Raw genomic sequence first — 144,179 nt, forward strand, 5'->3', positions numbered from 1 at the left:
TATTTAGTCAAGTGTCCCAAATCCCCTTGATTTCTATAGGATTAGTGTTAAGGCCAGTGCGAGGCTTTTATATGGAGAAAGCTAGGGTCTTCAGCAGATGAGGCATCTGGATTTGATAATTTTGTTACTGGCAAAATCTCTCAGAAATGAGCAACATGATATAAAACAGAGGGCTGATCAGTCCACTTTCTGGCAGCATGGCTAATGCTTCCAACTCCTGCTTCAACAACAGGAGTCAGAGTTCACTGCTCCAGTTAGGACAAAACTTACAGGAGTCACCCTTAAATTGCCAGCATTATGAAATACCTTTTCTTTACTGTGTTTCTGTTGTGCAAGACAACTATAGGCCACTAGTTAGGCTACAAGATGCAGAACAGCGTCCATGTGTCCCCACAACTATAATCCAAGCAAGGCCTCGGTTGAGCTGGAGTTATGTACTTAACTGGCACACAACTCTAAGAAGCTTGCAGTTTCAACAGGAAAAAAAACAACTCACAAGCGTTCCCTGGAAATTGAAAGTTAAAGAAATATGAGCATCACCCAAGTTGCATGTTAAGTGTGTGGTAATAAAAGCCATTTTAACAGAACTGAAGTCCATGTGCTGGAACTGAGAAACATCAATCCACCAAATGCCTACAAAGCACAAGGGAGCGGGGTGGGGCGTCCTGCTAGCCTGGATCCACTCCAGTGCTTACAGGCGCTGCTTACCTCAGCGCACTGCTGGTTTGAACCCTCTCTGAGCAGTCTCCCTGTAGACTCAAGCAACTGCGTTATATTGCTTTAGGGCCTGGCTGGGCAAGTATGATCCCTCCCCAGCCTGAGCTGTGGGGAATGTAGGTTACCAAACTTTTGGTCTGGTTTTTGAGAGGTTTGCAGCCTCCGATACAGCTAGGTTATATAACAAGGCAATCTTTCCACAGGTTCAGACCTGCATGTTTTGGGAAATGAGGGTAGGAGACTCGTTCTGCAGTGTTTGTTCTTGTTTGGCTGCTTTCTGAGAGAGAAGTCATTAAACGCTCTGCTTCTGTGGGCTAAAAGGAGTTTGCCAGAACAAGGTCAAGGCAGAAGCTAATGGACTGGAAAGTTACGCTGTAGTGACAAGCAAGGAACAGAGAATCTAATGGTGTTAGCGTCTCAAAGCCACTGATGTTTTGCAGCTGGATGTTCCTCTGAAAAAGACTTTCCCTTGGATTTTGAGTCTGCTGTAGAAGTTAAGGATGTTCCTCTGTAACGCTGCACTTCAGAGCTCATGTTCTGCAGACTACCACAAACACTGTGTTGTTTTAGGACATGACATGGTAACAACATGCCAACAACTGTTCCCGTATGTGGCTCATAGAGCATCTCCACTCAGCCATGGAAAACTGGGATTTGACATGGTGCTGGATCTTTGCCTCACTTTTAGTGATTAAAGTGCAGCAAGAGGCTAAAATTGTATCAAATAATGCTTTTCTAGAAAAACAATACTTGGGCAATTGCTGTAGCTGGCATGGGGAAGTTCAGCAGTTACCACTGTGAACAAAGCAGAGATCTATGCTGTGAAAATAAACCCGAGACCTCAGCTCTCCTCGTATTCTGCAGCTGCCGGATATCCAGAGCTTGCATCCAACACATTTTCAGCAGCATTATCAGCTCACACAACAGAACTTTTAAGGAAGTTGGCTGTTTGTTCCAAGGCTTTTTGATCTTTGCCTCAGGAAATTTCATCAGCAGAGAAGCAAGAAAAAAGAAATGTGTTTTACTCAACTCATAGACTGACTTGTTCTCCCACAAGTGAAATGGACAGAGTATTTACTCAGCCTTCAGACACAAAAGGCTGCCAAGTGGGTGGCAGCAATGTTACACCTTCAGGGGAACCTGCTCAGGGTTCTCTCTTCCTCATTCTCCTGATCTAGCCAAGACATAGTGTCCTGATCAGCCACGTCCCTTCATTCTCCAGTTTGAACATGGAAAACATCAGTAACTCACACATTTTTCTTGTTGGGCAAATTCAGCAAAAGATGTCAAGACTTTCTGCTCTCTGCCCTGCAGCTCGAGAGAGCTGCAAAGGTCAAGTCAAAAGATTGCCAGCAGGCCAAGGAGAAAGCTCTTCTTTAGTTTATGTACGCTCCCATGAACATTGGTTTTGCTTCTGTATTCAGCACCTGTCTCCACAACCCCTCACGTTATCTTGTCAATCTTCTGCTCTCCTCAGCATTTCCTATCTCTCCCTGTGTTTTTGGCACCTAATTCTCATTTTTCTACCACAATCTTTCAATTACATCACAGCCTTCAAGTTGCAATTCATTTATGTTGCTACAAAATTTATACCAGGCTCTGAAAACAGGCACTTTGCGTCTAACAAAAGATGCAGGGTTCCACCCTGTCCCCCCTTCTTGCTGAAGGGCTGTTTGGCAGCTAGGAGACTCTGTGACTTATTCCAGGAGCTGGTTGAACGGACCATCTGATGTCACGTAAAAACAGTTTTTAAACATTTCCTGAGGTAGTGTCGGTGTCAATTTATTGCATAGAACAGTTCAGGGTAGTTTGTGACTTTGAAACAAAGAACAGAAGCAGCAGCAGAATTTAGATTTGTCTTCAGAAGAAGATTCTACACTTGGGCTTTTAGAAAACACATGAAGTTACTAGCTGTTTAGGTTCTTGTTCTGGCAGGAGTAATCGTCTCGAGAGGTAAATCCAGTTGTTTTAAGTTATATCATTCTCTGATTAAAAAAAAAATAAAAATATTGTGACAATTTTGACACACTAGTTTCCTTCACAAAGCTCTGAAAGGAACCGCAGCCCTCTAACAAAGCGCTATACCCTCCACTGCTTGCTAGGCGCAGGCAGCTTTCCTAGGCAGAGTTTGCTCCTCTAGATTAAACAGCCTTTGAACTAAATTCTAAGGAGAACCACGTTTTCACAACCCCGTTACTGAAAACGGCCAGTAATTCAAAACAACATGTCTACAAGCTATGCTTTTTAAATTAAGCTACGCTTTTTAAATTAAGCTACAACTGAGTGTTATTCCAGCAATATGGAAAGCAAACATACTTATTAGGAACAAAGTAAATGGGAAAATAATCCTCAGGAAAATTCTCAAGCCAGTTTGTCTCTGAAGAGTAAACCAAAAGCAAGGTTTGTTAGCAAGGCCTCCAACAAGAAAAGGCAGCTGCTGTGCAGGTTAAGCTTAAGAAACTGAGCAACAATGAGTGAGCAGTGAAGGATAACATGAAGAACTCATCATCCCTGCAGAAAAGGTGGGTTTGTTTGTTTGTTTGAGGATTTTGGGTACCTGCATGATTTGCGACCTCAGGTCCACAGCCCCCCAAAGGGGGCCCAAGGGATCAAAAAGATCTGAGAACAAAGAAAGCAGATTTATCCTCAGTCAGCAGCCTCAAAACAGAGATTGAAACCACTGTGCGGAGAGCATCACAGACCTGAGAATACAACAAGGCTGGTGTCATAGCATGCTGGGCTAAGGAGGAGGAGGAGGAAGGTCTACCTTAATCTTTCACACATGCTATGGACCATGTTTCAGAACAATTTGTACCCTGGCAGTTACCGATTTAGCTAACAGGACACAAGGATGCACCTTTATTGCAGCCGATTCAGGTAATTCACAGTTTTGGTATTCTGACTGCAAGCAAAAACTACAAAGCAGTTGTCCTCTGGTGGTACAGTCCCCCACTGAAAGCCTCAGTTGTAGGAATGTAAAGATTTAAGTAAACCTGTGCATTAAATTCCCCCAATCTGGGCATCTGCATTATATACTCTAAAAGTAACAGGTTCAGGGTTTTTTTTTTTTTAATTCATGCTTTTAGAAACAAATTGTAAATCTGCTGATCTGCGCTGATCATTTTATGCTGTACATCCTTCAGGACAAGCCTCAGGTGGTTGAGAAGAGGGAAGTTCCATTCATATCACAACTCCTTGTGATGAAAACTAGATCTAATGCAGACAATGGTCTGAGCAAGCTGTTCAAAGCTTCACCAGTGTGAACTGCTGCTGGAAGATGAGGGAAGATACCCAAATAATTATTTTGGCATATTTATACTTCTTGCTCAGTTATAAAAGGTACAAGTTTATTGCTGTGAATATTTTGAAAAACTAGAAGATCGTTGTAATATCATCTGAAGTAAGGAATCCAGCTCTTAATGAGACAACTCGTTACAGTGGAACCAAGGCCGTCTACTGCAGCACCGCTGGGAAGATGGTGCATAGCTCACCTCACTCAGAGTGCTGCGCTTCCTGTAATACAATATGCGCGTAGGAAATACATTTGGTATTTTATTAAGTAAACAAAGCAATCATCAGTGCACATTTGAAGCAGCAGAAAGAAAAGAAGCACCTCAGACTTTCATACCGTAACAAAAGTTCTGTGGAAGCTGCATTTTATTTGAAAATCCACCCATTTTTGCTAACATACATTTTAATATTTTAAACAAAAATAGAATCTGCAGAGACAATGCAGCAAGTATGCTTAATTCATGTACAGAATTGCTTTCATATCATTGACTATCCTCCTGAAGGCCCCACTCCACCCAAAAGGTATGATGTATTTACACAAAGCACCGATCAACAGTGCTACTTTAATTCTTCGTTAACTAAATACCCACTAGACATACGTAAGGAAGCTACTTCCCCTTTTTTACTTTTAAAAGGTACGTGATCATAAACATGGCACTAGCCAAATGAAAAGACTTTCCCACAGTGGAACACACACCACCTCAGTTGGTTTGGTTTTTTTTTTTGTTTTTGTTTTCTTTTTTTACAGAAGAGAAGGAAAGTCTTAAAGTGAAAGCAATTCCTCACATTCATTTTGGAAAGGCCTTATAATGTCAAATGTAAAAATAATGACATGCCAAGCACAAAGCAATAAAGTTCCTTCCCAATGCACTAATGCTGAATTAAAAATGTAGTGCTTCTTCTAGTCAGTTAACTGTTCCCTTGCAAAATCCTAGGCACAGAATTGACTATAAGGATTAATGCATTTTACAGCTCTTCCCCAATTCCCATAGATACTGAGAATTCATTAGATTCAGACCTTTAAAATATTTAGTGCTCTGTATGTCAGCTGAAAAGCATTCTGAATCAGATTCATTCTGTGTGGATAAAAATCAGACATACTGTATACATCCATACTCATTTTCATAAGGAGGTTTTTTGATACAATATTAATGTTAAATTGATAATCATAAATAAATACAAACAATAATACATAAGGAATGTCTACTGCAAACTGAATATATAATTTTTAAAAAAAGTTAATTCCCATTACTGCTGTGCCTACACTTGTGAGGACTGAAGAAAAGGTAACTGCAGAATTAAGAGTTAGGATTTGACCCTCCCCTGCCCAGGGTCTTGTTTTGAGTTACGGTAAAGGACACATCTCCATTCCAGACAGCATTTCCAAACACCAATTTCCAGAATAAAGGCTTCTCTTCGTATGTTACTGGTTATGGGTATTATTCGCAGCTGAAAGTATTGACGTGTTAGTCACCAGGACAAAAAATAGGTCTTAGTCTTAATTCATGGCAATTCTTGGCTTTGTATGGTATCTTGATGTTTTCTGATGGAGTTGTCCCAGGTTCCTTCATTGGTCTTCATCACTTCACTGCATCATTGAGTGGAAGAGGAGAGTTTGAGAGACTGAAGTTCATTTTTTTCCTGGAAGTGGGGGTTTACTGGTGAGCGCATCTTTTTGGAAACGTTCCTTTCTCTTCCATCTAACACAGTTACATAAACTGAATCTGGAAAGATTAAAAACCCTTGTGTTAACATCCAACAGAAGTAGGACTTAACTATAAACCTCTGTTTTCTTCAAAAATTTCCATTCTTCCAATGCCCAAGCTACCCCAAGATCTGAAGTTTCGAACAGAAACAAAAATTCTACAAAATCAGGGCCAGAAAACAATCAAAAGCCATCAGGATGTTTTTCCAACTACACCAGCCTTTGGAACATCTCTGCGTTAAGCTGGTTTGTCCAACAATAACCCCCCCACACTCATCCATGCAGTACTGTCACCAGTGGCAGCGTAACACAGATCAGCATCTTTATGAAGAGAACTCAAGGTCACTTTTCATGCTGAACCAGAGGAGTGCACAAAGAAAAGCAGACACTGCGTGCAATAAAGCCCGCTCTTTCTTTACACTGTGTATTCTTGAATTTTTTCATGTATTCACTCATTTTAGTATTTAATTTCCACCTGTCCCTGATTGATAAAAAGAACTCCAGTGCACATCCATACCAAAATTGAACCCTTGCACACATGAAACCAAGTATCATCTTCTGCATGAAGTGAACTCTCTGGTCAGCCATGTGGTGAAGTGCACGAGCAGACTGCCAGCAGCAGTCAGGTGTTTGCCGATAACCACCAACCCTAACCATTTTCCTGATGAAACGGTAAACACCAGGTAGTACCAGTTCCTTCTCCCCAGCTGCAGTAAAGTACCTTGGGTGCTGGCTCTTGCCGTTCAGAAAGGAACTATCAAACTTTATTTCCAATACACTGAAGCAAAATTACTTGATCGGGCCTTTAAACCGCTGCAGTTAAGTATACTGAGTTTCCAAGTCACTTCCACAATGCTTCCAACTCAACATGACTTGTTTTATTTTCTTCAGGAACAGTTCTAGCCATGTTAATAAAACTTGAATTAGAACTTTAATTTTGTTTTATATCAAAGACCAGCATCTCCCCAGAATAACGGACAATACCTAAGTTGCTCTACAAGAAATCCTGGAGAGAGAGCTCTGCAAAGGGATCCTTTCCTGAGGCTCTGTGAGGACTCTGACTGGAAGGGCTGGATGCTGCAGACAGCTAGTAGGAAAGACGACAGAGAAAGGGAAAGAAAAAGAAAAAAAGGTCTCAGAATGACAGAATATGAAAGCTGAACGTGTAATGAAAGGACAAGGGGAGGTTACGAGGCAAACTTGGCAGAAATCAACTATTAAAACAAGGTGTTTGGTCATATGGAAAACAGAAAGCCTCTTCAATGGTTGGTGTAATGCAGAAACAAGCTGGACATGACCCTCCAGAAAGGAAACTTCAGTTGGCATTTGCCAAGTCAGCAGATAGCCTCGCACTTTCACAGCGGTTTTCTTCAAAAGAAGATACAAAACATCAAGCTTGCCACTCCTGTGAAACAGGTTAGCGCTCTCCCCGCTTTACTGGCAAAACTACGTCCTGGCAGGGACAGATGAGGCTGGGGGTCTGGCCAGAGCATGGCAGCTTTCCAGATGCCTTCTCCAGAAGAAACAGCTCTCAGCATCTTTTCCTCTCACAATAGGATGTGCATAAAAAGAAGCTGGAGAGCAGACAGCGGATAATTGTCAGTTTGGGGCCTAGAAGGAGAACAGGGGATATATTCTGGGGGTAGGAAAAAAAAATATAGACAAGAGTTTGTCAACTGCTGCCGTTTTAGGTGAGAACTGCAGACTGAGACCGATAGTCCGTACTATCTATACTAACAAAAATCACATCCTGTAGCCATGTATTTAAAGCACCACACTACAAATTCAGCCATATAAAGCACATAATTTACAAGTAGGTAATACTGGCGTTCCAGCTGCTGCTGCTGGAAGGGACCAGTAATCTGCAGGCTGTAATTGCAGGAGTATCTGCTCTTCGTTGATTTTTTTTTTTAACCCTTTTCCTTCTTTGTTAGTGCTTTCCCAGTTATAAATGGTGCTTTATCAAAGTCTATTCGCCCTCCTCCCTCATAGAGGTTGCATGTTTTTGCAATTACAAATAAAACAGTCAACTTTCTCTATTTCAGATTCCATCACTTTAACAGTTTACTCATAACTGAGTTGCTAATCACCAGTGCATACTTGCACTTCATACCCATTGCAAAAACCATCGTATGAAGACGTACTTCCTTTGGAAATACTGAATGCCTGCCAACCTACGCATGACAGGGAACGTGCTTATGGGAACTGCTTGCAGAAGTGCCCGGAGAGTAAATATTGCCATTGCAAATTTAAGTTTTTCACGTTAATGCCTGTCTCTGAAACCACGGGGGGAGAAGGAGCTCTTTCAGGATCAGTATGCTCTCTATCTGGGTTGGAATCTTTATCTCCCCCCCGAAACCCCACTCCCAATGGGGCACTCGGATCCAGTCCCCATAAACAGATTATGGAAGAATCATGAGACAGAATGGGAAGTGCTTGAGAAGCAATTTCAGGATGTCAGAAGTTCCCCTTTTGAACTCGGTTCTTCCCTTTGGAAAGCTGTAGCTCACACACCCTACCACTCTCCAGGATTTGAGCCAGACTAATGACAAAGTCTGACAGAGACAGAACTTCAGCCAGGCATGCCTGCTGCGACCTGATTTCTTGAGACGTTCTTCCTCTTCATGGTCAAATGGCTTGGAGTCACATATTAAAAGTCCTGTTAAATTGAGTTGGCAAATATCCAATTGATATCAAGTCCAAAATAATGTCCCAGTTTGAAAGCAGTGTGGAAGACTGGTAGGTTTAGAGCTCTGTCATCTGTGCAACATCAGCATGTAACCAGAAACAGAGGTGAAATTTCAGGAAGCCTGTTCAGGTTAAATACTGGGAAAGAACTTAACAACGCTACTTCCTAGATGCCACAGCCAAATTCAGACAAGACACAGTATCTTTCAGTAAATACCTATTTTAACAAGATAAATTATTAAAAAGGAGGCCTCAAAAAAACCATGGAAAGTATAGTTAGACAGTTTCCTACATTGCATCTATCCAGAATACCGCTTATAAATATATCCAAAAACCAGAACCTACCTTAGCAGTTTCTAAGAAGCATTTAAAACAACAGCACTGGCCATCAGTTTCTCCAGCGCTAATACGTCTAGAGCTGTAGATTTAGCCTCCTTACTGCCCAGCGCTTGTGCAATCTGAAATGCAACGTACTGTGCTGGATCAGACCCAAAGCTTAGTCTCACCTCCAACAGCAGTCGTCAGTTTTCGCTGCTTCCAACGAAGACAAAAACTCCCCAGAGTCACAGTAACACAGAAGAACCCATCCATAAGTGAGCATTGTGCTGATTCCCGTCATTAACTAGACACTGGTGTCTCATTAAATGAGTCTGGCAAGCTGTTTTAGCACATATTTTAGGATTAACATGCCAAAAGGAGCACCTGTAAAGTTTACTTTCTGGCATAAGTCTGTCCTGAACTATATAGGACTGTTCTTCCAGTTTCAAACAAACAAGCCAACCCCCCCCCCCCCCAAAAAAAGAGACCAAAAACAACCCCCAAAAAACAAAACCAAACACCCCCTCCAAAACCAACTTACACTTACTCATTTGCACATTCACCTGTTCTTCATCATCATCAGGCAATCACTCCTACTACTTTTTCTGTACAATTCAGTGACGTTAACAACTGCAGTGTTACAATTCACACGGATGCTGGCAGTAGGCAGAGTAATTCCTTGATTTGATTTTAAATCTTAAAATTTTCACTACGCAGCTGCTTCCCCTCCTAAGGCTATGTCCGTTTGGGGGGAAGCAGACCAGAATATACAACACGTAAAGGCACACCACTGATTTGTCAGTATTGTACCATTTTATATTAGCCAACATGATAATGGTTTTGGTGGTGGTGAACATTCAAGCACTGTTGTTGTGCATTATGACACTCGGATCTTGCAAGGGGTAGTTTATATTCCAGTCACCTGCACAGCATTCAGATCTGGCTCATCTGAAATGTTTTGCATTTGCTGTACTGTATCACATCCGCCATCGCTCTGGCTACTCTTTAACCTTGTTTGGAGATTGATTCAGCCTGTCCCTTCCTCATACACGCTCTCCCCCCCATCAGCTAAAATTTAATCCCACAACTCCGACCATTCTCACTGTTCTGGGTAGCATGATATAATACTTTGCAGTGAGGAAAGCCTGCAATTTTATCATGACAAAAACTATTATTTTCTTTCTCGAGCAGGAAATACTGACCCTAATGCACGATAAGTGATTTCAAAGAATAAAGGTACACACCAGTCTCTTTTAAAACTACGAATATCTTCTGCACCTAGATTTTCAAAGACACAACTGTTCTAGTCTCATTCTCAGTTGCTTCAAATTATTTTGCACTTAAAAAAAAACCAAATTACCCTTGCTTTGGATAGCAACAATTAGAAATAAAGTTGCATGCATGTAAACAGAACACTTGAAAGAGGCAAAATAGGTATGTCTAGAGGTAAGAAAAGGATATTTATTAAAACAAATCCTTAAGAGTATCAAGTTTAACTGGATTTAAACTGGAACACCAGTTTAAATTACAAAGAAACTGGACAACATTGGGATGCCTATTTCACCACTCTGTATACAACGCAGGAGGAGTTCCCAACGCACTACAACTGGGAAATATACTTTTTCGGCAACAACTTCATATCTGTCATTATGCTTTTAAGTACCTTCAAGTTTCTTCACTGTAGACAGCAACCAAGAGCTACTGGCAGACTAGAGGTAAGTGATACAATCTGGTGTTTTAACGTAAATATTAAAAACAATTTACTTTTTAGCAGTGATGACACCATGGACAAAACTTGCATTAGAATAATGGTGTTTAGAGTGATCCACATGGGAGGTCGGCAGTTTGAATTGCAAGCCTTTCAGACAACCATTATTCATTCTTTAAGATTTGTTTACTTACCCCAAGAACACACATTTTTATTTTTTTATTTTCCTATTTCTGGCATAACAGAAGCATGAACTTAACCTAAAGAGACAAATATGCCCTCAGAAGAACCTCAAGACTAAGCGTACGGTAACTTTAGTGTAATAATATTGTAATTCCCCTCCGTGGCTCTACACTAGTAAATGCCATCTGTGCTGTGTATGGGGAAGAAGGTCTTGTGAGCAGCCTTTGTTTCGTTTAAGCTGCTTTATTGATGTCAGAATTCTGAAAACTCAACACCTGCAAGCAACGCAGACTGTGTGTCTCAGGGAAAACCCATCCTGGTCACACAGCAAATACTGATTCAAAGGGTGTGTTTTCTATCAAATTAATTCTCACAGGAGCCAAACACGTTGTCAGATAAGCACAATAAATAGAGCTCTACACACCTCACTGGTGACTAATTCCTCTTTCCCCTGTTATGACAGCCAGCTGGGATTCAACCTAGACCAAGCCCTGCAGTGTCAAACGAAGCAGAAAGGCTCACCTCGCTATTCAGACCTGCCTACCTGTTTATAACTGAATTAGGCAGGTAGGCAGATTTATTTTTTTTTAAAGGGACATTTCAAAATTGATGTCTTGGGAATTGCAGAAAAAAAACCTCTTATCCTTAAGGATCCTTTAACTTGTTCTCTATTTAAGAAGTGTCATAAACACGTTTTTTTTTTCCCTTGAAATAGTATAAAAGCCATGTGAAAGATACCGAATCACTTGTCTTAAGTGGCAGTGAATATTAAGAAGCAGCTCTCAGAAATCCAAGAGAAAGTCAGTTGAAAACTGCATTTCTAGCTAAAGAAATCTAACGGTGTCCCTTTCAGATGAAGTCTTAAAAAATTTTTTAAAAAAATCTATTTTAGCAAAGACAATGGACATACTGCCCACTGGCAGCATACAACATAGCCTCTCCTGTTAAAGGAGCAGATTCAGGCACTGGGGAAGGGTTCGAGGGTCTTTTCCTCTCATACCTACTGCTGAATTCTTTTCCCTCCACACTCCAGTCCCAAAAACACACTTACATCAACATATACTTAAGTGAATTTATATATGCGTGTTTTCAAAGTCACCTATAAAGACAGAGCTCTTTATAGTAAGATCAGAATACAGTCCAGATATATATTACATTTTTCTAACAGAGTCATGATGTACAGTGTGAACTCTGACAAAGGAACATTTGGCTAGTAACTAAAACACACTGCTAATACTGGCGTTCCAATCTGCCAGCTAAACTTGGCTCTGCCTCTAACTACAGTTCACAAACACAACAAAGTCTTCATAATCTCAATACTTTCTGAAAATAGTACGAAGGTGTTCAAGGCTCTCCATCCCCTCTCCCTCCTATTTATTTTTTAAATGTTTTTCCTACTGCAAAAAACCATCTTCAGATGGCTATTGGGTTAAAAAAGTTAGTTCAGATAGAAACTTCCCAGTGACAGAAGTTTGCAAAACAAACAATAAAAGGTACGTATTTAACTCCAGTGTTGATAAAGTCAGTTCTTCTCAATGTTCAGAATAACCCTTCAGCGCACTCTTTTATTCCGGTGTGTTAGGTTATGAATCTATACACAACGTATCCTGAGAAGCAGAAAAGCAGGCAATTTAAGGAACACTCCATTTAACATAACACCTTCCTTAACAGGGAAAGGCCAGATAGATTTGTATAGCTATTGAATATCTTCACTATGCTCTAAATACCATCTTCTGCACAAACTTGGAGGAATACAAAGACCTTTTGAGAATACAATGGTTAAAACTAGATGAAGGTGCCATGTGCGTCCCACAGAGCGGTCAGTACTAACTACCAGATGCTGGGATGAAGTTTCACGAAGTTTGGTGATATCATGTTCTTTTCAAACCCATCTATAACAGTCATAGACTTAAAAGGCTACATACACCGCTTGTCCCCTGCAAAATGCTGTCATATAAGCATGCAGCTTACATCTAAAAAAACAAGTTTACAGCTGCTGCCAGACTTAATTACTTTATAATCTAATACTTGTAAGTGTAAGAGGTCAAAGAACAGTGTCACATATACTCAGGAAAATGCTGTAATAGCACAATCTCCCAAAGCCACACGTAGAGGTAAAGCAGCAGAGAATACAAACTTTGGGGAAGAAGGCCATCTTCAGCAAACAGCACAGACATTAACTGTTTTTACCCTTTCACGAAAGGTTTGAGGATAACCTCAGTCACGTTCCCAGAAAAAAAATGCCTTAAAATGCTATCCTCTTTGCTCCTGTAAAACAACTTGATGCTGCCAACCTGGATATAAGGAGCCAGGAAGCAATCCTTACCTGAACTACTGGGCTTGTGCAACACATTTGTCCAACACAAAAATATATTAGAATACTTTTAAAGAAAGTGACCCAGCTGTAATTTGTTCCTAGCACCAATTATTTTTAATATACACACCTGTGCTCCCGGTACAGGGCCAAAAGGGTTTGGTGGTCTCATGACTGGCTGACTGTATATTAAAGTTGGCTGTGTCATTACTGGTATGCCTCCCATCTGTGATGGCTAAAAAAATCCAGACAACATCAAATCACATATAGCATTAATACATTGGAAGTATTTAAGGAGAGAAAGGAAAATGATAAATGGGTGAAAAGTCTTGGTCATATCTGTATATGCAATCATAAGAGATCCTTCTACAATATTCTGCAAATAAAGGTTACTAGGAAGGAACATTAGAGCCTTTTCAAGGCATACTCTCAATAACAACTGAGCCCATTTAACCTCTCACTGCAAAGATCTGAAACACTAAAACTCCCAAACTGAGGCCTGAGAGCACTTCCCTGCCTGCCTTCAAAAGCACGAGAACAGTTTTACAGATATCCATGCAGGGCTGGCAGAGTTCAAGAAAAACTGAAAACTAAGAATTATATGTACAATGAACCTTAAGTCATTATGCAATCAAAGTCTAAAGTCCTACTGACACTCTGGCAGAGCCAAATTAAGAGTTTAACATATACTAATGACCTTAGAAGTCAGGTTTTATTTTACATAGACATCCATCTCTGGCGCTGCCTTTGGCACTGCCCTCGGGCTTGGGTTGATACCTAGCAGCAGTCTTACTGAAGCAATCCCCATTCCAAGCAGCTTTTCCTTGACTAATCCCAGTACTCCTCCTATCATGCCAACCAGCTGTTTGGGCAATCACATGGTGAACCCATTCAGGAAACTGACCCTGATGAAAACACCCTACGAAAAAGTTAAAAATAACTGCTGGCACAATGAATACTAAGGTACTAACAAAACCGCCTGTCCCAGTATGCCCTCGCCAAGGGAAAAGCCTGCTACTAGACTGCCACTTAGAAATGGCCATGCTCAGAACTACGGTACCTACTACTGCTTTTAGGAAAAATTAAACCCAAGGGTTGTAAAATGGGTCAACGTTTCAGAGATTCCTAGCAGTAAATGTCCTGAGTCTGAATGAGCCAGGGCAGTTCTCAGGATGTGTTATAAAGTCTCCTGGTCATTCTGTAACGGCCCGTCTCACCCATCTGCTCAGACGTTGCACACTTTTGAACAAGCAATGGCAACTCAGGATAACAGCGTCCTATCCATTCCAGTTTTAATTTCACATTGGCATTTAAGCCCCACAATGAAAGCTCCTTTATGAAACATGCAAGATTACTTTCTATACACTAAATAAGTTACCTTCCCCAGCTGCTGAATCAAAATAACTAAGAAAATGCTTCCGGTACTGTCAGTGAAAAGTTGTGTAGATCAAGTTTGAATTGACACTAAAGGTAGTTTAACCACGACTTTGCACAGAATATACTACAGGAGTTCATGGACGGGTAATGGGGAACACGATATTCTCCCAAAAGACCCTCAAGAACACAGTTGGCCACTTCTGCAGTTCACTTACTGAGCATATACAAATTATAAACCATTAATCTAATTTGATTAATATGATGAAACATTTAGATTATTTTTATTATACTAATCTGTGAGACATTTAACAGAATAATTCTTCTAAGGAAGTTCTCTTCCCTTTTATTCACCCAGCAAAGCCGTGCTACTTCAAAACCATACTAATAAAGAAGAGTTAAGGCATATCATTTCAGAAATAGAATATTTTAAAGTTTGAGACAAGAACAAAAATTTGAACAACTTTTCAGAGCAACAAGCAGCAAGGTCAGGTTTATGTCAAAAGCCTTCCGGTATTGTTGTGTCACCTAGAGATTCATTTCTCAGCCGACACCACAACACACGGCAGTGTCACAAACTGGCGGTTTTGTAGCATCGATCATTACAGATACCTTTTGCTGAGGTTGTGAGCAAGTATTTAAGGAAGGTTTCACTTCACTGATAAAACATTCCTGTTGTGAATGTAGCTATACTCATGCGATACACTTATTTCTACACCAATAAAGCCCGCCAAGAATAGACACTGTCTTAATTTTAATAAGTTCATGAAAACCTAAGTGAGGTAAGAAAGGGCAGACTTAATTTAAAACAAAAACCACCGAAGTAGTTTAGAAAACCAGGACTTAATGATGTGAAGAATAAACCAACAGGAGCTGAAAGTCAGCCTTCACTAAAATAGTTCAGACAAACAACTGCTACCAAACTGTAAGCAATCAAATGACACACGGCATCTGACTTCTTTGAGTTGCAGGAGTTCCACTTACCATCCCGTAGCCCATCATGCCTGTTGGCGTTGTGGCAGGATACGCCATTACAGGTGGTGCCTGGTGTGAAAAACAGTGGTGAACTGAGAGGAGAAGAGATCAGCTGCGTACTGGTAAGATATTGCTTTCTAAGGGTCAACTGCAGCACGTAGCTTATTATGAATATAGCAAAGAATAACAGGATTTGCAGTCTTGTGTTAAGAGTGTATCCAAATCATTTCAGATGGAATACAATACCTAAGCTAAAGTTTCTAGGTGATCTTGGCAAATTTAGAGTTATGTATTTGCTTTTAACCTGTTAGGATTCTGGCTGACAAAACTAAACTGCAAGCTACCATTCTCTCAGCATCCTGTTTAAAGAACACACACTGAGACACAGAAGTTTGAGAGAGAAAATTCCAGAAGCAGAAGCATTTTTTTTAATCCCATGAAGTATATACTTGTATTTCAAAATCAGAAGTAATGGTATACAAGGAGTCTTAAGAGAGAATTTTAGAGACTGAAAAACCAAATTACCATTGCTTCTGCCAACATTACAGGAATTATCTCCTCTTCAGCCAGGATGTACACAGTACAGGGATTCTCCTACCATGCTTCGATATAAATTCAACTCTAACATGAATATCCAACTTGCATTCCCTCTCACTCACCCACTTAGTATAGTGAATTTGAACAGGTTAAAAGTCCTCTTAGTGCTTTGCAGATATGTTTATATTACCCTTAACCTACGTTAACTTTTACGAAGTTACAGTAAGATTGCTGTCAACAGACAAAACCTGGGTGAAGCTACGTTTTGTAAACAACTTGGCAACATATACCTAAAAAAACAGCTGATAACTCTTAGAAAGAAAAATATATTTGTGCTGGTTTTGGCTGGCATAGAGTTAATTTTCTTCACAGTAGCTAGTGTGGGGCTATGCTTTGGATTTGTGCTGGAAACAGTGTTGGTAACACAGGGATGTTTCCGTTACTGCTGAGCAGTGCTGACACAGAGCCAAGGCCTTTGCTGCTTCTCACCCCACCCCACCAGCGAGTAGGCTGGGGGGCACAAGGAGTTGGGAGGGGGCACAGCCGGGACAGCTGACCCCAACTGACCAAAGGGACATTCCATACCATATGGCGTCATGCTCAGCATAGAAAGCTGGGGGAAGAAGAAGGAAGGGGGGATGTTTGGAGTGATGGCGTTTGTCTTCCCAAGTCACCGTTACGCGTGATGGAGCCCTGCTTTCCTGGAGATGGCTGAACACCTGCCTGCCCATGGGAAGCAGTGAATGAATTCCTTGTTTTGCTTTGCTTGTGTGCACGGCTTTTGCTTTCCCTATTAAACTGTCTTTATCTCAACCTACGAGTTTTCTCACTTTTCTGATTCTCTCCCCCATTCCACTGCCAGGGAGTAAGCGAGCGGCTGGGTGGGGCTTAGTTGCCAGCTAGGGTTAAACCATTACAATATTAAAGACAGTTCTTCATAGCCTAACCATATTATTTGTTCTACAGTTTCATTATACACTTTCTAAATTAGTATTAACTCCTACAAGGACAGAAAAGGTTTGGTTTTTTTTTTGTTCAGACTATAAATTGGTGCTTATAAGTTTTCATGCTACTGCTGTGGGGATTACTATTCATGACAAGATAAAGACCATATGCATTTCTTGGTACACAGAGATTATTGATACAGAAGAGAGGGAAGTGACAAAATATTAATAATACCGGATTAATTAAAGCAGATAAATTGTAACATCACGAATAGGACATCAGCAAAGCTGCTTCTGAATTCAGTTCTAAGGTATCAGCTGCCTTTTCATAGATAGTAGCCAGTGTCACTGGCATTTCAATTGCCATCAGAACAGATTTCCCCAATCAAGAATTATCTAGACTGTGTACTATCCACATATTTCACACAACTGGCAAAGCTATCCTGAGAATTACTTTTTGTTTGTTTTGCTTGTGTATCCACACCTACACACAAACATGCTGACTAAATTTGAGTGCTCAAGTATGGACCTACCATCCTTTAGTTACAGAGTTACCCTGCAATAAAAACAGAATACAGGGAAAGACCAATATCACTGTTGACATAAAGAAAAAAATCCTTTGAAATGAAAGACTGCATTCCTCAGACAGCAAGCACAGGCTATTGCTTGCCCTTTGTAAACTGTCAGCATGGATTGTCTTTTTTTATATGAGCATTAATGACATATTGGTCTCTCCCCACTAAAAAAAAAAATAAAAATCAAGATCTACCGTAGATGTGGATAAAGTGCCAAGTATAACAGAAGCCCGTGAGGTTTCATGCAGTTATTCAAACACAAACATTTTTATCTTCATTCAAAATTCACCAAGTGCATTGAAGGCAGCACAGACACACACCCCAGCTCTCTGGCAGCAAATGGTACAGTTTAAAGCAAGGAAAAATAATCTTGGTATTTCCCATGCCATCATTCGAGTCAAGAGCCTGCAGACCACCTATGAAGTTTGTGTATGCTAGGAAAAGCTCAATTTTTGGCACACCAAAGATTTTAAAATGAGAAATGTGTAAATAGCAAGAAGGTTATGAGATTCTGCAACAGCAGTGGTTAATATCAGCATGCCAGTCGATTGCAAAAAGGCTGTGGGTTGTTTCACTTACGTATTGTGGAAAATGCATGCCATTCTGTATTTCCCAGGGAGAACAATTACATAATGCAATAACACTGGATTAGAAGCAAATACTTACACAATGGAATATACACAGATAGCATTTTAGTTCACAAAAACATTAAATGTTTACCCCAACACATTCTTGTAATTCAAGTCATTTACTGAGACAACATACACCTGTGATACTGTCATCATTATTAGGTTTGTAATTGTTTTGCATAGTCCATTTATTTGGTATATGCCTTTTTTCCAAAGATGGGAAAGCCTTATTTCAAAAGCATATTTATTTAGCAAGCAGCAGCAACTCCACAATAAATAGACCAGCAGAGGAAAAGAAACTTTTTTTTCCACCTAGATTATTTCTGTTTCAAGATTTTTATGTTAATAGAACAGTTTCACAGGAAAAGAAGTGTCTCAACAGTATCTCTAAATAATAAAAGTTGTTACATGTAATGACTTATCACAAGAAGATGTATATACAAGACAAGAGTTATTAAACAGATTCAAGCACACAAGTAAACTCAAACCACCAGTCACTAAAGCAGGTAAGTAGTTACGGTTTCTTCAATATCTACACACCCTCCGGTAAGGTCCACAAGCATTCCTCCCTACATCAATGTAGTGAGTTGATAAGGGACACCCGGTAGGGCAGAGGTGGTGGATCCAGGGTGACAAGCTCTCTCTTTCCAAATCCACAACGCTGTATTACTATGCTGTGGATTCAACCTTCCCCAGTCAGTTACAGAGGAGTCAGATGCAATAAATCCTCGGGGGCAGTTTGTTACTCGTTCTGTCCATGTACAGTTCTCTGGGTCATTGGTGAAAGGGTGAGTAGGATTCACATGCAAAAATGTTCTGTTAGCATTGTGAAAACTACTCATATAAACTCTTAACTTTTTTTTTGACATGTAATTAAGAACCCTCGTTCTACACACTACCCACAAATCCTTGCCAATACTACCTGCTACAACAGACACCATGAAGCTGATCACCAAAATTGACATGCATTAAAAACAATTGCACACATCGGGGCAGGAAAGCAGTAGTTACGTACATTAAGAAAGCTATACCCTGCATCACTGCACAGACACCTCTACAAGGATCAAGAGGATTAATCTCTCAGCCCGTTCTCACCCCCAGAGCAGGCTGAGTTGTAATGTATACATACTTGATGTATCAGTGCACCTGAAGAACATACTTTTCACGCTTCTACTTTTCTAGACTGCAAAGTGCCTCCCCCCCCCCCCCCCGGAATTAGCAGGTTTATGTCTGTTGAGTGAAACACGAAGGCTGCTATCTTGCCATGAGAGAGGCTGGTCAAACACTACTGAAGTTTATGCTAAACCTGCACATGTCACATCACAAACTATTTACTAGAACTGCACAGCTAAGAAAAACAAATCCAAGCAGTACTCATCTCAAACTGACCACTTCAATTTTCTACTACTCTTTTACTGCAACTATAGATCGCTTTCAAGTTTCTCTGTTTTACATCAGCCTGCATATGTAAGTTACAGGGAACTCACTATTTTAAAATGCGTATTTGCTTACCAACGTCGGAGCATTCCACGCAGTTGTAGGTGCAATCTTGGGTTGCCAGTTGGAACCACCTGTTAGTTTCTTTTCACCTGGCTGAGTCCAGTTTACATCACTTCAAATAAATTTTTTAAAGAATTGTTAGAAAAGATTGGACTTTCTTACAAAACTCCCTCAGGTAAACCGTTTCCTCTTGGAAATGCGGCTTCTTTTCTTAGTGAAGAAACTCATTTAGCAAAGGGGTTGATAAAGGTCTCACGACAGCTTGTTTTGGCTAGGAAAAGTACGGCAAGATGTTCAACATGAGCCACCTCAGCTTTATCTAATCTCAGTCAAGTTCCCCAGTATCAGTAAGTTACTCTAGCTGACTTTTCTTGGGTCAAGATAGTTTAGTTTGGAGCAACTGCACACTAGATATCTGAATGATTTCAGAGTTGGCACAGATGGTCTCGATAAGTCTGAAATTTGCTAATCACATTCTCAACTTTGTTGCTAGAGCAGATGTTCACTATTCTAGAATATGCCCTGCTTCAAAATTCACTTGTCCAAAGGTCAACCACAAGTCAGAGGCTGTAGTTTCACAATCTTTAATACAGCTCTGCACACACTCAGATTGCACAAACTATTTAAGGTGTGCAAAGATTACCTACAACTACAAAGAAACATTTTGATGAACTAATTTCCTAAGTATATACAAAGGCTGAAAGGAATCAGAGACAGGAGAACATCTTGCCAGCTGTTATCACTGTCACTACCACTCGGTCTACAGTCACCTTCCAACAGCTCTCAACAATTCCTTCTATGAGAAAAAGTACAAACCCAAATGTGCTCTGAAGGTTAACATTATGTTGTTATGCACAGGTCTGAACCTGTACTTTCATAAAAATTTACTATCAAGAAAATCAACTCAACTTTTGGTTAAGCATACTCACTTTTTAGTAGTTCCATTTCCAATGCCCAAATCTGTCACAAAGTAGAAAAAGATACTACTGAAATTCTGTTCATTTAAAGTAATTAAATAAGTATTTATATGTTAGTGGTTTAATACTTACTGCCTACAAGATTGGCTAAAGATGAATCCAGATCATCTGACACTAATTTGTTAGGTGGTACTTTGGCAACTGGAAGACTCTGGTTTTGAGAGGCCACTGTTGGTTTTAGGAGACCACCTAGTTCATCAAAGCCTTGAATGATAAACATAAAATAAGTGATTTATTTTATCACAGGCCTCCCATGAAAGTTGTGACATTCAATTAAACAGACAGCAAGTTCAACACAATGGCTAAAATACAAAATTTAACCTAGTGATGCCACACTATACAAGAAGGATAAAACTTATTATATCTCTTGATAAAGGAGATATTTACTACAGAAAGCAGATTTCACTTTACTATTTTAACCTACATGAAAAATTTTACATGGAATGGATTCACAGTGACTGCAAAGCAATCAAAATGTAAAACAAAATAAAGAATAAATATCTAAAGTATTTCTATCTTATAAAAATGCATATGTATTTCGTTTTAGCGGATCACTGGTTTGCCCAAAAAGAATCCGATGTCAAGAGTCCAATGTCAAAAGACCAGAAAATATTTATTTTCCAATGCTCAAAAGAACAGAAAGAGCACTAACTACGACTGCAAGCCAAATTAACTGTGTATGTTTTGATAATTTATCATTTTCTGAAATAATCTTAACATTGAAAGAGTAACATGTAGGCAAAGAAGTGCCAAAAATGTGTTGCACAGATATATAAAATTAGGAGGCAACTTTACCTCTTCCAACCACACTCTACAAATACAGACTTAATTTCAGTTGACAGCATGTAAAAGTGAAGGCTGTTCACTGTGAGACATTTTAATGCACAAAATATTTAAGTGAAGGAAATCAATGTAAACATTTTAGCAGGGTGCACACAGAAATAGTGTGTAAGGAAAAATTATTTGATTAATAAAGAACTGGATGAAGAATGCTGCTATTTGTGTTTTAAAGTCAGCTTTCTTCAGCTGGAACACTGTCACAGCAGTATGAGTAAATACAGATTAAGAGATTTATACCTCAAGAATAAAAAATTTAAAGGATATACGTCATCTATTTCAGTAAGTGTCTTACCACCAGAATCTAGGACAACATTAGAAGATTTGTTTCCAAACACAGACTCAAAGTCAACATTAAGGCCAGCTGATGGCTGTGGTTGAGCAACAGGAGATGGAGTGAACCCTGTGGGGGAAAAAAGAAAGAAGCTGAATGTTTTTATACAGCATTTCCCATGAATCCACCTTCTTTATGCAAGCCAAGCCAAATAAATGTGTATTATTTAAGTACCAGAGAAAGATTAGGAATACCTCAAAGGTCCAGATTACACCTGGACACCGAGAAGCATGTAAGAGAAAGAGCTGGAAGCAGATTGTTTGAAGCTTATTTAGAGTTACTCCTCCAAATAAAGGTTTTGTCTCAAAAACTGGACAGACAGGCCATAAAACACATTCCTCCCCCCAGCTGCTAAATCTCTGGACTAACTATTCACATCTTCCTTATTCTTTTACCAAATACTTACAATAAAATTATTGAGGAAATAATCACCATGCTTCTCCAGGAAAAGAAGCTGGCTGGGTACAGAATCTGTTTCAAGATTACCTGCCTGAAGATTATTCTCTCCATGTTTTAAATTAGTTGAGCAGTTCTCAGATACAACTGGAGTAAGATCCAAACCATCCCAAGGTGCCTGACTAGTAACGCCTTCGATCAGACACTCTTAATACTAATAATTTTTATAGCACTTGCTTAGTTTTGGAAACACATTTTTGCAGGCAACCATGTTTTGCAGGTAAGTTTCTAGTAATTATGGCAAGATACAGGGCATTAAAGCCAAGTTTCAACTCCTGTTCCTGTCTGAACTTACTCCATGTGTCTCCTTCCATGTACCTGTAAACCAGCATTCTCCAAATACACAATTTTTTTCAATACTATGAAAATTTATTGCAGTACAAAGCATTGCGTATGACGTTCAGCAGTACTGATAGTGCAGTCATATGGAAGTCAATACTGATTTGTTTCTAAAACTGTATTTTTTAATGTTATATATGATTACGCACACAAGTATGCATGTACATCATCTTGATATTCAGGCAATTACAGAAGTAATTATTATTTTATATGAAAAGCACCAAAAAAATGCAATGCTGTCTTGAAAAATAGCTCTTCTGGTTTCTAACAGAAATTTTGATGATATGGAGAAATAAAAGAAGAGGATCACAAATACTTTAGCAGTAAAACATTGCAGTGAGTGGAAATAACCAATGAAGAATACTTCTTAGATTTCATTTAGCTTGGTGTGACAACACCTCATTTCAATCTTACTGTTTTCCTGAAATGTCACATTTCACCTAAAAAATTAATAACTATAGGATGCTATCCTTGAACATAAACTTCACAGAAAAAACAAATTTGGATTACCTGTTGCTTCCTATTTGTCTTAAAGGAACATACAACTCAAAAGCATCCATCACTCTGTTTAAACAATTTACTTTTCATTCAAAAAAAAAAAATCAAAGAAAACAGCATATAGCAAAACGTGGGAAGCAGTAATGTGGGAAAAGATAGGCAGTAAATAATCAACAAAGCAAAATGAGTATCTTTATGACAAGTATACCGTCAAGTTGTAACAAGCCATTTCAGTGATTCTGAGCTGCGGATAGGAATTCCTTTGATGGGATGTCCTGCAACTCTTAAAACTGTGCCTGTACCAATAGAAAACTTGACTTACAATAGCTCATATCTTTCTTTAGAAAACGCCCTTAACTGAAACAAGCTGAGTTTCCTGCTCTCACATTTTAGGAAGTTTCAAGCTTTACGAAGCTAATGAGATGAGACGAGCCAGAAGACAAAACAATACATAGGACTCCTTTGAGTCAGCCTCTGAAAAAGATCAAATCCTACTCCTGGTATCAACCAGCAGCCCAGAGCATTTTGTCTAACATGGATGTTTTGAAAGGTGCAAAGGTCAGGATTTTTAATGGAGTTCCTTCAAGAGAATAAACCAACAAGACTTGACAGAAACTAATCACCCTGCTTTTTGGATGTGGAACAAAGGGAACAGAGTCATATGTAGTATTTAACCTTTCGTTAAACGACTCTAGCTAATTTCTATTCAAAGACACTAAACCAAAATGTGACTTTATGGTGCTTTTAAGAACTAACTCTTCCAACAAACCATTTATTCAAGGTATTACTAAACCTTGCATAGCAACAATGTTAATACTCCCTGTTTAATCTGGTTTAGATAGATTAATATCTGTCACAGTCCACAGCCTGTCTAGCAACTGTCAGGATGGTGTTCCAGAACCAGCATCAGTACTGGGTTACTATATGGACATTACACAGCTGCACACATGGTTAGCCAGTAATATAATGCAGCAGGTACCTCCTCCTCATGTTCTGTTGCAAAGCTTTGTACTAGTTTAGCACACTGTTTAAGAGTAATGTATCAACAAAAATGCCATAGCAGCAAGAACATCCCAATCACTTTATCTTCAAAGCAATGAGGTAGAGTAAGATGAGAAGACACTTATAACATGCGAGTCTTGTGTGGTATGTAGCAACATGTAAACTAGAAGAGATCCTGAAATGGGGAGATACTCATTTCACGTTTAGACTAAATAAGCCTTAGTTTAGCACAAACTGAAAAAAACATCTACCATCTACGACAATACACCTAGCACAAGCACATGAATAAAAGTTGGAGCCACCATAATAATACACTTCTGTAGCCAATAACATACCTACTAGTTCTAGGCACACGACACATTCAAATTTCTGTCTTTGTGGTAAGGCTGTATCCCATCACCTACCTCCAAATAGACCAGCTACAGAAGAAGGCTCATTGCGGAAATGAGAAGCATTAGGGTAAGCTTGAGGACCACAAAAAGAATCTGATAAGGCGTATCGCACAAGAGAAAGCCAGGAAAGGAGAAGAGGGAGAGTTACAGAACGAGAACGAAGATATACTGTTTATCTGCTAGTTAAAATTTAATTTCAGGTCAGTCTATAAATTCACATATACTCTAATAACATAGAACCAATGGAACAAAATCAATACACATCAGACATACAGTAAGAAACACGTTTACATTCTCTATAACACAAAAGGGGAAAGCATGGTTTCAAAGTTACAGCTATATTAGGATAAATACTTTTCTTTTTTTTTCCCAAGGAAATGCCACATTTTACACCCTTGGAAGAAATGAGTGTAAAAGCTTCAAGGCATTTTTCTTATACCTGAAGTATAAGGATACAGCCCAATAGTGGATTCATATTTGGTTGCCACAAAGGGATTTAGTTCAGTAAATGGATTGTAATGATCTAAAGAACCAGAAAGAGTTATTTTAAATCCACATTCACATTATCATAGCACCTTGTTTGTGCTACAGCTAAAACTGCATTTACATTTCACATATCAATCTGTCAGAAGGTCACACTTGTGTTCTACATATATCTTTAGAGAATGAGACATTGGAAGGGAATGCAGTGTATCAATGCCATCCACCTCCAGCAACTTCAGGGCTGTCATGTGATGACTACTACACAAACCAGCGAGTGTCACAAAAACCCACCAGGCTTCTTGTTCATAGCCTTGCTCTGCCGCAACTTTTTGTATGACTGCAGAACAAATTATACAGAGGAAACCGATCTGATTGAATAACAACCCTGCTAAAAAAAGCTGTATTTCAAATGATCATTCTACATTCACATGAACCATACAAGTTTTATTAGAAGCATGGGAAAGACCAATTAGAAGCATAGGCCAGATTATTACACAGTAGTAACAGTTTAAAGTATTTGTGTACTACTGCCTCAGCCAACTAATCTTCCCTGGGAATTGCAGAGAGAAGTTCACAGCAAGAGTTCTTGTGCTTGATCTTGCTTGCTTTCCCTTTCCACTAATCAAAGACAAGCTAGGAAACTAGGATGACAAAGTGCAGGCAGTATGAATATCTCTAAAGAGATCCCTTTGTTTTATCTCTGTTGACAACTATCAGAGATATCAAAGATCTCTTTGTTATAAGAGTCTGGATTCTTCTGTGATCAATTCTTGTGGGGTTCAACCTGCAAAAAGAAAGCCCGTGGTGCAGCACAATTGTCTTTAAATCTAGCTTTACTTAAGAACAGAACTGACGTATAATTAATTGATTTTTAGTCTATGAAAGCTAACTTAATTTTTCATATTGAAAAGTAATCCAATTACTATGTAGCTGCACCAACAAAAATGTTCGAAGGATTTCTAATGACAGCCATGTTGAATCACCTCCAAGGTAAGATTTCAACAGTTTTGAAAAGGCAAGTCATTAGTTTATTGCCTAGTAGGTAAACAGTTTGAGTAGACCAAGCACCAGAATGTGCATGGCTTTCTCAGTCTTGTTAATGCTAACACTACTGGGGGAAAAAACATCCACTACCAAAAAAGTTAGATTAAGCTCCTGTGTTTAAAAAGAACATTTCAACCTGAGGAACAAAGTAGCAGCATTTGCTTTTAATTCTCAGGCATATGTTGTATTTTACCTTAAAATTCCTAAGCATAAGAGACTGTGTAAAACCGCACTCAAACGACTGCTTTAACTATAACTAAGTGCCTTTACATCAGGTAGAATACCATCTAGGTAGCCAAGTAAGGATTTTAACACCATTTTCATGGCACAATTACTAAATCAAAGTTCTAACATAGCACAAAATCACCCCCAAATGACCAGCTTTTAGCTTCTGAAAGGCCCCACAAATACACTTCAGAAACTGAAATAATGTTAAAATTTTTAGGAAATAGGAAATTAGTTTAAAATGGTACTTTACCAACAAACATTTCATGTGTGGGTGTCCTACTGGTGAAAGTAGATACATCAGAAGACACAGACAGATGAGCAGCATCGTTAGTTTTTGTAAGGAAAGGATTTAGGTTGGGAATGGCATCATCAACACTATCAACAGTAGCAGAAAAAGGATCTGTTCAATTCCAGAGAGCAAGAGAAAGAAGAAAAGGGAGATGGATTTTAGTTACATGCTGCTTCCTAGGTATAGAGGAGTAAGAGTTAAGAAGAGTCCAGGAAGTCTAGTTTTCTCTCAACATCTCTAAACTTGGGATGACCTAGCTAATTAATTTTTAAATTGTCCAGAATTATCCATTCTCTGCTCAAGAAAAATACTACATATATTAGCTACATATTTACTTTTTTTTAATTAATACCATCTTGGTCTTATAAAGTGTGCTCCTTCCACAGCATGTTTTATACTGAAAATTAGTATGTTATTCCTCTTCAACCACGATCATTTTTTGCTTCAGTCAGTCATGCCCTGACACTTGCAACAAATTCTCTGGAGCAAAGACTGCCTCTTAGCATAACAGAGCTCCAGGTGCTAAGTGAGGATTCGATGCAATACCATCCTGAGGATAGCTTTAAAAACCCGAACAAAAACAAACAACGGAGCTGTACTTTTCCTTCTTCTTCAAACTGTGTCTATGGATTTTTTTTGTTGTTACTGGGCATCATGAAACTTTCAAGAGCTATGAATACACCAAGGTAGCATACAGGACAAAAGCACTTTCCTTACTACCTGGGGCATCAGGAGCAAAACGGTTGTTGTGGATATGCCATTAGCTGCAAGCAAACAAAAACCTGCTCTGCTTTGAGGGACAACAGCCAGCGAGCAGTGACGAGGAAAATGTTCCTTATTAAAAAACTGTCAGACTGTACTGGGGAATGAAGGAAATGTGGATCTATGTGAATCGCTTCCCAAAGAATATAGGAGAGTTTCAAGGCTTCCTGAGGATGGACATAATTGCCAAGCTAAAATAATCCTGGTACTCCAGGATCCAACAGATAAACAGGATAGGAAAGGCAGCTACAACACTTGTTGACAGAAGGAGATGTGGTTTAGCTGTCTGGCTTCAAAGCACATGAATCCTTGATGGAAAACTCAAGAACTCACTAGTGAGATCAGCAAGAGTTGCATCTAGCCCTATTTGTTCTATCGCAGTGCCTAGAACTGCAACTTACTCTTGTAGGCAAAACCACTACAGACAAATGCCTGAATAATAATTATAGGGGAGATTTCTTGAGTACTTCAGTTTCTGGCCTTTTTTTTTTTTTAAACCTGGTTAGATTACCAATTTATCCACAACTCCTGTAAATACTACTGTGATGTGTCCAGCAGCTTCAAAGTATAAGTTATTACCTCTCCCTGAATCTGATCTCCTGATTCTTAGCTATAAATCCCACACAGCTTGGTAAAATGTAGATTTCAGTCATATACAAGTTCTAAAGAAAATTAACTTTTAAAACCATAACTGCATTATTCTTTGCAGGCTTAATACAGTCTTTGATTTTCTGCAAGCTCAAGATATCTTATTCAGTAAGACCTGACTTCTCTCCCAAATTGCTTGGCTATGTTGCAAGAATGCGCGAAGTATGTTAAAAGGCCTTTTTCTACATCATTCAGTCAGCAAAATGACAGTGTCCAACACCGAATAAAGGATAAGCAGAATAAGCTAATATAGTATTTGTAATATATAACAGCAATACAAAACTTTGTATTGTCTTATATATGTTTTAGATAGTAATATTACCATCTAATGCACTTGTGGACATGCCAATCAGCCAGTCACCTGGAACTGAGTCCCTGCTTTCAAGTACTGCTTAAAACTGTTGTCTGCTTTGAATGCTATTCTAAAAGCTGTAGAACAAACAGATCTGACAATAAAACAGGTCAGATTATCCTTTAATCAGCTCCTGCTTGCTTTTTCTGTTGCTACTTCACATTCTTCTGATTCTATTGGTTCTCCTTGTAATTGGAAAAAATCCAAACAGATAGGTCAAACTGATTATTTCCACACTGATATATTTGTTTTGCTTCTGAAGTTTGGGTACAAATTGATAGCCGGCAAGTATACCAGACACAGCTGGAATGGTCTCCGAACAATCCCAATAAACAGCTCAGATAAAACAGTACGAAACAAGCTAAAAAGGACAAAGTTTTTAACCATATTTGTTTGAAACTACTGTCCACTGGAATTATTTTACAGATGCACTCAAAAGGAAAGTTACTAGATACTACTTTCTGTTCCCAAGTCCCAAGCTCGTATATAGAGTTTCATGTGTTTTGATTAGTAAGACAATGCAATGCAACTTTAGATTATCAAGATTTTCTCAGAAATGTAATCTGTTCTCGGACTCTTCGCTCATCTGCCTCATTCTAATTCTAGCCAGTGCGTTCAATCTTGTCCGAGTCTCAAAACTTGCAAACGCTAGTGACAAAGGTAACCGAAAATTAATTGGGTTCAGGCAATTTATATCCTTGCATATTCAGATTTTAAAAATTGCTGTCTCTCCTGACAGCAACACCTCAACATTTCTAAAGCCCAATTTCATCCTTGAATACACATGGCATCTGTTTGTGTCAATGGAACCACTCTGCATCTTCAGGCTATCATTAGGCATTAATGATTTGGGTGCATTTAAGAGTAATTTGAGTTTTGCAAACTTCTACCTTTAAGTTATTCACTAGAAGTATTTTACCTGAGAGAACAATGACAAAGTTTTTTCAGTGGCATCTCTTTCAGTTTGAAAAAAGTGAACTGAAAACATACAATTACAGAACCCATTCTCTGGGAGTTTTTAACCTCATTAGCTTTAACATTTTTGGAAGTGCAAGACAAAAGGCAGCAACCCAAACATAATGCCTTTGTAACAATTTATCCTTTTATTACACACCGAAGAGCTGCTGCACAAAATTTTTAACAGTAACTGATTTTAGTCCATTGCAACTCGTAGCTGGTTTGATACTTTCTCAAAGTCACCATATACACCAAATACAAACATCAGCATGTCAGAAAATTACCTAAGGGAGGGATGCTGTGCAGTGGTTAGAGCACAGGACTGGAAATAGTTCAGGTTCCATTCTTGGCTCTGCCACTGACTTGCCGTATGGCTTCAGACAAGTCAGTTAATTGCTCAGATTTCCCCATCTGTAAAATGTGGAAAGCACTTCTTATCTACCTCACCTATGTGAAGTGAGTGTTCATGTCTGTAAAGCTGAAGAGTTGTGGGTTGTGGGTTTTTTTTTTTATGAAAGGTAACACAAAAAATGGTGATCCCAGAATTTTAGCCTAAAATTTTAGCAGACAATCCGAAATCTTCACAGTTACTTAAATCTTAGAAGTATTTAGAAATGTGTCAATAGTAAGTAGATATATCAATTACTATTACTGAAGACTCTTACCAGGTACAACACAACATTGAACAGAGACTGACAAGCTCAATTTTCAGGTTAATAAAGAAATGCTAGATTGTGATGTGACTTTCAAGAGGAAGGTAATTTCCCCTTTTATCTCTCACCCATGAAACAAATAGGACAAGCTGAAACAGCAGATATTTTCCAGAAAGCAAACAAGATGAGCCAAAACATTTTTCTCCATTTCTAAACTCTAAGCCTATTAAAACGTTGAAATTTGTATGCATAACTCAATACACTCCTCACTGCATCTTTCTCAAAAGATGCTCTGCTCAGCAAAACGAAAGGACAAGTAAACTACCTTTATTTTTGAAGCTACCATATATATTAGTATTGCCTCCATCACTCAAAATTCTCTGTTATTTCCCTACAAACAAATGTGAGAAGGTACACACAATGCAAAGTACACAGCAAAAAGTAAACAGGAAAGTAGACTACATACACTGCTTATTATGAAGATGCATTAGATAACTGGAAAGATGTTTAGGAAAAGCTATAGCTCATAAAAAGAAATAAGTGAAGTAAAATTTCAGAACAGGATTATTCCAATGCCTACAAAACTTTGAAGCAGCCACTCCCAATTTTTCACATCATAAAAGAAAGCATTTTTACAAGCATCTGATTTATTAAAAAAAAATATCTGGAAATAGTCACATAGTTCAGGAGTTTACTATTTTATTAAGTGTCACTTATGTAGAAAAGTAAAAAGAAACATCTTTATAAGAGATTTTTAATCCTCCACCAGTATAACCAATGGTGCAAACAGGCAATATGTTACCTATATCAGAAGTATTCTGGAACACTGCAAAGCAGCAAAGAGAAAAATGGCTTTGAGTAAATGACTAAATGCTCTAACACTCAAACTAATCTTGAAGTAACATTCATGACTTTCTAGAATGCTCTTGCTTGCCTCCTTGGTTTAAGGACTTGCCCGTATCAATAAGATAATCTTAACATCTCATTCACTCCATCCTAGTAACTGGGCAGAATGGTAATTTGGGTGTTCTGAAGTAAATTTCAGAGGGAAGAGTTCCTTATAAATTTTGTCTCTTTAGTTAAAGAGATCTAACCACAGCTTTTTGCCAATTTGCCTTTGTAGTTAAATGAAATACAGCAGCGAATTTGTAAAGAGGTTCCTTATTTTCTTTTCGGTAACTAACTCTGGATTTTCTTGCTTGCTATGCATAGTTGTCACAGCTGCCTCCTCAGGCCTCATCCAAGTTATCACCTGCAAATTTGATTTAACATTAGACAAAATGTAAAATGTGTATTCAAGTTCCCATGTATGCAACATAGGCTATCTGGCAGACATCTTCACAGACCTGACTTCTCACAGCTAAGTTTCTGTAGCTTGCTGTGTGACTGCTGAAGACAGCAGTTATGAGGCTGACAGAGCTGGTCAACAATTAAAGTAACTTTGCTACTAAGAGAACTCTCATATCAAAATTCTTTGTAATCACTGCATGCTGCTACATGATTTTAATCCATACCCAGATTTTACTTTTTCCGCTCCCTTCATCCACTTGTAGCTTGTCTTTCCAAGATCTCTATTTTTAAGGAAGAAACAACCCACAGACTAGTGGAAACATTTATAGGAACATGGTCATAGCAATTAGAGCCTTAATCCAACTCAGAATTCTTACCTCCCCAGGTACTTCCTACTTGTGGAGCAGCAGATATAGGATGTACAGACGGATGAAAAGTTGGCTGCAAATCAAGCAGATCATTTGGCAGCTTTGAAGTGCTACAAAGACAAATTAATACAACCGTTTGAACTACATCACAGTTTTCAATACAAGGCAAATGCTAGCGACTATCAACAGTAAATAAAGCTGTGTTACAAACTGGTTGTTACAAAATGCATAAGCCAAAAATCAGAAAGTCTGGTGAACTTCATATTTTCAGTTCTGTAGACAAGTGTTAATTTAGTAAGTTCTATGTTATGCCAAGTGACTTTTGTCAAAGCTGCCTAAGACAGAAAGACAACCAGTCTTCTCATCTTCCTCACAGTCCACCACCAGGGCTATAGCACGTTACGTTAAGGTGCCAGGCAGAAAAGGACCTGGGGGTGTTGGTTGACAGCCGCCTGAATATGAGCCAGCAGTGTGCCCAGGTTGCCAAGAAGGCCAACGGCATCCTGGCTTGTATCAGGAATAGTGTGGCCAGCAGGACTAGGGAAGTGATCGTGCCCCTGTACTCGGCACTAGTGAGGCCGCACCTCAAATCCTGTGTTCAGTTTTGGGCCCCTCACTACAAGAGAGACCTTGAGGTGCTGGAGCGTGTCCAGAGAAGGGCAGCGAAGCTGGTGAAGGGTCTGGAGCACAAGTCTGATGAGGAGCGGCTGAGGGAACTGGGGTTGTTTAGCCTGGAGAAAAGGAGGCTCAGGGGAGACCTTACCGCTCTCTACAGCTACCTGAAAGGAGGGTGTAGAGAGGTGGGGGTCGGTCTCTTCTCCCAGCTAACGAGCGACAGGACAAGAGGAAATGGCCTCAAGTTGCACCAGGGGAGGTTTAGACTGGCTATTAGGAAATTTTACTTCACTGAAAGGGTTATCAAGCATTGGAAGAGGCTGCCCAGGGAAGTGGTTGAGTCGCCATCCCTGGAGGTATTTAAAAGACGTTTGGATGAGGTGCTTAGGGACATGGTTTAGTGGTGGTCTTGGTAGTGTTAGGTTTATGGTTGGACTCTATGATCTTAAAGGTCTTTTCCAACCTATACGATTCTGTGATTCTGTTCAGCCATCTTCAGCAACTTTTAAAAAACCTCATGAAAGCCCTGCAGTATGACAAAAGCAGACTGACAGAACGAACTCTAATGGGTTGCACCACCAAAATGTCACATCTAAATTCCACAACTCTCATCTTTCCACTATCAACCACTGCTGAGAAGCTGGCTTACATCTGAGTTAAAGAACTTTGGGGAACGCAAAATATAAGAAGCCTTGAAACACTATGTCACACATCAGTCGTGTGAATGAAAACTCATTTAAATGCACATTTCAGACTATTCAAAACCAAATTGAGACCTAAGAACACTCTTCATTTCCATGTGATGAAGTCAAATACAACTGCTGCAATAATTTCAAGAGTCAAATAGGAACAGTAAAATTCATCCTCTTGCAGAGAGTTCATTTCATACTTTAAATTAGTCCTTAAAAAAACCACGGAGTACTGGCATTCACCCAGAACTTTTTAGCACACGAAATGAACCAAAATTTGCGCGCACGGCCGCTGCTATGGACAGAAGCTAAGTCCCTGTCGCATCCAACCATCTGTTGAAATGAGACCGGCACAAGAGTTTAAAGGCTAGTAGCCACATCCGAGATCTCTATATATTCTCTTGCTGACCCAATCATTTGTATCATTCAGTTTTTACTATTTCATTTCAACAGTGACTGAAATCACATTTTGCCACTACTGCTCATATTAAAAAGCAGCATGGTCTGGCACAGCCCTGTAACGTGAGCAGCAGAACCCAGATAATTTTCGAGGTAAAGCTTGTTCAAGTTAATGATATAGGGATTAATCAGACACACTGCATCTAATAGCAAGCAACTGAACTTATGACCCAACACATCCCCTTCATGGCAGCTCCTGCTGTAAAGTCTGTTCTTTGCTCATAGCAGTCATACTGCCAGCAACTGAATTTAAACATGAAGACAAACTAGCATTTGGTTTTTTTAGAAGAAAATGCTCGTCTTCACTATGTAGCATTTCTGGTTGTTTGAAAAAGCTTTATCAGATGTGTTTGTTTCAGACCTCTTAAGAAGCAAGATCAGATATTTAAAGTTACTAGTTCAAAGCATATGCCCATTTCAAATATTTTGGCCTCTAAAAAGCAATTTAAAAGAAAATCTTTTTTGAAGGAAGTCTTTCAGTTACTAACACTGACAGATTCTCTAGCTTCTTATATGCGATTCAGTTATTTTTCCACGTATTTGGTGTCAAGTAATTTCTACAATAGCTTTCTAATGGGGAAAGAAAGCTGTCAAAGTGCTGACTACTTTTAAAGAACAGTAAAAAGCTAAAGGAGACAAGTAGATTCTTATGTGAGCTCTAACAGAACAACTAAAAGCAATCCTTCAGGTTTAGGATCACACTCAAAGCAAAAATATGCCTTCAGAGAGCTATTTCCTTCTATTCTGATAAAAGCACTGTACCTTCTGCTACTGCTTGATTTGATATGTATTTTACAGAATGAAGATCACACACTTGCTCATACCAACAGTTCCTCCTAGTTAAAGATCAGGATTAGCGAGCAGTGAGTACTCTTGCACTATCTTTACAAGTCCTTGCAGACAGAGATGTTCCAGATAAAACTCAAGACTGCAAAACCTGCCTCTCTCCTCTCAAACCCTGTTTCGGGCTTTCCTTTTTCTGAAAGTCTACCAAGAACGTTTGTTACCACTCTACTTTTAAAGATCTAGAAATGCAACATTAAATTCAGTATTCTCTTTATGACCTCCCAAACTGAATTTTTATTCGACTTTTCCCAAACTGACTTGTAAGGTTCTTTGGGGACAAAACATGTGTGTTTTACAGTTCCAACCATCTGGCTTGCCGACTAAGAACAGTTTACAAGGGCTGTCAGCAGTTGGTTCTTATCAGAAACTATTCTGCAAATGGATGATGAAAACACACTTTTAATGTTATTTACAGCAATAGTTTATTTTCCCCATCAACTTTACCCAAAACGTCATTTCTTATCACATTGCTAATGTACTCTAAACCCAACCAATCTTCTGCAATGGACACTGCAGCAGAAACGTAGAGGAAACCCTAGCTGCAGTGCATGTCACAATGAAGCAACACCATTAAGCATACCTGTTTGAAGAGCTAGGGGTAGAAAAAATATCAATGGCTGGTGTAGTCATTACGCTTCCGGCTGCAGTCGACACAGGAGAAGCTGCAGTTGTTAAAGAGGTATGAGGTTTCTTTGCAAGTTCTTTTAGACGTTGCTCCTGTTGGGAAAGTGAGCTGGCGTAAGAAATCCAGAAACAACATTTGTGTATATGACTTTGGAGGCAAGTAAAGCAGAACTAAAGAATTCTTCTCGTTTATTCCACACTAGTGTCAGCTACTTATAATTACAAAAGTCAGTGGTGCCACAAATCCTTCAGAAACTATTTTAACAAACCCTCTACAAGTTGTATGGTATAGGTACATAAGATTCTACTTCCAGCGCTTTGCCAACAGTATGTGTTCAGTATTAAATAGCTCTGGTTTTCCCCCTTGCTCCTTTAAGAATACTAATAAGCTATCAACAAAAACACAGGGAAAGTGTTTTCAATTGAAAATTCTGTATGCCTACCTTTAAAGCTTTTAAGCGAGCCTGCTCTTCCTCTAATGCAGCTTGTTTTTCCCTTTCATCAACTTTTGTGAGGGACAGGCCAGTGCTTGCAAGGGAAGAGACTGCATTGGAAAGGGTGGTAGCCCTAAAGTAATTGGACAGGAGAAAAGCTGGCTGTCAATAGGTGACACATGATAGGAACATCTAAAGAACACTTTGCTTGTATACACCCAGTCTCCTGAACTCTTTATAACATTGGTTATATCTTACACTGTACAATACAAAGTGATAAGTTTAAATAAGATACACCACATGAACAGCAAAACCAGAACGCCTAGAAATCATGCTATCTACGCTTACACACTGGATTTTCCCCCTTAAATGTTTCCCCTCCAAACTGCATCACAGAATTCATGTTTGAAGCCTTTGCTCTCTTCCTGTTTGCCTAAGATGGTATTATTTGTAGATACACAGGCATCTCCAATAATTCAAACTGTTGCTAATTTAACAGGTTTAGTTAAGAAACTATCAATGCAACCAGTATACCCCAGAGAAAAAGTTTGCAATTTATAATCATGTTTAAGAGTGTGCAAAAAGATTTAAAACAAATACTTAACTTCTAAAACAAACTAATCTCACAAAAGAAAGCAAATATTCTGAAAAGTAGCTAACAAAATGGTGCTAAGCCCTAATAATGTCACTACCGTAAAAAAAAAAAAATATATAAAATATTACTGCCTTATTTTTTGAACATGCAATGAGGAAATGTTATTTAATTTTGCAAGTCTTCCCCCGATATTAAGCTTTTTAAAATTTAAACAATGAAGTTAGTTGCCTAGAGGACTTCTCTAGATTGCACTTTGTATTTTAGCAAGCGCTCAAAATCAGTGAATGCCTTTTACCATATACATTATGGCTTTAATCCCCAATTACTTTAAAAAAATCTATTTTTAATGTAAGGACTTCTGGAAGCATTTCCTTGCTTTTGACAAAAAAAGGATTAAAGCTGAGATATACGAGTCTAAGGACATTAATAAATAAGTGTTGTATACCTTACAGAAGTCTAATTAACAACATAAAATGAACATTTGCAGGCAGTAAATGAAAAAAACCTTAGTTTCTCTTCAGAAGTTCAAGATTAGATGTTGAAAGTATAGCTACTACACGAGGGATTCCACAGCCAAGTGCTTGCAGCTCCTTAGATTCTAGTTCTGTTGACCTGGAAGAAGCTGTCTTAAGTAGTCAGCAAAAGATATGATAACTTGCTATTCTATCATTGCTAATACAATGTCTTCAACATAGCCTACACAAACCTTAGTTTATAATGAAATAAAAAATAATGGATTTAACATTTGATTCAACAATTGTTTAAAAGGACAAGGGCATAAGCACCTGCTTGCAGCTGTGGAATCTTTGATTTTCTTCCCTTCTAGAGAAGCTAAATGTTGTTCCAAAGCATCAAGAAGGCTACTTGGTGCCTGCAAAGAGAGACATTCAGGAAGAGATTTGAAGAATTTAAGGTGAAGCAAATCAGTAGTTAAAAGACTTTCAGAGAATGCAACTGTAGGGCAACCAGTACAACAGCTCAGAATACTTACACGGCATCTTGGCATCCTGTACATATTTAATTACTTAAAATATCAGGTGATGTACTCACCACACTACATTACTCTGTCATAATGACTCACCAGTAAGTACTGAAATATGTCAAGAGATATTAAAATTAACAGCTAGGAACCAGCAAGCAGACAATCGGAAGCAGTCACTATTTCAAGAGACACTAAGAAGGAAATTGTACCTAAAGTCTTTTCTATGTGCACGCTCTGCAAGCCTTCACAATGATTTAAATGAGCATATAGCCAAAAGCAAGCTTGCCAAAAACCACAGCTTCATAATATCATGTAGAAGTTTCATTATGTGAACTCATAGATATAAATTGCATCTTCAAGCATGATAGAAATAAGGTTGTCTTGAAACTCAATTAGAGTACAACAAAAATGATCTATAATATTTTACAATAGGCACTGACAGAGGTTGGATTTAATCACAAACTTGGAAATAACTTGGTGACAACGTACACAAGAAAGCGTAAGTGAATGCCATAATGCCAAGTTTTTCTGTTTACGCAACCCCAAAACAGACATGTACTTGCAAACACATAATAGGTTTATCTACCTGTGAGAGATCTGGTATGTCTCCTCTGTCAATTCCAACTTGCTGTAATAAAACAAATGAGCTTTAGAACCTGTTTGCTTTTGTTACAGGCAGAGATGCTCAAAAAGCAAACAACATCAAGATGAAGTAATGTAAAAAGCACAAACCTGTCCATATACATTTTAAATCTCCACAATCTGAACTCTATAACGGTTGGTTACAATAAATTCTTCTGTTAAATGTATACACATTTGAAGTGGGTGTGTTACAGAGATATTTTAACAGATACAACATTAGAAATATAACAGAGTAAGAATCGAGTGTTTTAGAATTTTAAGGCTAGAGAAGCTTTCCTATCCCACAATTTGTGTGGTAAATTCTCAGACCTACTGATATAGAGCATATATTTGCTAAAACAAAGCACCTTCAAAGTTTTGTAAAGAAGCTCTTTTCTAAAATGCAGATCAAACTTAAGATGTTCTGCGGCAGGATATATATTGTTACAATAGAAAGATTAATACTCTCAACTTCAGTTGATAGTGTTATCAGCTGAAGATAGCTGCAGGTAGTATCTCTGACAGAAATATTCTGTCAGGACAGACAGCAAGCCAAGCTTTACAGCTTAATTTTTTATTACGAGAGATATGAATAGTGAAGGAAAGCAAAACAAGAACAGGAGAACATCTCAACTGAGGAATTCCATAACACTAGGACACCAATTCAGCAATGCTTCAGAAACAAGAATGCAACAGACTAAATACATTAAAAAAAAAAACAAACCCAAACAAAACGTTTTGCAAGGTAACTGCTTTTTCCTCTATAAACACATCTATAGCCAAGACATCTTAAAAAAAAAAAATCATCACATGTTCATCTACTTGTCTCAATTTCTTATTTGCGAAGCTGTTCTTTAGTCTAAAACTTATGGCAGAATTGTGGGTTTCAAACTAGAATACAGCTAGCATCATAGAAAGCAGCAGATCACCATTAAGTTACTTTATTTGTTTAAAGCAAGGCTCTTCTTCAAAGAAAGCTCACAATTATTATGTAACCAAGGAAATTTTAAAATGCATATTTATACACCCTCCTTAAGTAAAAAGGTAAGCCAGTAAGTATTTTGTAGTCAGGTTTTTCAGTACAGTCCTCAAATGAACTAATCACCAGGGTAGAGACTGACAAGATAACCCTTGATGGAACTGCAATTAGGCTGGAAGGAAGAAGTATCTGCTTTATAAGAAAATAAGCACTTCATAAGCTGTTTCAAATAAAGGGCAAAGTTTGGCTGACTAAAAGTTTACCTCTGCAACTTTAAGGAACTCTGAGATCCGTGTCATTCTAGTGAGGAACTTCTTATATATATCAAGGCCTTCTTTGCACTGGTTCTTTTTCATATCAAAGTATTTTTCTATAAACGGTAAGAATACTTGCATTAAATAAGAAATCAAGCATTCTACAAAAGATATGCAAAGTAAAAGCATATAAAACAAGATAAACAGAAAATGCCTGCAGATCTGTTTTATTACGTTAACTGCAGAAGTCACTATGCCTAACTTGCACCAAATGACAAAAGCTCCGTCGAACATGAGCTAATGATCACATGTATGCAGTTACACCTTACCTTGCAGGTACTAGATCTCACAAAAGCATAACCACCCTGAAGAGGACAATCAAGCTTAAGAACAGGTCATCCAAAGAAATGTAAATTCATCCTCTTGGGAGGAAAAAAAAAAAAAAGAGGCAATTTTACAGTCTGGCAGTCAAACATCTACTCTATTCCAGTGGCCACATATCAGGCAAGATTTTGATATTCTCTGCCAGACTGATGCCTCTTGTTATGGTGTGGTCTACAATGAAGTGCAACTGATTACAAAACACCAGTGCTGAAAGCAAGAGGGTCCCACCCTCCTTCTTGAAATAGTGTTTTCAAGGCCTGCTTCTACATTAAGCTTCACTCAAAACATGATCGAAAGCAACTGCACACTAGTTCTTACTGGGGGAAAAAGAAGTAGACAGGGGCTTCAGACGGGAAGCATGACTGTCGTTTATTGACTAATTCTGGATTTTGCTTTCCATTTTGCAAACATTGGGTAATAACAGCAATCAGGTAGCTTGATCCAGTCACAGGATACAACCAAACTAAGCAAATCAACAGATTACCTTCAACTTAATTATTTTCCAAATTTAGGCTCCCCTGCATCTCCAGTGCGTGCAAATGAAAGGGCCTGAAGCCTGAATTTGTAATTCCCCTTAAAATACAAGATATGCTCTAGAAACATAATCCAATCAATCATTAAAACCAACCAACATTAAAGTATTGATAGTCAAGCAATCACAGATGCTGTGATTGCAAGTTTGTAACTGACCGTAACTTTTTCCACTTAAAGCAAAACCTGATCTTGTTTCTTAAAGAAAAGAACATCAATGCCATGATTTGGGTTTGCCACATAGTTCAATGAGACAAAAAAAAACCACTAACAAAACAGAGCAGTGCAAGAAAAAAATTAAGTGAAGAAAATCTTGAATTGGCTTCGCTTTCAGAAATTTACCCATCCTTGTATACAATGCAACAGAAAACGCAATTGGACAGAAAAACCTTGGAAATAAATCTGACTTGGAAATAACAGTAATATTTTGATGTTTTACAGTAAGACTATTTCAACTTCTCAAAAAAGAGCAGCTCTTTGCGATTGTTTACTGAGCTCCCTCCCCAAAGTTTAACACTGCAGAAAGCAGTTATATTTACCCAAGAGATTAATAATCCCTTCGTTGTATGCCGCGAACAGTCTAATGGCATCTTTGAAGAGGAGCATGAAGGCAGCATTAATTACACCATTTGTAAGTTCATTGCTGTTGACCTAGGAATATCAGAAAAAAGTTAATTTAACTGAATTGATCCCTTATTGGAAAGCTTCTGGTTGAACTCCAGTACTCTATCCCAAGGCATGCTTTCCAGTCATCTCACTGGCTATTAATGGAAAGCAGCAGCACAACAAATCAATGCAGGATCACTCAGCAGAGAATTAAATCAAATCATTTTGGCAGACATTTCTGTTAACTGATGTTAATCTTAACTAACATAACTAAAAGACAGAGGGCAGAAATAATGAACTTTTAAATGAACAAACAATTCTTACACAATGTACACAATAAACAACACTAATTTAGCACAAAGCATTCTCTCCAGTGAGCATCATATTTCTTTCTTCTGGTTTCTTGGGGGTATATCAATGAACAAAATTATCTGGGCTCTTTAAGCTGTGCAGATAACATAGAACCAAGTTGAAGACCTTTAATCTTGACCTATCTTACAAGCTTGTGCACATTTGTACAACAAAATTAATAGTATCTTAGACATGCTGCTAAACTTACACTGAAGTCAAGAAGTGCATCCATTTGATTTTGTATAATTGGTACAGTTTTTAGGAGTTTTTCTGTGCTCATTGTTCTCATCACTCCATCAGCCCTGTTGTGCAAAACAAAAGAAAATTCTTCACTTAAATTTTGAAGGCAACTGTTAGTGAGAAGCATAACGTAGAAAATAAAATAGGTCATCAGAGAAAACATTTAAATCATTGCCATTCAAAGCAGGCATTTTGATGTTTAGGAATACTGTCTAGCCCATACAACTGTAATAACTGCAGTGTACAAACGCAACAACTTTTATTAGGCCAAAATACGAATCCAAGATGATTTTTTATTCAGAGGAAATGAAACTGACAGTACTCAGAAATATAAAGAGCTATGATGCATCAGGTAACCGAAAAAATGCTCTGAAGGTTATTTCTGAAGCAAATTTTTACCTACGCTTTTTCCAATCACCTGATTGTTATTTCTTGTCAGTTTGGATGATTTCTTTTCAACTAAAAGCAGTAAGAAAGAATAAAAAAATGTGACGATAGTTTTTCAAGCTTTTTCAGAAAGATTATAGAGACTACATGACACTTTAATGGCTGACTACCAATATTTGGTTGTTCATTAGTTGTCCAGATTAAATAGACTAAGACCAAAAATATCCAAGAAAAGCAACAACTGAGGAAGAGATTAAATCACCTCAGTGACAAGAAACAACTACTTTCTGCAAGACAAATCAGACAGCCTTGCAGACACATCAGCATGCACACAGCAAACCAAATGTTTCCTGCAAGTGCAAATCTCACAGTGCATCTACACAGAAAAGGCTGTGGCTGTTCTCCAGGCTGGAAAGCAATGGGGAGCACACCGCTTCCAGCTTTCTGCTTGTGCCATATACTCCCTCCGAACAACAAACAGCAACTGCAATAAACCTAACATGGCAGGGCATGGGAGCAGAGCCCCTGAGAAAAAAAAAAAAAAAAAAAAAAAAAAGAGGTGTTGAAGAGGTACATTCCTGCCACCAGAACAGTATTCCTGCTGGCTCGCAGAAGGACCTCCAGGCTCATGCTGTGGGCTAAATAATTCACCTCATTAGGCCTAAAACATCTGATTATAAAGCAACCATGTAACACACTAGTGTATCTGCAGCCACCTGACCACACACATATCCTATATGCAGAAAAGGCTAAATGTTTTATGTTGTTGGGACTCCGACCATCTCTAAAGGCAGAAACAGTGAAAGGAGCCCAAGCATTCCCCTTTTACTTTACCATCACACTTCAAAACAAAATGGACTGTACAGTATTAGCTAGGAGGTATAAGGGATTTGGACAGCCTTCTCAGGCCAATTTCATATGGCTTTGTAACACTAATGAAAGATATCATTAGGCAGCCCACTACTGCAATTAACTCATTTAACAGTTTTAGGTTGAGACTTTTGTGGGTTAGTTAATTCTTAACTTCTAAGCACCAAGATAAATTACCCTGTGTATGGATGATAAAGGATGCCCAAATGTAAAACTAAAATTACATTTTTAAACTTTAAAAAGTACTGCATACAGAGACAATGGACAAAGATAGAAACTTTCAACCGTGACCAGTACATCCTCTCCAGCCTTCCCAATGAAGGAGATCTCCAGATTAATTCCATCATTCACTATAGCATGCAATTTTCCCAACTGCCAGTGCTCTGCACCGTGTTACTTTACATGTAAATAGGTACCTAGTCTCAAACAACTGATTTATCTTAAAGGAGCTCACTTTCCAGGGAAAATTTTAATTCCTGTAGACAAACTCTTCTGAGTAGCACCAACTACAATGTTCTGTTAAAAGTATTAATTGAACTACCTTTACAAAAGTAGTAAACTTCATACAGACATTGTGGGGCAAGAAAAAAGAAATACCAGGAAGGACTGCAAGGTGTTTTGCAAAACACCTGTATATTAAACATTCCAGAGCTAGAAACACAAGTAAATTGCATAGTCCCCTATACTACAGGCAAGACAAAGTAACTTTGTGATCTATCGTGGAAGATTTGTCCAAGCTTCTACTTTTTTGACATATACTTTGATGCATACCATTTTTCATTTCTTTATATTAAACTGTTTATGTTTAAAGAAGTAAAATTACAATAACTGAAGTAAAACATTTTTGCAATATACATAACTGGGCAGTTGAGCCTTTATGTGTCATGGGAGATATCCAACCGAGAAAAGCAGACATTACTGTCTGTACTAAGTTGAAGCCAACATTGGTATTTTTTGCTTGAATTACAGGACATAAGACAAAACCTCAAGATAAGCAAAACAAAACACAGTCCTTACCCTCTTTTTACTTTTGTGAAGTCAAAAGCCACTTGTCTATAGGAAACTGCCTTTTCATTCAGATACCTACTATACCGTCTGATAAACGTTGACATGTCATAACCTAAAAAAAAACAAGTTTCAGAAGCTTATTACTTACCTAGTCAATTAAAGATCAAGAACCTTACTCTAAATACAGTGCAAGATATTAACGCAAGACAGCTTCATTATATTTTTGCCTGATTTTGTATAGTTAATCTGTGTTACAAAGAACTGTGTACGTCATCGTAGTCACCATGTAAATCAAACAGACAATACTGCAAATATCTAGAAGACCTGAACTATGTGGAAGTTTACGCCTTACTTCCTAAGGAAATGACTTCCAAAAGCAAAACAAAGTATTTTTATGCAAGTTCTCTCATACTATGATAGAAATTACTACCAAAAAATTACACGATGCATTCATGAAGATGTTCGCGTCAACTCCACAAGACATTTTCTCATTTACAACTGAATAGAAAAAAAAAAGGCATTGAAGGAAACATTAAGACATGACAGAAATTCTTCTATGTTAAGACAGTGGCGATAGGAAACATTTAGATAACTGTCTAAGGATACAGACCAAGAAAAAGATCTGTTAATAATCTCTACTGAGACCATGGAAGTTAAGACTCAATGAAATGAGGCAATTTGGTAGACCCTTGGTTATCACTGAGCAGGTTTCTGTTCCCAGGCAACCACTCTGTGTGCCTGTTTCAGTACCTGAGGCAAAAATAAGAACCAGCTATATAAAAAGCAATGCAGAAAGTAAGAAACCACCTCAGGAGAAAAAAAAAAAAAAGACAACAGCTACATGTATGATCAGAACTGCACTGAACTGCAATGTAACAGTTTGGAAGGGTATATCAGCTGAAAAATCTGAACCAGAGAGAAACTTATTTGCCCATAGTATTAGTGTCAAAGATGGATGGAACGGTCTTCGAACAATCTCCCAAAAAGTTAATTTATTTATTTATTTTTTTAAAGACACAGTTCTTGTCTCACTGATGTGCTGTATCTGATGTACAGATGAAACATTCTTTGAAATTTAACTTACTAATCAAAATATACCTCTCCAAATGGAGAAATCTCTTCAGAAATAGGAGGAATACTAAGTCAGATCTGTTTAGCTAAGAAAGTTAGAAGCATTTTTAAGTAAGCCTTTCCCAAAAGATGCAACAAATTCCTCCAGCAGACAGCTTCTGCCATGCCACAACAGCATTTTAAATTAAGAAACGCAGTCTAGGGTAAAACAGACAGAAAAACTACTTCTTAAATGACACGGTCCATTAGAGTTACCAAGTTGTATTTACTGTCCCCCAGCATGCTACTAACTTTTTCATTAAAAGACACCTTACCTTGCAATCCACTTTTGTCTAGGAAATTGCTCAAATTAAACAACGTGTTTCTGGACGCCAGATACTGGATAAAACGCTAGATGAAAGGAAAAATTTGAATGCTTTTACTATATTACCAATGAGCTGGTAACAGTACTAGAAACTCTTTTTATCCAGCTTATGAAATTCAGCTTTTATGCTTTAAGACTGATTTCAAATCTGGAAACTATTAGAAAAACTCAGCTAAACTTTCAAATGAAGCTAGTTATTATTTTTTATGTAAAAACCCGTGAACAAATCAAAGTCACATAGATATTGCATGAAAGCCTCTGACTGAAAGACTTTGTTTTAAGCCAGAATATGGAACTGGAACCTTCTGAAGAAATCCCCCCAAATACATTCGCATTTTACATGCTCACAATTATTTCACTAACTTCAATTTTATAACAGTTGATTTCATTTTACCAGTTAGCCACAGCATCTTTGCTTAGCATACAATTTTAATAGCACTTCGCTTAAATATGAAAATAAGGTGATATAAAGATTAGTTTGATTATAAATCAAATGTTAAATAAATATAAGAATCCATATAAAACATTCACACAGTATCACACTTAGTACATCTCATTAGTTACATATAATTCTGAATTATGTTTCATAAAAATGAATGATGCTATTTTCATCTTGTAAAGACACATTTCAGATCACTGGCATCACATCTTATTTAGCAGGAAAAATAATTTTGCCTTATGAACCACCGAGCTGCTACAAAAATAAACCAATCATTCACTTGTAATAACATTTTGACAGAGGAAAAAGTAGTTCTGATTAGTGTAACATGTACTACTGAATTATTTTCATTAGCATAAATACATAGGTTACATAGAAAAAAGACTGGAGAAGGGTAAAAGCACTCAGTACTTGGCTATAAATGAATTAAGCAAAAGCTGGAGCACCAAACGTTTTTCATGGTTTTTTTACAGAAGGATTTAGAGAATCTCTATAAACGTCAAGAAATTTTCATAAGCACTCGATTTCCATGTTCATCGTTCGAGTACTATTTCTAGCTGTGAAAAGTTTCATCTTGAGCAGCAATCTTACCCTCATTACTTCTGTAACACATTTGGCAAGCAAAATTCGTTTGGCAGTTTTATTCTTAAAATGGAAGATATTTCAGACCATGGTCCCATGAAATACCTTTAATTACTATGAAGTGTATTGGTATCAGTTTAAAATTTATATAACTCGAAGTGCAAGCACAGCAAAAGCGTATAGACTCTATTTTGGAAAGTGTGAGTTATCCCAGTGATAAAGCTTAAAGTCAACATGAGAAGTTTGCCCTCTTGTGGCTTACTTAGCTTCAAAGTATAGATTTCACTAAGACCACAAATACTCTGCAGCTGACCTGCAAGAGAAACCAGTATATATATATATATATTTTTTTTTTTTTTAACTTAAAACCCTTCACAATGCAGCCAGTGGAAGCAGTTACATGACGTATAAGAACTCTGAATGTAACCTGAAATGAAAAGTTTTGGTCTTCTCCACAAAATCCTACTTGTAATTTTCTAAAGCTATCCTTCTTAATTCCAAAATTCATATAGCTTACATTATACTGACTGTTTGCAGTAAAAAGAAATGTTTACAAACAGTTTCTAAGAAAGCCTTCAAAGTATAGTTTATTTTTTTTAAATGCAGAAAATTGAAGCTGCTGCTATGCTTGGCATCTCGAAAAATAAGGCGCCATAGGAATTCAAGTTGTGGAACAAAACAACCTCATTCCTTTTTGTTTAAATTGGGGTTTTGTTTAATTGTTCTACAGTATTTGGCGTTATTTAGAAGCTCATACTCAAAGCCAGCTCACAGGCACACATTTGCCTTCACTGCAAAAGGTTAGGCGGTGACAGTGGAAATCCGTTCAGAATAGAGTTATCTGGGAGAAAAGACCATTTGGGTTAGCTAGAGCATGAACCTAGAAGTCCTTCCATTTTCAGCTTTCAGAATCCCATTCAAGATCATTTCAGTTGGTTTGGTTGGTTTCTTATTTTTAGAATAACACCACAGAAAATGTACCTCCAGCGTTCAGGACACTTACTTTTGATTCTAGAATTACAAACTTCAAAGTAGAAACAAACTAAGTAGACAAACATATAATGAGACCTGTGTTCATGCACAGTTAAGACACAAAAAGGTAAAAATAAAGATTTTCTTACAAAGATAATTAGTGGAAGCATTTAGCTGACATTTATAGGAATGAAGTGCTGTAACTGTTCTCAGACATATCATTTTTTGTATTACCTCATTTCCATACACCATTAGATGATGGGTTGTGATGAGAGATTTGAAGACCACTACCCAGCTACTGTTAGTAGTTCTTTCAAACAAACTGTCTGCCAGTTGTGGGATGTTCACATTCATCTCATTTGTGCACTGGATTAAATCTGCAATACAGAAATTTTTATTATTATGAGTCCTGTGAAGGGAGATCAGTAACATACAAAAAAAAAATCAGTACACTCATTTTACATAGTAATATTTTCTATGAAAACTGAGGGGCTTTCCAGTAAAATAAATAATTTCTTGAAAAGCACCGTGGCACTGGTCTACCAGAACCTCGTAATACAAACTCCATTCTGTTCACTGCCAAGATTCCTGGTCCTCAGTTGCTTTTGCAGTTGCCTTAGAAGGTCCTGGAACAGAAGGACCGTAATGACTTACGCTATCGCTGACTAACAACTCCCAACTTTCAAACATCTAAAGCATTAATAGCAAAATAATTCTTACATACTACCATTTAATCAAGTTTTACTGGAAGGTTATGACGAGAATTAATTGTAAACCTCAAATTTCTGGCCTCATAATGGACCAGTAAACCCTTCTAGACAGTGGTTCAATGCGAGTAATAGAAGATTCATACACTGCTTAGTCTTGACACAATGCAATCAACACCTTCAAAAGGGCAGAGGAAATGTTAAGTGAAAAAATAAGCCTCTAGCTACAATGTCAGAAGCTGACAGATTAATTTAGTTACAACAAAGTGGGTTGTTAACCAAAACGATGGTTAGGAGCACAGCAAAACCTGAGGTTGGCTACCTAAAACAAAGCTATCCAATTTTTGCTGAACCTGGACTTCCAGTAGACAAGATCTAGTGAATCTTCAAATAGTTGTTAAAAAAAATTACTGTTTACCTTTCTTCTAGATTTGCTACTGTCACAATTGTATAACCATGAGGAGCCATACTTATAATATAACCAATATAATATCATCTAATAATCCAGTAACTTATTTCCAAATGCCAACGAAGGAAGCAATGACTTAAGATCATGATGCTACAGGGACAAATACAACAGAAGCAACTATATTAACATCCAAATGTGATATAACACAGCTTGCTAGCATTTAATATGAAGCTTAAACTTAATGCAACATAGTACTGATGACATTTTACTACTATTACCACCCCAAAAATAAAACAGTAATTTTCACTCAAACTGCCAGCCCTGCCAAAGGCCGTAGCTAAATAAGCATCAAGACTTGAGGAAGCCCTATGCCTGCCTGTCTACAGGCTACTAAGACTAACTGGAAACATCCGTTCAATCTGAAGGGAAACGTTTAACCTTTGAAGACAGTTTTATCCTGCTATGAACAATCATTCATCAAGGACTCCTGAAAGACAGGACACTCCTTCAGCCACAGAAGTAGGTAACATGGCTACCACAAACTCAGAACTAGTACAGTTAGAACTGAAAAAGCTGCTATTTACAAGTTTAAGTATTAAAGGAAGCAAGCAGGAAATGATTTCCACATTCAAAATGTAATGAGATGGAGAGATTAGCCATTCCTTTATCTACAAGTAAAACTGTGATGACTACAGGCATTCATGACCTCATTTTTAAGTCACAGTTATCTATTATTGGATGATGATTTGGGCTATTAAGACAATGCTAGGATATTACTCAGCAAGAGACATGCTCTGAACCGGATCATTAAAACCAAGCCCTGAAGCTTCTTGATCTTCAGGTCTTCCCACCTAAGTAATAACACAAGCAGTTTTGTGCAAGGCTCTCTGGCAGGAATGCACATTAAATACAAAGGCATATACATCACAGGATGTCAAGTCATGCATTTTGGCATAAGAGGTGCAAATGTGTATTAGAAAGTGAGAACTTCTATTCTTAAATGCAACATTTGCCAACTAGTCAACAGTAACAAAGAAAGAGGTGCCACTTGAAAACCCATTATCTAAAATTACTAAAAAAAATTATATCCATTCTAGATGATATTTGGTGCCAGAACAAATGTTTTCTAAAATGCCATTAGACTTTCAAATCATGTTTTGGGATCTGTGGTAGTGTGTAAAAGAAAACAGGCTCTGTAACCCAGCAGAAAATCATTCCTCAGAGAACTGATGAGCATTTATGTGAAAAGCATATGAATGAACTTGGGGGACAGGGGGAGAGAGGGCAGGCACATTAGGAAGGAGAACCAGTAGCCAACTGGGAGAGAACATAGGCAAGAACAGAAGTACACAGGCAAGTCTAGCCTTGAATGGAAGGAAGTAAATTTGCAAATGCAGACAACAAAAAGAGTCACTACGGTACTGGTTACTACAAACCAAGTTTCTAATTTCTAAACATGAAGTTTCTTTTTCTACAAAATGCAGGTTGAACAACACAGATGCTTAATAATCTGGTATGCCCTGATACCCCAAAGTGCCTACATCAAATACATTTCAGAAAAGTTACATCTATCTAAACGCTTCTTTGAAAGTATTCGCATGTGCAATGCTAATTAGGTAAAGAAATATTTGTACAGTTAAGTCCAAAGTAGATCAGCAATTTTTGTGCTAACCATAGCATAAGGAGCAGAGTACAGACACAGCAGAAGAGAAGACAGTACCCTGCATCCCACACTCCTGCACTGCCTGTTCAGGAAGACCATCACATACAGCGTTCTTGCTTATTTATCCTATTCCCACAGATACCCTTCATTAAGGGAGAGGAACAAATATGTAATTATTTTCACATCCTACACTTTACACAACTCATCTCACACCCACCTATGAAAATACTAGCTATGTATTTTGAAACCTAAGTGCCCAAAGCAACACATCTCAAGACTGCTAGTTACTGCGTATAGCATGAGCGATACAACAGGCAGGTATATAACCAAAGGGCAAGGCACTAAGGGGAATAGCTTTAACCTTAGAAAAGAACAAAAAGGAACAAACAAACAAATATCAAGCAAATGAAAAAGGATAACCCTTGGTGAAAGTGTGATGACTGTTTCATCTTTCAAGCATTGGAAGAGGCTGCCCAGGGAAGTGGTTGAGTCACCATCCCTGGAATTATTTAAAAGACGTTTGGATGAGGTGCTTAGGGACATGGTATAGTGGTGGTCTTGGTAGTGTTGCATTTACGGTTGGACTCGATGATCTTAAAGGTCTTTTCCAACCTATACGATTCTGTGATTCTGTGATCTTTGAACTTCTTGCCATAGAAGAGAAGGAGGAGGATTGAATACTTACCCCCATCAATACTACAGAAAGGAAAGTCACTCTCTCTATTGACCTTCTGCATTAATGCCCACACCACCTCACAGCTGAAAAAGAAACTCTCCTGGGAAGTATCAATCACCTTCCCAACTCTAAAACCTGGTACAACTTCCGTAGCATATGACACACAGCATACAGATATTAAATAAACATTGATCATTGTTTCAAAGAAGGCAGCAGTTAGCAACAAGAATTTTAAGCTTGCAGCTGGCTGGGAGAGTTGTGTGAAGCAAGCTTAGACAGCAATGAATGCAGTGTCTTATCCATGGATGTAGCTGGAGACAGCCCAGAGAAAGGCCATCACGATGGCCAGGGCCTAGAGCACATGGTGCACAAGAAGCAGTTGAAGGAGGTGGGTTTACTCCATCTGCAGAACAGAAGGCTAAAGGCAGGGAGGGGGAATATAAATGCTATCTTCACAGTCAGATGTTTCTTAGAAGTTCACAGCAAAAGGATGAGAGGCAGCAGACATGCTGCAACAAGGGAAATTCTTACCAGATGGAGAAATTAAAAGTCTTCACAATGAAAGTGGTCAGGCACTACAGCCCATAAGCAACCAGATCTTTTAAAGTTTGACATGGTTTAAGCAGAGAGCTGATTAGAGGGCCTTCTGAGGTCCCTTCTAAACTAAAGTAATCTACAATTTTATGTATTGTCTGTGGAAAGAGAATGAGAAAATGGAGACAGGCAAAAACAGAAACGTGACTTACAAAGTAAGTTGACTTACAAAAGAGTAGTCCAACAGGAGTGTATTTCTAAAGATTTCAAAACCTTTTCTAAAGATTTCAAAACCTTAGACCTATTTAAGTGATTGATAAGACTTACGTTTTGAAGAACTCCATTTACCTACCTACACTAAATCATACACCAAATTTCGTCAGAGATGTCAAAACTAGATTTTCCTAGGAAACAGTCCTAGTTTATTTTTAAATAGAAGAAACAAAACCATATTTTTGTTATAACAGTTAAAATTTTTACCGCTAAATGACTTTCACATAATTCAGTTCTGTTTGGGTTTATGGCTTTTTTCCAACAAAGCAAAGATTTTGCAAGGAATCATAACAAAGGTCTGGTCTACTGACATTTCAGTAACACTGAAGATTTGCAATTGCACCTGTACCAAAGGCATTGTATTGCCTAATCCTGCTGAAGTTAACTAGTACAAAACATGCAGTAAAATACTCCGTAATACTCTGGGTAAGAAAAAGAATCTATTTGCACTCCCAACCAAGGTATCTACAGTCTTGACAATTCTTCAGCCTCCATTACAGGAAAGAACCAAATGATTCATTGCTTTAGACAATTGATAGTTATTAGGTGAGAGAAGTATAAAGGTGAAAAGTACAGTAAAAGTACAGCAAGACTGAAGATTCATACCCAAGAAACAAGAAGTAATCCTCTACACAAATCAGCTACTACAAGGCTAAGATGTTGATTTGAAGTACAGCATTTACTCCACACTAGGTATGTAGAGGTGGATTAGCCAACCCATGGTAAGTGATAGCATGATTCTTGATCCATGGCAAATACAAGGCAGTCAGGCTAGATAGCAACACATCAAAGGCATCTGCCACAAATTACCCTAGAGAACACGTGTGCTTTCAACGTGTGTCTGTGGCCTAACTCCTTGTGCAGAACCTCATTCTGCACTAAGCAGCCTCCTAAGACAAAGCTACGAAAAACTAGTTTACTACCCCACAAAAAGAACCATCAGGTAAGCGAAACATGTTTTTATGAATTTCCTTCCAGGATCTTACCCATGTTAACTTGCAGTAAGATTACAAAAATTTGGCTTGAAAATAGGCTTTGTTAACTCAGACTGTATCATTTGCAGTAACTTGATTAGTAAACTGAACATAAGCCAGACTTATGTGCTTCATGTACTGATTATTTCCAATGGCTTAGCTATACCTCTCATTTTGAACGTTTCTATTCATAAGTATCAACCTGAAAATATTTACAAGAACCAGATCTTCCAGGCCAGAAAGCGTGCCCCACACCTCTAGTTACTCCAAAATAGGTCAAGCAACTGTGACAGATTCCCATCTTCCTAACTATCGCTTTTTCATCTACCATACCAAAGATGCTATCTAGAGTGAGCACATAATTGCTTATATTCTCCAACATGCTGATAGGTTGGTTTTTTTTAAAAAAATAATGTATCCGTCCAGTAAGCAGGCAATTGAAATATTGATCATTCAACATTAGTAGGCACACACAGTGCCAAGAATTAAACACATTACATTCTTCAGTAAAAAACCCCACCAAAACCATAAAGGCAGAGTAAGGTAAAAAACATCTCAGTCAGTTAATTCTTTATTTACATATCCCCTCAGATACAGATGAAATTCAGATGAAATCAACCTCTCATATAATAAGTTTTGGCCAAACACCAAAAAGCTTGAAAATGTTGAACTGCTTTGCCCAGTAAGTCACCTGCCCATTTTCTACATCTCATTGAATCTGAATTCATGTTTGCTAAAACAACTGAAAACATAAGACAACTCTGGTGAAAGATTCAGCAGCTGAGCTTGCCCAGGACAAACTGCTGCAAAAAACCACTTATATGGAACTTACTTGGGAATAGAAATTATTCTAGACTACATACTGCCTTCCTAAGTAGGGAAGCTACAGCAAATGAGTGATCTACGGAAGAGCATCTCCAAGTAGCTGTTGAAATGAAGGAGCTCATTACCCCCGTATTAATGAAAAAATGAAGTGAAAATATGGTAATATATAGGTCTTCCAGATTGGCTAAATTTCATCTAAAACAAGACCAAAAAACCTTCAGAATAAGAAGTTTGCATTGTAAGAATTAGCCCAATTTATTTATTTTAAATAAGATATTAAAAACCAGAGCTCAAAAAGAAGAGCTCCACAAGGCAAGCACATCAGTTTACTACTGCTCCGGTTCAAAGGATCCAGTTGTCACACTGAGGCTATCCAATGTGCGGGCGGCTTTGCTTGGATGGTATGTTTTCTTTTGATCCCTGCTAGAGGTACTACTGTTATAAAAACTCAGTGTCCCTCAGAAGAGCTTCTTAGAGGAGTCAGGCCCGTGTTTGACATCTGCCCACAGTCACAGAAATTGGTGTCACAAATGCGGCATTGCAAAATAGTGCAAGATTCAACACAGAAATGGCCATCTGAACAACAAAGGGGGCAAAATTTGCCTTACTGTATATTTTAACTTCAGAAACTAACAAACACTAGAAGTACAAGGTATGATTAAAAGACAGGCACATATACCTTCACCACGTTAAACAAATATTTGATTTCTCCCAAGCCAACATAAAATCAACGTAGAAAAGGCACTATGGACGATTAATCACGTAAACCACATGTTAACAGCCTAAGCTTATATTCAGAATATGCACACACTTAGCTCCAGGTCCAACAGGAATCTCCAATTTATTCTGTGATCTTCCACAAACACACATTTACACAGCTATTCCCAATAACAAGTCCTATATACGAATAATTCTTTGGATTTCTTTTTAAGATTAATAAAGTACCACCCTATTAAATGAAGGAAATAGCTAATTTCTTTGTATCATTACCTTTGGGCAGATGTGCATGGTATGTATCTTTGCCCTACCACAAGGTATTGTCAAAGCTTAAAGGTCATTCCGAATAGACTATACACCTTTCAGATAGCATATGCTGCTTTATTTCAGATAAACTCAATGCCCAGACAAGAAAAATACTATGATAAAAGGACTACATATATAATCACACACAAATTACAACTTTCACAAAAAATCCTTAATACCCTACTCTTCCAGAATAGTCAGAATCTAAATACTCTAAAATACAAACTACCAGAAGTTCAGCATGCCAGGAGAAGAACTGAAGGTACCCTACAAACTCTATGAAGTTGTCAGGAAGCTCTCATTTGCCTTAACACTTCATCATTTCTTAACAGGATGAAAGCCAAAAATTATTATTATAATTTAAATACATATTGATGGATCCAAAGTATAAGCCAAGTATGCATCAGATCAAGTTTACCTAATTGGTAAATTTGTAACTGAAGCCAAAACACATTGCAAAGCCATTTATTTTTTAAATATAAAAGGAAATAGAAAACATTTACTGAATGAGTAATTATTCTTATGAAATTATGTCCACATAGAGGAGTTCAATAGAACACAATCCATTTAGCATATAGATTAGCTTTCAAACTGAAGAGATAGCATGCTAGTGACTGACATTCCACTTGCGGCTAATCATTAATGGTGGAATATAGGACAGTGTCTGTACTTAAAATAATTCTACTCGAGTGTGCGTTTGCATATGATCAATCTTTTCCCATTTCACCTACAGCCATACAAAAGGATTTTACTAAAGCGCTTGAGATTTAAAAAGCTATTGATACAGGATTATTTTTTTTCCTCTAGGGGAGCAGTTTCTCCACAAGACAGAACATTTAAAGCTGAAACACTTTCATTTTATTACACTTTTGAAAATCATGTACAGTGGGGAAAATTTTGGGTGTCTTCACTTAACCCAACAGCTGAAATGAACAAAAATAGGTGTCTGCTCTGCTAAAACTCAAGTTCAGTTCCCTCCTCTAGCTGTCCAGATTTCAATTCCTATCTTGTACCTCCCAAGCTATAGCACTTTCTGCTATGTTAGGGTCTCTTTTTCTTATGTTAATACTTCTCGCTCTAGCCAAATATTTGATCACTGGAACAGAGCAAATGCGAAGTGTTCCCTCATTTGGTAAGCAATCTTAACAGAAATGCAAATGCTGAATATAAACACCTGTTACGCAGTTCCATGGGTAAGGGGTGGATGAGAATGTCAGCAGAGACATGACTGTTTCCCACATCATGACACACAGTGTAGCAGCAGCTAACGCTGTCATCTGTTTTTAAGAATTTGGCAAAAAATTTCAAAGATTAGAAGCCAACAAATTTGCGTCAAATTGGTTAATGGTCTGAAGTGATGGGGTTTACGCCAATAGGAAGTTTGCCACTAGACAAAAAATTCCCTCTGATTTTGTGTTAGGAATACAGTTACAGCAAGCAATAGTGGTGGTGTAAAGTTTAATTTACTATTTCTAAAGAAGTTTTATGGGTTCGGTATTAACTTCCCCCCACGCCTCAAAAAGCTAACATGATCTATGTACCCATGTTGATTTGAAATAGTCCCATCACAGGTTCTGGCAAGGCACACATGCCTGCCACATCTTTCCTTTCCAGGGGGACATGCAAAAATGTTATGCAATAGGGAAAATAGGTGTTATTGAGGAAAAAAAACAAACAAACAGACACTCCAGTTAAGTTAATGGAACATTTGACAGCAAATCTCGAACGAAGCAGAAACTGAATTTAGGCACACATTGCAGCAGCTGCAAAGTTTTTCATGGTCAGTTTTTATCCTGTCATTTGCTGAACTAAAAATTTCTTTAGGCTGGGTGTTTTTTGTGAAGTTTAACATGAAAGATTAGAATTACCCAATCTCTCTATATTAGGTATTTTTTCTAGTTGCATTGTTTTCTTCAAATTTCCATAACAGATCATCTTCCTACCTTGAATAGAAGGCAAGTCAAGATAGCCCCTGGTTTTAAAATGTCCAATATAAAGTGTCAAGGAGAAGAGTTTTTCAATTGGCTGCTGATGACAACAAGTATTTTGGATTATGGTGGTTATTTTTTCCACTCACCTTGACAAGCTGATTATGAAGGTAACAAGCACTTAAGATATTTCTTTTCCTAATCTTATCCAGTATCAATACAATATTTTTCAAAAAACCCCAAAACTTGAAATTACTTCACAAATACATACCAGTTTTATTTGAAAAGTTTATGAACTCTAGCAAACCCCCTTGAAAACATTTATAGAACATTTAACATGTACTCTTCTTCAATATTTAAAAACTAGAGGATTTAGCTGTGCCATGAAAGGATTTTGGACACTTATAAAACACAAGAAATCAGAAATACTAAAATAAGAACAAAATACAGAGGTTGGCTGTAAAATCTGTTATTAAAATCTACTTCTACTGATTAACAGTTCTGATGACCGTGAACCCTGACACATTCAAATCTGATTCTACACATTCCAACTGACATTTTAAATCCAGATAACTCAATGTATGCTTTCTGTAAATTTCTAAATAATTTCCCACCTCTTCCATAGGTGATGTCCTTATTTAGATATGGAAAATAGGATTAGAAAGTTCCTGGATCTAAATAAGTAATTTTCATTAGAGAACCAAACAATCTGTCTAAAAACAATAATCAAAGTAGTTTTGAACATGAATTCAGGCATACAAAATTGACGATTTTAAAAAATTGGTTTCTTCCTCAAAGAGATACATTTGGTAACTGCAAATGAAGCCTGTGCCAAAACAAAGAAACACCAAATGGCACACTTAAGTCATCAAGCTAGAAAAAGACAGTGATGTTAAATATCAGTCTGAGCCAGTAAATGACATTTCATGTGATGGAAGAATATTACATGACCAGCATGTATTTGAAAACTGAGTGACACTTAAATGTTTTCACAATTACAAGAAAATACCTATATTTGCAGTTTAACAAAAATATGCCATAAACAATATTAGTTCTAAATTTAGTTTTGTTTCTCTTCTGAATAAACTCATTTGTACGAAACTGCTTTACTAGAAGGAGTTTTCTATAGCAGACATCCCTGTGGCTTCACCCAAGTCACCTTGAGAGGGGGACAAGGAAATCTGGACCACACATTTCTTATAATTAACAATAAGAATTCCAGTTGAAAATTCTTCCTCTGCATATAACATTATTCTAAAAGCCAGATACACCGACTCAGGAAATAATTTATGGAAGAGTTAAAGAAATCTGAGAAGACCGACTCTGTTCAGGGCTTTCCATGTTTAAAAAGGAACGTGATTTAATCTTATTTACATTAGATAAGCAGGATATAAAAGGCAGAAGGCAGCTTTAATATAATGTAGAATAACTTGTTCTACAGCCAACAATTTATATTTTTATTTCATCAAGTTGCATCTTGTCTTTTTCTTGCGATTCAAATACGACTATCATGTTCTCCCTCCTACCTAAAACTGCAATTTCTAATTGCAGTTCTTAGAAACTACTTTAAATCTCTATCAGTAACCCTATGAACTCAGCATTGTTGCCTCAGGTATCTCTAACTGTCTAGATTTACTCTTACAGCAACTCTTTGACTAACCTTTACTTCTTATGTTTCAGAACTGTAAAAAATGATTAAGATACTTGCTGTGAAAAATAGAGTAAAATCAGGTTCAGCGGGACAACTGCTTTAACAAAGACTTCTCCGAGTAACATTAGGATTGTCTACCAAAACTCATCAGCAAACAAAGCATCAATAAATGAAACAGTAAAAGAAGTTAAAAATAAGGGAAGCGCAATTCAAAAAATAGTAGGTAAGTCACACTGACAAGTTTTTTTTTTTTTTTATTTTTCATTTTAATTCACACATACAGGTAGGTACCAAATTACCATTTTGATCCACTGTTCATAATGATTATTCAAAGTTCTCCACAGTTACAAATACTGCGGAAATGACAAGTCTGGCTAAGCTACCTTTCCAGAATTTATTTCTCCAGACATAGCAGAACATTGGTTCCCAAATAAGTTCTTACCTTTAAACTTGCTGAGTACCCCATCACACTTTAAAGGCTAACATTAAAATACTGCTAAATTTTGTCTCAACAGCTCCAGCCACATATTGTAAATACAACACTAATCTCAACTACATTTGTCTCATTAATCCAGAAGCAGTTACAGGCACAATTACACAAGCTTAAGTGTACCGTGACAGCACATAAACAAGTTAGAGCAGTTTAGAAACTGAATATACAACACCACGATCCTTGCTCTTATCTGCTCATCTAATCAGATACATTTCTCCTTGGAAAAAATGACAATTTTAAGCTGTTCCGTTCATCCCGCAAGCATCATCACATTACACTTTCAGACAAGTGAAGTTGCTGGTATTCTGTTAAGCTCAATTTAAAAAAATAACCTAAATTGACAGATCATCATAGCAGAATAAATAAAATAAGTTATACATACTTAGGATTACTGAGTTATAAAATAATTCATGTTGGGCAGAACCTCTGGAGGCCATCTACTCTAATCCCACATCTGGAATGGGTCCATTTAGACCAACTAGGTTTGCTACGCTCCACTCGGCTACTGCAGATTCTTGACTAAACTTATAGGTTGTTGGAGCCTGGACCCCTCTGAGGAACGAGTTCTCAAAGACATCCAGTTATAGAACCAGTATCAGTGACAACTAGTTTTGCTCAGCTTTATGACTCTTCCTCTCCCTTTTTATAAGGAAAAGGCTATCAAGCTCACAACTGAACAGACTTGGAGCTAATGGATCTGGCTTATGTTGCTACTGCTACAAGCTAACTCATTCCTTCATTCCCCCAACATTTCTACTCTTCCAGTTGAATACAAACTATAGCTTAATTCACCTAGATCTTGAAGCAAGTTTAACACATCATGTAAGTTAGTTTTTTAGACCAACACAAATTCATAAGAACAGGTCAGGATGGTTACATGAACAGTTAGTCTAGGAGAACCATCAATGCGGAAGCAAGAGCGAGCCTTAAATTACTCTTTCCTTCTGACTCCCTCAACTAACTACCCTTTATATTATTTCAAACACCAGCTACCTTATTTTCAAAACCCCTCATAACTTAGGTTCAGCTGATCACATCTCAATCGCTATCAAATCACAGAAAATCAATAAAGCTTGGAAATGACCTCAATTAATATGTAATTCCCCTGCTTCATCTTAGACATAATTACCCATAGGATCTGTTTTCATGACAGCTCACTGACACGAAACAGGGTGGTCCCATTCCTGTCTCTACCTGCTAACAGCCACATACTTCCACTGCTTATGTTATGCCAACACTGGTGTACTTCTCTCCAAACCATATTAATTTATCAGAAAAGAACCCTAACTTAAGTGGTGGTGGGTGGGATGATGGGGGACAACACAGAGGGGGACAGAACCCCGCATAGTTTTTCCATTGTCCTACAAGACAAAAAAAAAGGCTCACAGAAGACCAAAACTGGCAAAAGCCACTAGGGAAGAGGAGATGACGACATGTAAAAGTAAGAAGAATAAGAGGAAAAAGGGAAGTGGACAAGTCCTCCCACTTTCAGCAACAATGAGCGATTATGTTACTCAACCATCCAACTACAGCCATCCGCTGTTCTTCAAAGATGTCTGCCTTGGCCTTCAGTGGTTACTCCACATCTCCATAATTCCAAGTTTCCTTAGACCTATCTTATATCCCAAAAGCCCGATGTTCTGGTGCAGATTAAAAAAGGAACTTCCTCTTGTCCTTCTCAGTGGAGACAGAATATCTGCCCTCTGCATAAAAGCCATCAACACAATGGAAAGACACTATTCTGTTATCTATTTCCTTAATAAAATAAATACTATTCTTTCAATATTTCCTAACTTTCCAGTCGTCTTAATTCAGCTGATCTCCTCTGGATTCTCTACAGTTTCACTTTTTTTTTTTTAAATATAGTGCCCCAAGCTGGATACTGAAGCTCCCCAGCACCAAATACATTGGAAACAACTTTCTGCCTCATAATACATTCTTCTGTAGACATACAGAATGACACCCATCTTTCTGGCAGCCTCACATTGGTGGTTTATAACTAAAATGAAATGAGCCAAAGCCTCTTGTAGTGCTCCCACACTCAACTTTGACACCTTCCTTGCCCATTTGGGAAGGAACTTAACCTTCCTTACCAATTTATAACTTTGCACATGCAAGCATTCATGGAGTAGTACTCCAATTTATCAGCGTAACTTTGTCTTCTAATCTTGGTCTGAAGAGCAGCTGCAAACATTCCCAGCACAATGCTATTCTCTGTTAACATATGGTGTATTCCAACATACCAGTTATTAATAAAAAGCATCATTAGAACCAGATACGGACATATTCTCCACTTTAAATATCCTCCAATTTGATGGCAAAGTGATGTAAGCAGCCTGTATTGAAGCAGTTTGCCCATGCACTACTTAGTGTCATGCAGAGAAAACACACCAAAAAACATGCTTGTTACCTGCATCAGTTGTTGTAACAGGAGAGAACTATCTTTGTTAAAATCTTAATCAATACAAAAGTATCTAAAGGATATTAGTTATCATTCTAAAGATTAATTTTCCAGATCCTCTCCTCTCCCTACAATTCCTTTCTGTCTGCTGTTCTTCAGCATTCACATTTTCTTAGAGACAGTTGCCAAAAATTTAAGAGATTATTTAAGCTAGAATCAGAAATTTCATTTCAGAAGATGTCTACCAGGTCCTGCCAATTTGAATTCAGCTAACATAAGTAAATATTCCTTAGCATAGTTTTCAGGGGGGTGGGCGGCATCAGTCTTTTCCTCTTGTAAAGAATAATTGTATTTAATATCTGGTCACAATTATCTCTTGTGAAGCTTAAAGAAAAAAGGCCTGTTAATGTTTGGGCCATCTTCAGTATCATTTTCTCCCCTTTTATACAGGCATGTTTTTAACTTTATTTTTGGGTGCAGTTATGAAATTAAAGGTTACACATCTCTGGAGTGGATGTGGCATACTGGCAAAAATTTCTTTAGGTGAATAACCATCAGTGACACTACATCTTTCTGCAAAAGAAGTGTTTTGACACAGTGAACTACGTCTCCACTAGGGATTTTCACTGGTATTGTTTTTTCATCACAGCTTTCTTAGTGCGCCATTTTAAAGAGTAAGTTATAAGCTCTTTTCAGTACAAAAATACACATTTTTATTACAAATACAACACACAGAGACAGTTTAAACATACATATATAGTGAAGTTGTTTATATATGTTGAAGTCATGCTCAATGAATACAAGCTAAGTAGTCAAAAACAAAAAAAAGAGTCCACAGCTATACTGGGCACAACATGCAAATAGCGATTCCCAACTAATGTTCATACCAGTGGAGGTTTCTGTCAGCTCAGCCTACACCAGATAATCCATGGCTTATTAGAACTGTCTCGGCTGAGGATGTGAAAGCCCAACTTTGAATCCTTTCATACTTCAAAGTGATAACATTGCTCTCCTTCTACATACCATGGTAGCCGTTTGAAAGACCTCTCGAAATTTACAGTCTCCCAAGTGCAACACTTATTTAACTGAAATGTGTATACAAAGTTTAACAAATTTAATCTGGGGGGGACCTATCAGCATGAATGATCCAGGTCACAAAGATAAAAAAATTTCTGCCAAACACTTTTGTCATACTTTTCTTCCTGCACACCATGTATACATTGTTTGTAATTTTCAAAAAGTTTATGAACTTCTAATTGCCTGTATTTCATTTAAAGAAGAGATGGATGGATAACATTACTTATACAGATAAGATTTTTCTGCCCCTCTAATTTCAGTAACACTTCTTATGACAGCTTTTCAGATATCCAAGTATTTTTCTTCTGCAAAAGCATTATCCTTGCAAAGTTCCAAGTTCTATCAATATTGCATTACTCTTAAGAAAAGACCTTAAGTTCTTCCTCTAAACAAAACATATCAACTACTGCTTCAGCACCCTAAGGCTGAGAAATATGCAAGACATGCTAAAACTATTGAACACTTTTGCTCCACATTTAATTCCTACAGTACCTTTCAAAAGCATTCTATCATGAAATCTCATCCAAAATAAGTATTAGCTCCCACACACGCACTAATACATTATTCCCACTGAAAAGTATCTGTGAACTTAGAGCCTTGATCCTATCTTTACCAACGTGCTTAATAATGAGCCTATATATCATATACTAAAGGTGATTCTTGATTACGATGTGAAAAATGCCTGTATCGGCCAACTAACATGACAATTCCTGCATAAGCAGTACATTCAATCTGAGTATTTAACCCATTGGCCTATGTAAACCAGGGAGAAACAAATGCTCTTTTTCACTGATCATGCTAGCTTTAATGCATTCATGAATTACATTATGAATAGTTATTGGTTCAACATTAAGTATTTTCAGAGCACATAACTGCAAACACTTTAGGATGCATCCACTTCTTTAGGTTCTGATGAGCTAGAAAGCAGGTAATACCTTAAGGGTTCTGTATGAGCAGTGCTGTTTGAGAATACATTAGGACAGGTGGCTGGGCAGGCTTTGATTCTGAATGACAGCCATGTGATTCAATATTGAAATAAATATTTAATATATTGGAGTATAATATTAAATTACTATATTAAATATTATAATAAATATCTAAGTATCCAATGTAATATTTATAGCATGGATAGTCATACCCATTAGATGGATGGAAACACAATGAATTGCATTAGGTGGAACATTTCTATTTTGATAAAGACTACTTAATTTGAAAATTGTATTGCTTTGACACTATACTGCAAACATGAAGCTATTTCAAGCAAACAGTCTACATACCTGCGAGTTTATCCTAAGATTTTACCTTAAGGTGCATAGAGAAGGCATGTTAACATGGTTTATAGGCAGCTGAGAGAGATCAGTATGTGATGCCAAAGATACTAACCCTCAGGTCTCTTCATCACCACGTACACATTGAATATCTTATCATGCTGTTCTCTATCTTTCTCTCCAACAAGAATAGTGCCCAAGCCATCTGCCTTTGCGTACTGTAAATTTTTGGTTACAGTATGCACTTAAAGCCCCTTCCTTCTGCTCCAAAGGAACTTATTCTGCAAATACTCCATAGCTATTACACCTCCATACAATAAAAAGAAGTTGTGCTAATGGACATGTGTTAAAAACAAGACTTGTGAAATACATGGACAAGCAGCTGTTGTACTGCTGATAGTAAGCAACCAACCCCTGCAGACTGCTCTCAAATACCTCCTAGACTTTAGCAAAGTACTAACAATATACCCTTACCTGGCAGCTTGCTAGCAGTGGTACAGTAACATTATTGTAGCCCAGACTACTGGAACAGAGAAACAATTTTGTCAACAGCAGACGCTCCAGAACAAAAAGTCTTCAATAAGCACAACTCTGTAGCTGTTTTGCAGCAAGATGACTTATTTTTTGAAGAAGGTGCGCCTTCAACATAACTAGGGTTTACTTCAGTATCTAACCTTCCTCAATCCTGCAAAGAACTCCTGGCCTCAACTTGTGGGAGTAAGTCCCATAGTTGTTGATGCCACCATTTATGATAAAGCTCAACGGCCTCTCTTCAAAGCTTCCAGTCCCAGAGCTCACCTGGTCCATATAGGATTCAGATCAAACCTGTTAAAAAGTATACCCAAAGGCAGCCAAAGTACCTATGCCACCTTCCAACATCTGTGACTTCCTTAATACTGCATTACAGAAAATTGGAGAAAACAAGCCTGACTTTATGCACAGCACATTTTGTCAGTAAACACCTCTAGCACAGTTTCTAAACCTAAATATATGTATCTTCTAAATATATAAAGTATTCAGGCAAGTGTAATTTAGGTGTTTCTTAGATGTTTAACTTCCACATCACTTTATTCTAAAAGATGCATCAGAAAGTAATTTTGTAGTAGTGGTGTACCATCACTCTACAGCATAGCGAAACCGAAACGACCATCGTGCGTCAACACTAGCCTGACCTCCTGCCACCACACCTCACTGAAGATACTTTTCAAGTCAAAAAATTCTCCCAGTATTTTTAATTTTAGAACTAATCACACACATGTAATTCACATTTTTTCCCCTTTGAATGGCACTGCTGCATCTTTAGACAGTTTAATAGAGCAAACCAAAAGATAAGAAATAACCAAAGCCATCTGATCTGAGGTTTTCCTACTTCAATACCTGTCTCATTTCACTAACTCAAAAGTCTTACTCGCTCTAGTAAAGTTGTTTGGAATATCTGTCATTCTCTCCCATTTTAAAGTAAGACTTTGGAAATTAGATTTCTTTCTAAACAGAATGTAATTCAGAGCAAGAATAGCACATTCTTCCCGAATGCCTTTGGGAGCTGTCAGGAAACATGTATTTGACTTCAAGAAGTTATGCCTCTGTATTTCCCTACCTCCATCAGTGCTGAAACTGCAGATGAAGACGTGTACATCCACCTCCGTACAGCCAAGTTTTTTGGTCAGACTATGACCTTCTCTTTCCAGTTTCTGGAAGGCACCTCATGCCAAAACATATCTTCTACTATGCAGCCTCCCAGACTGTGTAATGCCTGCAGCACACTACAGGTACTGGTGTCCTCAGCAAACTGGAAATCATATAGGACAATAAATTCAGTGTAATTGTAAAAATATTTAAATGCATGGTAGGACATATTTCTTGGCAGACAGCGTCCTCTACAGCTTTACCTACAGTAAAGGGCTGTCCTGTTAATTACTGGCAAAAAAAACCAACCCAGACATATCGTTTTGTGGAAATATGCCTTCTTTTGTCAAAAGTTCATGCTAGTTTGTTCAACAAAATAAGCTATACTGTCAAGAGATTCTAATGGAGCAACAGCATCTATTATAGGTCCTTTTGCCCCTGCAGTATATTGGCTAAAAACCAACACTCCACATTTAACTGCTTTTCATATACTTACAGAAAGTAGCAAAATTGGGAGTTTAACCTGATAAAGGGAAAAATCTGGGAAACTTTTGCACCTAACACCAAAGAAGTTTAAGCCATATGCTAAAATGGTATGATTATTAAATCATGCTCTTCCAACATCATAAAGATGCAAAAATGACTAAGTAATTTGGGTTCATTTTAATATAGGAAGTATCAAAAGCCCAGTATATAAACTTACTGAAAATACATGGTTTGAATACACAGTTTTGCAGAATGTGTCTGAGATTTTTCTTTCTCTATGCTGAAAAACTGAAAGAAAAATAGTCAGTTTCGTAACAAAGCATGGGGACTGAGATAATAGTATAAAGTCTGAAATGAATTCTAGACATGAAATTGTGAAATTGTGTTGCTTTCCTTCTGTTCTTTGCTCTTTCCCCTAAATCTTGCAAGTGATTTCTTCATGTGAAAGGCCATCTACATACCAGCCACCTCTAGATGACTTCTGTCTACTCCTAAACAGGCCTAATCTTAATTTTTTCCAGCAGGAATAGGAGAAAGAAGCATAACAAAAAACATGAAGCTGCTCTTTCCATGCTAACATATTTGGTGATGTGCAAAATTCTAGTAATTTTGGTTAAAAAAGTGTCACTACTTTCTAATTTACCGATTTTTTTTTAAGCAACTAAAATTCAAGACACCTGGATCTAGAGTACTTCTTGCAGCCATTTTAATGCAAGCTCCATCAATTCCATATCATTTATTTCACATTTTGCACTTAAAGTAGGTGAACTCATTAAAGGAGATTTGTCACTGACAGCCACTGTCATACCTTTTCTTTTGGCCAACACAGGATCAGATTTTGACATGAACTGTTAGCAAACTGGATGAAACAGAGCACCAGATCTCAAAGAAAAAAAAAATTAAAAGAAATCACCTCTCTCCCCATCAAAACACAGGTATCTTCACAAAACTGTTTCAACTAACACTCATGCACTGTAAGTGTGCAGCTCTCCCCATGAAGGGAGGCAGTCAAGTACAGGAACAGCTAAAATCCTCCATGCTATTAATAGAAATGTTGGAAATGCCTGCCTAATTTAGCTGTTACTTCCTTCTTCAATTTAGACTAACATCTCCCATGAGATATTTGGAGCTCCCTGAGCAAACAAAACTCATCCTGGCTCATCCCAAGTACAGCTTCAATGCACATTTGAACAGCACCTTTTTACAAGGGCACAACAGCTAAAGGATCAAAATCATCCTTTTCAGCCCATGTCAAAGCCGCTCAGAGTAAAAGTTTGAAAATATACTGTGATACAGGTTAGGGTGGAGCAGGAACGGTCTTCATTGAACATGGAGAGTGAAAATGAAGTTGTTTTTCCAGCACCATACATTAAGCTTTACTGATTTTCAGTAGATAAAGCAAATGACCTTACAAAGGGGAACCCACCCTCTTACAACAACGCTGTTATGTCTGAGTTTCATAAATCCAGATCGGCTCTTCCCCTCATCCCCCAGTTTTAGAGATCACTCGTGAGCATTTTATTAGTGACCAAGTGGTTATCAAGTTTCACAAAGTTTTAGAGCAAACATAGAGCTTCAAATCCTTAAGTTTGAAACTGGACTGGTAAGGGAAGTTGTGCACAGAAAGAACTCCTCCCTACCCCACAGCTTTCAGACGGGAATTTCTCTATTTACCATGCACAAAGACACGTCCCTATCACAAACAGCCTCTAAGATAAACTAAAGTCAAGAGCAGAAGTAAATGTCATCCGCCTTTTGGTCCTCCGTAAAAGGAAAGATGATTTCAGCCAGATTCTATCTTTAAAATTAAATGGTTTCATAAAGAAAAGCTCGCACAATGCAAAATATAGTTATACCATTTGCTTCAAAGTAAGATTTGTTCACTGGTTAAAACCTCAGAGAGCTAAAAAGAATATGGAGCAATATGGAGTAAAACTGGGTGTTATAACATCTTGTGTCAGCCCTACCACATACCAAGAGGCTGACCACATTCCTGCCTACAAAGGCTCCACATTAACAGTTTAAAATAAGGACAAAAGTATCTCCTCTAACACACTGTATTTTACTTACAGATAATTAAATCTGAAGAAAGTCTCCTCATAAAATAACTGTGTGTAAACAAAAAGCAAAAAACAACAAAAACAGAAAATCAGCCCCTGGAAATGTAAGAGCTTCAAATTCATAACAATGCAATTCCAAACATCAGAGGTTGAACTAACCATGCTGTTCCCCGGTATTCGAGAACTAAGGCAAAAGCTTCTCTGGATTTCCATCCACTTACACACTAAATTCAGCATGGAAATAAACTTCACATATTCCATATTTTTAATGCAAAGTAATCTGTTAGGAAATTTACTTAATTTATGTTTTAGCTTTGATTATATTTGATAGGGTTAATGACACTACTGCTGCGGCAAAGCATTCCAACTGAACAGATCTGGAAGAAAGCTTGAGCTAGCTCCCCATTAACTATCAAGAACTTAAATAAAAGTCTGTATTCAGACCATCATTCTCCCCCAAAGCACAACATAGCGTGCCAGTTCCTGCGTTTCAAACAGTTTACAGTTAGGAGTTGTGCATCCTGAGTTTCTCCACTTGACAGCTAATCAAATGCAGCAACTTACTACACATTTTATATCCTTATAATAAATAACTACAGCCCAGGAATGCAAAAGTGTTCATATTTGGTTTCCCTTTACTTTTCTTTCATTCCTATGATTAAAATCCACTTCAAGTATATTTTTGATACTCTAAATTTTATTCTGCAATGCTGTACTGTGACACTCATGACTGAAACGCAAGCACTCCAGGGAGAAAGAACTCCTATTGAATTTAAGACAGGTTATTAATATATTACAGAAAATTTTATTAAAAGGATAATAAAACAAAATTCAGTAATTTGACTTAAAACCAGCTAATTAGAGCATGTCTATATCAATGGAAGAAAAGTGACATGGACTGTCACCCTGAGAATTAATTCAAAATTGAAATCTCCCTAAGGATTCCAGTATATTTCTAAATAGTAAACAAACTTGGCTTGTGAAGAGGAAAAAAGAACACAAGGATATTAAACTGGAAAAAATGACTTTCTGAACTACTGCAACTGTGATTTGAACAGTACTAGTTGTAGGTCCTGATGAATAAAAGTAATTGCAAGTAAAACACCTGAATTTCACCCCTAAAACTTACAAACTGACATAATCACTTATATAAATATTAAACTGAAGTACCCCTTGTAAGACAGAAGAAAAGGATGAAGGCATTTAATGAGTAAGCTAGACTCAATGAAGCTAGCTTTACATCAATACAGAAATGAAGAATTGCTTTGTGAACTACAGCTGCATGTAGCTGCTATACATAATCAAGTAAATACTCCTACCAGACTGATTTTTAAACGAGAGTTATTTTTAATCTCTTCATAACAGTATACTTGCTGAACTACAAACACCAATGGTTTCTGGCAAATAGAAAAAGGGACGGACAATTAAATCCGATCAAATTACACCACCATTCTCAGTATGGGGGCTTAACCATCACAATAGTTTGAACAACTTTTAACATTTCACATAAAAAAATAAGGTTGAGTTAAGAATACACAGAGTTGTGGATCAGAAAAAAAATCATAAAGTTTGATACAGGTTGCAGTGATGGCTGCAACTATTATGGCAATACTGGGCAGGGAGGGAGGGGAAGGAGATAAAATCAAATTCAAATTCAAGTGTGACCCAATTTCCAATTAAATATCGACCCATCTGTCAGCAAGAGCAGAGATATCAGCCAAATAAGCCAAGTGCAACTGCAAACAAATGTAGGTAAAATGCCGATGTGACTGCTGAACACATAGGGAGAAGGGGGGAAAAGAGGGACACAAGACTACATAACAAAACTAAACCCAAAACAAAAAGCACACACCTGAGAAGCAAGAGACAGGTACAGAAACATTGCCGTATCGCATTACAGCTCATTATCCACCCCAGAAGAATCCAAACATCGCCAACAGCAAAGCGAGTTACAAGCAGCCCTTAAGAATGCCAAAGAACATGAAGACACCTACTTCTACCGTTTGATAGCCAAGACACTCAACCTTCTGATTTGGCAGATAGAGCAACAAATCACAGACAACCAGAGCTGCTCTGAGTGGATTTACTGCCAGATTAAAGGCATCGAAAGATCTAAAAAAAAAAAAAAAAAAAAAAAATTTAAACCGTGTTTACTTCTGTTTGTAACCTGAGTTTAGTTTAAAACTTGGTATATTATCCAGTCTTGGTCTTGAAATCCAGCTTACTATTGTAACTTCAGGAACTTATGCTGTACAGTAGAATACCAGTGGGTTTTGTTAGGGTGGGGTGGGGGGGGTGGGGTGTGTTTTGTTTTTTAACAAAACTAATTGAGGAATTACATGAGTTTCATTACCACCTTCTTCAACAGGATAAAAAAAAGGTTTTACAAGCTATTAATGTGGAAACACTTTTTTTATACTCTAAATATTTGACTAGGAAACAGCGTTATTAAGGATTCATAATTTGTGCTTTAAATTGTTATTAAATTAATTATTAAAAACTGGCAAAGGTCACAAACAATAGAGATACTTTGTTGATGTCGCAGCACGCAGCTGGCAACTGGAATAGCTGTGCTACATGCTACTGCAAGTACCATATTTAGAGTAAATATGTGAAATACCAGAGTGCAGTTTCAACCCGTGCAAACTTATCACTTCCTACATAAGCAAAAGAATCACTGCTGCTAGAACGGCACCACGGCTAGAACGTATGGATGTTGTGACGGAAGGACTGCTTGCTTGGGAGGAAGCAATAAAGAACATTAAGTGAAGATTTCAAAGTGTCTTTTCAGGAGAAAGGGAAAAAGGAGGGGTTGATGTGGAGAGCTCTTCCTCAGTAAATTAACATAGGTCTGAAGGAAATCTTATAGGAGAGCTCAGAATGAGTATAAACCCCACCTTTTGCATTTTTTATTTTATAGACCATGTATACGTCATGACATGAATTAAAATAAAACCACAGGATTTCCCTTATGCCACCACTGTTCACTCCTGTAAATTTTCTTATGCTTCGTGCTAGGAATTGACATTCCCAAGGTAACTTTTGGTGTAGATCACCTTATTCTACAACCTCTGTTTTGAGGTAAAACTTATAAAAGCCTAATTTACTCATGTTTAATATTGCAATGATCCAGATAAGCATTACTTTAATAAAGCTCCTTTAGCAAAATAGCACAGATGTTCAGTTACAATCGGAAAATCCAACATATTTGTTAAGTCTTTATGAAATGCTTAACTTCATTATTTTCACACAGTTAAGTACAGCTTAGTTCCCTAATTTCTCAAGTCTCAACACCCAATTTGTCACATATTACTCATAACTTGGATTTGCCACCAGTAGACTTGAGAGTACCGCAAGTTAGCACTGAATTTACTAATATCATTTTGAGGTTTAGAATCTGCCAGCTAATTGATAAAGCTCTAATGTAATGCTAGGGGTAAAATACGAAGTGCAACAGTATTTCTACTTCGAGTTTAGAAGGGTACACAGTTAATAAAAGTTCATACCCTACCTGCTCACTATCATATTTCACAATGGAGAAAATGGCTTAGAAGAGCACGAAAAATATCAAAACCAACGATTTTATATCAACATCAATTTCTTTCCTTTCCACTTGGCTGCAGCTTTTTGGCAAGTTATTTCTTGTTTACTTCTAATCCGGTGCAGACGTAATCAGTAATAAAATCTTTCTGCTACCTAAGCCTTTGCAAGATGACATTCAGCTCCAAATTACAACTACTTCTAGCGTTGAGACTTCAACCAGCAGGAAATCTAAATGCTTAAACTCATACTGGTGGACACAAAAACCAGTTCTTTGACACAAAGCAAAGTTTTCATTGCTGCAGCAGAAGAGTTCGCCAAGATACTCAGAAGTAAGACGACATACTTGAGATTATTGCTTTAAACTTGTATTATGAACTATTTGGAAATGTTTAATAACTGTCCCACTACAGGACTTCAAGATTTTATAAACAAGTCATTTACAATACTTACCTGACTCTTCTAACATGCTCGAGGAACAGCTTCTGCACAGTTTACAGAAAATAAGATTGTGCATATCCGACCAGTAGTAACTTGGCTATTTTTAAAGAAGTAATTGATGTTTGAGAATTAATGAGTGAAAAGATTTTAAATATATTGAGAAACTTAAATTTAAGAAGGCTGTTAAAAAAATTAAGCTTTCAAATACAAAAGGTGTCTCTGCTTCAGAGAACATGTTGCATTTTCCAGGGAGAGCAAGAAGTCAGCAACGTTTTACAAGTGAACTTTCCCAGCATTCTACCAGCGTCACTTCTACTGTAGTGTACTGACCATGAACTTTACATAAGACAACATACACAATGCAAAAAAGAGAAGCTTTAAATTCCTTGTTGGATAAGTCATGTCTTTTGTATTATTACGCAAACTAGTGTTACTTTGTGAGCCAAGTCACTAGGAACAACTTAAAACTTTCACATCTACAGATCAAAAACTGACCTTAAGATTAGGAAGTAAAGACTGAAATAGATAATTAGGTCACAGGCTGAACTGCAAAATAATGCCTCTTCCAAGCATCACTTTTAGAAGATAGAGATGACTGCACCATAAAAAAAAAATTACAAAAATCACAACTAGAGCCGCAGCCCAAAGTTACATGACACCTGAGTAACCACAGCTGATGGGAAACAATAGCAGTATGAAGATTCACACAGCAAGCTGATTGCAGGTGTCCTACAGCTTCTCCTCCTTAGTTCCTGCCTCTTACTTCATCCAAAGTAGAATACTGCTTCAGGCTAAGTAAAATAAAACAACAGCTGCAGAACTAAATGGCTATTCTTTCTGCAAATGAGCAGCTGTGGTAGAAAATTGGCCCTCTGGCAGTCTAGAGGAGTATGATAGTTCTCGTACTCTAGTAAAAGGCACAAACAAATATTCCAAAGGAATTCTAGTAAAAAGTTAGGAAAAGTTGGCTAAGGAAGAAATTACAAAGGAATCATGGAAGAACTCAGAGAGAAAAAATTAATACTTCAAAAGAAAGCTGTAATAATGCAATTATCTGTATTTGAAATAATTACAGTTACACAGAACAGTTCTAAGCAAAAACAACAATGGACTGCCTCCAGAAATTTAAGTCGACTATAAAATGGGAAGCAAAGCCACGAGAAACTTCAGGTAATCCTGCCAAAACCAGAAAGAAAATATGACTTTGGTGAAGTACTACGATACCATAAAAGGAATGTGGATAATCTATTTCTACTGGAGAACACAGTAGTATCCACAGACACCAGGAGTTAACTCACCACATCACTGAAATAACCCAGTTACACTTCAGTATGTAAAGGCAGGTAAGCATTTAAGACACTAGGGTTTTTTTTCCCAGCTTTACTACAAATCTCTTGTCAGATACAGGGAAAAGCAATGATCCTTGTCCCTCAGTTCTGCAAGATACCTTCTGCATACCATCTCATTTGGAAACAGAAGCCATCCTCAGCACAGACATAAAGCAAGTCTTTAGCTGGACTTTTAATTGTGCTAGTAGTAGCCTCTAGACAAAACCAAAACAGCTGACACCAGGAACTTGGGAATTAAGTTCCCAACAAGCTCAATTAAGTTTACTTTCACTTACATAGCTTCTCAAACATCTACACAACACAGGGCAGGGTGCTGGTTTACCATCTTCCTTAAAAATACTGATTTTTCTTCACAATAAGTCAAGGAAGTTACACTCTGGCATAACTATAGAGAGATTTCCTGTTAAGAATGGATAATTACAGCACTGCAACTTCCTTCCAAGCCATCCATCCACATTCTCCTTTAAAGAGCGCTACTCCATTAGCTACAAGCAGATAGGGTTACTATGCCATACTCATTCAAGAACCCAACCCTAAACGTGTTTCACATCAAAGCTGTTTTAACTACACTCCACAACAGGCACACGTACACAAATATTTTTATGCTACTGAGATATCACTGCTACAGCGGTTTCACTGAACTGACCTAGTGAAACCTCCTACTTGGCATTAACTATGTGTCTTCTGGTTTTCCTAATATGAATTATCCACCACGTAAACCTATGGAAGCACCACCACCCCTAACAGAATCATGTAAAAAAAAAAGTGAAATCTGGCAACAAGTTTTCCAGCACCATTTACATTCAAACAACCTAAAGCACTTGTTCTTAGCATCACTATACAGCACTGAACATAGCAACCAAAAGCTAAAGGCAAAAGAAAGGGCTGCATAAATCACAGCGTATGAGTTAAACCCACAAACCAGTTTTGAGACATCACTGCTCAGAGAGGTGTGAAAACTAGGACAAAGTCCTAGTGAAACTAGGTTTTTTGTAAAAGAAATTTCATGAACTATGCTTGGAGGGTTTCAAGACTATCAAACCTGTCTGATTACTGTAAAACAAGTAATCCATCATTACAAAAGCAGCACCTAGATTACAAAACAGGGACCCCTTATCCCAGCTATAAGACCGGGTCTCCAAAACAGGAGAAAAAGCATATCCGGAGTGCAAGTATATGTCCGTACAGTGATTGTTGTTACCTGTCATAAGCCATGTCCACTTGTAAATTAGAATTGTAATTCTTTCCCCCTCAAATCAAATAAGAAACTAAGCTTTGTAATGGGAGAGAAAGAACATTCTTTGGAGTAGATTATATTTTTATCATTATGGGCTAAGATTGCCTTTTTACATTCTTTCATTATTAAGGTAATGGTCACTGAGGGAAACTCAGAGGAAATATACAAACCTAGGTGGGGGAGCACTTCAGTTTTGGAACTCCACAGACAGTCAAGAGCAAGATAAATAAGGATAGGAATAATGATGTGCACAGGTACCTGTGTTGGATTTCCCCCCATTTGTGTGAGTTAATGTGAGGCTGAGCTACTTAAACGTGGTCATAACGGCTCAAGCTTAATAAAGAAAGAATTTCAGAAACAGGACAGTCAGAAATTTTGAGATCTGTACAAGCAATACAAATATCACGTTAACAAGAATGTCTGTCATGGTCACAGAAATTGCTACAAAACTAAGACTTCATTCCAGGACAGTATTAGAAAACTCAGGTTATCAACTTATCCAGGACACAACCTTTAACAAAGTAAGTTTTAACTGTCATTATCACAATAAACACTGTCCTGGTTTCAGCTGGGATAGAGTTAATTTTCCTCCTAGTAGCTGGTATAGTGCTGTGTGGGGTTAAGCCACAGCAAACACTAATTAGAAAAATATTTAAGAAGCATGCCACCTATGAAGACTGGTATGGTATATTGATTGTCATTCACAGTGAGATGTCAGTTCATAGGACTTATCTAGTAGTTAAACTGTTGTAAAAGGAAGGTATGTGCAAATAATTCAGAGGTGGGGCTTGCAAAAAGCATTCATTTTTAAACATACAATCATAAATGATACGAACAAAGAAAATTTTCAAAACACAAAACAGTGTGTCATTTCCTGATGCCAGGAACAGAGACTCCCAAACTTATTTAGGGCAGCATACAAAGCTTATCTACCCATGATCTATTTTAACCACTAAAAAAAAGTGACTAGTGGTAAAACTAATAAAAAACCAAGTTTGCTTTGCTCTGATAAAAGAATTCTCTGACAAAGAGGCAGGACCTGGGACCTTTGACAGTCTAGAGTAGACAAGGGAAATACAGATATGGGCTCCTCATCCAGCCACTACCAGATAGCTTTCTAAGGAAGTTCAAGCACTCTTCTACAGCAGCATCCTATAGGTCTCAATTAGGATGTCCCCTAGCAACCTTTTTCAGAACACCACCCTTGCATACACATGCCAGTCTGAAGAGCAGTTGTCTGGTCAGTTTGATGTTCTTTTTCATAAAGCTTATACCGTGAAATAATTCAGCTGCTAAATGCCCTATTACTGAAACTGTACTTTTAGCACTATTCCAGGCTAAACCCAACAAAGTTTTTTTCCAGAAAGCTTCCCTTCTGTTGTGTGAAATCCAGTAACACCACGAGTTCATACATACGCCATATGACAACGTGTTTTCTCTACCTGAGACTAAGTTACTTAAAGCCCAAAGCCTTCTGACACCCTGGGCTGACCAAAAATAACAAAGCCACTCAGTTACTACTCAGTCTTCAGGCAAGAGATGAAATGGAAGAGGGAATACCAGAAAGAAACCAAGGCAGCTGTTCTGGGGCTACCCTAAAAAATTGATCATATCCCTCTCAGGTACTTGCAGAACAATAATTTCTTAAAAGTTTAAGTCAGATATGTTTTGGTGGAAAGAAGAAATAACTACAGTACAATTAATCCTAGGACTATCATCTGGTCTTCTCATTTGGATACAGAGCGACTCAGAAGGCACAAATGCAAGACACATGAAGTCCCAACCTTCGCCTCACAGACGTGGGTGGGAGGAAAGGAGAAAGCACGCATATAGAAGGCATAGCCACACATCTCTCTCCAGTATCTTCCATTACATATTGGGGGAAGTGAAGGAGGGGGGAGGGGAGAGAAAGGTCCTTAAAAGGTCTGGAATAAATAGATGCAAGATAATCAGGTATTCAAGCCAAGAACATCCTCAGTCCTGTGACCTTACAGCGTAGCGGGAGACACACTAACATGAACTTCGGTGCTCATCATTCTCTTCATAATCACCTGGATGGAACAGAGTTGATAGAAAACCTTCCCACCTTAGATCTATTTCTAACAGAAGCTGAAAAATGGCCAGTCCCTGTATGGGATGTTAAGCTCAGGTACTGAAGGGCTAAAGAAGTCCTCTTAGGCCCATCTTCCCAAGTGAAGGAGACAGACTACAAAAGATAAGACTAAGAAGAACACCCTTACTGAAAGAGATTAGCCCCTCAAGCACTCATTTCACATTCTTCTATGTGGAAGAGTTACAAGAACGATAGAAAAGCCATTATTTTTTTTTCCTAGTAGACAATCTGGGAAAGAATTAAAATAACTGATCAGCTATTCCTTCTTGAAACTCCTGGACCTCCTCTACAGAACGGGGGAGTGCTGCCCTAGTAAAACACCAATGAGATCAATTAGTAAGGAAATTACAACCCATTCCTCTGCTTGGCCTCTGTGGATCCCTCTCTCCAAGAAAGGGGTATGGGGCAAGTCCCGTCCTTCAGAAGCTCACATTGTCCAGGGCCCTGTGCATAGGGCAGAGCTAATAAGGCCCGTTCTGGAGAGCAGACATATCGAACAGCCTCTCCCAAGCACTCCATCGCCACGTCCCCGATTCCCCCCCCCCATGAGAATGTCCTACGCTGAAACACACAGAGCTCCTCCGCCTGACGAGGCTTCACGTCCCCGCGAGGCCGGTGGGAAAGGAGGCAGCCCCACAGCGGGTACTCCGCTCCACAGGACCCCGAGACAGGGGGGAGCCCGGCGGGACGCGCGGGGAAAGCCCTGCGGCCGCCATCCCTCCCCGGTACTCACAGTCCAGGTGCTTCTTCTTGGGCCCCATGACCTCGTGGGTCGTGGCCTTGCAGACGGTTTTCGAGACCGCCGAGCCGGTCACGCTGTGCTGCGCCGCCGTGATGCGGTCGGTGAGGCTTTGGCCGGACATGGCGGGTTGCTGGCGGCGCTGGAACCGAGAGCGGCTCCGCTCCCTCCTCAGGGGCCGGGACGGGAGGACTAGCCGGGGGATGGAGCTACACGGACTCCTCACCCCGCCGTGCCGCAGGCGGCCCCCGCTCCGCCCTCAGGGACGGACCTGTCACCCGAGCAGGGACCCCTCCTCCTCCTCCCACCCCCCTCCCCCAGCCGCCGTCCCCTCCCCCTGCGCGCCTTCCGCTCGGCCGGGGACAGGGGACACACACTGGGCGCCGCAGGAAAATGGCGGCGACGGAGCTCCTCCTCGGATCTTTCCGGGCCGCCCGCATCACGTGATCCGCGGCGCCCCGCCCACGTGACACGCACCGCCCCTCCTCGCCGGCGCGCCCCGCGCGAAGCTGCTCGCTGCAGCCAGGCGGGCGGGGGGTCACGTGGCGCCGCGCGCGGGTGTGGCGGGCTGGGGCCGTTGCGGGGCGAGCGTTGGGGCGGGGGCCGGTGAGAGCTCCGTCCCCTCAGCGCCCAGGGCCGCAGGAGGGGGCGAAGGGGAGGGGGACGGGCACAGCCCCCCAGAGCTGGGCGATGCCCGAGGGGGAGCGGTGGGTGGGTGGGTGGGTGGGAGCCTTGGTAGGGCCCTGGTTCGGTTCAGCAGGGCGGGTTAAAACGCTGTGTAAAATCTCGTGGAGCAAGCGGGGCGTCTCCGCCCCGAAGGAAGCTTCTGTATTCCTCAGCTTGGGGAGTTTTGTGGAAACTCCTTCAGTGTCACCTCAGACAATGAAAGTGTAAAGGGAAGATCTGCTCACAGGCAATGAGGAGTTTGGACCTGTGTGGTTGCTGTGATCGTGCTTCCCCTCAGACTTATTTGAAAGCTTGCCAAAAATTTCTCAAACGTACATCACAGCAAGCGTAAGAAATTGGTGGTTTTCAGGTGTTTCATGATCAGCCCTCCACTGCTTTGCTACTCAGCTGATGCTTCTCAGGGCTCATGTCTCTTAGCCCATGGCTCTGTCTTGGCTTGTTGGGATTTTGTACAAAGTTACTTAATGTTTCTGTTCATAAAATTTAGCTAACTGTTCTTTAAGGTACTTTCTGTAAACCTGGTACCTATATGACCCAGACGCAGTGGAGGACAATGAGGACCAGCTACTGGAGTCGTTACCTCCTACTGTGCATTGCCAAAGTGCAGTCACAGCCTCCCAGCTATCTGCAACTTTCATTACTTGCTACAACAGGGCTCTTCTCCTCCTTCCTGAATGTACAGCAGCGAATAATACAGCGAAACCACAGGATTCCAGCAGACAAATGTTCTTCCTCTCCCAGAAGTGCCTCCTGATGAGTTGTCTTGGAACTGTCCCTCATCCATGAAGCCACTGAAATATTTATTAGGCAACTTAAACAGAAGCAGTATACAAACGATACTTGGCTCTGTCTGCTTGACAGGATATATAAGTAGGATTATCTGTTTATAATGCGTAAGGAAAATTGGTGTCAGAGGAAGGACATCTGGCGAAAGCTGAACCCAAATAATGCCATTGCTGTGTGTGTGGAATGAGTGCTTGCACATGTAGAACTTGCTTCTTTCATAATGCTAAGCTCTTTGAAGATGCTGTCGTGTTTGTATTTCTCAGCTCCTGCTGAACTGCTTCGGGAGTCCCAAACATCCATGCTGAAGAAATAAATCACTGACATATACAGCAGCAGACTCTGAGATAAGACAGCTTTAGCATAAAGCTTCGCGCCATGAAAATGCTGAGACTGCTATAGGCTATTGATGCAGCAACGTATATCGCTGTGAATACGTCATCTTTTTGTATTGTTTCCAAATTATACTGTAAATCAGAGATACAAATAATTTTGACACTGCTGGTATTTTTTATGCTAACTTCAGCTAGGACCAGGATTTCAACACCCCACTTCAAGAACTCTTGCTTTCTATTTGGAGAAGTTCCATGGAAATGGCCTAAGTAATTTCGGCTCCATCAGTTCTTCTCTGATTATGCCCGTTGCTTTCTCCAGGAACAGCAAAACTATCCAAAGAGAGGAAGCTGGTGACTTTAGGAGTTACTGAGACCAGATTTGGACAAAATATCTCATTCCTAAGGGGACAAAAAGTGACCTCGGTCTTAGAGGTCCAAAACCGAAAATAAATTTAGCCTTTTTACAGCTCTTCATATGCACAGCAAGCTCACAGTTTTACCCCACTCACTTAAAAATGCTGCTCGTTATTTTTGTTCATAAGCAGAAATGGGAGAGAGAAGTGATGGGAAAACATACTTTTGTAATTTTTTGTTCATAAGCAGAAATGGGAGAGAGAAGTGATGGGAAAACATATTTTTGTAATTGTTTCTTGCTTTTTGATTGCTTGGGAAGCACTTGATACCATTACAGTGAGGAGCTTGAAGCACTGTGGTAGATAATATCTGAGCACCTCCCAAAGATTTGGAAATTGAAATCAAAATATTATCTCTTTTATTTTCCAACCTGAAGAAAACAAGTTTGATTAGCTTATAACTCGCTTGTTTTTGTTTGTGTGCCTGGGTGTGCTTGAGAATGAAAGGAGGAAGGAGTACATATCTGAAGAGAAACTAATGCAAAGATAGGAGTCCTATATTTAGCAAAGTGGCAAAGCTAAACAACATTCTTTTCTCTTGTGAAAAGTTCTTCCAGAGTCTGGATCCAGCTCCTGTGAAAACGCTGTCTCTTGCATTCACAAGCTCCCAAAAGTGTCAGTGTTTCACTGGCATCCAGCTATCCTGGAAGGACAGACAAGCTGACAGGGCTGTTTCTCCCCATGTGTATTGTATAGCGCTGAAAACCTTGCCTCAGCACGACCTCTGTAATTTATTATGTATATCACTTTCTTGCAACAGTGTCATTTCTACTCCGTGTGGTGCCTGCCACACTGCAATGCCTGCAATCCCACTGGGTGCTTTGGTGTTCACAGTGCTGCTGGCATCCATGCCCTTCCTCCACGCTTCGTACTGTTGCAAACGATTAGGAAAGCTGTGGGTTGAGGGCCACTATTAATCGGATGTAGCTTCAGATTTAAAACAGGTGTTTTGGCTGAATTTCAGGTCTATTAGCCCTTCCGGGGCACAAAACTGGTGAGGCACAAAGCTGAGCACAGGCTAATAAGCTGTAGCAGGCTCACTACGGAGGATTTGAGGGCATATCTGGAAACAGCAACAAAAAGCCAGCAACCATGATCTGGGAAGTGAAGGGGGCTGACAAAGAAAAGTTGCAGAGAGGCAAAAAACTTGAAATAGGGCTGGGCCGATGGAGCAGAGATGGAACTGCTGAAGGGAATGGTAAGAGGGACAGCAATGGGGCAAGGAGGGAATGGTAAGAGGGACAGCGATGGGGCAAGGAGGCAATGGGGAGGAAAACCAGAGGCAGCGAAGCCACCTGAATAAGGTTGGGAAACACTCCTTCAGTGTTGAATAAATGATTTAGAAACATGCTACAATCCAGATGTTTCCCATGACCCATTTCAAGGATCACCATAGTTTCCTTTGCTTGTTAAGGGTTATAGTATTTTCCCCAACTTTTAAGGAAAGGTGAATTTGATGTCAGCCCCAGGAAGTTAGCATCTGTTTGAGTCAGAGACAGAACATATAGAGAAGAATAGACTGTAGGAAACGGAAAACACCAGCTCTTTGGCTTCCCGAATGTAGCCAGCTATGACATATGCCTGTGTCCATGGCTTCTTAGGACTATATGGTTCATTTCCCGTGCACCTCTGGCAACGTAGAACTCCAGAGCAGCTGCACAGCTAGAACCAGGCCGCGCGCTGACTGTATACAGCAATCTAAGGTTATTGATGCACTTTTGAGTAGCCTGATTTTGCCCAGCCTAGTAGAACTCTGCCCATTTAACTGCAGTATAATAATTTCAAAACCATTTTCCAAGAGTTTGGCAAAGATTTACCCAATGTTGCTTTTCTATGAAAGACATTTAGAGTCATACTCCAGCTTGACTATAAGAAGAATTCAATATAATTTGCGTCACCATAGCAACTTAATCAAATAATTTTATAGGCAATAATTAATTTGTTCTTGTAGCACCTCTAAGAAGATAAACAAAAAGAAACTGGGACATAGAAAAGTTACGGTCAAAGTGACACTTGTTAGTGGCACAGTGAAATAGAGTAGCCCAGGCGTGTGGTTCGCATTACTCACTCGCGCTGCCAACACGACCAGAGGTATGCAGAGTGGCCAGATGGCATTTGGGGGGAGGAGGAGGCACAACCATTGAGGACTGCTGGAATATTGCAAAATAGCCACAACGCACAACAGAGTTGGGCTGCTTTTTTAATTGATACCCTTTCCATTACTCTAGATGTCCAACATTCCTCTTGCCCATGTGTTACATGATGACCTGCCAGATTTTACTTTTGCTTCTCTTGTATCCAATCTGTATGAAATTGTGTTTCTGATCCTTCAAATTTAAAGTACTCAGCCCCTCCCGTTCCTTATGATCATTATTCCATGCTCAGTTCATTCCTGCTTCAAATACATCACCCTCTTCCATCTAAATACCCACCTTGAGCCTATCCAGAACATTCCTGCTGAAATCACCTATTGCTCTGCATTCCTCTTAGAGCACCTGCTTTTCTTCTAACTCCTCTGTCCTCACATCTAGTCCAAACCTCTTGTCCTTGCAGACACAGCCAACTTCCTCAAGTCCATGCTGAATCAGACATCTCTTTTTTTAATTCTCTTCCCTCTTTCTGGAAATGGTGCCAGCTTTGATGTTTCTTTTGTTCCTCTCACATTTCCTCTTTTGTGCTCTCTATGTAAGACCAATATCCACCATCCTTCCTCATACGTAGTATTCTGAGCTCTGCAGCTTGTGTCACCTTCTCATGCAGCTCCACTTAACTAATTTTACTGTGTACACATAGGAGTAGGACACCTGCGTAGGAGCTCCCATGTGTATGAGAAGATCTAAGTAGAGGTGGAAAACAAACGTGATGCTTCTGAATTCTGTTGTGGGCTATAACACCTTTCTCTCCTTGCGCTGACATGAAACTTGCACATCGCAAAATTGATTGTGTCAGTAAGGCTATAAGCAAATGCCTTCAAAACCAGGATTGCTACCCAGCAGACAAATGCGTGTAACAAATGCCTTTTTGAGTGTGAGATAGAAAGGAAACAAGCTCCCCTGCATTTTGTTCACACTTTCCACGGGATGTGTCAAACACTGACACCTCTGAGGAGCGAGAGGTATGCTGTCCCCTGTGTCTGCCGTGCATTGCGCATCAGCAAGCATTCCTAATGCACTCCCGCTGCTCCTTCCTAAGGACTTTTTTTTTTTAACACATCCTTTCTCGGCAGCGGGCACTCTCACAGTAATTCGCTCAGATGCTCTGAGGGGAAAAACAAACCTTGCAACACAGCCTTACCAGCATGACAAGTACACCAATATACTTGCCCAAAATTCCTGGAGACCATCTTTCATACAGGAAAAACAAGTGGCCCGGTCCCAGCTAGTGACACTGTCTCCATCCCTTCCCTCTAGTTTCGTCTTGAAAACCCAGGGCCTTCTGCCAAATACTTCTCCCCATCGTTCCAGGCTGGCAGTGTTCGTGAGACTCAGCAGGAGATAGCATTTGATAAGAATCCTTCTCTGGGCACTTCTGAGAGGGCACTGTCATTCATTTCACTCCCCTGCCAGTTCACAAGCACCAAGCCAGCAGGGCGAGTGCAGGAGGAACTGCATTCCTTTCAGGCTCCTGTAACTCAGAAGCAGCTCCTATCATTTTCTTCAGTCACCTTTGAGCCAAAAGCAAGCATAACACACTTCAGCCCCAAAGGAATATTTTTAAGGAAAGTTATAAGCAAACGAAAATGCAGGGTATGAATGGAACAGCCACTTCAGCCTGCTGCCAAGCTATAATTGGTAGTTATGCTCACACTCTTGCACACACATACGTGCAGCAGAGCTTAATAGATTCCCTCATTAATGTTGAGGTGCATGTGCTCATGCTCTACGTCTGGGAAAGCTTTACACCCACATGAATTTTGATGTGGAGCTGAAACAAAAATGTTGATGCTGGCAATGCCAACTATAGAGAGTAAATAGCTGGGTCCAGTCCTGCCAATGCTGACTTGAATGGGGCTTCTCACCCAGAAGAAAACCTATGTGTGAAAAGTATTCTCACGACCGGGTCTGTGCAGCAAAAGTAAATCCTGGTTCCCTTCCTCAAATGAATAAATCCATTTATGCCAATGAGCTGGTTTCAAGCCTTATAGGTAGGTCCCACTGCCTGGTCTTTATGTGAGATCTGAATCTTGCCCGCTGGAGTGAGTCAGGCTATCAGTGTTTGGCTCTGTGCTTCAGGGGTCAGTGACTGCATTTACACGTGGGCAGACTTCATGCTGATTAAATCAAACTGCTGCACTGAAAAGGACATTAACTAAATGCTTCCCAACATTCTGATGGTGTATAAGCTATTCTGAACCTTAAAATCAGTAGAGGATTTGTCCTAATTCATTCCAGTACACACAAGTACACAAATGAAAGTGCTTTCCATTCAGTGAAATGGAGGAAATGCATAAAAAATGAACTGGATATTTAAAATTGCTTTGTTTTTCATGATCTGAGAAGCAAAGAATTACAAGCAATATCAGAGTGACTGTTCTCACCTTTTCTGTCATCCTGTGTTTCCTAGTTTTATTTCTTAGAGCTCAAAAAGTAATACTTTCTGAGTAGCAGTGGTGCAGACTTGTCTTGATAGTGTGCTTCAGGCACAACCCCTGTCTAGAAGTGATTGGATTATATGTTCTGCTTGTTTCCTCCACTAAGGCCAGGGACAGATGCAGGCCAGATGTGAATGGCAGGGACACAGCGCTCCCTTCACAACCATATGTCGGGCACCCACCTTTCTGCCAGCTCATTGGCCTCAGGGAGAGCCCACAGTGGAGAGCCAAATGCAGGAGAATACATACTGCCTCAGGTCGTGCCTTCTCTCTGGCTCCCCACCGCTTGCAGATGGGCTTGAGGTACCAGAGAGAGGATGAGGTGATACGCTGGGAACAAGTGAATTGCCAGCACTACAGCAGTGGAGTGGGAGAGGGGCTACAATAAGGCTAAAATTCCCTTGGTAGTCTCCTGGTAAATCCGTATCGGTTTAAAGCTACAAGTGAATCTAGCAACAAACTTCTGTGACTTCAGATCAGAAGACGCCTACTGTGTTGGAAGTTGTGTGATGTGGACCTTTCCACTGGCAACTGTCTGCGGGCCGACAAATTCACTTTCCACAGATCGCAAGATCACCTGAATTTTTACTAGTCATTGTTATCTGAATGCAGGAGCAAAGAGCGGCAGAGGATCTGTATCTTATTTCTAATGCGTTCACCTGTCCAGTTCTGCTCTTTGGACCACTTCTTCTGTGTGCTTTCGCTAATCAATTAAGCCCTGCCTTGCCTTTTCATACAGTGTCCCTTTTCATTGGAAAGCCAGACATGTTGGCAGTGCTTGCTAGCGGAGGAATAAAGAAAGAATAATGATCCAAAAGAAAGGATAATAGTCTCTCAAATTGCACTGGGATATTCTCAAGTCAAACACTAACCCTGCATGTGTTGGTATTCACTTTTAACATTCTCCAAGAGCCTGTTCATTGCTAAGGACTTGGTGCATTGCAACAGCAGCTGAAACCTAAGAACTACAAAAGCAAGATGCTGATGAACATTCTGTGCAACGGTGGTTTTTAGCCCTCACAACCCAAAAAACAGCAAAACCAGCAAAAATGAGTATCAGATGCACTGAATTGATTCAGATTCCATAACCCCATTGGAGGAAATAGGAGGAGATCAGTAGTTTGTGCAACACCTTGTTGACCTGAAAGATCAGATGCCTAAAAGAACATTTAACTAAGAACAGCTGTAAAGAAACAGTAGTGTAGGCAGGTAAAACCACAGATCAAATACTTTGCAGGCCCATATTTCATCACATGCAGTATGCTTTCAGATGCCAAATTCTGTTCCTATTGAATCTATGGAAAAATGCCCATTGACTTCAAAACAGAATAGGTTTCTTCCCTGTAAACTAAGAGTATGGCCAGAAATACCAATGCAGTATAGAAATAAATTGTGTAGGTGAGGAGGAGGGAGCTGGTACTGCAAATTTAGTGCCTGCCTAATCTTAACGCTTTTATTTTCACATTAAAAAAACCCTTTTACTCTCGGGACATTGTATCAATCATTTTTTTTTAGGTCCACAATATTTTAAAGTCTGTTGGCTGGAGTGCTTAATGCTAATGAATATTATTTAGTAAATATTTTTTTAAATGGTTAAAGAAAGTGTTCAGAAACATTAGAATCATTTTCAAAACAGAACTTTCTGGTACTGTAGCAAGTTTTGTTCAGTAAAGGCCCTTAAACCTTGGTATTGCTAGTCTCTTTCTTTTACCTTCTCTTCTGCTCCATGACATTCTGTTTACTGAAGTTTATCCAAATCTATATTCTTAAGCCTTATCCTGAAAGTGGATTTGAGAAACCTTTGTAATTGTTTGGCATCTCTTAGCATTATGGCATGGTATCTGGGTGTGGGCCTGTACATGGATGTGAAAATGAATAGCAGAAAACAAACTACTGAACTTTTTGCACAATTAACTAATTTTGCATCAAAACAAGTAAAGTTGCCAGCAGTGTATCTGTAGTATTTTAAAATCAGATAAAAATAGGATTGCTGTATTCTTTAATTAGCATAGCTGAAAGTTAGCCAAATCGGCTTTGGACACAGCAGGAAACGTACAGTTTGTCCTGATTTTGTGGGGAATGAAAAAATGTAATACTTGGCACATGAACTAAGTATGCTAACCGAAAACATTATTAAAACACATTCAACTAAATCAAATATGGTGGTTTACCAGAGATTAGTCCACATATTTTAACAAAACGGAAGAGCACGGTTTTAAAGTTGTGGACTACTGAAAGAAACATAATCTAGAGAAAGTGATTATCAGTGACATGAAAATTTTGAGGAAAACTACTTACATATTGAAATCACTAAGCTCCTTTTGCCAAACCCTGGCATTTTTACTGACACAGAGTAACATCATCCCCTACAAATAGTTTTGTTGATTTGGGAATCCAGTCTTTAATCACAAATGAAATTGCAAGGTGTTTCAACTTGAGTGAACATTTTCAAATGTTAAGACATTAAAGGCCACCACTTTTTAATGTCTATGTGCCCAGTTGCATAAGATGGGTTTCGATGAGATTAGAGGTATAATATTAACATGGGATAAATTGTTCATTAAACAGGAACAAACATCAACTGAGTAAACATCTTATTAGTGCTTACAACATCTAGCCTAGATGTAGTCCCTGCCTGTGCAGTGTCTTACTAATCAGATACTTTCTTGTGCAAATTTAAGGGCAGAATTCTGTCATTCTCAAACACACATCCTTAAGCAAAGATACTCTCAAGAGTCATGAAAAACTTATGAAAAGCCCAATAAGAAAGCTTCTGATGAAATCAGATGCAGGCTTCAAACCAGTCCTGTTACAAAATGGTAAAACTGATTCTTCCTGAAGCAGTGAGGACTGAATCCTGAGAAATTCCTTGAGAAATTACTGCTTTAAATTGCAATTTGAATTCCTGCCAGTAAGGTTATGAAGGATATTTAATAAATCAGTGCATGTGGCGGCTGCACCATTCTCACCATTCACTCCTCCATAGACAGGCCAACTCAGTTTGGGAGGAACACTGTCCCCTATACTAGAGGGCTATGTGCAGACAGCTACCAAATTTACATTTACTGGCCTTTTCTGACCTTAGAAATGCTTACTATTTTTTTTTTCAAGAACTTAATTATGAAGATTGCCTTGTTCCCAGATGTGACATTTCACAGGTTTAGAAGAAACAGTTACCTGAAGAACTTTTCAAAATTGCATCACAGAACATATCTCTTGGTGTTTCTCTAATCCAGATAATTTTGTTTCCTAGAAAGGACAGCTCATTGTTTCATAGGACTGACTTTCCCCTGCACAGATGGTTTGCCTGTTAAAAAGCTATCCTTCAGAAACCACAGTAGAACATGAGCACTCTTAGGCAATAGTTCCCAAATTTGGGTTTCTGACCCTTCATGAGGTTGTAGCAGTCCTAAGTGAGGTTGTGATCATAGCCAAAATTAAATCATTTAGATAGTTCTGGGGCTGTGAGCCAGACTGAAGGAGAACTTGCAATCAGAAGAGGAGTTACTTGAAAGCAAAGTGGACCACATCTTACTCTTGTACCAGTTTCCATCTTTTCACACTTTGATGATTATACACATCAGACTGTCTATAAGATGTGTCTGATAGTCACAGTGGGTGAAGATTATTATAGCCCATCCATTTTACAGACAATAAACACAAAGACGGGAGGCACAAAGACAAGAAAGGCCCCAAAGACTTGAGGGTGAGGCAGAAATCTTGCCTTTCCTGAAGTCAGAGCTGCTGATTCACTTTGCAGCACACTCCACAGAGCTGTGACTTCTTTAGGTGAGAGACATTTGTTAGGCATCCTTCCTCAAAGATTCTCGGATCTCTTTTCTACCCCAACTCCATATCCCATTGGTGGGGGGAGGTAGGATGGTTCAGTCACCCCACAGGCTCTCTGTCACTTCTCCCTGATACATACTCTCAACAAAAGCAGAATGCGTCCAGGTTCTTTGGCAAACAAAGGGATGTGTGGGAGCATTTGTCCCCTTAGAGACTTCCTAAACATTTCATGGGTAGATGGAGCATAGCTGAAAACAAAGACCGAATTCCAGTGCTCTTGCAAAAACTTCTGGCCAGCACTGTCTCTTAAAAACACAGACTGGAGGAATGTAAACATCTGTTTGGCCAGTAAAGGAGTCGTTATATAAATGTTAATTATGAAGAGGATTTCCCATGAGTACAGGGCTTTTGACACAACTTTGATCCCATGCAAGACACAAGTCTCAGGAGTCACATGCTCTGCCTTAGAACTGTGCTGACACTTCTCCGCACCCTAAGAAGCTGCAAGGGCATTTGCTGTAGCACAGGAACAGAAGAAGCTTTGATGATTGAAACTGAAGCTTACACAGCATCATGCTGAAGCAACCCTCTGTTTAATTAAAAAGTTCCATTGGTCAGAACATGTGAATATCTAGCTATGATAGCTGGGTGGCCCATGCATGACAAAATACAGGAAAAAATTTTTCTAATGAGCCTCCCAAACTCTCTCCTGTTCCCCATAATCTAGCTGAAACCAGATATAAAATCCATGTTTCTCATCTGCTCAGCCAGCTATTATCTTCTCTCCAGGTTTAAACGCCTTCCATTGGTCTCCCCTCACCTCCTGCATCTTCCCAGAGGTCTTTCTTTTTCTTTCCAAGGCCAATACAATTCAGGCTGCACCTACAGAGCACACTATAGCAGCCTACTGAGCAGGTAGGTGTAGTAATGAGATAGATTGCTGAGCTAGAATACCTACAGTGTGTACTGCAACCCAGCTAGTTCATTCATTGTATGGAGTAAATGTACCCTTAGGTCTCCTCTGTCTCCTTCCTGACATTTCTTCCATCTTGTCCTTGCTTCCTATGCCCTTCTCTTCCTTCCTTCTCCCCCCTTACCTTCCTCCCTAAACCGTTTGCCCCTTGGTCTTCTTGTGCCCCTAATCCTGACCTACACTCTGCTGCTCTCTTCTTGGGACACACTTTCTTAAGTAGGATGCATTGAAAGCTGCTTTTACCTTAATGAACAGCAAACAAAATAGCTAATAAAACAGAATTAAATAAAAGCCATACATTTGGCATAGCATGGGCTATGCAGTCATTATGTTTTTGCTGTTAATGGGTGTGAGATTATTCTCTTTGTTTTCAGCTTTTTGAGCTGTTAGGATATGACTTTCATGCTTTTTTCCTCCACAGCCAGGAGGGATTCAAGCTAAACTGACCTTTCCAAAGGGATGCTGAGATTCTCACATGGGTAACATGACTCCAGGCTCCCACAAAAATCACAAGCACTGGGCTTTCTTTGCTGTGAATAGTGCCATTTAGTGAAGGGAACGACTCACCACGTCCAAAGTGAAGCCTGCCCTCAGACCATTGGGGTGAAGGCACCAGAGGACTAGTTTAATAATCAGCCTGTTGGCATTGCTGGTGGCTTAAGCAGACACTGTGACACTCCTCTCCTCCTCCCACTATGGCCACCCCTTCCTCATGCGCTGCCTTTGTGCATGCAGCATTTGTGCTGCTGGGTGATGAATCCAACCAGGGAACTTAATCTGACCAAAAAATAACGCTGGCCCTTTTTTGCAGGGTTGCTTTTTCAATCGGATCACAGTTCCCTGATGCAATTTGTGATGTGGCTCCAAAGCGTGTCAGCACAGAGTAAAGGCAATGAGAGGTGGGAACGTGCAGGCAAGAGTGGGAGTTCGGGGATGTGAAAATTGTGCGAGTGGTCTTTGGCAGTCCAGTCAGTGAATATTGAACCATGCTTTGGGACTGAACCCTTCTGTCTACCTTGCCTGTTAAACTCTTATTGCATGTGGTACTCTATAAATAATGTCTTTTGAAACTATTGTGAGGCTATTTTAAAACAGAAATACAGGTACTGAATTTCCATTTATCTTCCAGCCCTCCTCCCTTCCCAGTCCCCTGTGGCTGATCATCTAATTTATGTATTTAACAAATGCGAAACGGAATACTCCACTGCTTTTCTCCCCGTTCTTAGAAAAAATTGTGAGAATTCACCCTTTCAAAATGATTAAGCGAGGCAACGACTTCTGCCCAGGAAGAAAGACAGAGATCTTCATTTGAGGCTTTAGAGGTTTTCAAATAGCGAGAAAGAGTTGAAGCATTTAAAAACCAGATTTCTTAAGTGACCTTTTAATTGAAGGAGTGTTTTGTATATAATAATTTCTGCCCATATCCAAGGGGCTGTATAGGAGTTCTATACTGGCATCAGAGAGAGTTTGTAGTCACAAGGTAAATGTACGCTTTGACTCAGTTAAGATATTAATGTTAAAAAGAGCATTTTAATCCCAAACAATAAAATGTGAGTTACAGTTCTGAAGATGACAGAATTTGAAGCATATTTATTTGCAGTAAAAATCTGTCCCTGAAGGAGGAAATAATGGTTTGTTGATAATATTGATCCTGAAATAAAGACACTCAACAGTGTCAGAGGGCCAGCTTTTCCAAGAAGACGATTCTGTGAGTGCCGTCGGTACACACAGAGCAGGTGATAAATTCTGCATCCTTGATCTGTGGCTTCTAGCCACGTTACCTTTTCTCCTAGTGATGTAATAACAAGCTCCAAAAGGGAGTCAAAGCTTCAGCTGTATTTAATATGGACTCACAAGCTTTTGTCACAGGTGAGCATGATTTCCTGATGGCTTTGACACTCAGGAAAGAAGGACGACCGAGAGATCTATAAATCTCGAAGTCCTGTTTTAAACATAACAGAGCGAAGGAGAGAAAATTATGACAACGTAGCATTTACATGGTCAAAGTACTACAGTTGTAATAACAGCCCCAATACTCTTGTAAAGCTAGGGAGTAAACAGTATTATCTCCCTACAGAAGCTTGCCAAAGGTGATATGCCCTGGAATTTATTTTAAGTAAGATTGAACTCTTCAGTTCCTCTCTAGAAACTAATAAGCAGTTGCAAAGGAAGCCTGTAGCACAAGTAAGAATAGATCCTGGGCCTTGCTGTGTTTCAAGCCCACACCACCTCACAACCATCAAAATCTCCTGTACAAGAGGTAGCTGGAAGCTATAGCAGAAGCTGGGGTTTATTGTGTTGTTGCTGCAGAGGGGACCAGTTGTCTGGAATTTGGCTCCTGCAAATTGTCCTTCATTTGGCATGTCCCTGAAGAGAAGTAATCCTTGTTTCCACTTCGGATGATAAACCACAAGTTAAAACAAGCAGGTTTTTTCTTGAATGCCAACCAGCTATTATTATACAATTTGTTATCAGATCGAAGCAAACATGACCTTAGCCCTCGGACAGTGCATCATAGTGCCATACCTTTCACATGGAAACGAGGAGGAAGGGGGAGGAGAATACACATCCTGCTCTGCTCTCCAGATGTGACTGCAGGTATTTTAAAACATAATTTTGGAACTGGCTAAGCTCTTTCGCTTTCAGACTGATTGGGTGTCTCGCCTCCTCGGTCTGTTCCTGGGTGCTGTAACTATTGCTGTTCAGGTAGCAGGAAAGCAACTGAGCCACAGCCTTGCTGGCTAATGAGTCAAAAATGAGAGGACAGATAGAAGCCATACCTATTTCTGAAGTCACTTGCTCAGCAAATCAGTACAAATCTATGCAGCCTTTATACCTTAGCAATAGTCCTCACTGCATAGAGGTGATTTCACACGTGAGGGATCATGTTGTGACAACTGTCCTTCCCTCAACCTGCCTCTTTCTGTGCATTACGAGAAGCAGACAGACCAGAGCCCAAACTTGCCACCTGTAGGAAGCCTTTGCTGAGAACAGAGGATGCTTCACCAAGCTGTTAGCTCTGCTGTTGCCATTTATAATTCCTTGCATTTTTACATTAAAGCCCACCTTCTGGAATTGAATGGTTACATGAGAAATTCAACTTTTGTTTGTTTCTTTGGAAGGCTTCTAGTGTTCAGGTTTGCAAAGAAAGGACTTATGAATTCAAGACTCAGAAGTTAGAAGGAAGAGGAACCCCGCTCCACAATTGCTACCTCTAGGAAATGTAGAGATTTTTAAGCAAATTTCATGGTAATGCAATCTGAGTCATGATGTTTTAAGATCTGGACTGCTGATAGTGCCTCTTTTAATGTCCTTTGCATAGTCCCACAGACTCATTCACATCTGGTCACAGACCAAGTGCACAGCTTGTGCTGTGTAATAGCAGTACAACAGGTTTCCTGATACCTGCTTACACCTCAAAAATCATGTCAGGTAGGCACTGCTTGCACCTCCACAACTAGTTATTTTCCTTCTGAGCAAAGGAAGAGCTTTAGGTCAACGTGGATGGCACTTCCCATGGGTGGTGGCTTTTTCCCACTTTCCTCAATACAACGTTTTTATCAGCTTCAAAGTGACCTCAGTATACAGTGCAACTGTTCTTAAAATGGCTCTTTCTGTAAGGCTTCAGCTCAGCACCACTTGAGCTCTGAAGGTGATCCCTGTTTCATATGCTGCTCACGATTTTCATTACAACATTTTAAGCAATTACATAATGCTTTACAGGCATTAACTAATTTATCCTTCACAACACCCCTCAGAGGTGTGCAAATGTGTTTTATTATCCTTCTTTTACTGATGGGGAAAGCACGACATGGCGAGTAAAGATGATATTCTCTCCTTTGTTTCCATTCTTGGAAAAGAGTCAAATTTATTAAATTCTGGCTGAAGTAGGGGAAGGAAAGTCAGGATGTGGGAGCAGGTCTGGGGCAAACTCCTACCATTCCTTGGTGCCTGTTAAAAGCAGCTCTGCCACAACCTTTGGAGGTCAGGTCTCTGTGAGGTCCTAGGGATGACAAAAGGAGGTAAGAGGGAGTTTTGTGATGGTCTAAATTTTCCATCGGTCTGAGTTGAAGGTTGCAGTTTGTCACTGCAGAGACAGGAGGCAGCTAGTAAGTGACACAGAGTTTATAAGGAGCTTGTATTTATAGGGGCAGCGAGGTGGCTGTAAGAAGTGACAGGGCTTCTTGCAAAGTTCACTGAATTGAAGCGGACCTTGACAGGAGGAGCTGCTGGTAAAGGAGCGGGGAACAAACACTGTGACCAGCAGGATGGTGGAAGGTTTGCTGTGACACCAGTGACCCCTCCCTGCTCTCACTGCAGCTGAAGTGTTCCTGGCTCACAGAGGGAAAGGCCAATCCATTAGGAAAGAGAAAATTACGCTGATTAAATCGAGCAGAATTTGGAATGCATTTGCAAAGACCGTAACTCCCAATGAACAAGATATGTAATCTAAGTACAGGGGGCCAAAACAGGGCCTCTAACTTAATAGGAAGACTATATCCTAGTGGGTGGATGTCATAGTGATAGATAGGTATCTTCCCCTCGCCCTTAGGACAAGGCATTCCTTGTGGGAGATGGATAGTATTCCCCGAGAGAATTATGAATTCTATGTTAGATGAAGCGACTCCTATACTTAAAAATCATCTGAATGAGTCTCCAAAACAGCTGGTACATGGCAAAAAGATCTCTGTTCTTGCACTTAAATTTATGCCACAAACTCGTCTTCCTCCATCCAGCTGTCTGTCTCAGTAATGACTCCAGTTTCCGGAAAAGGAAGGAGATGCCTCCATCCATCATCTGTTTAAGACTCAGTTCACCTACCACTGTCATTCCAGAGGAGCAGAGAGAAATACATGATTCCTCTGAACTCTGTAATTCTGTAATTTTTTGGGGTGTTTAGAAAACAAGGTGATAGATGTCTTCTAAATGTCACAGATAAGACAGATAGGTGTTCCCTCCTTAACCTACCATTTTCTTTTAAAGTCTCCCCATCTGTCTGTTGTCTCTTCTTGTTTCTTGTATGCATTGTGGACTTGAGAGCTAAGGCCTGCTGGCGTATACAGCACTGACAGCCCTGTGGCCAGGATCCCTGACTTGTCACCACTACCAAAACTGTACTGGTAACAGTGCCAAACTCTGTTGAAAACACATGCACAGAGAGTCTACTCATGATTCATGTATCTCTGTGCCTTCACTTCCTATATCCAGGGGAATCATTAGCCAAGATGTTCTGTCCTGAGAGTGAGATTTCTTCTTCTCTTCGTGTTTTCTTGTTCACTGATGTTAGGTAGCCTGGTATCCAGTCTCTCAGTTTATATTCTGATCTAATCCCTCTGATCACTATGGACATAAAAGGGAAAATTCCCACTCAAGCAGTGAAATTTTTACAGAAAGGGTGGTGAGACACTCTGGGAACAGGTTGCCCAGAGAACTTGTGGATGCCCCATTCCTGGAAGTGTTCAAGGTCAGGTTGGATGGGGCTTTGAGCAACCTCATCTAGTGGAAGATATCCCTGCCCATGGCAGGGAGTGGACTAGAGGTTCTTTAAAGGCCCCTTCCATCCCAAACCATTCTATGATTCTATGGTTCTGTGACACAAATATGTTCATAGAGCAGCTCAAGATGTTTCTTGACTTATGCCTTTTTTGCAAGGTGAAGCCTAGCACACATTTAGATCAAGTTTGCCAGGCTGCGTTCCCTCTTCCCGCTCCTCCAGAATCTCTTCCTGAGGCTGCACTTTTTTCCTCACCTTTTTATTTACACTTGTCCCAGCTAAGACCCCACCATGTTGTGGGACCTCCTCACCTACCTCCTTCTGGCCTTGGCCAAGCCAGCCAGTTGTGTTAACAGGAGGATTAAGCTTGACTGATCCCCAAGACTATGAGGCTTGGTTTTGTTTGTCCTTCTGCTCCTGGACAGAAGAGCATCGCTGTTTCAGCAGCTTACCAGAGTGGTGGTGCTGTTGGGGGTCCTTTGCTCTTTGTCCCCCTCCAGTTCCTTACTTTTAAATTTTTAAACCTTTGTTGCTATCTCTGCCCTTCTTTTCAGTCACTGTTCCCTGTAGTCATTTGGCTTCTCCTTTTCTCTGCCTTCTCTCTTTCTTCAGCCCTCAGTTTCTGAGGGAGGGCTTTGAAGTTGTTTCAGACTTGGGCTAATCCCTGTTCCTAGGACACAGAGACAAAAGGGACAGTGGCCAAACCATTGAATGAAGAGCCATCTCCTTTTGTTTGTCCCACACCTGGCCTCTCCTAGCTTCACCTGATGGCCCCATGCTCTTGCACTGGAAGAGACAGTGGAGAGTGGCCTAAAGAGCTTGGCTGTTCAGTGTCACATAGGAACTGTAGGAAGGCTTTGAGGAGCTCTCAGCCCTTGTGTGATTTAGGCTGGATATTCAGTGTAGAACAGTTCTCTTGCTCAGAGCACAACAATATGAAGTTTTTGTGGGACGCAGGAAGGGGGATAAAGACAATGCTCAAATAAAAGCCAGAGGTGGGGGTGACATGAAGACATTTTTTTCATCTCTGCGCTCCATTCTCAGCTTTGGTCTTCTCTGCTCCACCTCTCTCCCCACCAAGGCCAGACTGTCTGTCCAGTGCAGTGGGATACACAGATGGAACGGCGGTGATATAGTGATAGCGGCGTTTCAAACTCCTTGCCCAACTCTGTGTCAGATGCATTCTCTGCAGATTTAAATGCACAGCTCTTAAATCAAGCTACAGTCTGTCTTCACATCCCTTATCCATCATGTGTACCCTCTTTTTCTGAGTCAGATCTACCAGCACGTTCTTGCTACCTTGTGCTGTATATATCACACTGCGCATCCCAGTAGGTTTGTGGCTGCTGTGCATCACTGGAATAGGGCAGCTAGCATGCACTGGGGCACCCGTGCAGCTGAGAGAAAGAGAACTTACTTTTCTAGGTTTACTTCACGCTATTATTTGTATATGCAGTGCTTCATATGAAATAGCTATGTATTTGTAATGGGCCAGTCTTATGCCATTTAAACAGCTGTTTAAACAAAAGCCCCCTGACCTAAAACCACTTAATTCTGGCTGATACTACATTTGATATCTACCTTCAGTCACTGTTGGAACCCTATCGCTTTTACAGTGACTGCTAATGACTGATGAGGTGCCCAAGATGAGCTATTCCCCGGGTCATATAACCCACACACTGCTACTGATCTTGTTAACATAAGATATTGGCGAGTGCAGTTGAATATGCTGCCCTGAGATCTCCAAGATGTGGTTTTTAACAGACGCTAATCCTGAGCTACCAAAAAGCCCATAGGTACAGGAAAGGCAGATCATGTTCTGCAAATCGTACGCTGGGATCTAGCCAAGTACAAAAGAAACTAAACAAAAGCCACAGCCAGGCCTTTGAAAGTAAAACTGTGTGAAATATTTGCTTCTGTTAAAAATAGTCCAACTGCTTTTTTTTGTGTCAATCTTCCTGCAAAATCATTTGCCTCTATGGCCTTTTTTTCCCCAACTTTGGACACAAAATGCACACTCTGAATGGCTGCCAAAATGGTGAGGTAGCTTCTCTTAGGTCGCTTCAAGAGGACATCTGAGCATTATTGGTTGTATTTTGTCGCACAGTGAGAGGAATATAAGATTTTTCTGCTTCCCTAACGGTATAGCCTCTTGCAATGCTTCAAGCAAACTGTGTTTTCATTGCTTTTCTCAGAAGGGGCTGTGTTATGAGCTAGCCAGAAAAGTAAAGCCAAGCTGGTTATCTCACACAGCTTGCAACATTATTAAGAAGCTGGTTCCCTTGTGGCTAAGATTTTCCAAAGATAACTGATGATTTGAATGCACTAACATCTTTAATATCCAAGTGGCCTCCTTGCAATATCTCAGAAAGCCTATTTTGGGAAAAACCGTGCTCCTCAACTGTGAAATGGAGCCCTTTTCAGTTGTTACAATGTAAATGGGTAGTACCGAAAATCATAGACACTTCTGAAAATCCTGGCAAAGTTAATCTTTGCCCTTATAGTTGCTATATATTTATTTTTAAAAGACCCTGCAAACTTGTTTGTATTATTAGAATCCACCTGCATTAATCCTGCATCCTCCTCAGACCTGTCTTATTTAGGTATGAGTTTAAACAAGCAAATAAGAGCCCATTTAATATAGAATATGGGAGTACTTCAGCAGAATTATTAGTGCTGGCTTTAGCCTCTTTTCTGAGGTAGTATCTTTCCTCTCCCATTAACTTTCTGGCTCCTCAGTAAAACACTAGAGAGGCTTAGATTCTTCTCTGTTGCCAATTTGAACAGGAAACATTTAGTGCTGGTGAATAATAAGTATTTCCCATATGCCAATTTGCTTCTTTGCTGCCCCTAACTTCTTGTTAAGGGAAGGGGTCATTTATTTTGCTTAAAACTTTCCCTGGGAGCTGTTTAAAGTATGATGCTAAATGCTTTACTGAGGAGGGTCTTTAATTTCCTCAGCTGGTACAGCTGGAAAATCCACACTTATTTATTCTGTGCTCAGAAACTACTGGGACAGAGACATATATTTGCTATGTAAAATATATTGTTAGTTTCTCAGCATGTATCATCATGCCTGGTCAGAGTTAAGAAGATTAATGAAATGTTTAAAGTGAATTTTCACAAAGCATTTTTTTTAGTATTGCAATGGATAAACCACAAAGCCAAGAGCATGTTTATGTAGGGTATCTAATCAGTTGTTTTCATCCTATATAATGCATAGAGGCTATTATCCAGGTGTTCTTACACCACTTAGACAAGATTATGCTCTTTATAAATACTCTTTAAAAGGCAAATTTGAAATTTGCTTGCAAGGTTGTATTGCTGGAATAATGAGCAGTAGAGTTGATGTCTCTCTGAGTTTGCTTTAATTTATGCTAGAGGCCAGACTGGCTCTAGTTGCTCTTAGGATTGAGATTTTTAGAGGAGGCACACCTTCGTCACCCCTGTTGGCCCCAAAATCAGTGGAGCTCAAGGGGTCTGAGTCCGTCACGTATAATAAAGACAGTGTTTCTGCCTAGCTTCCCTGGTCCAAGACATCCAGACCAAGGCACTATGTAATGGTGATTTTGTCTCCTTGTATTTCTTTGCAGAACTCCTTGAACAGTGGAGTTTCTTGAATGTTGTCAGAAGAAGTCAAACCCAGATGTGGGCTGTTCCTGTTCAAGATGTCAGAAGTGACACCAGCTTTCTGTAGCTTCCCATGCTGCAGCGAGACAAGGATTAAAAACTAAGTTATTTGAACACCCTGAAATTACCCCCAAACGGAGCAGTGGTTATGTTCACAAGGACTTTTTGCAAATAAACAAATAAAAGTGTCACCACTTTCACACAGTGAGGCTTGAAAGGAACATGCCAAGATCAAATAGCAGCTGTACCCGCTGGAACTGGAACTGAAAGAATCCGATCCAGTTTGTTTGCTACTTAACAGACAAGAAGCTTGATTGATAAAAATTCTCTTAAGCCTTTCTAGCTCTGTGGTAGATACAAGATCGCTCCGAAGTGGCTTTACAGGAGCAGGCTGCACTGGCGGACCATGGTGACGTTTGACTTTTTCTAAGCAGTGGGTTTGGCATCTGCTGAACAGATCATAGAATCATAGGATCATAGAATCATAGACTCATAGAGTCATAGAATCATAGAATGGTTTGGGTTGGAAGGGACCTTTAAAGGTCATCTACTCCATCCCCCTGCAATGAGCAGGGACAGCTTCAACGAGATCAGGTTGCTCAGAGCCCCGTCCAACCTGACCTTGAATGTTTCCAGGGATGGGGCATCTACCACCTCTCTGGGCAACCTGTGCCAGTGTTTCACCACCCTCATTGCAAAAAATTTCTTCCTTTTATCTAGTCTGAATCTACCCTCTTTTAGTTTAAAACCATTACCCCTTGTCCTATCGCTACAGGCCCTATTAAAAGTCTCTCTCCATCTTTCTTATAAGCCCCCTTTAAGTATTAAAAGGCTGCAATAAGGTGTCCCCAGAGCCTTCTCTTCTCCAGGCTGAACAACCCCAACCCTCTCAGCCTTTCCTCATAGGAGAGGTGTTCCATCCCTCTGATCATTTTTGTGGCCTCCTCTGGACCCGCTCCAACAGCTCCATGTCTTTCCTGTGCTGAGGGCTCCAGAGCTGGACGCAGTACTGCAGGGGGGGTCTCACCAAAGTGGAGTACAGACATAAGGACCAGCACTACAAGGCAAACACATAATCCAAAAAAACCTTGGGAGGCTAGATATGTATTTTATTTCCATCCTGCATGTAGAGGCAGAAGCTGCTGTCTTCAGTGAACTTGTTATTAGCATGGATGAGAATGATACGGGGCAAGTCTCTGACCCCGTTTCTGCTACTGTAAAGCTGAAGTAATTCTGACTGTAGGGATGCTTTTCCATGGGTGAAGACTTTGAGGCATTTAACTGTTTATTTAGTCCCGTCAGTAGAATCATTGATGTCAACAGCAGCCAAGCATGGCCCCAGTTGGCCAGTTATTAGATAAAGAAGACAAGATTGCAGTTTCAAGGGAATTTGACACACGCAGCACCACTGATCTTCTCACAGTGGTGCAGTGTAGAAAGATAAACTGCCCTGGTTTGAACAATATAAGAACCAGGCATCTGAGACAGAGTTGGTTTCACTTGTGTATTTTTAGAGGCACCACAATCTATTTGTTTGGGAATTTGTTTGATTGTTTTTTATCTTTTAAAAATCTGGAAATCAGCTTTCTCCTTTGTTTCAGCAGAGAATTTTTCAGCAGTTTCAGCTAAATAAATATAAGGCATGGGATCTTGAACAGGTATGGTTTTCTTCAGGGTATGCGCCAGAAATTGGAGTTAATGGGTAGCAACAACAGAAATAAATGAAAATTCTACGCTTTAAACAGTGGACAAAGTACTTTGTCCTGTTAAGGCTTGTATTTTGTTACTTTTATATAAGACTTCTGCAAGTACTCCAGTCTCTTTTCCAGGATAAATGTAAAACAGACAGACACAAACTCTTTTTATACCTTCTGCGATCATCATAAAGAAACAAAGAATGACATCAGCCTTAAAAATATCCAGGTGACCTAGATTATCGGCTGAGAAGCATGTTGCTAGGACTGAAAATTTGGCCAGCAAATTTGAAAATTCTGGTAATTCATAATTGCAAATAACTCAGCCACGCTAGACAGAGCACTCAATATTTTTTAACTTTATAACTGGATATGCACAACAAGTCAGTGTGTGCCTCAGCAAAACTGGACGACAGGAATCCACCAGCTTAAAAGGAGGATTGCATTACACACGAAAGGGAAAAACCTGTTCAAGAAAACGGTTTCATTTGTATCTCACAGCAAATTAGCTTCCTTCAAAATCTCCTCAAGGGAGCGTGGCATCACGAAGCCTTTCATCAGGGGCCCCAGACTGGGCTCTGCTTCAAACTTCTTCAGAAGAACAGAACAAACATCCTCCTTCCACTGAGCCGGATGTTTCCTGAAGGTAGAACAAGGTATCCACTGTAACTCAAAGGGAGGAAGGATCACATAACACCAGGCGTAAATGTGGAGCTACCCGTTTTCACAGGCTTTTTTATTACTATTACTTTTTTAAACCAGGAAGCTTTTCCACATGCCTGTTAGAGCTATGAAGTTCTTTGGGTTTCCTCTGCTTTGGATGTACTGACATTCAAATCCCAGGCTCTCAAACACAGTCATTATGTGCCAGGCATCTTAGCAGAGAAAGCGGCTGGTAGAACATTTCACTCTCATAACGGCCCTATGACAAGTACAGAAATGGTGTATGTGGAAAAATATTTATCAGGAAGCATTTGATGTATTTTTAGGTTCTCCTTTAAAGCAATTTAGTGGCTGGAGAGCAAGGGAGAGGAGAGCAAGTTCCCTGCACACTGCCAGTAACATCTTTGTAGAATTCAGCTTTGAAACCTGGTGCTGACCAGCTACACCTAAACTTCTTGGGAATTGTCAGCAATTCAGATCAGGGTTGAAGCACCTTTCTTATGGCACCATGCAAGCAGTGGTTTCTGCTGTTTTCTTCCCTTAACTCAATGTCCTGTTGTTAGGCAATAGAGCAAAAGTTGTTTCTATGAACATCGTCCAACTTTTGATCGCTCTCCAGAATTAAACAGGTTTGTATTCCTGTTCTAGAGTTCTCCAGGATGATGGAACAAACCATGGAAAGGATCTTTTTCTCTAGCAAACTGCTAAAGTTTCAAGAAGGAGCCTCTGTGACATTCGGTCACTTTAAAATAGCTCACATTCCTCTAGACTTTTCTGTCGTTGCTTTAATGGTTTTGCATGTTTTGCCTGCATATGCAAAAATACTTAGATGGAGATGTTGTTTTAAGCATTCTGGAAAATTAATTTTTTCATTCATGCCCAAGAGAGGAAAGGGCCTGATCAGCTCAAGGGATTAGTAAAAAGGGATTTGAAGTTTTTCACCTCCTAGTGACTCACTTCTAGACTGCAACTTGTAATGATTTCAAGGCTGGCCAGCAGCACACTGAAAAATGTTTCACACTTGCAGTCCCATTTCCCTGCGTGGGAATGTCTGTCACGAACCTCATACTGCCTGGCATTTTCTGCGAGTTTGTGGGCATTTCCAAGCTAATAGACTAAAAAATGAATGGCGGGGAGATGACCTACCACTTTACCTGTAGAGGGTATGTCTCAAGGACAGAAGAAAGTCATTCTATAGTCCTTTGTGATTGATTTATTATACTGATAATGAAAGTGGTTTTCTCTTTTACACAGTCAGGCTGTCCATCTGATAAACTCATGTTTACAGAATAATGTGTCTTTTTGGACATTATTAAAAACAGGAACTGCATAAACAGCAGCAATGGAAGCTTTAACATCTCTTCCATCCCACATGTTTCAGTCTTTTTCTGGAGGGACAACCTTTCAGAGAGAGAAGATAATTTCATTAAGACACTGGTTGAATATTGGCTTCTCTGTTGAGATGCCAGTGTGTCCTCAAACAATAATAATGGTACCTATCTGCTAGGAATGAGACACAATTCTCTTGTAGAAGCTGAAAAAGAGAATTATATTTTTTAAGTAAGTGCCTACTTAGCACTGTGAATTACATTCCCAGATGTAAGCACTTATCTCTTAAGCTATGATGAGTATCGTAACTTGAAAATGTCTTTCTAGACCTGGACCATAACGCAGAGACACTGAAGTCAATTTGAATCTTTCCATTGATTTCAGCGAGTGTTAGACTCGAACAAAATTGTGAAGTTCAGCACTTTGACTTTGGAAGAGTAACCAGGTGGAGCAGTAGGTGGGTGAAAGGAAAGATGGGTGGAAGAATAATCAATAATAAATGAGATTATTAGCAGTTGGTTAAAGAGCTTGAGTCATTTTTTCAGAAGATGATGATCAAGGTTCCTACATGTACACAAGACACAGGCTGTAGCAACAAAATGAAGCTACAAAAAAATTACAAGTGATGTCCTGAACCAAATTAGAGCAGTTTCTCAAGCAGTCCCAATCATTAGGTTGAAGTCCTGTGCAGAATTGGTATGAAAAGGAGAGAACAGACCAAGAATCACTGATAAAGAACAGACGCTAGGCTCAGCCAGCTTCAGAAAATAATCACAAGCTTTTTGGAAGCCAATTTAAGTGCCATGCCAGAGCACAGTCTAATTTCACTGTTAAGCCCTTTGCCAGGAAATAAACTATTTCATTCAAGAGGTTATTGCATTAAGCAGAAATGACTAAGGCTGAGATTCTGAGGTCCAGTTCAATGCTGAATGTCACCTCACTTGACAAGCAGACCTTAAATAACAAGAAAGGCATTCAAAAAGTGAGCTTTTAATTCACTTATATTTTTAGCTGGGCTTCCTGCTTATCTCTAGATATCTTGTTTCTTATCAGAATGAGTTAAAGCTTCATGGAGCATAAGATGGAGGAAAGCTGAGCTGCTATGGTGCATGACTTTATTTACTGAATGAGATCAAATGGGTGAGAAACTGGTGATGCTGGACAGGAAATAGGATTCTCTTCTCTGCACAGAGCAATGCCCAAGTGTGGTAGTAAGCAGAATCTATTGAAAAGTAGAAAATACCAAATGTATTCACAAATATTTTAATGAGTTTGTTTTACTCTGGCTTCTGCAATCAGAATTATTTGCAAATAGTTGGATGACAACCAGATTCTTTTTCAGAAGAATGCCATTTCATTGTTCTGCTTTAAAAATTTCCGTCATTCAATTAGGGAGCTGAAACAATGTCTTGGACAAAAATGACATGTTCGCTGCAAAGCAAACAAAAAACAAACACAAGCCCAGTGGTTTTTTCCATTAAAATAGCTGTCTTTCTCCAGCTGGCTATCCCAGTATAAATCCTAATGGAAGCAAGGCACAGCGGTTTCTGTGTCTGTAAACTCAAGGAAAAATGCAGCTGGGGAGGAGCAAAGTTGATCTGGCCCAGGTACCTCCAAGTGAAGAATAGATTGCTTTTGCAGTGAAGATGAAGCCTTAAGCAATCGGCCCCATGATGTGAGTAATGGATAGTAAAGTATGCAAACAAATGATTCACAAATAAGCCATAGGCTGAGAATTATTAATTGATTTACTCACTGGATTCTGACACATACGCACCACATTTTTAAAGATTTCTTAACCAAAAAAGGTATCCTATTTGTTGCACATTTTACCCAGAACTTTAGTGTGCCTAGAAAGAACTGCATCACTCTGAATTTTGATTTTTTTAAAATGGAAATTGAATTGGAAAACCTTCCTTTGAATGAAACACGAGGCCTTGTCCACTTTTTTATCCTTATGACTACGGCACTTTTCACAGAAGTAGGGTGTTAACCTCTGAGTCGTGGCTATGTTCCAACTCAGATGTTTTTCTTTCTTCCTGAATTTTCTCTGTAGTTTCAGTCGGATGACGTATTCCTCGCTTCCCTTCCTTTGTGTAATCCTGGTGGCACAGAATGGGAAAGGCTGCTGTGTTTCCCACCACAGAGATTGCCTTCTACTGAAATGTAGCTCGAGAGGGATATCTGCACAAAGACAACCACATTCATACTTTTCAATGCATTTAAGAGAAGCTGCATATCTCAGAGGCAGACTTTGCCCACAGTTTATTAACCACACTGGTATCCTCCTTAGATAATAGCAGTGCAGAAATGGGGAGCGGTGTTATCCTGAGAATTATTAGTTGTCCGTTCTTCATCCAGAAAACCAGGGTTCTTCTTGTCAAGCCTAGAAAGTGACAGAGAGGACCACGATTAGCTGCTGAGCTATTAAACAACAAATTAAAAAAAAAAAAGGCAATTCTGCAGCATAAAAAAGGACAAAAACTCCGGAGGAACAGACAGCTTACACGTGGTCCATCTTTATGATACATAAAAGAAACCTCAAAGAATTAAAAAGGAGTCCACTCTCGTGTCTACTCCTCTCTTGTATATTAAACCTTCTGCTTATGCCTGAGTATGAAAATCTTTAACACCTTTCCTCTACCACACTGTCTTGTCAGTAAGTGGTGCCTTTTGCAAGCAAAGACATCTTTCTCACATATTCCCACTGTACTGTTCTAAGGTGGAAGACTACTGCTTTTTTTTATAGGCAGGAATCTGAGACATGGAAAAGTTAAAGACCTTTCCAAAAGGTCTCTGAAAGGTCTGGGCTGGCATCTTTCCACTGCCCCACAACCTCCCTCCTCACACAGCTACATATCTGGGCCTCAATGAGCTTGGTTGTTATTTTGGCAGCCCTCAACTTACAAGCAAAGGATGAAGAAGCACTCAGGATTCTTTTCAGAGCCTAAGAAACCATTCAATAAAACCAGGGCAAAGTCAGTCTTGATATTGCTAATATTTCATAGAAAATCCACCTCATCCCAAGATCTTATTTTTCTAACCTTTCAGGATTTCTTTGTATACTATAAGGAGAGACACAGCCACAATTCCTTAACTTCTAAATCTGCTTCAAAGACGTACCGGGGCAATACCGCAGGATCTCAATGCTTCAAACTTTTGAACAACCCAGACCTGACATTTGTGGCATCTCTGCTCTGAAGGTTAGAAAGCTATTCCCATTCCACCACTGTGATTTTAATTTTAAAAGCAGTTCTCCTGGCAGAATGCTCTGCCCTCAGCCGATTACGTAAAGTAAACTATTGACATATGCAGACCAATTGAGGCCATTTTCTCCGTTAAATTCAAACCTTGTTTTAAAAGTGCAGTTTTAACATGTTGTTCTTTCTGAAATATTCCACAATATGTGCTTTCACGTTTGGTTATATAACATTACATTGTTTTACAATAATAAAGCCGAGTGTATTTTGGAATTGTTCACAGACTGAAGCAATTTAGCAAATGGGACACATCCAGATGTGAAAACGTTCTGCGGCTTGGCTAGACATGTTACTAAACCTTTGACTCAGACATCCAAATGATGCTCAGGATGAATTTAGCTTTCCTTTCTGAAAGGGACCTAGCGCTTTCCTAGTATGCACAGGGGGAATCAGGGGTTCCTATTTCTGATGCCAGGGTTCTGCAGTTTAACACAATTTAGCATAAATTTAACCAAATGTTAGTTCATTAAGATGTTAAAACTGCTCATGAGCTTCATTTAGGTACTTATATAGTCTGCTAATTGCCTTGATACAGGAGAATACATCATTAAGTAATAATGCTGTATTGAATCCAATGTCTTCAAGCTTCAGACAAGGAGCAGAGATGACTGGTAATAGCGTGGAAAGAATACACTGCTTGGTAGTTTTTAATGTATGGGAAAATTGCTATGACTTTTCCAAATTCATAGGTGAGTATTAAAACATAAACAACAAGGGAATCTGCTATTCTAACAGAATAAATAAAATAATTTGTAAGTACACGGAGTTTTTCTGTTTCAAGAAGCTCACGAAGGGACGTGATGTAGGCAGGGCTACTGCTACACAGCACCCTCTTGGGTGGAGATGGGCAGCCAATGTGCTGCGACAGGAGATTTTGCCAGGGGACACCTCTTTCCTGTGAGGGCATTTGCATGACCCTGTGGAACAGAATGCAACTCAGCCCAAAGCTGCGGTCTGCATCTCCAAACAGACATTTGAGAGTACTTACATAGCTCTGCCAAGGGTGTGACATCATTGACATGAGTCTTGGCACAGAGGATCTCTTGTCCAGATACCATCCGTTGACTCCTTCTGCATTGTCATGTTGCCATCCCTGGTGCAGCTACATGACCTGCACATTTGATTACTATAGCATACTGCTTCACCCTGGACCTGTACTGTCATCCACGCAAATTTAGGCTTATGACCTTATAGGACAGATCCCACAGGATTTATATATATATCGGTCCTGTATTGTCTCTGCACAAGGAGAAATTCGATGGACTTCAGGAGTTTCATTACAGCGTCCACGTGCCACTCATTGCTCTGATCCTTCACTGTATCAGCCACCTGACCCTTGATTTATCTACGGCCTGGGGAAGTTAGAGGACTAAAAGGTCTCCACTAGGATCAAATAATCTGCTTCATTTGGCTTATTCCAATCTCGGATTCTGGTCTGAATCAGTCAGGACCTGTCTCGTTAACTCAACAGCATTTCCGCTGGTATGAAACAATGGGTCTATGTCAACAGCGTGCTGGTCTGGCTTTACATCACATTGAAATCAAAGCAGTCATCATGTCATCAGCCTGTAGAAACACAGTGGTGAGTTCATCCGCAATAGTTATTTTAAATCTGCCCTTTTTTTTTTTTTTTCTGAGCTGACTTTGATGGAAAACTCTGGGCTGACTGCCTTTGAGTTTGCTATTTTATGTTGTTTGTTGTTCTGCTTCCTGGTTATTATTGATATCCCATCATTATCCAAATACTTTCTAACCACAAGAATTAGTGCAGCTACAAATTCTCTTTTTTTTTTAATTTCTCCCCTTCCCCTGTAACTTATGAATCTCAATTTATTTGTAGAGGCCAAAAGTCATGAAGTGTTTTCATCCTTTCCCTGCATACAGGCACAATACAGTGATTTACCATGCAACCAAAGCCTTTAGATTTATTACCTCACAGCATTTATTGTTTTATTTATTCACTCAATTCTTATTTATCCATTCAAAGGATTCATCCTGGCACAATTCAGTTTATTGCAGTGGTGAGATTCTAATTCAAATATTGAGCTTTGGCTTTCTTTATTAAAGTTACTATTTTAAAAACATGCTTATCTCCAAATACCGTTCATCCACAGCTACGAGATACCTGGGTGGGAAATGAGAGACAATTTAAAATTGCATGCCAGGTCTGCTTTATTTACAGATGTGCCATGTTCACAGGATGGCCACCTGTCCTTGCCAGCAGTAAGAGAGATGTATATTAATATCTGCACTCAGCTTTGCAACGACGAAAGCTTTCTTTTCAAGGAAAAACTCTGGACATTTCATGCACTTATATGGTATTTTGTAGCCCTAGTACTTTAGAGCCAAAGGAAATGTACATGTCCAAGAGAGTTTGCTGGATACACAGACAGTATTCTTGGAACTGGGCTTAACTGTAATCATCAGGGAAATCACTTTCTTGCTTTCCTTATGCTAGTATAGCCAATGTGCAATGTAGCGCGAGCCTCCATCCAGAGCAGGAACTTTTCCATTCTTTCTGAAAGCAACAATTTCATACATGATAGATTGACGAGCAGCACACATACACAAAAAACATACAGACTTCTGTTCTCTTTGCACTTTATCTCTGGGAAGCCTCACACTCACATGTGTATTAATCTACCAGGTCTATTCTGGAGACTTCCAGTTCTGCTCCAGATCTGCCTCAAGGGTTAAGAGTCATCTCACCTAACATCAGGCATCTGTAGCATATAGGATGTCTTTAGCTGTAGATGTCTACAGCTAAACTAGGCACCTGAATTGCCTTTTGTAGTTGGTGGCATTTTCAGGGACCAAGGTTAGGGACCTTTTTACTCAGAACTGGTCTGTTAGATATTTAGCCTGGATGAAATGGATTTTGCCCTAAAATCCACTTAATAGATCTCCACTGTCTATAAAGGGAGCTTGGGCGATTGGCTTGGATGTATACATGTAGGTTATAGTGATGTCTGAGCCCTATCCCTTCTGTTCAAAGTAAAATCTCATCCTGATTTGACATTTGTGGATGCATAGTGGGTTTATTCTCCACCTAACTAAGGGAGACATTTCAGCCTTTGCTACCAAAACCTGTTTATCACTTTCTCAGTCACCAGGTACTGTACCACGATCTTGCTTGTCAGTCAGACCCATATGCTGGGTATCAGTTTTGACTTCTTTGACCTCTTTTGAATTCATTTAAATACCGACTGTCTCAATTGGTTACATTCCTCTAGGATAAAGCCTTTCCTATGCATCTCACAGGCAAAAATTCTGTGCAAGCTTTAGGTCTTTTTCATGAGCAAGCTGTAGAAATTGTCTGCAATCAAACTACTTAAAAGTATGAAACTCTTTGATAACTTCACTCAGAATATGGATAACTCTATGCAGTTATTATGTACAATCCATATATTATATGCATAGCCACATCTGTGCTGTCTTACTGGCTACCCCTTCTGTGTTCGTCAAACCTCAGCAGTATCTCTTCACATTCACTGAGGTCCACAGCTTTTCCTTCCTATCTCTTCCTATCATCCATATTGAGAGAGCGGCTCCTGCTTCTGTCTCGTATTTGCCACGTTTTCAGAAAAAAAATATTCCCATTAAATATCTATCAGCCCCGTTCATTGTTCTCCTTCAGATTCCTCCTCGTAGCTCTCCTTGGCCCTGCTGCCTAGAAAATACTTGGCAATACATGCTGTCTTGCTGACTAATGCAGTTCCATCGTTTCCTCATTCTCCATATAGGTCTGTTGTCTTTTGTCTTGGATTTGGATTGCAAAGCTATTTGCCCATCTATATACAGTGCTGAGCTCAACTGCTCCTGAGCCACCATAGTATGATGAGTAAATAATAACAATCAGATAAACAAATTTTGAAAAATCAGGGGTAAATAACTTTTCACAAAAACTGTCCTGTGGAGATTTCCACTGTCCTCTTTCATAAACACGAGCACTGTGCTCCCTTTGTTATAAATTCTTCATTCTTCTGGTTTTGATTCTTTCATGCTTCTAGTTGAAAAACTTCAGCTAGGTCCTGAAGCCAACACACTGTTGCAAGCGTGCACTTTTTTGGTAAAATTCTTTTATTTTGTTTGTGTCTGTAGATTACCATGTTTTAGGAAAAAAGATCACTACCGTTCTGAATATGCCCAAGGGAGGCAGAAAACTTCCAGCCTGTAGCAGGTTTCTACCATCTGTTGCTCAGACAGAAAGGGTCACACTTCAATTGGGTATTGGTAAGACAAGGTTTATAGGTAATCTTTTTTATTAGACCAGCTGGTATAGCTTGAAAAATTAGATAACTTTCCAAAATATAAGCCCTTCCTGTCCCAAATATGTCCAAAATGTGACATATATACAAAAAGCTCTAATATATGTCATGCCATAGAAACAAGAAACAGATAAAACATACCAGGAAAGGTGTAATACACAGCCAAGCCCTGAGATACCACTACATTTGGTCTGGAAATAACGCAGTCAATGCTACATCAATAATCTAAGGATTATTTTTACCAAAGGATGCTATTCTACTGAAGTAGATGGAGTTTTTGAAATAGGTATTTAAACACCTCATAAGGAATCACTTCAGAACAGAAAGAAAGTCTCCCCTGATTTTATGGAGTGGCTAACAAGTGCCATCCTAGCCTGGAATCCACACAGAGCAGTTACGGCTGTGATTACAGTCTTATGAGATAAATATCCTACTTCAAAAAGGTCCTTCTAGACCTCCTGTCCTACCCTCAGACAACCCTCATGTTTGAAACTAGGGTGTAATTTTCAGAGCTGCAGTTTCTTCAGGTCTTTTGTTTTGTGTGGTGTCTCATTTCTGTTTTCTCTCCAGTGCAATCTAGGTGAGGAGATAATAGGTGGAAGAATTAAACTACTACACGGCAGTAATTAATAATGCAATATCTTTGAGAGGCGAGAACTATGTATTCACTGAACTTGTTTTTCCCAAATGTATGAAAACTGAGCGCTGTCAGGAGGCAAAACCAGTTGATCAGGGAACCAGCTCAGGTGCCTGTCACCATTAAACATCTATCTCTGCCTGCTCTAGGGTTAAAGCATCTGTCAATGCAGACTGTGGCTGAACGGGGCTGCTCAGAAATGGATATAGATGTCTATAGGGGTTTCATCAGCAATAGAAATCCTTACAAGCTCCATCTCAGTGCGATAGTCATCATTCCCTCTGAACTCTGCCAAGCCTTTTGTAGGTACCTCAACAGCTTTGCCTTGTCCTGTGTGCCCTGTTCCTCTGGATAACTGTTTTCTGCTCTCCGCTAAGCATCCCATATGTGTTGGGAAATGCTGTTGATCTGGCATGATGCTGAAAGCTTTTGCAGATGGGCAGGAATGTTTTATTCTGATAAAGAAAGGGCTCCAGATGCAAGAATATAAATTCTCAAGAAAAAGGGAGGAGAATACGTGGGGGAATGGAAATAATTCTCCTTTTCTCAAGGACAAGAGACGTGCTTAATAGTTTTTCTAACTCTCTTTAGTGCTCAACAGCAGCAACTTGTGCTCTACCCATTATTTTGTCTGTGGAGGAGGAGGACCTAATCTTCAGCTTGGTGTTTTATCATCCACACAAGCAACTTTCAGGAGAGGCAGTGAACTTACCTGATGTTAGTCATTTGATTGCAGTGATTGCTGCTGCTTCAGATCTGTGATCTTGACATTCAGGTAACATCTGCACACAACTTTCTCTATTACAGTTCCAAGCACTGTCACTTTCCTTCTCGTCACCAACGTCTTGATCTGATGCAGTGTCTGTGCAGCACTGTGAAATTAGTCACCTTTATGTAACACAGCACAGTTCCAAAAAGCAAATCTTTTTCAATTTATACTTGAAAATTTCAGATCTTATTTCAGAACTAATAAATCTCTTATTTACTCAACAGAGTAGATGAATGGTGCTGTCTCCTCCACTGATTGCACATGGACCCTAAGGTGATTAGCTGAGACAGAGTCACCTCTGCTATGGACACGGGGCACTGGGAGCAATGAATCCCGTGTAAATTGCCTGAAAACACCTGAAAATTCTTGAGTAACTGTTCCAGCACAGAGTATGTATGCTGACAGTTGCTATCGGACAATTACCTCTTCATACTGCCAATGAATATAGTTTGTCCCTATAGCGCAAGCAGCCTGAGCAGTCAAGCAGATGGGTCAAGGTTGACCATGGTTCCCCATGTGCAATATTTGTTTCTTTCTTCATCCCTGAAAACCTAAGGTACTAGTTGTTCAACTATAGCATATATGTTAGGATTACATCTTTATTTACATCATCACATGCTATTTTGTCCCACAGAACAAGGTACAGAATGATTTCACAGGAGGAAGGAATTAGGACAACCTTCCATCTGGCATCTGCTTAGCTTTCCAACCTATATGCATGATGTTTTGCATAGGATATATAGGAAATGTAATGGTAAGTTGCCTGTGAATCCTGTTCATCGTGCAGTCAGGGACTGAGGGGAATGGTAAAGGATGAGAAGACAGTGCAGAGAAATGAGGTTATTTTTTAACATTGGTTTTCTTCACAAAGCATGCTGGGAAATGGCAGACAATGGGAGAAAAAATGAGGGTATTAGCAAAGACTAAGGAAGGAAGTTATGGGAGTGTAGAATAAATGGTAGCATGACTCAAAAACTCATTGATACTCATTGTAGAGCTTTGAAAGAGTTTAAGATTCAATGAGATGCCAATAAAGCTATACAGCATGCTTGTGAATGCTCATCCAGTGTTTTAGTGTTGAGAGGACAGGAGAATTCATGTTTATTTTGTGTCTGGAAGCTCCAATATTGGTCTCTGAAAAGGAGCATCAGCAATATGTGCTTCATTTAACTTTCCACTGCTTTCTTAGGTGTAAAACAGAGGCACTGTCAGCCCCACGGTTGCTCTAGTAGCACATTCTGGCTGGACTTAGATCAAACTCCTCTAGCTCACGCTCTCCTCCTGAATGTTTGTCTATATCGTGCAGACGAGCACGGTGTAGAGCGTCCTCTTGTAAGTGCTGATCCATACTTGCAAATCTGTATAATAGAGATGTTGCTAATCTTATCCACTGTCATTTTTCTGGAGAAGATGCCCTGCAGAAAGCAGAAGTAGAAAAATGCATCCCATATGAAAGTCATATCGGTAGACCTAGGTTTAAATGCAAAGTGTGATGTTCTATGTTCTTTCCAAAAACCTATTTTGGCCTTGCCAATGGTAAGTCTGGATAGCCTTGGAATGTGTGTATGTGTCAAATTTTTCATAGAATCATCTTTAAGTATCGGTCAAAGTGATATATTGTGGCTATAAATGTTCTACCCAGCAACGTGCGAAGTTAGAAAGTACTTACTTTGCCTAGTTGTGAATGTTCCCCAGGGCTGCATCCTCCCAGCTGAGAAGCGAGAGTCCCTGTGCTAATCAGTAAGGTTAACACAAATTCAGTGTCACCTATAGATCATTCCTGTGTAAGAACGAAAGGAAAAGCTCTTCAAAGGGCTCAAAGTCTCTGAAACTTTTTCCGCTGCAGAGCCCTCCAAGTGCTAAACATATCAAATTGCCTCCTTTACCTAGCAGCTAACTTCCCTCTCCTTGTATATGTTCCAGGATAAGTATCTGGCAGGTACATATGGGCCATCGCCCTTGGGTCCTGTAACTCTACATTTAACTCTCCACCCTGGGTCTCCTGGGGTTTCTTCTGTCAGTCCCAGCCACATACCTTACTGTCTTAGGCTCCATAGGCCAACAGGCCATCCGCCAGACAGAGTCTATAGACAGATGTTCTCTTCCAGAGCCAGCTGTTGGTGGAAGAAGTGACCACTTCTGCCCTGTGTCATCGTGTCTCCCCACCAAGGCTGCTACTCTACCCCTTTAAAATACCAACTTCATAGGCTTGTTCTGGTGAAGCAGTGGGAATGCTTCCTAACCCATTTGAGTGACAACCAGCCAGCTTAGCTTAGAGAGTTTAAATAATTAATTTTCACAATCTAGGCCACTTTGCCAGAGATGGGTTTAGAAGTGTTTACATGAACAACTCACCTGACAGATATGAGGGGTCAGGAATCCATGGAAGAGAGGCAGAGAAGAACATTTGGGAATGGTAACTTCTTCCAGTGTCACAGCTGAATCTAGAGGAAGGTACCGGGTCACAGACTGAAACTGCCTACTATTCAGAAAGAACATGGGCAGCCGATGTACGCCGCTAGTAACGAAGCCATGCTTCGGTGCCTGGGATACCGGCTGAACTACAATTCAAAATGGAATAATAAACTAGAAAGATGATCAAAATATGACAGATCCTTACATATCTTTGGAAAAGGAAATTTATGTCTCACCCTTACATTACAGTACTCTGAATCCCTCAATAAAATAGGAAGAGGAGAAGAATCAGGTGACAGAGAGTTGGACTTGAATGAGCCTTTGAATAAGTTCTTTACAAGGAATAACTAAGCTGTCTGAGACAAGTAAAATACCATCAAAGGCCAGAGACAGAAGAAATCAGTACTTACTCCACCCACGTTCATCACGGCCAAGAGCTGACACTGAGTAGTCAAAAGTTCAGAGTAGAAGCCGTAGTACTCAGCATGGCCTTGCCAGGCTGCCAAATGGCAGGAGACATCCCGGTCCTCACAGCCCGGTGTCCTACTACAGTACTTGTACTTTTGCTGTAATAATATGTTCTGCAGACCTGGGAGTGACAGTGGGGACAGTGTCACCTCATCTGTCATTAATGCCAGAAGCAACGCTGTCTCAAGAGCTGTTCTGGTGAGATGGACTAAATGAGAGAACAAATGCTCCTTCTACTTGTCATGACTCTTCCAAAGGAAGAGCATCATAAAACAGACATCAGTAAAGCATTCTCTACCCAAACTAAACTCTTGCTTACATAATAAGAAAAACAACTTGTATTATTATCTGTAAAATTGCCATCTGAGGGCTACTCATATTATATTCCTTGTTTGGAGTGGCGTCCATGGATTTATTTATAAATGTTCATTGCTGAGCTGGAAAAGAGGTGAGAAGCAGGGAGGAAAAACCTGCAGACTAGTCAGTATTATTTAAGGAAGGAGAGACCTGGAGACAGAGCAGAGTTTCTGAAGGGATATTCTGGAATAATGCGCTCAGCTTGGCCACTGGGTCTAATAAAGAATATAGCTGAAAGGAAAAGGTTGAGAGATGGGCAGTAAAAATCACATAAGAATGGAAAACCATGGGTATTAAAGGAAAAATGCTGAAACTTAATTTTAGAAATGGGACAATGAGGGGAGACTGTGATGAAGTGCATGAAATGAACACTTAAAAGAGGCACATTGGGATTCTTCCATTCACGTGCTTTTCACAAGAAGCCATTCACTGAAACAGAATAGCGGTGAGCATGAAAGGAAGGAAGGAAATATTATTTCAAACACTATACAACCTCCATTGACTTACAAGTATTAGGGTGAGAGATTAACTGGGCTGAAGAAAGTATTTTCTGAGTTTTTCATGAGTATTTTCTGAGTATTTTCATTAAAAATGTGAACATCCCCACTTAAAGGAACAGAGATCAAACTGTGGTATGGAAGAGATATAAACCCTAAAATTCCACAGCATGAATGTAGCCAAACTGTAAACGATACTGTTAGGGAGAAACCACTAACCACAAGTATTCATGCGTGTGGTTTTACAGGATCTGGCCGTTACCAAAGATAGGATACTTAACTAAATAGATCACAATGCAGATCCAGTAATTCCTGTGCAAGCCCAACACTTTGGCAGGCATCCTGATTAAAGATGGTGCATCGCTGCCATCAAAATTTAGACATCTATGTTGAATCACCTTGTTTAGCTTTGAGTGCCAACAGCATGAGATCGTGGGATCTGCTTAATCTTGATATGGTGCTTGGAATTTTTTTGTAAAAGGTCTTCAGATCCTCCCTCTCACTACAGTGACATTTGAAGTGTCTCCTGCTGTAGGTATTACATGGGAAAATGGGTGTAATAAAACCTTTGCCCTCAGATGTCTCTGAAATGGTACACTCTCGATATGAAAAAAGGCTCCCACTGAAGGCAGAATTTGCTGGGGTTTTTCGATTTCCTTCTTCTAGCCTTTTTGTCTTTGCAAACTTGAATACACCAAAGTCCCAATTCAGCACAATGTTAAACTCTTTGATAGAACTACAGCATGTAATTACAGCTGAGAAGGTGTGGAAATGCTGGGTGTATAATAACTGCGTGTGTATGTGCATTTAAAGTTAGCCATATCTTTAATTGTTGTGAACTTGTAAAACCAAGTACAATCTGGTTTTAGTACTAGACACACTTCTTCAACCTAGAAACAAGGTAGATAACTCTGTCTTGATTGTTTGTGGCAGCTGGCTAAATTCCAACATCTATTTAAAAAATAAAGCCATGCCAATATAAGCCATAATAATTCCTGGGATTATATTAGAAAACAGAGATATGTGAATCATTTTCTTTACTCAAAAGCTTTTGAGACTTCTTCTGGAGGATGTGTCACCAGCTTTTGGTAAGGAATTTATTATTTTCCAAATTGCTATGAATCAGAACTGTAGTGCATATGAAATGAACATGCACAAGGGGAAGACAGACGATCGTGACCAGCAGCCTGATGGCCAGCACGTGTTTAGCTACAGTGGGAATCTGTGTATGAGCGTGAGCATCATTAAGATATTACATCTTCTGTAACTATGAAGTGCCATTCCCTGGGTAAAACAAAATAAAGGCTAGATTAGGTGATCACCATTGTTACAAATCTTAAACCAAAACAAAGCAGTCTTTCTTTTCTTTTACAGTATTTAAACATCTCATTGTTGAGCCAAGAGTAAAATAATGCTGTTCTGCAGAAGCTTATACATTATCCTGATGTGCAGCAGCTGAAGATTTAGTCAAGGTTGCTAACTGGGACCTTCTCCCTAAACCTCTGGCCTCCAGTTCATGTCTTTAACAAAGTGGCTGCATTCCAGTGGGTATCTTCAGGGACCTCGAAAATATGCTGATCTCCAGTTTTCTTTGCAGTGTGTAGGCCAAGATATAGGCAGGGCTCCTCCAACAACAATTTGAAAGTGCAGTCCTAATATTACCTCTTCCATGCCTCTGTATCATATTGAAACTTGACTTTATAAATAAAATGGTCAGCTTTGAGGTGGTTTTAGCTCTACAGATGAATTCTGAGAATGGTGTTGAACTGTGGTGTTTCGCTATGAGGTCAGAGAACCTTAGGGTTGTGACTCACGGTCACAGGCAGATTAAAAACGGCTGTAGGGGCTGACACCTATAATATGAACACAGATTTCAATGTCCTCCATTGTGTTGACGCTGGAACTTTTCCAGTCCCTTGATGAGCTGGTTCTGGGCACCAAAGTGGTAGGAAACTACTTCAGGGGGAAAGAAAGTGAAAGCTTTCTGCTGATTTATTGCCTTGGAGTGGGCCATTGAGGGTCATATGAGCATGAGAGTTGGCACTAGGAACAAGACGGCATCATATAGCTAGGGACTGATCAGGGCTGTGGCAATTAGACTGCTTAAATCGTCACAGAATTGTGACCAGAGTTGGACAACCACTGTGGGTCAGAGGCCCATGGCTGTGGATGGAGATCCTTTCCTGTGCTCAGTTGTGCCAGCTGCTGGTCCCCAGCCTCGTCTCCCACCAAACGGTGCTGTTGCCCGAGATCTGCCAGTAGAGCTGCCCCGTTCAGTCACAGTGAGCCAGGACACTTACCATTAAAGGAATTAAGGAAACCAAACTATTTGGGACTGAAGTGGGCTGGGAGACAGGTCTGCCAGCAGACAGGGGACAGCAGCCTCCAGAGGAGGAACATGGCAAGAGGTTTTATGGGCTGGGTACACCGAGTACTTGCAGCAAGTACTCCTGTGGTCATAGCTGTTTACAATATGCATGCTGGTTTCTACCCTTAAAGAGCCTGTATGTTTTATCTTTAAAAAGTGAAAAATAAAAAAAAACAGAGACAGACTACTAGGTGGCCTGATAACAAAATGTATTCTTACAGGGAAGAAATACCAGGTCTCTTTATTTTAGCCGAGAGAGACATAGCAAGAAGAGATGGTAAGAGCTGGAGCCAGGCAAATTTCACATGAGAAATAAGGCACAATTGTTCAACTGTGAGAGTGATTAACCAGTGGAACAGACTACTGCGGGAAGCAGTAGATTTTCCATTTCTTCAAGTCTTCAGCTCAAGACTGGATGCCTTTGTGGAAAATACTTTTAATAAACATGAGATTTTGAGCTCAACACTAACTAACTCAGTAAAATTCTGTTGTGCTTATTAAACAGGAGGTCAAGCTGGATGATATAATACCCCTTCTACTCTTAAAAATCCATGAAGTGTAAATGAAACAGCTATTGAGCTCCACTATGGAACCGGTTAGGGTATACATTCATACGTTTTCCTTGTCAGTGGCAAGGTTTTGGCTGGAATATTGCAGCTCCTGATGACCTGGTGTCCAGGACAGCATCCTACTCCTGCTGAACGCTCCTCTGAGGTCAGTCTGTGTCTGTCTGAAGCCCCCTAGCTATGATTACCTCCAATTCAACATTCTTTGTGTCTAATTCAGATTGTGTTCTATAAAAGCAGAATGACAAATTATGGGAAAAAGAAGTATGCTTCAGTACCAAGGGAAAGGTAAGTAGAAAGAAGTAAATTTAGCTAGATACAACAGATGCTACATGGGAATGAAGGCTGAGTAACAAGCTTTTCATGCAGTCTTAAATCTGCAATTTTCTCAGCAAGTCATCTCAAAAGCTCTCAGAGTCCTTCAAAATATGATTTTTTTTTCTCCTGAAAATAATAAAGCAGCTTTTAAAAGAGCACTTTTCCTCAATAGGGTCCAAAGTCCATTAGTGAGGAAATCAGCATTATTATTTCCTTCAGTTTTATGCATGGAAGTGAAAAAAGTGAGTTTCCCATAGCTAGTCAGAAACTAGTGACAGCAATCCTGCTCACAGATCTCAGATAAGTATCTGACAAGATTATAAGTATACAAATATCTTCATTTTATTACAAGAATCCAAATTTATTGTCTTAAAAGGGTTTTCTGTGGCTGTCTTTTGATAATAATCCTGAAGGAAGCAGGCTAAGGGATTCTCTTGCTCATAGTTGGATCTGACTCTGATGATTTCTGCCAAATACAGTCGAACAACAGACAATGTATAGTTAAAAGCTGTAAACATTTCTGGTACCCTCTGGAGCGTCATTTCCATCCATTTAACGTCTCCTTTAGATGTAGTTAAGATGTTAAGAGTCAATCAATCGCCAGCAGGGTGGGTAATGTGCAGCCCGATGGCAAATGAATGGTAACAGGTGGGAGAAGAGTAGATAGGAAGTACGTGATGCTCAGCCTGCAGTTCAGCATGCAGCTCTGCAGCTGCTTGGCATGCACAACGCCAGATGCCTGTGTGCCACCTCAGTATTTACATGAAACCATGATGAGGAACGGTCAGCATGTACGCACTCGGACTGTCTGCGCACTTGGCTACCCAATTTAAAAGCAGGCCTTCGGTTTGAGGCTGAACTAAAAAAATAAGAAGGCTATTCCTATCGTTGTTTTACGATATTACAACACTGTTTTCATCCATGAAAGAGTCGCAGCAAACAGCCAAGCGTAGGCCATGGTACACAGAAAGGATCTGAAGGCTCCACATTTTTGCAGTCAATTTTTTTCTGTCAGCCAACTTTATAAACCACTTCCCAGCAATACGGCAACATACTCACTGTGGAAACATTGCCTCTTAAGTTTCTCAAGGATTATCAGAAATATGTAGCTACCCTGAGCTCAAATCTTACCTTGGCACTAAGGGTAAAGGAAAGAGCCCAATGAGACTTTCCCCTGATTCTGCTGCCATGTAATCTGTTAGACTATTCTATTCTCTACTAATCCCTGTTAATTCTGTGCTTCCTTCTTGTCTGCCCTGCACCTGGAACATGCCTGTATAGAAGGGAACTCAAGAGGCCATTGGCCTCATTGGCCTTATATAGGATCAATTATGCCTAAAATATTCCTGGCTGACATTTCTGTAACCTTAGAGTCTCCATATACCATCCTCCACAGCAATCTATTCCTATTCATTATCTATTCTTATAGTTTCCTATACGTAAACTGAATCTTCCTTACTGTAATTAAAGCCCATTGCTTCTTGTCCTATAGAAAATAAATGATTTCTTCTTTTCAATGGGCTTTCATTTCTTTCATGTCTATTATCATATCTCTTCTCAGATTTCTGTTGTTTAGGGTCAGAAGTTCCAGTTTGTTCTATTTTTCCATTGCAAGCCATGGTTTCAACTGCCTCATCATTCCTGCTGGTTCTTCTCTGGACGCTCTCCAGCTGAGTCATGTTGTTCTTGAAGTGTAGTGCCTGGGACTGGATAAACAGATGAGACCTTAGCTGCAGTAGCTGACATTATTCAACTTTTTATCTGTTATAATCTCCTCATCCTTCTTCCTGAAACCTCGTCCTTACTTGTGTGTTCTCTGTCCCATGCTTGTGCAGTTGAACATTTCTGACTAAGTGTAGTATCTCGAATTTATCCCCATTAAACAGCTATTTTCAGACCCTTTTAGAAATATCTGAATAGCTTTTGGAATTCTAATCCTATACCCCAGTGTATTTTCAGACCCCTCCCACCTCTTCGTCATTTCCATGTGGAATATGCCCACTTTCCATTCCAGCAGCTAAATTATTAGTGAACAGATTGAAAAAGACTTAACGAGGGAGAGTCCCACTTGGTAATGCTGCTATACTAATAAAGGATGGCAGCAAGGAACAGTACAACACAATCGCAACAGCACTGTGCTCATCTGGTGGTACCCAACACAGAGGTAGACCAAGTTTGTCATCTCCAAACCTTTTAAGGTCTTCAAGTGGAAAAGTGGCACAAAGCCATTTTGGGCTATGGTTTAACCTGTTATTTTTAAAAGCAGCATCAGCTTATGTATTCTGTTCCCTACCTTCCCTCTGGCACTTGCTCATACCCCTGCACAGCCTCTTCTGTCAGGCCAACACAACTATTGGTGTAGCCAAGTGGTAAACCAGGTTGGGGGAAAACTAAAACAGCACAAAGAGAAGAAGGACAGCAAAGGGCTAGATGCATGCCCTGAACCAGGTCACTGTGGAGCTTGTGCCCACACAAGAAAGAGGACAGGAAAGTGTAGCTGCAAGTGTATGCTCACAACAGGTTTAAGAAAAACTCAACCCTTAGTGCTGCTCAGAGAAACAGCCCCATGCACCTCTCTGCTCTTGTCTTCTCTCTCACACTGGGTGTAGTACTTAAAACTCCTCTATTCTTTTTGGCTTGGTTCGTTTTCAATCTGATTGGATCCCTGATCTGGCTGACTGCATATCTAAACAGTCGGTAATGTTGGCTCAAGACAGGCCTTGGACATAGGAGACAGGTCCCTAAAAAAGTAGTTTCATAAGTGGCTTTCATCTAGCTAAAACTATGTTTTGGCCCAGAAAAGTTTCCTTTCTTGTGCCTTCCACCAGCTCAGTGTGTGGCTGCTGATAAAAAGGACGCAGCAAGTACCAGCAGTGTGTCCTGGGGCTGTCGCACCAGTGCCTTAGGTGCTTTAGCCTTCCGTATTGCTAAGGGCCTTCCATCGTAACTCCGTACCAGCTTTCCACCCCCAGCTCTGTGTCCTCTCATCCCAGCCACCTTGGCGATGTTTCCCAGAGCCTCTGGAGCAGTATCTTTCCCTTGTTTTTCTCATGCTGTTGTTCTCATGCTGTTATTCTCATGACCTTGCACCTGCAAACCCCCGATAGTGTTCTTGGCAGGTTCTCATGGGAAGCGATTGCCACCAGCGTGAGAATCGCTCCTTCTTCCCCACTTTTCCTACCCTTTAGTTGTAGCTTTTGGTTTACATTACAGGGGGCACAAAGCTCAACAACCATCCAGCGGGCAGCACCTGCAACATAAGTGGTTACAACCAATAGCATTTGGGTGGGTGTCAATAAACAGTGTATCGTTACTATGGGAAAAGCGCTACGGGAGGGCCCTGGAGAGGAATGCAGGAGAGGATGCTTTCTGGGGACCCTCCCCTCACTTTTTTCTCAGCTGCCCACTTAGAAGAGTTCTCCCTTTCCTTTTGCTTTCTCAGTCTCTCTCTCTTTAGTTTATTTTCACTATTAGATTCAATGTATGCCCTCAGCTGTGAACCCCACTAATAAATCTTTGTGCACGTGAACTTGTCCCCACAACCCTATTTGCGACGGGGGAAAGGCATCGACGGCAGGAATCCCCCCGACAGCCCCCTTGCTTTAGCAACGACAGAGGCTTAGACTGGCTTTGCAGCATCTTACAGGTAAGAGTGCAGTTACACGCAGTTGAAAGTAATCTCAATTGGGTTTGCCATCATGTGTAATGGAGAGGAGGGAACACAGGGCCGAGGCAGGACGGAGAGTGACAGTGGCATGGGAACAGGCGCTTTGGTGGTAGCCTGCAGCTGCACTGGACTGGAACAGGGTGAAACCATACTCTGAGTGGGAAGAAAAGCCATGAATACCCCAGCTTTTCCTCTTTGTAGGGAGTTAACAAGTTTACATGAACTGGTGTGACCAGAGGAATGGTTCAGCAACAGAAAGCTGCCAGTTACCACAGAGACAGGTAGATCCTGGGGAGCAGGGTTCCTGGGAGAAGAAAGAGCAACAGCAAAGCCATGAGGTGATCGGACACAGGAGCTGCTCCAGCGGCTCCTGGTGTGGACTGTTGCCCCCTTAGCACTGGTGGCAAATCTGTGCCTGCACCCTGTTACGAGGTGTCACAGTTACTTTGGAGTTTTTCCAGTACAACTACTGAAAAATTAAACTGAAATATGAGCTGAGAGAATAACCCATTTATTTAAACATAGTTTAACCTTAGGTGTCAGACCATTTTTCCCAGCAAATAATTCCCGCACCATGCAGCTAAAGAAAGCCTGAATTAGAAAGAATAATATGTCTCTAAGGCATTTCTAAAGCATCAGATTTTGTTGCAGCTAATCATTGCACTGATATTTTAGCACTGTGAGTAGCTTCTGAAGATGATGCCAACACAGTCATCGTCGCTGCATGTGTCTCAGTGGAAAATATTTTGGGCTAAGTGTTGTGCGTGGCTATTTCAAGAGAAAAATATTTAAGGCAAAGTGTATTGTCATGGTAAATTACATAGAAAAGCTAGGGTGGGGCATGGGAAAAAAGGCAAAAGTTATGTACAAATAGGAAAAGGCAAAAGCCACATTTTGCAAAATTTTATTCAGTTATCCATAGATTTTTTGCACTAGCTGCTCTTTTGGTGAGTGATGCTTCCACAGAACAGACAATGCAGCGCAAGGCCCAAGTCTGCACTAACTCCCCCATAGACTGGCTGTGTAACAGGGCTGTTTATCTAAGAGGATTCCTGGGTGTTAAGGAGAGAGCCAGGCCAAGAGTAGCCCCCCCAAGAGGCAATGGAAGCACGGGGCTTCCCTGCATGGTCCTGACCTGTTGCATCTTTCCCAAGATGAATGCAAATCTCGGTGGGGATCATCCTTGTAGTGTTTTTTGGGAAGATGCGGAGCAAATTCTAGGGAGGTAGCTGCACATACTTCTGTTCGCTACACAGACATGGCAAGTGAAATAGAGTTTCTCTGAACATTAGTTTCTTATACTGGCCTTTCAGATTCTTCGATGTGATGGTGATAGATCTAGTACTTTACCATTCACACCTCTAGGAACCAGTTCTGGGATGGCCAAAAGGATGGACATTAGCTCTTAGCATTTAGGACATTTTTAATTGCTGCTGATACAGGCATGTCTGCCACACCAGCAGCTGAATTCCTGCTGATGGTGGAGGTTGCATTGTTATTGGACTTTGTCACAGAGCCAGTGCGGGGCTGCAGATCCCCCCCATTTCTTCCATAAACTGGGGTCTAAAGTTGCTTTGTAAATATGCTTCATACACTGTAAATGTGCCTTGCTGGTTCAGTGAGAGCTCCTTCACACACAGAACAAACCATTCTGGAAGAAAGGTCACTTTAAACTAGACTAAAGGCTCTGTTCACATGAGCTGTGGATCCATGAGGATTTATTCGGTGACGATACTGGCTTAAGTAATTCTGGCTTTTTTCCTCCCACCTCCCTCTCTTCCCACCAATTGTTCATGTGCCACTCCCTGCACTGCGCCAGCAGAACTGTTTGTGTAGCTCCATCGTGAACAAACAAGGGAACTGATCTAATACAACTAGGCAAAATGGAGAAGTGTTGTTTGTTTTCTTCTGCCAGATCGTTTGACCTGTGTGATTCATTACACAGCTATATAAATCACTCCCTGGCAGAGAACAGGAGGGCAGGTGGAAGCAGAAGAAATTCGATGGATGGGGTGGGATGGGACTGCCTGAGCCATGCTGTTGCTGACCATGAAACCACAGACTGAGTTTAGGCTTTACTGATGCTAACTGCACGTTGTTGCCCCTCTGTCACTGTGACAGCAGAGTTGTTACAGTAGCATAGACAGTCCTACACCTTGGGTCAAACTCTTTCACCCTTGAAGACGAACCATGAACTAAAGTGGCACACGGGGAGATTTCAGGAGATTGCTGAGCTGTAGCTCACCACTACCATCAGGATGAGATCTTGTTTCTCAGCCATCTTTCGCTCCTGGCTGCAGCTTCCAGCCTTCCTTTGCACCAGTTCTGGTGGTCATCAGAGAGTTTGCAGAAGTCTGGTCTTGTTCATTAGCTAAAGAGAAAAGACCAAGTTACTTTGTGCTTGATCAGTTTTCTTCTGGGTTAGTGAGCTGAACTGGCTCATTGATAGCCTTTTGAAAAGCAGAGCCCATGGAAGGTATGTGGTGGAAAACCAGAACTAGGAACATGGAGAAGGTTTGGAAAGGGAGGGGGGCGAGATATCCTTTCTTCGGTAGTGTTGAGTTGTTAGAGCAACTCAGCTGTCTCATCTACTGATTCAGATACACCTTCCATTTTTATGCAGGTTATGAGCTCTAGCAGATGGATAAAATACATGACTTTTATCCATATCATCCTGAACTTCTGCAGCAAGATTTAAATGTGTGAGCTGTTCCTTGTTTTCAGAGCATGAGTCAGCTAAAGGTTTGACCCATGAATCTTTCAAAAGTGAAAGGGGGAAAAAAGACTGCAGCCTTTTCTGGCTGTTGCATTCCCATTATGCAAAAGGGATGCTACAGATTTCTCTGTTGATGCTTTTTCATTGGTTTCTAAATTTGCTGTTTTCATAAGGCAAAAACTACAACGTTAGCTGTCAGACTTACAAACTCAACTGGTGTTCTGAAAATCCAGCTGTGTTTTCAGATTCTTAATAAAAATACCAGTAAAACAGCCTCTGTAATTGGAGATTAACTAACAGGGCTCTTGACAATACATGGAGCAGAACAGAATCCTCCTCAGTTGCCATGGCTATGTTTTCCCATCGAGCTAATAGAATTAAAAATATTACTTTTGCCAGTTAATTCAGCAGTTCTGACCTATACACACATAGAAAATAGTTCATATCAGTGAGAAGGAACACTTTTTATACAGCAGATGCTGGTATCAAGTAATTTAGGTGCATGGCTATCTCTGTACACCGGTAAAATAACTGTTACCTAAGGCAGCATAATACCAGGGGCAGCACAAAGGCCAGGGCCCCACTGTAAATGCCGGAGCTCTAGAAAGTCAGACTCATAGCTGCTCCACTGAGTAACAGGAGAGGTTTGAGGGCAGCAGGTAGTGCCTGGGGAAAATACCTCTCCAGCCTTTTCCATGCTCCCTGTGGCAGTGGGAACAACAGGCTTAGTTTTCCAGGACTCTGCTCCTTCATCCGTCTGCCCACTAGCTCTCTATTTCAAGTATCCTCCTTTCCCAGCACCGCACAGTCCCTTCGTCTTTAGGATGGCAAAATTCAGTGTTACCTACACAGCTGAAAAACCCTGAGCTTACTCTTAGTCTCTTTAAACCACCACTATGTCTTACATTCTTTCTTAAGTATTCTCTACTGCCTACTCTTGGAGAAAAAAGCACTGGGCTACCTGGACCAGCTGGTTGCCGAAATCACCACCAGAAGAACGCAGGAGGGTGGAGGTCCTTCTGGTTTATGTGGACTACCTGAAGCATATCAAGGAAGAAAGATGCCAGGGGAGATGTCTTGCTGGACCTGTTACAAACAAGAAAGAACTGGTCAAAGGTGTGAAGGCACAGTCTTGGCTGCAGCAAACACAAGACTGTAGAGCTGAAAATCTGGAGAGAAATGAGCAAGGCAAGTAGTCGAATCACAACCCTGGACTTCAGGAAAGCAGATTTCAGTTTACTCTGGAATCTTCTTGGCAGGATCCAATGGGAGCCTGCTCTAGAGGGCATGGGGCCCAGGGCAGCTGGTTGATCTTCAAGAACAACCTTGCTCTAAGCAGTCCATTCTGATGTACAGAAAATCAAGCAAGTGTGGCAGGAGGCCAGCATGGATGTACAAGGGACTCCCAGCTGAGCTCCAACACAAAAAGGAAGTGTACAGAAAGTGGAAGCACAGATGGGCTGCCCAGGAGGAACGCAGAGACATTGCTTGAGCCGGCAGGGCTGGTGTTAGGAAAGCCAAAGCTCAGCTGGAGTTGAAACTAGACAGGGAGGTGAAGGTTAACAGGAAAGGCTTCTGTAGGTATGCTAGCAGCAAAAGGAGGGCTGAGGAAAATATGGGTCCACTGCTCCATGGAGCAGAGGACACAGTGACAAAGGACATGGAAAAGGCTGAGGTAGTCATTGCTTTTTTTGCCATGGTTTTCACTGATTATGGTCTGCCCTTAGGCTTCCCAGTTCCCCAAGCCTAGTAGCAGAGTCTATGGGAGTGAAGCAGTATCCAGCATGGGAGTTAGGGAGCACTGAAGCCAACTGGTCACACTTAAGTCCACAAGACCGGATGGGATACAACGAAGGCTGCTGGAGGAGCTGCCCAATGTCATTGTGAGGCCACTCTCTATCATCTTTGAAAGGTTATGGTGATCTGGGGAGGTTCTTGATGACCAGAGATGGGTAGATATCACACCTATCTTCAAGGAGGGCAAGAAGAAAGATCCAGGGAATGAAAGGCCAGTCTGCCTAGCCTTAGTCCCTGGGAAGGTGATGGAGCAGATCCTCCTGGAAGCCAAGTCCAAGCACATGAAGGACAAGAAGGTGATTGCGAACAGCCAGTATGTATTTACCAGGGCAAATTGATTGCTTTCTCCAATGAGATGACTGGCTGTGTGGACAAAGGAGGAGATGTGGACGTTGTAAACGTTTTGCAAAGCTTTGACATGTTTTTCTACAGTATCCTTATCGTCAAATTGGTGAAATACAGCTGGATAAGTGGACTACAAAGTGGGTGGAAAGTTGGCTTGGCCATCGGCTCAAAGAATGATCAGTGGTACAAAGTCCACCTGGCTGTGGGTTACCAGTGGCATCTCTCAGGGATGGATACTGGGGCCAGTACTGTTTAATGTCTTTTATTGATGACCTGAATGATGTGATGGGGGCAATCACAGCAAATTTGTGGACAATGCTAACCCGGGGGTGAATGATTGATAAGCTGGAGGGCAGGGCTTCTATGCAGAGCATCCTAGACAGGTTGGATGAATGGATTCACAGGAACTTCATGCAGTTCAACAAAGGCAAATGCAAAGTCCTGCACTGGGGGAGAAGCAGCTTTATGCAACAGTGAAGGGTAGGGGTCAACAAAGGAGCCTAGCAGAAAAAGACCCAGAGGTCCTGGTGTACAGTGAGTGGAACACAAGTCAGTAGAGTGTCCTTGTGGCAAAGGTTAACCACGCACGAGGCTGTTATTAGCAAGAGTAGCCAGTAAGTTAAGGGAAGTGGTTCTTCCCCTCTGTTTGGCACTTGTGAGACCACATCTTACAAGTGTCCAGTTTTGAGCTCCCCAGTACAAGAAATACATTGATATGCTGGATTGAGCCCAGTGGAGGGCCACCAGGCTGGTCAGGGGACTGCAGCTCATGATCTGTGAAGAGACCCTGAAAGAATTGGGTCTGTACAGCCTTAAGAGAAAGCTAAGGAGGGGGCGTATTGCTGTCTACAGCTGCCCAATGGGAGGATGTAGAGAAAACAGATGCACAGGGAAAGGAGGAGGGGCAAGGGATACAAACTGAAGCGTGGGAATTTCTGACTCATTACAAGGGGAGAAAAAAGATCACCATGAGGGTAGTCAAACACTGAAAACAGGGGACCACAGCGGCTGCAAAATCTCTTGCATTGAAGGTATTCAAAACCGGACTCAACGAGGCCTTGAGGAACCGGCTTTACCTGGCCCTACTTTGAGCGGGGGTTAGAGATTATGAGCTTTGGAGGTCCCTTCCAAGCTACATGATCCCATGATTCTGTGAAGAAGTGTGCCTTGAAAGGAGTGAGACTGATTTACTTTCAGCCCACATACATAAAAAGTATTTCAATGTCCCTGAATGATCCAGAAATATTCTGGTATGTAAAAAAAAACCCCAAACCAGCTCATCTCTTAAGACCCCATGTCTTAAAGGCATTCCAGAAATTTTTTTTTTGACATTTACTATTGCTATCCTATGAGAACTCACATTTGGCAAAATCCTCCCATATATATCAAATCCAGCCCTCCCAAGTACCCACCGTGTGCTTTTAAAATACCACTAAATCATCGTTACTTGAAACCGACTGCAGATTTTAAAAAAATATTTTATTGTTCTCCCGTTTTCCTTTATACACTATGGCAAGAGCCCTATTACTTCTTACTTTTTGTACGGTATTTATAGAGCAGTATCATACTAATTAAACAAATCATGAACTACAATATATATTTTTTTTCATAATACCCCCCTGGGATGTAAGAAATGCTTCTCCCATAATACAGTTGAGAAACTGAGGTACAGAAAAGCACAGAGGCTTTCCAAAGCGAATCTCGGCAGAGTACAAACTGAAGCAAACTCTCTGAACTTTCAAGCTTGTGTTTAACCACACAACTAATTCTTTAAATAGAAGCTTGATGAAGTGTACGATGACTTTTGGAAACTCAGCTCTCCTGGTGTACCAGCCTGTCACGTCTTCTGAGAAAGCAAAAAAAGGCAAGCAGTTTAAAGTAAGAACTGTCTAGAGAGGCCAGCAGGATTGTCACTGGGTGAAGGAAGTCCTCTAGCATCTGGAAGACAGGAGAAGGCAGAGACCAGTCTGGGCCCAACAATTTGGCAATGGAGACTGAACTGGTCAATTCTGGGTGTGGGTGGGGAACCTTCCTGCGTGCTGGCCAAGAAGCACAGGCTAGCTGAGGCTTTCGCTTTCCTTATATTTTGGATGAGCCAGTGAAACGTCGTGGAGTTGAATGCACAGCTGCCCATCTGTAGGACGTCAGTTGGCAGCTGCAAAATGAAGGGGAGCTGTCTTCTCTCCAGTAGCTCAAGGGCACCCACGGTGAGAAGTTAAAAACCGTCACCACCAAAACCTTTGTGCCTGCCGTTCTTTCAACGGATCTGCAGTACAGTCGTGATTTAGTCTTAACTAAGATGCCAGTCTGAAAACATCCTGTCATATTTTAAAAACAAGCCTGTTCTTTCTTTGTCTATTTTCCCACAAACACTTTTATCACAACCTTGATCTTACAGCTGGGCAGAGCTTTTATTAATTGTAAACTACAACCGTCTGCTATATATTATGTAATGCTTCATTGGAGCCTACAGTTCTGCAAGAAAAAAAAAGAGGCTGTCTTGCTAAAAACACTATAGTACATGCACCATTTCAAGCATATCTCTTCCTCTTTATCTCCGAAGGTTATGCGAGATTAAATTTTACATACAGGGCATGGCTCACCTCTGTCACTGCCCTCAAAACAATCACTTTTCGAGACTGGAATGTCTCCCTCAGGGAGGAAAGACTTGTTTCTACCCCTACAAGAAAAGCAGATAAGACGCTGTGCCTGTGGGCAGACTACGTTTCCCCTTTGGTAGAGGTTTTTTTACTGTTCATAATTACTATGACTTTGGGACCTGTAGTTTTTGAAATAAATAAATAAAAATCTGGCAACTGCAGTCATTTCATTTATAGCTGTAGTAGGAACTTGCCAAGGAGTACAGGAGCAGGCAGCAGAGCAGAGCCTATTTTCCTTCTCCGGCAACACCATTTTCAGACTAAAGGACTTTTGTAGAGCAAGAGAACAAAAAAACCCCTTTAAGCACAAGAAACGGCACTCGAGAACCGCGCGAAGATGAACAGAGGGACCGTTAACACCCGTGACCACAGGGACTGCTTGTTTCTACCTCACACGCGTCCTCGGCCGGCCCTGCCTGGCACGGCCGCGCTACAGACAACGATATAAAGTACCGCTACGCTTTCGTGCTGTTAAAAGACGGGTTAATCTAACGCCTAGCCCCGCCGAGGCGAGCACCGGCCGCGCCGTGCCCTGAGCCACCGGCCCCCTGAGGCGCCACCGGCCCCCTGAGGCGCCGCCAGCCCCTGAGACGCCGCGCGCCGGCGGGCGCGGGAAGAGCGCTTTTTCAGCAGTGTGGCGGCTCGCCGCTCCCCGGCCGGGGAACGGGGCGCGGGGCTGCTTTACGGCAGGCGTTTCGGCCTCCCCGTCCGCGCTTTGCGGCTGCGTGGCGGGGTGGGGGGCGGGGAAGATGTCTGAGCGGGGAGAAGCCCCGGCGGCGGCATCGGCGGGAGCGGGGGGTGAGATGCCGGCGAAGAAGCAGAAGCTGAGCAGCGACGAGAACAGCAACCCCGGGGACCTGTCCGGCGACGAGAACGTGAGGCCGGGCGGGGGAGCGGCGGCTGGAGCGGGGGAGGGGGGAGGGGCGGGGAGGCGGGAGCGCGCGCGCGGCGGCCGCCGCGGGGCCTCGCGCCGGGGGCGGGCGGGAGCGCTGAGGCGAGGGGGGCCGCCGCCCGCTCGGCCGGCGGGCCCCGCTGTGAGGGGACCTCCCGGGCCGGCCCCCTCGGGTGTCCCGCGGCCCGAGGTCCCCGTCAGACCCCGCCGGGGCGCGGGCGCATCCCGGGCGGGAGAGGGGATGGCGGGGGAAGAGGGAGAGGAGGGTGTCAGCCCGCCCGCCTCGGCTCGGTGGCAACCCCTCGAGGCAGACGGGCCGTTAGAGGGAGGCCTCGGTGGGAGAGACTGGCGTGGGTCTGAGGGAGAGACACTCACTTTTCCTCCACGTGGGTTAGGGAGAATTTGAGGCCCAAACTCTAAGCGGTCTCTGACTCGAAGTCCGCTTCAAAATGTCAGACTTTCTTTTTTTGCTGCAAAACAGCAACATTTTCCATCTTTTTGCATCTTTGTGTCGCTTGTTTTCACCGTCACATTGTGGAGTAACACGCAGCATAAATTTATGTGTGCAGCCCTCTGGTGAATGAGGAATAGGGGATAGTGCTCATAAGCTTCTGTCAGCAGAAGGCAGCAGCAGGGAATGAGGACTGTAATCTCTAAGTTAGGCTGAAATATAGTGTTCAGAACAAAGGTAATGTGATTGATATAGAATAGCTTTATACTTGAAAGATAAACTTAATCTAAGGTATCTAGCAGTCATTTTATGTAGTTACTGGAGTGGGGGATGTTCTTTGGGTGTTAGCTCTATGCAGTGTGGATTTTTTTCTGGTTAGAGCACTTACTCAGAAAGTGAGGGATCTGGACCACATCCCCCACAAACTGTGGAAGTGCCGCTTGTGAGGCACTTCAAGGTGCTACTGAATTTTTTTACTGCTCAGCAGCATTTGTGAATCCAAGTGTAATTCGGTGACAAAAGCATTCACGTTTGCTTTGGTGTCCGTTGTAGGCTATCGGTGACCACGGATGTGGGCTTTTATGAGTTATTGAAAATGTGACCTGTCTCAATGGTGAAAGGACTCCCTTTTCAAGAGTTTGTCACTGGAGTCCACTACTCCTGGAAGACTGGGATTCTGTTTAAAAGTTGGCATGATAGTGTTGATTTGGAAAAAGGATGTATTTTGTTCCACAGGTATCCTGGGTGCAAGTTTGTTGCTTATATTGTAGTTGCAGGTACTCAGTGTAGTTGCACCATACCAGGTACCTGCTGTTTTTATACTGGCAACATCTGACTAGTCCAGAGAAAACTTCAGTCTTGTACTTCAGTCTAGTACGATGCTGGCTAACAAGTGCGCTTGGGAAATGAGAATTTGGCAAGCTCTGAAATTTCTTAGGGTAAAGGAGAAGAAACTGGAAAACATAAAAATTGCTGAACGCAGTTATTTGGGGAGGGTTGGCTCCTTTAGGGGTGCAACGTGAAGGGAATGACTCCAGGTTTGGGCAGTTCACTTACAGGTTTGTGTGTTGTCTGTCTTCTTTTTTCTCCTCTTCATGTCCTGATTTTCAGAGTTGTTGGGCAACCAAAGACCGGTACACCTCTACTGGCTTCTGATGATGCAGATATGAAACTGGGACAAAGAATAAATGTTTGGTGGGAATTGGTTTATTAATGTTTATAGTTGACCTTATTCTGTATTCCCAGTGAAGTTCCTGATGTGGCTTCATGTTACACTTAATCTCTTCCAGTGACAGGCTGTTGTCTGCATCTGTCTCCCTTAGTTCAGATCTAGAAATCATATGGCCTTGAGATGAGTTGTTTTCCCCCACTACTCTGATGGAAAGTGAACAGACCTTGCCAGAGAAAAAAAAAAAAATGTTGATTTTTAACAAGCTGAACTTACTCATATGGAAGCACAGGGTTGCCAGTTATGATGCAGGTGAAGTTGAAGCGCGCTGTGATCGGTGGTGCAGAGAACAGAAATGTCCTTTTGCGTAGTGTCCTGCAGTCAGACTGCATATGAAACTGTAGTTTCGGTTAGTTGTCCAAAGCTGATCTAAAACTGCTCAGAGACTGGGTGGGTTGTTTTGAGCCCCCCTTTTTTCAGTTCTCTCTGGCCTTACCTTAGCTCTGGCTGCTGATGGTTGGAGGGCCAGTTGGATTAGTTCAGACAGCAACTGATCTAATCTAGGATTAGATCAGACAGCAAGCTAATTTTATTTTTGGTTTTGTTTTTTTTTTTAACTTAGCTTTTAGTTGAAGCAAGTATCTGTAGGAAAGAGCAGGAGGGAGAGGTGGGACTTCCTCTTCTAGTTGCAGTGCTGACTTATTGCAGAACTGTGCGGTGCCTGATGCTGAGGGTGTGCAGAAGGCTCTCAGAACAGTTAGATTCTTGGTATGGCTAAGCATAATGTTTTTACACAAACAACCTCTTCCTTCAGTACTTCAGAAGTACTCAAAGATGTCAAAGTACTATGTCAAAGATGTTTTCTAGGGAAAGCAACCACTTTATCTTTAGACATTTTCTTAAGAGCAGCTACCAGTATTCTGAAGAAACTTCACTAGATCACATCTCTCTTGGATTAGTCCTCATGTGACTCATGTTCTGTTTCTAGGGAGGAATGCTATTATGTTAGTAATAGATTTAAATACGTGAATCTAAATAACACCAAGTCCTAGGAGATCTCTTCTTATGGAGGAGAAGAAAAAGTGAAAAGGCCAAGTGCTGCAAAATTAGTTGAATTTATACAGCAGTTAATGATATCTTTATTACATTCTATATAATTTGAATGTTTTCAGGATGATGCTGTTAGTATTGAAAGTGGTACTAACACCGAACGCCCTGATACACCAACAAACACTCCTAATGCGCCGGGAAGAAAAAGCTGGGGGAAAGGAAAATGGAAGTCAAAGAAGTGCAAATATTCCTTCAAATGTGTGAATAGCCTAAAGGTAGGTATGTGTAAGCTTCACCATGGGAGTGCTGGGTACTGCTTGCTGGCAGTAATGTTAACGTTGACTGTGAGATGGTGTCAGGATAGGTATTTTTAAATATCTGTATGCAATTATGTTCCGTGCTCATTTGAAGAAAGTAACTTTCTTATTTGGAATAGCTGAAGTTGTGAAGAAAAAGTATACTGAGAAACAGGAAACAGTAGGTAGTGCTGCAATTAACCCAATTTTTGTACAGGTTTGCAAAGTTACGTGTCATATGTTATAATTATGTATTTCGTTGAAGCCGTAGTTGCTTGAGATAAAGATAAGAGACTGGATAAACAAATTCAAATAAAACAAAACTTGTGACAACTTGATGCAAAGCATAGAACCTGTACAGATTTTTCTACCTGTTGAAGTGTATTTAAAAAAACCCCACAAAACAACCCAACAATCTTGGAGTAGCTTTTTCCTCACACTTAACAGATCAAGTATTTTCTGTCCTCTCGCAATTGTAATAAATGCTATATAGTGCAATTTGGTTAATTTATCCTGAGTGTTGTGATTATGTGTTCGCACTTGATCGAGGTCATATTTCTCTTCCCACATAATACCTGATGGTATTAAGGGCTGTGGATTCATGGTCTTTGCTCCCTGTTCTTACGTTTTAGGGTATTATTATTTTCTTCTGCACTGGTGACAGACTATGGCGGACTGAATGAAGTTTCTCTTTGATTCTTTTACGCTGTCAGGATGTTGTTTTTTCATGCCCCAGCCTTGCGTGGGATATTTATGTGCAAAAGCTGTAAATATGCCATCTCATTGATTTTTGTAAGGTTTCTAAATAAAGAAAAGATTGCGTCTGGAACAAGATGGGAGTTTTGTTAAACTTTATATTTAGCTAACAAGGGGATGTGTGCAGGTCTGTAGTGGATATTTTCTGCAGAATTGCTTTAAGAGGTTTTTGTCGTTCCCCCACACTTAACTGTTGAGCTGTGCTGATGTAGCTGTTTCTGAACTTTGGCTTCAGACTGCCTCACTGGAATGCTAGGGCAGCTGAGTGGGAGGGAATAAGAGGTTTGGAGCATGGAAACCTCATAAAGGAGCTTTGCCACTGGAGAGAAATTGTGATATGAAGTTATACTGACAAAAGTATCTGGGAAACAAGTTGATCTTAATGTGTTTCTTGAAGTATAAACATTATCTCCAGTCCTTTCAGGGTGTAGGAGGAAGGGAAGCTCTTTCATTTTCACCTAGGTAGGCAGCTGTTCCTGTGATTCGCATAAATCGCCCCCGCAAGTAGTGCTTTTTGTGGTTTCAAGTCATGCTTCAAACACAGGCGCAGGCCTCTCGGCACCCAAGCGTTTAACAAGTTCTGAGTTTTGCTAAGCATATTTGTTTTCTATCTGCAGACCAAATATTCCAAAGTAGTTAATACTTTTCAAGTATCTTCTGGGAAAACAGAACAATCCCTCACCCCAACTTCAACCCAGGCCTCACTATTAGGGTGACCCTATGAAGCTGAGAAATCCCTGACTTCTGGGGGTTTGGATCAGGGACTGGGAACAGATTCCTGTGCAAGTGGAATCAAGCTGTGAGGGAGTAAATGTAGCATTTCAGCTAAGTGGGGTATTTTTATTATCTTTTTTTCCCATTTATCTTTGAACTGAAATTAACGGTAGTAATAATAAATGTGCATGTTAATACAAAGACCAGGTAGCAGCCAAATTTGGTAACTCCTTTTTACTTCATGTTTGAGGAAGCCTCTCTTCTTTTATTTTCCTGTTCCTCCATACTAATTATGCAGATACTGTGGACATAAACTGTAACGATTGAATGTTGTATATGGGTTCAGAAAGACACTTGTGACTCTTTGAATATCACATCATATATTCCATAGTTTATATGTCTTTGAACTATGCTGTAAGGTGCATGTACTGAAATTACTGAAGAGTCAACATGATTTAAAGACATGGAAATCGATTTTAATATTCTTTAGGGATATATAAATTATGTGTTTTTCCACTTTCCTACTCTTGTTTTTCCCTCTTATTTTGCTTTTTACTTTTTTTCCTTGGGGAAACAGAAATATGGCCATTACCGTCTGCTTTGAATGCCAAATGGTTATGATTCAGCCTAAAAAAGTCAGTGCTTGCTAAATAAGCTTTTTAAACACTACTGTGGAAGTTATTTTAGGTGAAATTTAAGCATCAGGAAAACAAAAATGTAACTTGGAAAATGACAGGAAATAACAAACTGTCTTTTTTTTCTTGCTTTTTGCAGTAGGAAGTTACTGTAAGGTGTACTGAAAAATCTTTGCTCTCTGTGGGCTGAATGGAAATGTAGTTTATCAATGAGCATATACAGCTAACAGATGCACCTCCTCACATACATCCATATATGTTTTGCTTACAGATCTTCCAGCAAAGAACTGTGTGTATTCTGCTTTGATGTGCTCCCTTTAAAACAGTGCTATTATTTGCCCTACCCTTTGCTCTTGCTTAGGGTGTGGCTCAGTGGTTGTTAGCAGTCCAGTGTTGTCTCTCAGCTTCTAGTTGCTGTCCCCTGAGCTGGGAATCAATAACCAGCCACATGCAAGATTCTAGCTTGTTGATGTGTAAAGGAGAGGTAATGAAAACCACTTCCAGTAATGGCTTGCTTCCACTTCAGGGAACTGGAAGTGCATGTGTGGTCAGTTGGTTCCTCTCTGGCAGTGTGGGTGACAGCATATTAAAATGTGTTCATGTCGTTGCAGGTGATTATTTTTTGTGTTGGCATGGTATTTACTTCACTGCCTTCAGTTTAAAAACAGGTCTAGTCTTATTGTCTGACTGAACCTGAGTTGGCGTTGAGTGAGTAAGGGCAGAACTAACCATTGTTTATTTATTTATTTGCTTTTGTAACAATTGTAGGTCTGTTTTCTCCCCTTCCTTCTTTCTCTGGTGCATGAAGAACCTGAGTACTTTGGGTTTTGTGCCCTTTATTCATACAAGGGTCAAGATGGCATTTCACAGTTCTACTTTTGGACCAGCATCTGGGTCACTCTTCTGTCTGTACAAACCAGTGGTCAGATTTGTGTGACATACTTGGCATCTCAGGATAATCATAATGTGCAGCACCTACAAGTGTAATGTTTTTAAAAACCCGCTTCATTGTTTAGCACTTGGGACAAAAGTTAGAGCAGACAAGTATTATCAAAATAGCTATGTGCTATCTCTGACCAGTGAGGATGATGGTAGTTTAAATGAGGTGAGCGTGACTTCTTCAGATACCCTAGTGACTTCCTGCAAGAGCCTCTGCCTGCCTCCTTCATCCATTAAACACCAGAAAAACTGCAGTATGTACGGTGAGGCTCTTGGAGGTTGTAGCACTCAATGTGAGGAATGTAGTGCAGATGATGTAAGTAGTCTAAAGACATTTGTCTCACAAAGTAATTTTTCCAGGGAAATAGGTTGTCTTTGAAAAAGCTTACTAAATACTTCAGGTATGTACTCACATATAGAAATATAGAAACATATGGCCCTCTGTTGTATCTCTCTACTTACTACTTATCACCCTAGTCTGGGTCCTACTTAGAAAATCACAAACTTATCGCAACTTACGCTGGAAGAATATCCTATCTTGAGGGGGAAAAACATCTTCCTCTTCACTTTTCCCATTTCACTAAATTTATCAGAAACAGTGCACCTGACAGAGAACAAGGTTATTCCAGAAAAACAAGCGCAAAACCTGCTAATGTAGCTCTGTAATAAAGTGGTAAGAATCCATGCATTTTACCTGTCTTACCTTCATGCAGTATGTCAAAAGCCCTCAGTATTCACCAGCATGAACTCTTTCACATGGAAATTCAAAACCAACTAATTATTAGTTGAAATTTTTAAAGTATTCTGTATTTGACCTCTCAGCCGTTCTCTTCAAGGAAGACTTAAATACACTCAAAAAATAAACCTAGAAAGTAAAATTTATAACTTTATTGGACACTAAAAATCATGGCCTTGTGTATGCAATTCTGTGGCATAGTTTTCCTCATTCTTCATCTCTAATTAAACTATAATGCTTTACAGATGCTGCATACCTGCTTTTTCCTTCTGTCCTAGGGTCACTAATAACCTTGCTACTTTTCCCTTTGCTAATATCCGATATCCCTGATCACATCAAGCCACTAGTCTGTTCTTTCATGTTACAATGGGTAATACTTAAAGTGAAACTTTGAACAATTCTTTTAAATCTGTATTCAGCTTTGAAAGTTGCTACCTCTCTTTAAGAATTGCAGGAGGGCCTCTGAAAGATTTTCTCCCTTGTCTTTCTAGCTCTTCTAGATATGTCTGTTAATAACAGATATTGCCTTTCTCAGTAAATAATGCTATTTTAAAATCTTCAAGACTTCCTCACTGTTCTTTTTCTGAGTAGTGTTGGACTCCCCACCCACACCGCCTCCTCAAATTTATTCTTTGGTTCTTGGGTAGGCTAGAGCTGCCAGGGCTAATATTTCTCGTGTTGTCTCTGAAGCACTGCCATTTGAAGGCTGCTTAACAGCCATCATGAGACACTTCCTTCCTGCCTGCACTGTCCCAGACAGTCCCCTGTGGGGAGGCACTTTAATGAACATTATTCTTACTGAAAACATCCTGTCAGGACAGGCCAAAATACTGTTATCAATTATTAACAAGCACCACCATATTCATCACAATTCATAAACATATCGGCTTCTTTTTTTTTCTCTATTAAACTGATGTAAGTTGTATAAAAATAATACTTGGCATTTCTCTGGTAACTGTTTGTGAAGGTGATCTGAAAACACTTTGTAGACATGAACTTTGCCGCAGCATTGTGACATGCCGGAGTTTGTTCATCATGTCTGTGATAGAGTTGCAAGATCTAACTGTGCTGTAATAGTTAAATGTGGCCCTTCTCCACCCTTATACCAGTATAATTCTTCTCTGTCCTAATAATTCTTCTCTGTGAAGCTATAAATCCTTGTGTGGAGGTAATTATAACAGTATAAAGTGCATATCAATGTTGCCTTGTTGAAAATTGCAAAACAAAGTAGTAGATCTGCAAATACAACTCAGGAGTTCTGCCAGCTTCTGGCCATAACTGTGAGACAACTTTTCTTCCCCTTCACTTTTTAAAAGCTTGGGGGGGATGACAGAATATTCCTTTAACCTCCCTTAAGACAGCCAAGTTAAAATGTGATGTTACAAAACTGTTCTTTTTAACTGTTCACTATCTGAAATTATACTGGATGTGAACCCAGTAGTTTGGGGAGGAAAACATATCAATTAAACTGTTTACCACCACAGCTGAATTTCATAGAAATAATATGCCTGTGGGTTTTATTTTTTTTGTCTCTAATCTTACTTTACATCTACAGGAGGACCATGGTCAGCCTTTGTTTGGAGTCCAGTTTAACTGGCACAGTAAAGAAGGTGATCCTCTTGTTTTTGCCACTGTAGGCAGCAACAGAGTGAGTAATCTGTTTTTAACCATAAGCCCTTCTGTGTGGTTCTGTTTGCATTATTTTTTCCAACCAGTCCCTTTACCTGTGTGTAGTATGGACACAGGATACTTCATACAGAAAGCTTTATTTCTGAGGTATGTAGCATCTGTTACTGGGAGAGATGCATCCTCTGGATTGTTTTATGAAGTCCTGTGTTAGCTATTTGGGAATTAGCCTATATAGTAAAGAAAAAATCCTTTGGTAATATAAACATGGGATAAGGAAGAGAGGTGCATGAATGTATTTTCTCACTAAAATTACTCTTCTCTAGATGTTATTGTTTCCAAAAGGTCATATGCTCTAAAATAGGATGAGAAGTGTCTGCAGTGATGCAAGGCAGCTCAGTAGCTAAATTAATGGTCTATGTGGAGTAAATTTATAGGCTTTTTCTGAACAAGGATCTGTGTCATTTCAGTCTTGAGAATAACTCCTGAAGTGCATTCTATGCAAGTGTTGTGAATGAACAAGAAGCCTTTCATTTCCAGGTTTGTTCCACCTGGCAGTTACCAGAAGTGCTAAACTAAGATCAAACAAGTTTTCAATGGCTCATTAAGAGACCAAGTCATGTTAGAGATGGCTGCAGTAACTAATTCCAAATAGTGTTTAATCTTATGAAGACAATTCAAATAATAGATTTTAATGTCTGGGAAGGACTGCTGACAAGTCTTGGAGTGGTGCTTTACTGAAACTGCTGTGAGCATTCTTTTATCAAACCATTTCCACCTGTTGGAAACAAACAGAGGATGGATGAGATCTAAACCATAAAGGCACACTGCCTCTCCCCATCAGGGAGTCAATAGACGGGTGCATGTGATTTCCTTTTGAAATACCACAAGTAAGCAGCAATCTCTCCCACTTTTTTTTTCTTTCCCAGGTTACTTTATATGAATGTCATTCCCAAGGAGAAATCCGTCTGTTGCAGTCGTATGTGGATGCTGATGTATCCTTTTAAATTAAAAAGCCACTTGTTTGTTTTCTCTTTATCAAAAATGAAGAGGCTTCATAGGAAAAAGCATATAAAGGTTTTGTCTGTGATTTAATGCTTTGCTCATGTGGCACATTCCTTATGTTAGGTCCAAGTCTTACCTCTTTCCCACATCCTAGAGTCCCTCCTATTGAAATAATACTAGAACTGCAGACTCATGGAACATGCTGTATTAAAATACTTGAAAACTAATTCTCCATCAGTTTAATCTTCCCAACACTAATATTTGTGTAATGTTTCACATTTGGTGCTTTACTGTGGTCTCGGCTTCCCTGTGAATTCGAACTGGGTTTAAAGCCTAAGAATTAGTTTCATGCTCTGAGTGGTAATAACTTGTGTTGATCATTTGCAGTACACAAGTCAATAACTTGTGAACTCAGTCTTGATTCATCCTCATTTTATTCCCAGTCTTCGGGTGTTTTGGAGAAGGAGGTTGAACAGTGATGCCAAAAGAGAGAAGGTGTTCCTTGTATGTTATGGAACAGAACTGAGGAAACTGGCACCTATAGAAAAGGCGATGTTGCTTATATTTGCAGATGTATAATCAGATATATATCTTCTTCTTATTGGGTCCAGCAGAGACTCCTGGGCATTTGCATAAAATAGCAACAGGTTTATTTAAAAAAAACCCACATTGTTTAAGAAAAAAAAATCTTCTGTTTCTTCTGTATTCCTTAACGTAAAGTGTTGTAGGCAGATGAAAATTTCTATACCTGTGCGTGGACATACGATAGCAATACAAGCCATCCTCTTCTGGCTGTGGCAGGGTCCAGGGGTATTATTAGGATAATTAATCCTATTACAATGCAGTGCATAAAGGTGAGTGCTCAGAACTTCGAGATACAGCTTGTGTTTCAGGAAGGTATGAAACTTATGTCTTCTAAATACATGTAAACATAAGGGGAAATGATAACTTGGTCTCTGAATTCTATCCCAGCACTACGTGGGCCATGGAAATGCAATCAATGAACTGAAATTCCATCCAAGAGATCCAAATCTCCTTTTATCTGTAAGCAAAGGTGAGGAAAAAAACCTCTTTTGTTTTTGTATAAATGAGGATACTTTGGATTGGATTTTGGTCTTGAAAATGGCCAAAATCTCCATGAATTTTTTATGAATGGCACTGAACAAGCTTACCTTGAAAGTTGAGAGCAAATCTTGCTCTTTTATGGCTATATATCTTGTACGTATTAAATCCATGGCCTACAATAAACATAACTCCACCTGTGGTGCAAAGGGATTGTGAACAGTACTGCTTTTAGAAAGAAGAAACATGAGCATTGGGGTTGCTCTTGGTAACAGTCGAGTTAAATTTTTTTCAGTTGTTGAATCATGTTGCCATCTAGTGGGGATGTCGTAAAGTCGCAGGAAGCATTCACCACCGTGTTCATGGGGAGAGCTTCGATTCTCTGTCGCTCAGGAGCAGCTCTGACTTTAATTGGACTTTGTGTACATAGCATATTAGTAAAGGGAGAAGCGAGGTTTTGGTATGGTGTCTTATGGGCTTGTCCAGAATGTCTAAACAGTCACAACTCCCTAATCTTGGCTGTTTTGTTAAGCAAGGGAATACTTGATCTGCTGCAGGAGCAAGCCTTGAGCAATGCTAGAGTTGGAAATGTTCGCATAAGGGGACTTTTGACTTTAGCGTATTGGGTGTTACTGATGAAACTACACAAGAATAGGAGTTAGGAACCTCTCTGATTCTTGCAGCTGACAAGTTTGTGCTGTGGGTCTGTAACGTTGAATTTCTTGAGTTCTGTACGTTTTTTAGGTTCTCTTCTAGTAACATGTTGACATCAGCTGTAGTACTACAAGTTTTAACGTGCAATCTCTGGACCAGGTACTACCTCTGACAGGGCATGAGGCAGGAGAATATTGGAGTCTCAGAACTGCTTGGCTGAGAGATTAGAAAAAGAGGAAAATATTTGGGACAATGTGGCCTTCCAGTTGATGTTGCTGTAATTCAGTGCAGTGTACTTGTAGAATCCAAAAGGGAGATACAGTAGAGGTTCCCATTTCCAAATGGGAAATACAGTAGAGGTTCTTCATGAGAAATTGTTAAAAGTTTCTTTAAACGAGTGGATTAGTCTGATTTGACTTTGGAGTACGTATTGTTTATAGAAACAGTTTCTCCCATCACTGCAATCTGTGGTTCATAAAGAATAATATTTTAAAGATCAAAAAAATGGAAAATCAAAACTTCTCTGAATGCTGATATAAGAATGGCTGAAAGGAATTCTAGCATTTTTTGATACATACAATTATTTTTGAGATAAGACTGAATAAAAGAAAACTTGTCCAAGATCAGACAACTCTTTCCTTTTTCGATGATCTAAAGATCCAAGTATGTTTTTGCTACAATCTGTCCCTAAAGGAGGGGGGTGGGCACACCTTCTCAATTACAGAATTACTCTTAACAATAGTTTAGTTGTAATGGCAATTTTAGTTAATGCAGATCCATTGTTTCTTACAAGTGAAGAAGAATTAAGTGCCTTTTTGATGTTTACATGAACACCTGTTATTGAAAGTAGTTAAGCTGAAATATATTATTCATATGTACATATAAAAAGCAGCATGTAATTTTATTTGTTCTTTATAGATCATGCATTGAGACTGTGGAACATCCAGACAGACACGCTGGTTGCAATATTTGGAGGAGTAGAAGGGCACAGGGATGAGGTGTTAAGTGCAGTAAGTGGAAGTCTGTGGGGCAGTGATTTAGATTTACAAAGGGTAGTAAGCCTACAATATGCAACTTTTTATCCTCTTGTGCACTGTTTTGATATTATACCTACTTAAGAAAAACCTGAAGTGCATAACTACCATTTTAAGGGGATAGACAAGTTTAAATCTAAGGTGGTTTGATTGGTCTGGCCACCTCTCAATATACAGGACAGGTGTTCACTTTCTGTGTCTTTCAGTAGCTAGTTTTCTCACAGTGCAGCCTAGAAGTAAACAAAATAGAGCTCAGTGGGGCTAGAAAGAGTAAAAAGTTTTCATGATGGTCCCACTTCTGAAGTTCTTGAGGTCTTATCAAGCCAAAGCAGCAAGAACAAATAAGCTGTGAGAGACATGGTAGTGAAGGAAAGAAGTTATTTCAGGTGAGTTATGCTGCTTTTCAGTGGCTGTGAACAGACACTGGTACCCAGCAAATATCAGCTGGAATAGTTGACTTTTAATATGCTGCTCTTAAGAACTGTTTCCATTCCTGTTGTGTGACCTGAAAGGTGAGGGGTGCATCTATCTGAAACCTGACACTATTATTCTCTTGCGGTTCTAAATAGTCATCACCCATGTTGTAGCCCTGGAATTCTGCCAAAGTTGCTCCATAAAATGAAACCTAGGGAATTTACTGAGGGGGGAGCATTAGCAGTAGATTCCATTGTCTGTCAGTGCTGTTGAATATGCCTCTCTTTCTTGAGAGAGAGTAAATATAATTATTGAGATACTGTGCTTCTTTGCAGTGAGCAGGATTAAGTTCTTAGTATTTTTCTATTTGAAATACACAGTTTTATTGCATTCTCGAAGCCAAAAATGCTGTTTTGGTGGAAATGATGGAATAAAATCTGAGTTGATATAATGCAGCTTAGGCTGGGGGTCCTCAAAATTATTTCATATACATAGGATTATGATCTTCTTGGTGAAAAAATCATGTCCTGTGGGATGGATCACTCTCTCAAACTCTGGAGAATTAATTCCAAGAGAATGATAAATGCCATCAAAGAGTCTTACGAGTACAACCCAAATAAAACCAACAGGTATGTAGTCTTCATCTTCTTGGCTGTCTTTGCAAAACATGAATATTCTTATCAATGGCCCAGGTTAATTCCTATCCAAATTGGGAGTTCTTGGGGATAGTGAGTGACCTGGGGATTGTGCTGGATACTGAATCTCTCTAGAAGATGTGTCTTATTGGTGTTTGCTTCAGTCGAATTTTATTGAATTCAGATTTAAAGTCCTGACACTTTTATTTTTCAATATCTTAATTATTTCTTATCTGCTTTACTAGAAAATGTCTGGAATTATCATCTCTATCAGTCTTAATTAAAGCTTGTATTTCACCGTGTATTTCAAGATGTCAGTGGCTTTTCTTTCTCTCACTTCAGAATTTCTATGAAGAAATCAAATCCATGTAATTAAATATAGCAAATAGTTTTATATTGGGTAGTTATTACTAATTATTGTATCTGTTATCTGACTTTGGGGTGGGGACAAAACTGTTTATGTAGTAATAACCTGAATTTTCATCATTCTCTGATCTGACCTCAGAGATGAGTAAATTGTCAAGTAAACATAGCGATTAGATACATGATAGATAAATATTCCTTTCTGAAGTTCATCAACTTTTTCATCTTAACTTCCAGTTAAACCATTGAGAGAATTGAAGAGTCTAAAACACACTGAACATGTTCAGCAATGAGACTAGCTGTGAAAATACTCTCACTTTTTTTGGTAATGTTACCAAATATTAAATGGTGCTTTTTCAGCGTGCTTTTTTAAAAATTATGGTTTTTTCCTAGTGTGCTTTTCTATTTAACAATGTAGATGTTGCAGAAGCAGCACCAGGAAAACTGAGCTTTAATTAGTTCTTGAAGTATTTGGCAATGGAAGCTGTATTCAGCATCTGAAGGAGTGGTTTTGTTTAGCACTGTCTTGCACAGTCTTGTACAGTGGAAAACGTTATTTCATTAGGAATGAGGATGAAAACAGGGACTGTTCCCATTATTTAAAAAAAAAAAACCCTCAAACAACAAAACAACATACAAATTCGACTTTGTTATAAAACCGTTAAGACAACAAAAAAGGCAGGCTTGTCCTTTTAACATTGAGATCTTAAAACTGGCCATTAAAAATTAGACTTGTGCTTCTGTGTTTCTCTGAACCTCACTTGGCAATTTTCTCCACAGGCCTTTTATTTCCCAGAAAATTCACTTTCCTGACTTTTCTACAAGAGACATACATAGAAACTATGTTGACTGTGTACGATGGCTGGGAGATCTAATTCTTTCCAAGGTAAAGTAGCAGCTTTTTCAGCGATATTACTCATATTTGCTTGTTTTGAGGATCTTAACCAGTAGAAGTTTTACTAGAATTTGAGTTGTAGGTTAACTTAATATGCTAGGTCAAATGATTTTTATGCAGTGTATTGTGAATTTTGTCAGCTGTCAGGATGTGTGGTAAGCAGCTTGTACTTAAAAAGTAAAATTATTACTACAGCTGTACCTCCGCTAAAAGTACAGGGATACTGACTAACCAGATTGGTAGAGAATACGGAAAGAGAATATATAGATACTGATGAGGAGTCTTGCTGCTAAAGGGAGAAATGAGGGTTCCTGTAATGGACTAACTTTAATTTGTGTTTGTTGTGTCCACCCATAACATTTACTTGCAGATGTTAAACTAGGCGATCTTACTGCCTCTTTGCCAGAAATTGTTGCATGCATCGTCCTGTTGGTTGAAGGGGTTGGGTGAACAATCCTCAAGTCTAGGTTAATTTAAACTGCTCATGAAAGTGTGTTTGAGCACATCTGGTTGACTTCCTCTGAAGTGGGTGAGGGAGGGCTCCTGCAGTCCTGTTACCTGGCAAAGCTGTGAGAGCAGCAGGCTCCCAGCAATGAGCAGTGACATACTGTTGGTGATGTGGCTGTCATCTAAGGACAGAGGTGAGATTTTCAGTTTTATGGTTATTTTTAATGTAGCTGGGGAAGCTGTGAGATGAAATGTTTGGTTATAATTACAGTTAGACTGAACGTGCAGTATAAATTTTAAATATAGGTGATTTTTTTTTCACTGTTTCCCCCCAGTCTTGTGAAAATGCCATTGTGTGCTGGAAACCTGGCAAAATGGAAGATGATATAGATAAAATCAAGCCCAGTGAGTCAAATGTGACCATACTTGGGAGATTTGATTACAGCCAGTGTGATATATGGTACATGAGGTTTTCAATGGATTTCTGGCAAAAGGTATGTGCGAGCTTTGACTTTGCTGTATTTGAAGGTGCGTAGCTTTTCATTGATTCCATATTTATGGACATGGGAGGTCTTGGTTCACGTGATGTGATGTTTGAGAAGCAGAATGGTTTACTGCAAGGGGCTTTATATGAAACTGGAAGAGCTCCAGATTTTTCATTCTGGGTTCTGCCTGATGAAAAAAGTTCCACCAAAGATACATTTATTTTCCACGAAAGATGTTTACTGATATCTTCCTCCCCCATCTGCAGTGGTGGATAATAAAGTTGGAGAAAGGAGGAAAATTTTACAGCATTTCTAGCCCCTCCAACAAATTCATTAAGTCCTTCATGTTCATTCACACACAATTTATCAGCTATAGAGCCTTTTTAAAATTCTGACTTCCCTTCTTCGAGATAGTATTTTAAAACTTCTGTATTCTCTGCTTTCTTTTAAAGATGCTTGCTCTGGGCAATCAGGTTGGCAAACTTTATGTTTGGGATTTAGAAATAGAGGATCCTCATAAAGCCAAGTGAGTATTTACTTTTTTAATTTTATCTTTGTTAAGACAGGGAGTTGGGGTACTTTTTAATTTACTGATAACTATAGAAATTCTTTAACAGTAGTAGTCACTTTCCATTTTAACTACTAGGTAAATAAACATTCTGAGCCCCTG

The 144,179-nt window shown here is 40.0% G+C and overlaps 2 protein-coding genes across 6 annotated transcripts in view; one reads left to right on the plus strand and one right to left on the minus strand.

Annotated features, from left to right (window-relative positions):
* Nucleotides 1-4,076: 4,076 nt before the first annotated feature.
* PICALM (phosphatidylinositol binding clathrin assembly protein) lies at nt 4,077-76,065 on the minus strand. 4 transcript variants are annotated; one of them, XM_072850815.1, is made up of 22 exons: nt 75,758-75,898; nt 68,339-68,456; nt 46,505-46,647; nt 44,228-44,303; nt 42,852-42,954; nt 40,546-40,639; nt 39,920-40,031; nt 38,475-38,581; nt 37,198-37,239; nt 36,415-36,500; nt 35,044-35,167; nt 34,557-34,693; nt 31,377-31,477; nt 21,568-21,675; nt 20,508-20,639; nt 20,388-20,418; nt 19,471-19,570; nt 17,909-17,932; nt 15,283-15,342; nt 13,055-13,159; nt 6,698-6,800; nt 4,077-5,732 (listed from the first exon to the last, which is right to left on the minus strand). In XM_072850815.1, the coding sequence occupies exons 3-21, from the start codon at nt 46,622-46,624 to the stop codon at nt 6,708-6,710; spliced, it is 1,755 nt and encodes a 584-aa protein (XP_072706916.1). In that variant the 5' UTR covers nt 46,625-46,647; nt 68,339-68,456; nt 75,758-75,898; the 3' UTR covers nt 4,077-5,732; nt 6,698-6,707. The 4 variants fall into 4 exon arrangements, with proteins under 4 accessions (XP_072706916.1, XP_072706913.1, XP_072706914.1 ...); XM_072850812.1 differs by lacking the exon at nt 68,339-68,456 and having other exon boundaries at nt 4,078-5,732; nt 75,758-76,065; XM_072850813.1 differs by lacking the exons at nt 17,909-17,932; nt 68,339-68,456 and having other exon boundaries at nt 4,078-5,732; nt 75,758-76,065.
* Nucleotides 76,066-128,000: 51,935 nt separating this feature from the next.
* The window catches only part of EED (embryonic ectoderm development), a 17,266-nt gene continuing 1,087 nt past the window's right edge, over nt 128,001-144,179 (plus strand). Inside the window, exons 1-11 of one of the 2 annotated variants that reach the window (XM_072850816.1) lie at nt 128,001-128,127; nt 130,936-131,088; nt 136,445-136,537; nt 137,445-137,510; nt 138,249-138,374; nt 138,493-138,574; nt 140,155-140,246; nt 141,180-141,313; nt 142,463-142,568; nt 143,360-143,518; nt 143,962-144,035. In XM_072850816.1, the coding sequence (XP_072706917.1) occupies nt 128,002-128,127; nt 130,936-131,088; nt 136,445-136,537; nt 137,445-137,510; nt 138,249-138,374; nt 138,493-138,574; nt 140,155-140,246; nt 141,180-141,313; nt 142,463-142,568; nt 143,360-143,518; nt 143,962-144,035 (1,211 nt within the window). In that variant the 5' untranslated portion in view covers nt 128,001. The remainder of the gene's footprint in view (nt 128,128-130,935; nt 131,089-136,444; nt 136,538-137,444; nt 137,511-138,248; nt 138,375-138,492; nt 138,575-140,154; nt 140,247-141,179; nt 141,314-142,462; nt 142,569-143,359; nt 143,519-143,961; nt 144,036-144,179) is intronic. The other variant, XM_072850817.1, reaches the window with a different exon arrangement.

Source organism: Ciconia boyciana, chromosome 1 (genome assembly GCF_034638445.1).
Source record: "Ciconia boyciana chromosome 1, ASM3463844v1, whole genome shotgun sequence".
NCBI classification, from domain to species: Eukaryota; Metazoa; Chordata; class Aves; order Ciconiiformes; family Ciconiidae; genus Ciconia; species Ciconia boyciana.

Coding starts and splice junctions, on each gene's coding strand:
- PICALM (XM_072850812.1), bottom strand. CDS start 75,887: ATGTCCGGCCAAAGCCTCACCGACCGCATCACGGCGGCGCAGCACAGC. Junction 36,501..37,197: donor ACATACCAGATCTCTCACAG/GTAGATAAACCT, acceptor CTCTCTTTGCAG/GCACCAAGTAGCCTTCTTGA. Junction 35,168..36,414: donor GATTCCACAGCTGCAAGCAG/GTGCTTATGCCC, acceptor CAATTACTTTAG/GGCTACCACCCTTTCCAATG.